The 132,863-nt window shown below is 42.2% G+C and overlaps 3 protein-coding genes across 7 annotated transcripts; all 3 read right to left on the reverse strand.

Moving 5' to 3' along the window:
- Positions 1-21,861: 21,861 nt before the first annotated feature.
- Positions 21,862-51,666, reverse strand: ogt (O-linked N-acetylglucosamine (GlcNAc) transferase). 3 transcript variants are annotated; one of them, XM_012968502.3, is made up of 23 exons: positions 51,330-51,665; positions 45,363-45,513; positions 43,942-44,185; positions 43,445-43,513; positions 41,925-42,062; positions 40,702-40,818; positions 40,095-40,174; positions 39,780-39,975; positions 39,555-39,695; positions 39,375-39,475; positions 39,137-39,290; positions 38,945-39,046; positions 37,575-37,754; positions 37,276-37,434; positions 36,347-36,436; positions 35,739-35,864; positions 33,721-33,891; positions 27,302-27,418; positions 26,722-26,889; positions 26,217-26,369; positions 25,508-25,760; positions 23,865-23,988; positions 22,483-23,012 (listed from the first exon to the last, which is right to left on the reverse strand). In XM_012968502.3, exons 5-23 carry the CDS (start codon positions 41,934-41,936, stop codon positions 22,838-22,840), a joined length of 2,619 nt encoding a protein of 872 aa, XP_012823956.1. In that variant the 5' UTR covers positions 41,937-42,062; positions 43,445-43,513; positions 43,942-44,185; positions 45,363-45,513; positions 51,330-51,665; the 3' UTR covers positions 22,483-22,837.
- A 2,793-nt stretch (positions 51,667-54,459) lies between these two features.
- Positions 54,460-97,050, reverse strand: taf1 (TATA-box binding protein associated factor 1). 2 transcript variants are annotated; one of them, XM_012969171.3, is made up of 40 exons: positions 96,861-97,050; positions 95,929-96,046; positions 94,535-94,651; positions 94,303-94,422; positions 93,403-93,647; positions 92,468-92,683; positions 91,728-91,934; positions 82,889-83,096; positions 82,681-82,797; positions 81,143-81,310; positions 79,864-79,991; positions 79,231-79,338; positions 78,952-79,125; positions 78,184-78,357; positions 77,992-78,096; positions 77,714-77,914; positions 77,488-77,629; positions 77,046-77,176; positions 76,876-76,956; positions 76,646-76,795; positions 76,377-76,499; positions 75,363-75,538; positions 74,292-74,533; positions 71,142-71,355; positions 70,866-71,031; positions 70,550-70,761; positions 69,537-69,645; positions 68,461-68,559; positions 68,171-68,348; positions 67,975-68,042; positions 67,319-67,441; positions 63,571-63,663; positions 62,155-62,239; positions 61,550-61,617; positions 61,104-61,220; positions 60,155-60,277; positions 59,863-59,961; positions 59,648-59,786; positions 57,942-58,116; positions 54,460-55,489 (listed from the first exon to the last, which is right to left on the reverse strand). In XM_012969171.3, the coding sequence occupies exons 1-40, from the start codon at positions 96,966-96,968 to the stop codon at positions 55,270-55,272; spliced, it is 5,847 nt and encodes a 1,948-aa protein (XP_012824625.1). In that variant the 5' UTR covers positions 96,969-97,050; the 3' UTR covers positions 54,460-55,269. The 2 variants fall into 2 exon arrangements, with proteins under 2 accessions (XP_012824625.1, XP_012824624.1); XM_012969170.3 differs by having other exon boundaries at positions 82,889-83,099.
- An 18,811-nt stretch (positions 97,051-115,861) lies between these two features.
- rhogl (ras homolog gene family, member G (rho G) like) lies at positions 115,862-122,113 on the reverse strand. Of its 2 annotated transcripts, none has more exon segments than NM_001142235.1 (2): positions 115,862-117,753; positions 122,009-122,035. In NM_001142235.1, a coding segment is annotated over 1 exon segment (576 nt). In that variant the 5' UTR covers positions 117,732-117,753; positions 122,009-122,035; the 3' UTR covers positions 115,862-117,155.
- Positions 122,114-132,863: the final 10,750 nt, after the last annotated feature.

Raw genomic sequence — 132,863 nt, forward strand, 5'->3', positions numbered from 1 at the left:
AAGGTAACTCCTTTTTCTAAAACAGTTTTTTCCGCGGGGCTCAAAGTCCTATCTGAAAGGTTCAGAATCTTCTCTTCTCCTTGTTCCTCAGTGGGTATTTCGAAGTCTTGGCTATGTTTTCTTCCTCTCCTGACTCGCTTGATTGAAATGTCTTTTTGTTCTTCCATTTTGATCTGCTGTCTTGATCGTTTTTTGAAGGTAGGAAGCTTCTCGGTCTAGGCACATCATCGGAGAAAACATTCTTCGTTCTGAAGTCTCTAGCCGCCCGAGGAGATAAAGGAGAAGGAGAGCAGGCACCGGGATCTGATTCACCATTACTATCTAGACTGTCAAAGTCAGTTCCCGAGAAACTAACCCTCTTGTCTTTAGTAGTTTTAAGAATAGGTTTTCGTGTGTACATTCTTTCTTTTCTTTTTCTTTTTGTCTCTTATGATATTGTGACCAATTATATATTAAATTCATTTCATAGTCTTTTTTTGTCACATCTGAATTTGTTGGTTTTATTGTCCATGATATCTGTTTCTAAGTTTTCTAATTTTTTATTTAGATCTGACAACTTAATATATTCAGAGTGGTTTATAAGGTGGTTGTGAGTTTGTTTCAATTCAAGATAAGTTTATCATATAGTTGTTGTTTTTTTATTTACCAATAAGTTCAGGGAACAATCTGACAGTATTCTGTTCCATTGCTCCATAAATTGAGTATCAACAGTAAGTGAGGTTGGAAATTTTTTGATTCTTAAACCTCTAGGAATCATTTCTAGGGTAATATATTTTTCGAAAGTAGCTATCTCCCACCAAAGACGTAGTTCTTTAAGTGAAAGTGTTTCTAAGGATGAAAAGTATTCACGTATATTAGGGGTGAATTCAGTACTTTCTTGGGAAAAAAATTTTTCAAACTTTTGTTGTCTAGTGTTGACTTCCATAAGTCAAAACCAAGCCGTAACAAGAAGCCGTAACAAGAAGATAAATTGTATATATTAGACAATTCAAAGTGAGACAAATATAGCTTTTAGTGAGAAAAGTAATGACTATAATAATCCAAAAAATAAACAAGGTCTATCTAAAGACTGTATAGTATACAACTTCAAACATGTATATTAAATATTAGTAAAAATTCCTTCTCTGGACATTAGCTGATCAAAGTTTATAAAGATAGTCAATAAAAGTCAATAGTGTATAAAGTTTAAAAAAGGTAAATGCTTGTATATAGTTGGAAAAAGAGAATCTAGAACACACTGATAGGGTAAATGGGAAAGATTAATATAGAGACTCCTTAGTCTAAGAATTTATGCTCTCCTATTCACATACAAAGTATCTAGGATTTGCGTGACTTGCTGGTCACATTTTATATCTTTAATATAGTATTTAATTGAACAGGTGGTGGATAGCTCACCAAGTAACAAGGTGGACCCAGGTGCTTAAGCCCTGAGTCCTGCGCTAAAATGAGTAGATGGTTGATGTTGAAATTTGAAGAAATGGTTAAGCAAAACAGTAAACTGGGTTAATCAGTACTGTGTTAAGTCTCACCAGATGATCCAAGTGACTCTGGTGCTTCTGCCCTGAGTCATACGCTTAATGAGGTTGACTGGATAAGTGTCAGACTTATGGTAGATTGAGATAGTGTTCAAGAGTAATATCAGATTATGGATACATTGTGGCCCAACCCACTTTTCCTATACTGACAGCATTTTACACTTCACCATTGAAAGTAAATAGGTGAATTGTGATTGGCTGTTGGTGGCTCTGCCCACTTTTTTCTAACTTTGAATGGCAAATACCCAGTGACTAACTCTGGAAAGTTTAACAAACCTGGAATTAATATTCAAATAATGGCATCAGTTTAAATATAAACCAACAAAATCTAATGGGTGGAAATGGATTGGCTGTTGGTGGCTCCTCCCACTTGTTCTAACCCTGAATTCGTAGTCAGACAGTGACTGACTGTGCAAAGTTTGGGAACCCTGACATAAATAGTGTGAGAAAAGCAGCATTTTAAATTTAAACCAAAAAAATTAAATAGGTGAAGTCTGATTGGCTGTTTGTGGCTTTTTCTAACCACAGTTACCTGGTGACTAGCTCTGCAAAGTTTGGAGACCTTAGTATTAATATTTAAAGAATGGCAGCAGTTTAAATATAAACATATGAAGTCTATAGGTGAAATCTGATTGGCTGTTTTTGGCCCCGCTCACTTTTCTGAACTTGGAACATAGTCACCCAGTGACAAACTGTGCAAAGTTTGAGGACCCTGACATTAAACATGTGAGAATGGCAGCAGTTAAAATTTTCCCCCTGAAAACAATGAAAGAAATGTGATTGGCTTTTGGCGGCCCCGCCCACTTTTTCTAACCTTGAGTACGAAGTCACGCATTGACTGACTGTGCAAAGTTTGGGAACTCTGGCATCAAACCAATAAAAATCAATAGGTGAAATTTGATTGGCTGTTACATAGTAACATAGTAAGTTGGGTTGAAAAAGGACATACGTTCATCACGTTCAACCATGGTGGCTCCGCCCACTTTTCAAAACTAAAACTGCAGTCCCCTAGTGACCAAGTGTAAAAAGTTTGGGGACCCTGGTATTAGTACTGTGAGAATGGCAGCAGGTTGGATTTCTGCCAAATCAACAGGTAAAATCTGATTGGCTGTTCACAGCTCCGCCCACTTTTGGGCATCCAGTAATCATCATCTTTTCATTCAGGCTGAGCCCATGACTGTGTGATTCACGTTTGGGGAGTGAAGCCTCAAAGGTGTAATATTGGCAGCAGTTTCAACTTTTCATAAAAGTCAATGGTTGATTTGATTGGCTGTTGTTGGCCCCTCCCACTTTTGGGTCATCCAACAAATGTCGCTATTTCATTCGGGGGTGACCCCATGATTATGTTATTCAAGTTTGGGGGGTGTAGCTTCAAAGCTGTAAGTGTGGCAGCAGTTTAAAAATCTTCCCTGTCAAAGTCAATGGGAAAACTGGGGGGTTCGGAGCAGCGCCACAAAAAGATGGGGGGCAGGATCGCTTAGAAAAGCACAAGCAGCCTGCTCCGCTATAGGGCGAAGAAGTGTGGGGAGTTTGGGTGTTGTACCCCTAAAACTGTAGGAGGAGTAGCATTTAGAAAATGGGGGGGCGCTAAGAATAATAATAATAAGAAGAAGCGGAAGAATAAGCCAAAGTGGAAGAACAGTCTGTTGGGGTTTTCAACCCAACAAAAAAATACCCCTGCCAGCTCTAGGCTACCGCGCCAGGAGGGGGCTTCTGGTGTGGGCAGCTTGCTCATTATGTGCATGTCTGTGACGTAGGAGAGTGAGTCGTATTCACTGCTGCTACGGCACATAATGAGCGAGCGGGGAGATTAGCTCATCATGCACATGCGGGAGCTCCCTTGCGGCGTGGATGGACTGGCGAGGGCTTTTTTATTTAAAAAAAAAAATGAAACAAAGGGAACAAAGCAAGGTTTATGGGATGAAGTGTTACTACATATATGTAATAAAAGGTACTAAGTTTGCAAAGTAAGCAGTTACCCATAGCAACCAATAAGTCCTGTAGCAGTTAGATGTTATGTGTGTTTCATTTCAGACTATAGAGAGGAGGCCAGGTGAGCCCTTTAACTGAAGACACTTCCAGACAATCTGCATTTATTAACATGGCTGTTTCACATAAAAAGTTTTGTTTTTTCTGTTGCATCTACTCCAGACAATAAGGGACTGAACTGAGAATTATTCACTGTGGACTGAACAATGACCTTCTCATATACTGGTGCCATAACCCACAGCCCATTCTTGTTACATTAATCAGCACCCACTTACACTGTCCTATAATTTAAAGTGATATTATAATAGGTCATCAACTAGGTTTACTGGACTGAACTCTAGTACTAAGCGCAGAGAGCAGTGCCAGTGAATGCATGGCAGCCCTTTAACGCCTGCTATATGGAAGGCAATGCCCACAGGGCTCCATTACACCCTACACCCACCTTTGCATGTCTGAATGACACCTACATGCCCCTCTGCCTGCGCCTTATGAATACAGAGCTGCTACATGCAGTACTCATTGGGCAGAGGCAGGTCTCCATGCTCTATTTGAAACAAATACCTGAGCAAATTGCATAACAGGTTGAAAGTATACAAAAACATTGCTCTCTGCACCAATTTTTTGCACTAAGCATCCTGTCTTGCAGGGCCAGAACTAGGGGTAGGCAGAGGCACCTGTCTAGGGCACAACAGTGAGGGACGGCCCTGACTGGTGACTTACCGGCTAGGCAGGTTAAATTCTGGCCAGGTGGCAACTCTATCCACACATCAGTGAACCATACAAGTCCGCTCAGGCAAATGCTAATTTTAAGGGCTCACTAACCCTCTCTTAGGGTTTGTCCATTTTTGTTATCTAATGGGAAGCCTAAATTTTCTGTTTCAGAACTTTTCTGTCCATAAAACTTTTTCAAACTGTATATTCCAGATATCCCCTTACCCAGGGGATGCCAGAGTCTGCCTCATAACTTTCCTTATCTCCTACCAAAGTCCATCTGCCAGTCTTAGGGGGAACATATTTATCTGAATTCTTCAGGTTACTAATGAAGTCTGCATTAATATTAAGCATGAACTATTTGGAAATGTCCTTCAGCGTAAACTTTGGTTGCCAAGCAGAAATAAAAACCCTGTCGTTTTTTAACTGGGACATGACATACAGCTTAATTAGCACATGCAGTCTCTGTGCAAGGCACAGTAAAACAAAGTATACCTGCAGTTTTGAGGTTACAGAGTTCTGAAATGTTCCATTCTAGCTGCAGGGCTGTACATATGCCAATAGGTTTCCAAGTTTCTTCATAAAAATTCAACTTGTCTTCAGCTTTTATATACCCAGTAATCTATTCTTGTTGTGCCTGCCAATGGCAAACTTGCCAACCTAGTAAGCTTCACATTTGACACTATGGATTCATTTCAGTAACGGCAGTTGGTTTTTATTCCGAGCCAGGAATATAGCACTGAATTTAAAACCGTGGCTACTAAATCAAATAAGGTCTTTATAAGTCTCTGGTAAGGTCTCACCTTGACTACGCAGTGCAGTTTTGGTGCAGTTTTAAAAAATGAATATCAAAAACCACTCTCAAACTAACAACACAAAGGCAGTGCCAGGACTATTTTGTTTATCTAACATTAGATAAACAAAATAGTCCTGAGCCATATATCACATCAATACACGCACATATATCACATCAATACTCGCACATATATCACATCAATACACGCACATATATCACATCAATACACGCACATATATCACATCAATACTCGCACATATATCACATCAATACTCGCACATATATCACATCAATACTCGCACATATATCACATCAATACACGCAAATATATCACATCAATACACGCACATATATCAAATCAATACTCGCACATATATCACATTAATACACGCAAATATATCACATCAATACACGCACATATATCACATCAATACACAAACATATATCACATCAATACTCGCACATATATCACATCAATACACGCACATATATCACATCAATACTCGCACATATATCACATCAATACACGCACATATATCACATCAATACTCGCACATATATCACATCAATACACGCACATATATCACATCAATACACGCACATATATCACATCAATACACGCACATATATCACATCAATACACGCACATATATCACATCAATACACGCACATATATCACATCAATACTCGCACATATATCACATCAATACAAGCACATATATCACATCAATACAAACACATATATCACATCAATACAAACACATATATCACATCAATACAAACACATATATCACATCAATACTCGCACATATATCACATCAATACTCGCACATATATCCAAGTCTTTTTACATTTGACTGTGGCTCAAAGTAAGAAAGGTTGGGGATTCCTGAGTTAAACTAAGTAAGATGATTGACCTTTGATAACAAAGACCCATCCAGTGTGCCTAGGATGGTTGTATAAATTCTGTGCTTTGAGTGCCTTGGAAGAAAAACACTACAGTATATAATTAATTCCCCGTTCCTTACATTTTGTTAAAAATTTAACTATTTCAGTGACTAGCTAAAATCAAAAATGACTAGAAATATATACACTAAGGACTGAGAATCTTATTTCAGCCAAAATATATATATATTTATATATTTTATAAGCACGTCATTAAACCAAACCCCATGGGCCCCAAGTGCAGCACTGATGGGTTGGAGAGTTACATACTGGATGTAGGCAGAGTGCTGAACCCCCCCTTCCCCCCATTCCTATATATACCTAGTCAGCTGGTACTGCTGGGCCTGCCAGGGGCAACCTCCCCATTGCACTCTATGGCCAGTAAAATCACACCCTGTACATTTATCACCATATTAAAAGCTCTAACTATTGATCTAGGCCAGTGCTGTCCAACTTCTGTTGTACCGAGGGCCGGAATTTTTCCGACCTACGTGGTGGAGGGCCGATAATGGAAGCCAGTTTTGACCACTCCCCTTTTTGAAACCGTACCCACTTGAAACCACACCCATGTTATCACATGACCATACCCATATTAATGGTTGTAGTACAGCAAAAACCTGCCATACTCTGCCTGCCCTACCCTGCCTGTGTGTGCCATACTCTGCCTTCCCTACCCTGCCTGTGTGTGCCATACTCTGCCTTCCCTACCCTGCCTGTGTGCCATACTTGGCTGGTTTGTGCAATACTTGGCCTGTGTGTGCCATACTCTGCCTGCCCTACCCTGCCTGTGTGTGCCATACTCTGCTTGCCCTATGATGCCTGTGTGTATGGCACACACAGGCAGCCAACAGTGACACAATGCTGGCACTGCTGCACAATAACTATATATTAAAAAACTTTTTAATTGCAGTACCACCTCAGTATATGTTCTTTTTGTAGTGTGCAGGGATTATTTGTGGGTTTCTACTGCTCCTGAGGTGTGAACAGGGGAACAATGTGGGTGATTACAGCCTGAGCCTGAGGTGTGAACACTGCAGGGGGTGAACAATGCAGAGATTAAAAGGTGTGAACAACACAGGGCATTACATATTTAAACAATACAGCCTGATTACAGCCTGAATCTGAGGTGAGAACAATGCAGGGGGGCAGTTAATCTCAGTACTGATACCATTTAAAGCTTACACAAGAGTAAGCCATCAAAGCAGCCAGACAGGTGGGGGGCCACACAGAGGGGGGTCGCGGGCCGCCAGTTGGACAGCACTGATCTAGGCTATAAAATATATATGTATAATCAAGTTTGCAGCATATAATACAAAATGTATTTTTAGATTGTAAGCTTTTTTTGAGAAGGGCCCTCTGTACCTTCTGTATTATGTAGTATTTATATGTCTGATGTATACACATTTCTATTGTAACAGTTGTCTTGTCGTTTTAGTGGTGTAACTACAATGCGTCAAGCCCCACCCCACAAGAATATCTTCAGAGGAGCCCAACATGCATAGCAACCCCTACCCGGACCCTGCTTCCTGCTTGGGTGTCCCCCCACTTCCTGCCCATTCATGCCATGCTAGGTAAGAAAGCGGCTAGGAAGGTTTTTTTTTTTTTTGAGAAAGCAGACCCTGCGGTTTGGGCCCCCCTATTCCCTGGACCCCTTGAAACGCCAAGATCTGGTTATTAGATGGGGGTTTAGCTGTAAAATATGTTGCAATTCTTAATATGTATTTTTTAGTGTGAATGTTACACTGCATTTATAATGAGCAGCGTTTAAATACTGAGTGACTTTCCTCTCTAAATTATTATACAAGGAGTTAATCAGCTGGTGATATATAAGGAGCCCATATTGTAATTTTTAGGGGGTCTTCATTATAAGTGTGTGTAGTGTTGGGCAACCTGCCAGTGGCTTTATAAACTGACAAATAAAGGAGGCCAAAGCACTGAAATAAAACTACAATTGTAAAACTACAAATCTGCACTTTGGCTGTCAGGACCAGGAACCCTGGCAATTATTTAGCAGGTTAAAGAGACAGGATAGAAGAAGTGATTCGAACAGTACACTGTGCAACAAAATTGGCTTTGCATTGGAATACTAATGTCTGCATTGTAATCAAATGTAAATGTAAAATAATTTTACCCTTAAATATTATTAAAGCAAGAGTAGATACATGCAGTGAATAGTTGTAAGGCTTCATGACTTAACTATCCTTGGTTTTACTGAAAGGAATTCCATGACTCCCTGCATTCACATTTATCATGGGCTAGAACCAATGTTCTGCTGCAAAACCTTATAATATGGTGAGAGGCAAGGGTGCAATGGGTGCCTGGGTGATAAGTCTCTAATATTTAACCCCACAATTAGAGATACTGTATGTACTGGCTGATATATTGTACCCTGTTCAATACGACATAGAATCTGTAGTCAGAGTGGTGATATAGTTGTATATATATATATATGCTTCATAAAAAATGTAAATTGGTCTAATTTAAAAATACTATAGATGTTATTAATTGTAGGGCCAGCACCAGAATTAAGCAAGGACATGCCCACAAGATGGTGAAGGGTTTTAGAGTCATTATGGACCTGCACCTAATTGTGGCACAATTTTTTTGCTTAAGTATCTGCCCCCTGTGCCTGGACCAACTCAATGACTCTAGCACAGGCCCAGCAAGAAGCTTCTTGTAGCGTAGGGGCAGATTCTAGGCATGCATTTACCATTCCCCACATCTGGCAGCAGCCTTACCTACTGTAAAGGCCCCCATATACGGGCCGATAGAAACTGCCGATTTCGGTCCCTTGGACCGATTCGGCAGCTAATCGGCCCGTGTATGGGCAGAAACGAGCGGCCTGGTCGACCGATATCTGGCCTGAAATTGGCCAGATATCGATCGGCCAGGTTAGAAAATCCAGTCGGATCGGGGACCGCATCAGCTCGTTGATCCCCGAACCAACTACCCCATGGCCCCATGGCCACAAATGTAATCAGGGCCAAACGATCGGATTATTTATTTTTTAAAGCCACTTGCTACCCGATATCGCCCACCCGTAGGTGGGGATATCGGGTGAAGATCCGCTCGCTTGGCGACATCGCCAAGCGAGCGGATCTTATAGTGTATGGGGACCTTAACTCAACTGTAAGTATAGTGAGTATAAGCCATGTACAGAAGGCACCAAAGCACATTTGTGAAACTTATCCTAATCAAAGAATTAAGTGATAAAGTTTCCATAGCAGAGAAGGGGCAAACATATACTAAATGCCCTGAGAGTTTACATGCACATAAAAAAGGTAGAAATCTAGATACAATGGGGTCATTATTAGATATTAGGTGCACAGTTTGCTACAATTCTATGATTAGCAGGTTCTGTAGCATTTATTGTATTGTTGTTCCACAGCAACTACTTGTCTCCATCAGTTTGGGGAGTCAGTGAGAGAATCATCTATAAGGGCTGATATATGATTTTACAAAATACTTGCAATACTTGCATTTATCACACAAAGGAGCATTAAATAAGATAAACTGGGGAAAAGTTATTTCAAGGACAACAGCAAAGCATTCATCTTTTTAAAAAAGATATCAGATAATGGCACTTGCAGGTATAAAGCAAACAGATACCAAAACAATAAGGGAGAATAAGAAGTATAGAACAATTCCCTGCTTATTGCAAACACCATTACACACGGAAGAGCTTCCCACAAAACACTGATTTCTATAAAGATCAGTTTCAAACTCTGGCCTGTTTGGCTGCACTACAATGGGTGCAGATGTTGCATGTATTGGCCCCATTCAACGTGCCCATGTGTTTATATTGACACCTGCAATACCGTGGCGCTACTGATACCCTGAACTTGGTCGTAATTCCCCAGAAGAGCTGCTATCAATAGGTGCAAAAGCCTTAGGCTAAAAGAATCACATGCAAATGGCGTTTTAATGCCACACGCCGGATGCGCCGCAATCCCCACTCAGCCAATGTTGCTGCAACTTTTTTTTAACTTCAGGCGTTTATTGAGTACAGCTTCACAATAACAATATGTACAGTACATGAATAATAGCGTTGTATTATTAGTTACACATTAATACGTTCATAAACAGTTATTACATAGCATAGCATTACACATTCTATTATGGTTTAACTCTTTTGAGTCCAAACTGACTTGTCCCTAACACAGTTCAATGGGGTTTGGGCTTAGGTGACCCAGTCTAGCCATTTGTCCCATATCTTATGGTATTTCTTTGGGCTGCCCCTTTTACAATAGATGAGGTTTTCTAGCTTGGATAAACGCTTAATTTCTAGAATCCATTGGGCAAGACTCGGGGGAGTGGCCTGCTTCCGTTTCCTTGTGATAAGCTTTTTTGCTATGAATAATGCTTCATTAATAAAGGCACTTTGGTACCGTGTTAATGTCTCTTGTGTATCTATACCAAATAAGGCAGCTTTTGGGGATCTGGAGAGCTGTATTCCTAGGGCTGTCTCTATGGAGTCAAATACTTCATTCCAGTATGAAGACAGCACTGAACATCCCCAGACCATATGTACAAAGGAGGCTTGTTGTGTACCACACCTGGGGCATTCTGAAGGGGAGCCTGGGAACAGTTTATGTAGTTTGGCAGGGTAGTAATAGGCTCTGTGGAGGAAGTAGAGTTGGATCATACGGTCCCTGTAATTTAGGGATATCAGGAGGGGAGACTCCAACATCTGGTCCCACTCCTCATCACTGCAACAGCCCATATCACCTTCCCATTTATCCCTGAGGGTTTCAGGGGGCTTGTTATGTAGTATGGCATGAATTCCTGGTACAGGTTAGAAATAAGGCTGAGCTTTGCTGTATGCGATCAGTTAGGGAATGGTTAGCAAGGATAATAGCGTTTCCCTGATTTTGTGCATTTAGGCATCTTTTAACTTGCATATATTTCAACCATTGATGTGCAGGTAAGTGGTATATTTAATATTTAAGCTGGTCAAAGGGTACCATAGAGCCTCCACTCCACACATTGCCTATAGTGCTAATACTGCACCTATCCCAAACTGAATTACTCCCCAATTTTGCTAGGTTTGGAAAGTATGCATTATCCCACAAGGGGGTCAAGGGTAGTATATTCTTAAATTGCATGATTTGCAGCGTTTTTTTGCACAATTCGACATGTATGCATGATAACCTGGTTGGGGTAAGCTATTGGGTGGGAGCCTTTAGTAAGCAGCCACTGAAACGGGGTGTAGGGAACCCCTAGCAATGTTTTATGCAGAAGGTACAGTGATTGGTGATTTGTATCCTCTACCCAGGATGCTATATGGCTCAATTGGGCAGCTATGTAGTATAAAAATATATTTGGGAATGCTGCTCCCCCACGAGATTTACCCTTGATCAAGGTATCCAAGCTTAAACGATGGCGGGTGCCGGCCCATATTAGTTGCCTAAATATTGAGTCTAGGGCAGTGAAGAACCCTTTTTTAATGACACATGGGGCTTGCATGAGGGCATATGTTAGTTTAGGCAGAAGAATCATTTTAATCAAATGTATTCTGCCCATTGGGCCAATTAGTAGCGATTCCCAGGCTTTAATTTTCTTTTGTATATAGTTTTTCACGGGAAATGTTGCTGCAACTTTAATCCAGTTTGTAAACACCTGCAGTTGGATTTGTTTTTAATCATCATATGCTGGAATCAGGGTCGGACTGGGCTGCCAGGAAAAAACCCGGATGTTGGGAGGGGGCCTCTGCGGGGGGTTAGGGGGGTGCGGTGGGGGACACAGCCGGCGGGGGCACCCCAGCTGGAATTCTAGGGAAAACAATGCATTATGGGTAAAAGAAACATGGTGAGTTTTGTATGATAATTGTTCCTATCGTGTGTGTTATGGGCAGAACCTATAATCCTATCCTTTTGAGGAGAGAATTCTTTCCATTTGCCATAATGACTTTTTTCAACAAGACAAAGCCCCTACCCCATTAGGGCTACTTTACTGACTGGGATAAAAAAAAATTGCATAATGAAAGAATAGGTTTCTAATATACATTTATTAAATATGTTCAGTAGTTTTAAAGGTATTTGTAAATATTCACAGCTGAGAACAGTGCTTTCCTGTGCCTTTCTGTCCTGCTAGTTCAGACTGAAGTACAGGTCGGCCTTGCGTGATGTTTCACAGATCCGTTAGCCATCTGGCTTCTGCTACATTGTAACTACAACGGGCAGGCAATGCTCTCAATAGCAGTTACACCTACAAATAAAAATCATTTTCAAGCCAATGGCAATTTTTAATTCATGTACATTGGAAAAGTCACTTAGAATTGGATTTACTTACCCTTTAATTGACTTTGGAAACAAAATGACCCATTATACATTCTATTTATATTATACATTATTTCAAATATTACACCTTATGGTTATATCCAGCGTGTTAACAACTTATTGCTGCTCATTGGAAGATACCAAGGCCTAAAGAAAAATGTATTAAACCTTGAAAAGGGAGGTTACGCCACTGGTATTTAAAGAGGCCATCGCCCATAGACCCCATTTTAAGCAAATAATTCTAATTTTTAAAAAATAAATAATAAAACAGTACTTGTACTTGATCCCAACTAAGATATAATTAATCCTTATTGGAGGCAAAACAATCCTATTGGGTTTATTTAATGTTTAAATTATTCTTTAATGCCGTTTTAAAATAGTTTGTGTGTCTGTGTCAGAGCAAGGGGCAAGTTGTTTGTGTGCAATAATATTTTCTTTGCGAGTCACAATTTGTTGTGTATGCTAGTGTCATGACGGGTGTTTGCATGTACAAATGCACAGCGCAGAGTACAATTGGAACAACTTTCTCTCCAAAAGTTAACCCTATCACTGCCAGCCGTTTTGGTCAAAGCGGAACTTGTATTGCCAGACAGTTTTTGAACATTTTGCACTGTTTCACTTTAGGGGCCTTTCCTCGGGGGGACTTTTAGTTTACCCAGGAAAACAATATATCGTTTTTGTTCAGGACAACCTAATCTTTCAAAATATGGTAGAATTTTTGTGTAATTCCAATTCTGTAACAAGATATAGGCTTCTAAATGTCTAAAAAATGAAAATAATTCATATTTTCCATAATATAAACACATACACCAGAAACAAAAATTATTTTATGCACAAAAATACAACTGATTTGGAAAGTCCCATGTCTCCTGAATGTGCCAATACCAAATATATATAGTTTTAGGGAGATTTCTCACTTGTATAGGTCAAAAACTCCCAGCAGTACACTACGAAATTTCCAAAGCACTGCTCCAGAAAGCTGCATGCTTTAGATTTCAAGGCCAAAAATTCCACTAACAGAAGGTTTATCCCAGAAAATTACACATTTTTGGAAATAACAGATTCTGGGGAATACAGAATAGGCACAACTGTCTGTCTACTCCAAACTACTAAGTCCCAATGCTTTCCTTAAGTTATTGGTTTTTATCAAAATTTGTGAAATTTTTTAAAAATCGCTTCAAAGCTTCCAGTCTATAGTATCTTATCTCCTACAGGTCATAAAGTAACCAAATAAAACACCCTAAATATGAACGCCAGGGGTCCACTGAACAGTTTGATGCCCACTGTACATAGGTTTATCAAAGCACATGGCACTTACCACCCCAAAATATACCTTGTGCACACTAATTTCATTGCTTACATTTACCCAATTCATAAACACATGGCGTAAATGCTGCAGAAATGTCGGGCGACCCCTGAAAACCATATATTTTTGGAAAGTACACCTTCTGCCAAATCCAACAAGGGTAAATAAGCCTTTTGACACCAAGGTACCAATCTGCAAAGCTTTCCTAAAGTTATTGGTTTTTATGACTTTTCTGAAAAACGCAATTTGCCACATTTGTTTGACAACATTTGTTACATACAACGACACATCACCCTAAATGTGAATGCCAGAGGTCTACTGAACAGTTTGATGTCCAATATGGAAAGATTTAGCAAAATATGTGATGTACAGAGGCACCCAAATGAAAATAGTGTATATGAATTTACTCAGCCGCCCAATGTGCCTAACTGTACAGAAAAACCCTGAAAACCATATATTTTTGGAAAATACACATTCTGACAAATCCAACATGGGTAAAGAGTCCTTTCTACACCAAAGCAGCAATCTGCATTTCAGAAAATTGCTTAAAAATGTACAATTTCTTGCATACAAAGGCAAGTCACCCCAAATAGGAACACCTAGGGTCTACTGAACAGTTTGATGTATCTATGCATATTGGGATATGCATAGATATACCAAAGTCTGCGGTATGTACTGACCCCAAAATGAAAATAGCGCATATGGATTTCTCGCCTGCCAACTCAGCTTTTGCATACAGAGCCCCCTGTCAGTGTATTATGTGCCATAACACCCCCCAAACTATACAGAGACCCCCAGAAAAGGAGATTTTGTGATTACTCACCGTTAAATCCTTTTCTCTTAGGACGTCTGTGGGACACAGGGACCATGGGTATAGTATCTACCAGCAGGAGGCAGGACACTAGAGAGGAAGAAGAGGAAGAAGCCCCTCCTCCCCGATACTATACCCCCAGTCACTTCCTTAGTGAGCCAGTTTTGTCAACCATATAACGGATTAACAATTAACAGAATAACCGAATACTTAACTAAGGTAAGGCAGAACAACTTTTCCAGAAGGACCGCTTCCGGGGGGGAAGCCCTGTGTCCCACAGACGTCCTAAGAGAAAAGGATTTAACGGTGAGTAATCACAAAATCTCCTTTTCTCTTACAGGTGTCTGTGGGACACAGGGACCATGGGGACATACCAAAGCTGTCCCAGTAAGAAGGGTGGGAGAAGCGAGGTCAGGCCACTGCGGCTTGCAGTACCTTTCTCCCGAAATGGGCGTCAGATGCCGCAAAAACCTCAAATCTGTAAAATTTGGTAAAGGAATGGATAGAGGACCATGTAGCGGCCCTGCAGACTTGTTCGGCTGAGGCCCTGTTCCTAAAAGCCCAGGAGGTGCTGATTCCCCGAGTGGAGTGGGCTCTGATGTGGAGAGGTGGGGTTCTACCCTTGGCAATGTGTGCTCTGCGGATGGCCTCTTTGATCCAACGGGACAAGGTGGCCTTAGAAGCCGAGGAACCCTTCTGTGCGCCGGTTGGCAGGATAAAGAGAGCTGAGGACTGACGGATGTCCTGAGTTCGGTGGAGGTAGAATTTTAGCGCCCGGACGGGGTCCAGCGCGTGCAATGCCACTTCCTTGGGGGAAGATGGCTGAGGACAAAAGGATGGAATGGTAATGTCCTGGTTGATGTGGAAGGAGGAACCAACCTTAGGCACGAAGGAAGGCACGGTTCTGAGAACTGCTCGGTCCGAGTGGAAGACGAGGTAAGGCTGGGTGTGTGACAAAGCCGAGATCTCGGACACTCGGCGTGCCGAGGAGATGGCCAATAGAAAAACAGTCTTCCAGGTGAGCCACATCAGGGAGATGCTAGCCAGTGGCTCGAAGGGAGGGCCCTGCAGGGCCGTGAGGACCAGGTTGAGGTCCCAGGGGGGAACGGGGTCACGGAAGGGGGGATGGAGCCTCGAGACCCCCTGGAGGAAGGTGACTATGTCCGGTATAGTAGCCAGGCGGCGCTGGAAAAGGACCGATAGAGCCGATATCTGAGACTTGAGGGATCCCAGGGAGAGGCCCTTGGATAGCCCTGACTGAAGGAAGGACAGGAGTCGGGGGAGGGAGAAGACCTGAAAAGGATGACCCGCAGCGTCACACCACTCCTTGAAGATCTTCCAGACTCGGTGGTAGGTCCTGGATGAGATAGGCTTCCGGGCAGCCATCATGGTGCGAATGACGTCTGGAGAGAACCCTTTGCGCTGGAGTACTAGGGTTTCAACAGCCAGGCCGTCAAACTGAGGAAGGCTGGGTCCGGGTGACGGATTGGACCCTGAGTCAGAAGGTCGGGGTCCAGGGGTAGGCGCCAAGGATCTGCTCTGCTGAGCTGGACCAGATCGGAGAACCAGGCCCTTTTGGGCCAGAAGGGGGCCACTAGGATCACTGGACCGGTCCCGGCCTTGATCTTCCTGATGACTCTGGGCAGGACGGGAAGAGGAGGGAAGACATACACGAGGGGAAAGTCCCAGCTGGCCGTGAGAGCGTCTGCTGCTAGGGCTAGGGGGTCCCTGCACCTGGCCATGAATAGGGGGACCTGTCGGTTTTGGCGAGAGGCCATGAGGTCCACGGTTGGGAGCCCCCATCGTGCCACGATGTCCTGGAAGATTTTTGGGCTTAGGGCCCACTCTCCTGGGTCGAGCTGTTGGCGACTGAGGTAGTCGGCCTGCCAGTTGTCGAGTCCGGGAATGTAGACGGCTGTCAATCGGGACTCCTGGGTCTCTGCCCAGGTCAGAATGAGACTGACCTCCTTGAGAGCCTGGCGACTTCTGGTTCCGCCTTGGTGATTCAGATAGGCGACGGTGGTTGCGTTGTCGGATTGCACCTTGATGGCCTGACCCCGAAGGAGGTGCTGCCAGTGTAGAAGTGCTAGGCGGACTGCCCTGATCTCCAGAATGTTGATGGGGAGGAGAGCTTCGGTCTTCGACCAGGTCCCTTGGGCCGAAAGGTGGTCCAGGACTGCTCCCCAACCCTTGAGGCTGGCGTCCGTGGTCAGGAGGCGCCAATGTGGTTCCTGCAGAGAACGGCCCTTGGTCAGGTGGGATGAGTTGAGCCACCACGCCAGGGAGGCCTGAGTCTTGGGAAGGATCCGGAACCGCTGGGACAGGCTGGTGCGGGTCCACTGGTCCAGAATGTTCCACTGGAGGTCGCGCAGGTGGAACTGTGCAAAGGGCACCGCCTCTATGGAGGACACCATGGATCCTAACACCTGCATCGCAAAGCGGATGGATGGAGATGGAGACTGAATTAGACGTCGTGTCAGGTCCTGGATTCTGGAAATCTTTTCCGGAGGGAGGAACACTCTCTGAAGTGCGGTGTCGAAAATCATGCCCAGGAAGGGCATCCGGCGAGACGGAGTGAGTCGCGACTTCTCCAGGTTGATTTTCCAGCCCAGAGAGGTTAGGGTTGAGGTGACCAGTTTCAACTGAGACGTCGCTGAGGAGGGCGATGGTGCCTTGAGGAGGAGGTCGTCCAGGTAAGGGGTGATCGAGACCCCCTGTGAGCTGAGGGAGGCCGCCGCCGCTGCCATGATCTTGGTGAAGATGCGTGGCGCTGAGGTGAGCCCGAATGGGAGGGCTGTGAACTGAAAGTGGAGGTTCTGGACGGCAAATCTTAAGTATTTCCAGTGGGGAGGGAAAATGGGGACGTGGAGGTAGGCATCCTTTATGTCCAGGGCCACGAGGTACTCGTTGTGACCCATGGCTGCAATCACCGACCTGAGCGATTCCATCTTGAATCGAGAGGTCTAGAATAGGCCGAAAGGAGCCGTCTCGCTTTGGGACGAGAAAGAGGTTGGAGTAAAACCCCCGGAACCTCTCTCCCGGAGGGACCGGAGTGATGACTCTCTCGTCCAGGAGATCCTGGACGATGGCGAGGAAGGCGGACTGTCTGAGAGGGTCTTGAGACAGTCGGGACATGAAGAACCTGCAAGGCGGGCTGGAAAGAAACTCGAGGCGATAGCCTGAGGACACCACTCTGTGTACCCATGGGTCGGAGGTGAGACGGAGCCATGCCTCGCGGAAAAGGCGAAGTCTGCCTCCTACGGGGGAGGGACATCCCAGCTGGGGGTAGTCATGCGGAGGGCTTGTCAGTTGGTTTGGCTTGAGGACGTCTACCCTGCCAGGAGTACCTGGAGCGGGTCTGAAACTTCGGTTTCCCTGAGGCGTTGTGGAACCTCTCCCCTGTGGATGAGGACTCCCTGGAGGAGGAGAACTTTGAGCCCTTGGGGCGAAAGAAACGACCCCTGCGAAAGGAAGGGCGGTTTTTGGGCTGTGGGAGGAAGGTACTCTTTCCTCCTGTAGCCTGGCTGATTATCTTGTCGAGCTCTGGACCGAAAAGGAGTTTACCTTTGAAGGGAAGGGTGGTAAGCGACTTCTTGGAGGACATGTCTGCTGACCAAAGCTTGAGCCACAGTGAGCGACGCGCAGCTACGGCGAGCGCTGATGTGCGGCTGATGGCCTGGACAGAGTCCAGAGAGGCTTCGCAGAGAAATTCGTTAGCGTTGCGAATCCTGGAAGCTAGGAGCGATAGTTCCTGTCTGGAAGAGCCCGAGGAGATGGCCTCAATGAGAGAATCGGACCAGGTTTGTATCGCGCGGGAAACCCAGGCGGATGCCAGAACCGGGCGAAGACTCTCCCCGGCGGAAGAGAACGTAGCTCTGAGGAACCCCTCCATCTTCTTGTCCATTGGGTCCTTGAAGGAAGAGGAATCCGGGACAGGAAGCGCCGTGTTTTTGGACAACCGGGATACCGGAGCATCCACGGAAGGAGGAGTTGACCATCTTTCCAAAGACTCTTGTGGAAATGGGTAAGAGCGTTGGAAACGCCGGGAGGTCTGGAAACGCCTCTCAGGATGGTCCCACTCTGACTGGATGAGGGAATCCAGTTGGTCGTGGGAAGGAAAAACGGCGGAGGTCCTCTTCTGGCGCTTGAAAAGGGAAGAGGAAGAGGAGGAGGACTCAGTGGATTCTGGCGTCTTGAGGTCAAGACATGATATAACTGACGCAATAAGAGCGTCAATGGCCTCGGGCGAGGACCTGGATGTGTTGTCCGGGTCGTCCGGCCCATCGGAGGATATCTCTCCCTCACTTAGGGAATTATCATCCCAAGTGGCTGAGGCGTGTAGTGACTCTGAGTCACTGTAGTCCTCCAGGCGAAGTAGCGCTTGCCGCTTAGGGGGCCTGGTGGGTTGCGGTTCCTCCCTATCCAGTCTGTCTAATAGCTTATCAAGACAGGCCGCTAACTTGGGAATGCCTGAAGAAAGTTGAGCCGCCCATGGAGGCGGGTCCTGGTTGGATGAAGAGGCCTGCGCTGGAGCATCCAGGGCCAGGGCTGGGATGGAGTCCTCCCCTGCTATATCTGTGGAGGGGGGAAGAGGCACAGCCGGGGGCTGGGATGGAGTCTCAGCCGGAAGTTTAGAGCATGAGGAACAAAGAGGTTCCTTTCTGCCAGATGGGAGACGTTTGCAGCATCTGGCGCATGCTAAGTATTTTACTTTAGAGGAACTGGAAACCCCCCTGGAAAAGGGGCCCTCTGGAATGCCCTCTGCCATGACAGACACAACAGCAACAATAATACAGTGCAGTTCTTAGTAAACAGTCAGCAGGGATTAAGCAAAAAGGACGGGAAGTCCTTAATGCAATAGGCAGTGAAGCAGAGAAAAAATGAATGTTCAGCTTTTTTTTTTTTTTTTAAATCAAACAAGGTAAAAGAGTTTTAAAGTAACTCTATAGAGCTTCCCAGCAGGGAAGATAACCTCACAGTGCCCAGCAGATAATGCAGATAACAGCCAACAAATACAACAGCCCAGAAGGGGTTAAACCCTGTCAGAAAAAACCCCCGCTGCTGCCGTTCCAGCCCTGCCCTGCCTGTTCCTGAATTCTCCCCTGAAGTGCCCCCCCCTCCTGCCAGAATACCGTCCTGTGTCCCGGGAGCTGATTGCAGGCCGACCGATCAGGATGGAGAGCGGAGGAGAATGGCGCGAAGACAGAGCGCGCAAAGAGAAGGCGCACACAAAATGGCGCCGCGCTCTGACGTCACGTGGAACGCATGAAGGTGGTGGAACGCATGGCGGTGGAACGCATGGCGGTGGAACGCAAGGGAGCCGAGGGGCACCTAGGAGAGAAGAGGCAGCTGCTGGCAGGCAAACAGGGCGAGCTGGAGAGGCAGGCTGGGAGCTGACAGACTGACCTGGGCTGGAACGCTGGGACACTGGAGTGGCAGGACCGGACAGCTTCTGCACTAAAAGGTTAGGCAGGGATTTTCTGTATGGCCCGCTCCGTAGGAGTCTTACTGGCCCCGGTGCCTGAGTCCCACGTAGGGGGGAGCCTGTGGAGGGAACTCTGAAGAGGCCCTATAGGACAACCCCTGGTGCCAGAGTCTGGCCGTAGAAATCAGAATGGAGCTGAAGATCCTGTCTCCTGAGGACACTAGAGAAAAACTGGCTCACTAAGGAAGTGACTGGGGGTATAGTATCGGGGAGGAGGGGCTTCTTCCTCTTCTTCCTCTCTAGTGTCCTGCCTCCTGCTGGTAGATACTATACCCATGGTCCCTGTGTCCCACAGACACCTGTAAGAGAAAACCATATATTTTTGGAAAGTACACATTCTGATGAATTCAAAATAGGTAAAGTTATTTTTGTACACCAAAGTACCACATGGCAAAGCTACGCTAAAAAGACAGATCAGGAATACTAATACAGGGATAAAAATGCAATAAAACCACAAAAATTGTGCAAATCAATGAACAACAAAATAACGACAGGGTAATAACACGACAGGGTAACTAGAGGTCAGAATATCTAATCCAATAGTCACACTGACATGACTGGCTCGTTGCCCAGGGGGCTATCATTGCTCCAAACTCTGTGCAGAGGTGGCACGTGATCTTTATCTGCCAAACAAAGTACAGCATACGTGCTTGGCAGATAAACCCTTTTTTTTTTTTTTTTTTTTGAAAGCATGTATTCATAGTGCAACATATTTGTATTATTTACACTCTCTGCTTACACAGCCCCTAGTTACACAACCATGTAGGCAGCTTTTTGGTTTTGCCATTAAATGAATTTCCTGCCAATCACCTGCCAGTAACTTAGCATCTAGTCATTGGCTACAGGCAGTGGTGTAACTAAGGGCCGCAGCTCTGTGCAACTATTATTTGCCGATTTTGCCACCCCCTTTCTCAGCACTAGATGTAAAAATGGTAGACGGATAGAGAACGTGGGGGGGGGGGAGATGGGGGCAATGGGTTGCTTGGAACGTGGATTTCAAGCTATGGGTAGAGGGGCCATGGGTCTCACTAAGCACCCTCTGTCTTATAATAAAATAACTATAAAAAAAAAAAAATCATGACCAGTTGAGAAGTTGCTTAGATTTGGCCTTGCTATGGCATACTAAAAGGAACCACCCTTTAACGGCTTTGTGCCCTGCCTGAATTTTTCCATCTGGTTGATGCTAAACCCACAATATGAACACCCATATATTTTATAGAGGAAGGAATTTAACACCTAGAAAATAGTTACCTGTGCATCACAAATCAGAAGGAATTCCCTTTAGCCGAGTATGGGGGCCACATAAGGAGGGTGAATTCTGTGCATTTTTGTTTAGATAATACGTACTTGCCCAACCCTTCTTTTCACACTAAAGTAATATATCTATCAGTCATATTATATACGTTCCATGTTCCTTCCAGAGGGTGGGGAACTGTGGGGAGAGCCTTTGTCACACCCGGCCTTGTGTCTGCAGATGGATTAATGGTGAGATGAAAGTCTCCAGCCAGGATGAGGCTGCCCTTTTTTAAATACATGTTCTGTGTATCAAATTACCTTGTAGTACTGCCTCATCAGGCAGCAGAAGATGCATCTATGCTAGAGATCACATGCACAGCTTGTTACTGGGGAGTAGGTTCATACTAGTTTAGGTTCCTACTAAAGGTTTATTATAACCCAGAATACAAAGATGGAGAGTTGTTGGTCTGGCTGTTATGTGGTTGTGCCACTTGGTTTGCCTTTTTGTGTTATAAGAAATGTATTGGTTGTTTTCAGTTACATGTATGTTTGATACGATAGAAGATACATACTTTGACATAGCTGGTCAGCTTGAAGTATATTGCAATATATGGACAAATAGTACCGGTTATGCTTAAAGCTTTATATACAGAAAGTCTTTATGTCCTAATTATATACTGAGCAGGTGATGCCAAGACAACAGTTGTGCCACAATAGACATTTTTATCACCGATTAAAAAAAAACCAAAAAAAATAAACACAAGAAACATTGAATTTTCCACTTGAAAAGTTTACTGAGGGAAGAAAACTCAAATCCATACATCTGAAACAGAGCAATATCCAACAATTTCTTTTAAAAAACAAAAAACCCACAAGATCAACTGATATTTTATTAAACCAAATAGGCATTGTGCCGAGGCATTTTCCTTCCTACAGAATGGCAGCACATGCTTTCTCTTTCACACAAACAAATGCATTTCACATCCACACGAGATCAGCACAAATGAATAGGCCCGAGTTTCATTATTTCCCAACATTCCACCAGTGAAACATTTCAGGAAGTGGCCTCCGTGCAAGATTTAAAGGTACATACACAGAAAAACCTGCTTTATTTCTTCATACACAAACTGCACACGCTAACCTCCCGTATTTACACAGACCTGCGGCCCAGAGGAAGCCGCTGCCCGTAGCGCACTGTACTAAACACACAGATTAATAAGCTAGTAGGAAATTCAAATAAAGCAGACAATTTAAGGGGGAGGGTTAAAGACATCTCATCTATACCAAAAGAACACACAGACCAGTTTGCTTGTAAACAGATGCCAGACATTAAAAGGCTACAAGTGGTTTATAAAACCTATAAAAAAGGACTAGAACACCATTAATGATGCTTGGGTTTTTTTTTTTATCTTTAAACCTGCACAGTTAGCTAGGAGAGTCAAGCTGCGATTTTTGAGCCAGCAGACAAACACAAATTTATAGGTTTAAAAGCTCAAATTCCAAATATACTGCAATACAAGGCTAAAAATGTACATGAACCAGTAAAACTGCCCATGAAGTCATATTTGGATGGCAACTTGCAAAATCTGATGGAGGTTTAGCAAAAGAACAAAAAAAAAGCAAACTAAAAGTCTAGAGACCAGCGGGTGTTTCAATGATTCCATTCTGTTGCACAGCGAGTCGGCTTGCGTGTGCGTCGTAGCCCCCCGTCATGGTTAGCCAATAGATTCAAAGCTAGCAGGGAGTTAAGCAGATTCAGTGCTTTCCACAGTCTTGATGAGATGATCAGTTTTGTTTCCAGCAGAATAATGCTCCCACATTTGTAAATACAATCTCTCCAGATCTATTGTGTATTGTTTGGTATTGAAAAGTGGGCTGGATATCCTTTGCTTCCAGACCTTAGAGCGGATCTTTTTCAGGCTGCAAAAGATAAGATTTCATTAATAAAATGACTGCTTGCACAAACTGGACAGCTGCTGAATGGCCAAATAGTTTAAAACCAGAAAGAATAATAACCAACTGCAAATTGTCTCAAAATAGCATTTTCAACATCATACTGACAGTTAAAGGAGAAGGAAAAGCTAAGTCACTTGGGGGTGACCTCGTACGGAGAGAACAGCACCAGCCCGGGGTAGCAGTGAGCGCTTCCTCCTTCCTGCTTTGCTTGCTCGCGCATGCGCAGTAGAGTGAATAGTGGAACTTTAACAGAGAAGTCGGCTTTTCTCTCTACTGCGCATGCGCCTGTCATTTAGTCCTTCCAAAACAAAGGCGGAAGGAGAAAGCGCTCTGCTACAGGTACCCCGGGCTGGTGCTGTTTTCTCCTAACAAGGTAAGAGATTAAAGTCACTAGGGGGTGCCTAACATTCTGGAACCCCCAAGTGACTTTGCCTTTCCTTGTCCTTTAAAAGTGTACAACCCCTTTAACCCTCTACCTCTGCTGCCGAGGGACGTGATGAGGAAAAAAGAATTGTCTACTTTGAAAACAGAAATATGGCTGGTTAAGTGTATGCTGCAATCCAGCCTTACATACATAAAGCAGGAAGCACTAACCTGCCCATTTCTGGGCATGTAACCAGGGGGCCCATGAAAGACAACCATGAATGGTATGGTTTCCCCTGCTGTCACTGAGCGTATTTCTTTCCCATACCTTTTAGCCTGATTTTTCTTTTGTTTTCAGACTTGTGTAACAGACAGGAGGAATTATGTTCCTCCTTCCTTGATTTGCAGTGTTACATTTTGAATAAATCCTATACCATAATACTTTTAACTTACTATTCCAGATCAGTTCCGAGTTTCACAGCAGTGTCCTCATAATCTTGCCTGCCTTTAGCGATTAGCTCGGGGCAGCCGAGACATGTAAGCTGTGAAGCAGCCACTCGTGATGCAAGTGTATCGCCTACAGACAGGGAAATGCAGTAAATGTTAGCCATACCATCAAATCTGCATACACATGTAATCAAGGAAAACCAAGAGATGTTACCATACAGAGTATAATTCAAGTTACTGACATCACATATTCGGAAAAAAAAACCAAAACAAAAAAAAAAAACAAAACACACATTTTTTTCCCCAGTAACGGTTTCCAAGTGGGGCTGACAGTTATTATCAGGGCTGTGGAGTCGGTAGATAAATTCTCCGACTCCTCAGTTTGATACTTCCGACTCCTCTGTTTTTAATATGCTAATGTATTTATACATTCATACAGTCAATGAAAAGCTTTATGGTCACTCACGTGGGCTTTATTCTTATAGCAGAGAAGTCATTAATTATGACTGTTTGTGAATTGGGACATTTAAACTTGCTTTATTTTTTTTTTTATTCCCATTTAAATTTAGTGGGAGTCAGAGTCGGTTCATTTTTTGCCGACTCCGACTCCAGGTACCCAAAATTGCCTCCGACTCCACAGCCCTGGTTATTATACCTAGATTTAAAGCACAGCCCTTACTACAGATGAGGGATATAGTATTTTTCTATTTAATCTCACATACAGAGAGCTTTGGGCCCAGCTCTGGGTGCAGACCCAGGTGCATGCTGGGGGAACGTGCATGTTTAAAATAAAGTAAATGCCCCAGCTCATTTATTATGCATGTGATGGGGAGGGGGGGCATAACAAGTAAACTGGGGTGCATGTATGTGCCCCAACTTGGTCACCCCCACCGCAAGCTTCCTTCCGGTGTAGGAGTCAGAGCACCCATTCAAAAATCCTTTTGTTTCTGGAGCACATGCTCTGTTAACCTGCACCACTGGTGGGAAAAGAAAATATTTTAGGCAATAGATGCCCTTTCAGAGGAAAATACATTCTGTCTAATCTTTTCATTACTAATTTATTATTATAAAGCAACAGGTCACCTCTCGCGCAATAAACTGAGTTAGTTTAACATGAAATAATATAAACAGCCAAATCCTTTGCTGGCTTCCACACGGGCAGAATCCTATTATGCAGGGAGTATACAGTATACAGGCAATTGTAATCTAACAAGAACCAGGAGGAACTTAGAAACACAGTCATGTATAAGGCTAAAACTGAAATATAAAAACCATACAAGTTTCATAATTAAAATGGTCAATAAGCATGTATATATGAAGTTGGGTACCACAGAACTGCAGTATGCGTATGAATGCTGGTTGCAGCAGATACAATTTAACTGGCTTAACACCAACTGCATGTTTACTTCTTGAACTGAAGAAGCTGCTCGGATGAGTAGTGAAACGTCTTCAATGATTACCAAACAAGTCCAGTTGCTTCAAATTTATTTATACTAGATATACCATGACCTGGATGAATGAAAATCTTCATAGACTTCTTGAGACATATAACTAACAGCTACAATTAAATATCTGTCACACCAAAACTTAAATTACCTAAAACAATACTAATTTTTGTTGCATAAAGAAACTTTCTGCAGACTCTTTACCTGGCATGGTGACCATGGGTGTTCCTGCCCAGAGCACATCCATGCCAGTGGTGTGCCCATTGCAGAGAGGTGTATCTAAGCAAACATCAGCCAACTGTCCTCTGCGCACATGTTCTTCCTTAGGAGCAACTGGAGAGAAAATGATCCGGGACTGGGGAAGGCCCATATTCTGTGCGTACTGCTGGATATTTGGCTCCCCAACTGCTGGGAATCTTAATAGCCACAGAACACTGTTTGGGACACGCTTTAAAATCTAGGACAAACAAAAAGTTTCAAATGGAAGATGTTAAGCAGTGCATAAGGATAAGAAATAGTTGACTGTGTTTAGATAAAGTGTCACATGACATCCCTGTCACCATTTACTGAGAAAACATGATAATGATGTATCACTGTAAGGTATGGCAAGCTATCAGCAACACATCTAGATAGAATCTGCTCTTCCTGTATAGCAAGTTTGATCAAAATGTGATCCAACATAGTACATATATTTGGCATTAAGTAAATCCACAGGGTGTGGGTGTTGCTGACCCTTGTGGTCAAAAAACAATTGCTCTTTGAGGCTACATTTACCCGATACATACACTAGACAACCTACACACAAGGGTTTGGCCAAAAATGCTGTTATTTTCCCCTAGCTGTGCCTTTCACTAACCAAAAGGTATAAAACAGAACCTTAATTGATGGCAGTTGTATAACACAATATACTTACATTTGCCCACATCTGTAATGTGGAAGGGTCAATCTTGTAAAGCTGGTTAAAGTTGCAGTACACAACCGCATCCTCAGGGAGTCCATACTGTGAGCGTGTGGTGACAATGATGGTACGAGGCACTTCTTCACCTGTCGCCGCTTTGTTATTTATCTAAAATATTCAAATCACTTTGTTATGCCATCTTTTTCAACATTTTTTGCCTATTGTTTTAATTAGAAAATAATAAGTAAAGTAACTTCCGGTTCAACAAATCAGAACCCCACTCTGACAGCAGTCAGCCTCAGCCTTCACTGGGAACACTTTAACAATTAAATGAACACCAATAGTCCAAGTTGTAAACACACGGAGTGGTGTTCATAATCAGAATAAGCTATACAATGACTCAAATTCCAGGCTTGCTTCTTTTTGAAGCAGATCCACACTTATAGGTAAGAACATTATACTTATACTATATATTTAGCCATCATTTATATTACATTCCACATCACTTTGTTAAATTTACCTGGGTTGTTGCAAGACCATTGCTGATGTTGAATCCATTTATTGTTATCTGAATTTGCCCCCGATTTATCATTTCAATCACAGCTTCTGCTATGCTGCTCATAGGAATCACTGGCATGTTTAGTGCAGAGTTATTGTCAACATTATCTCCGCTGTCTGGGCCTTTCATCTTTTGGAAGGGGGGAAAAAAATTTTTTTTTAAGAAAGCAAGGAGGCAAAGAAAACAACTATACCTCAAAAATAGCAATATCCTATACTATGGGCAGCTAAATGTCAAACTTTTGAATTAGGGTCATATTATAAACATTCTAGTTTATACAATCTCTTGGTACCCACAACTACTGTTTTTATGCCATACCTGACCACTACCTCCCCCGCTATCATAATATGGCTATATTCACTTAAAAGGCAAGGTAAGGACATAATCAATAGAAGGCAATACAGACCTTACAGAACATTTCACACATCAGGATTTACATTTGGACTTCCTCAACATGGTAAAGTACATTAAATGCAATTAAAATAGTTTTTCCATAAAAGCAAAGAATGGTGCTTGATAAAAATCTAAAGTTAACTCTCACCTTTACAATTTTCACATCAGGTAAAGATTCCAGGAAAGCTTTCAGATCAATTCCATTGAGTACGATTCTATTGTCATAAATATGGCCATTGGATTTAAAGTCTATGACAGCTTTTTTCTGGGGAAACAAGATTTAGTTTAGTTGATTAAAGACTGTTTGTAAAGTATGGAAGGCATTTCTAAGAATACGACTACTACTAAAAAAATTAAAAAACGTTTTATTTTTTTAGTAGTAGTCGTATTCTTAGAAATGCCTTCCATACTTTACAAACAACTACTAAAAAAATAAAAAAGGAGATTTTGTGATACTCACCGTTAAATCTCTTTCTCCTCAATGGCTTGGGGGACACAGGGACAGTGGGTATAGCTCCACCTGCAGGAGGCAGGACACTAGGTAGGAATTAATAAAAAAAAGGAATGCTCCTCCCCTTCAGCTATACCCCACAGCGCAGCCCAGAGAGGCTCAGTTTTGTCTAACAAAGAGGTAACCAAAGTAACCATAAACAAACCGTTATAACAATGTAACATAAAAACATGGCAGATGGCGCAAAGAGGATTCCGCTTCCGGGGAGGGGAGCCCTGTGTCCCCCAAGCCATTGAGGAGAAAGAGATTTAACGGTGAGTATCACAAAATCTCCTTTTCTCACACAATAGCTTGGGGGACACAGGGACAGTGGGGACATACCAAAGCAGTCCCCTGAGCATAATGAGCGGTGGGCAGGAAGCGGAGTCGGAGTTAGACTGCCGCTGCTTGCAGCACCTTGCGTCCAAAGCGTGCGTCAGATGCAGCAAATGCGTCAAATTTGTAGAACTTAACGAAGGAATGGATGGAGGTCCACGTGGCAGCCTTGCACAGCTGCTCAGCTGAGGCCTGGTTTCTGAACGCCCAAGAGGTACTGACAGATCTGGTGGAATGGGCCCTGATCGATTGAGGGGCCTGTTTTCCCTTGGAAATGTATGCTCTCCGAATGGTCTCTCTGAGCCACCGGGAGATGGTGGACTTAGAGACAGGTTGCCCGAGACGGGTGCCCGTGGGACTGACCAGGAGGGCATCAGACTTGCGGATTTCCACCGTGCGGTGAACGTAAAATTTGAGAGCACGTACTGCGTCCAATGAGTGGAGAGCGACTTCCTTCGGCGATTTGGGATTGGGGCAGAAGGAAGGAATGGTGAGTTCCTGGTTGATGTGAAACTTGGTCACCACCTTGGGAAGAAAGGACGGTATAGTACGCAGTACCGCCTTGTCCAGGTGGAAGATGAGAAAGGGGGACTTGCAGGAGAGCGCGTTCAGCTCGGACACGCGTCGGGCTGATGAGATGGCCAGAAGGAAGACCACCTTGCGGGTGAGCCAGATAAGAGGAATGGTGGCGAGGGGCTCGAAGGGGGGCTCTTGTAGTGCCCTTAGGACTAGGTTAAGGTCCCAGGGGGCACATGGATACCGAAAGGGGGGTCTGATGTGTGTGACGCCCTGCATGAAGGTCCTGATGTCCGGTAGGAGGGCGAGGCGCTCCTGAAAGAGAACCGAGAGTGCCGATATTTGTGCCTTGAGGGAACCCAGGGCTAGGCCCTTGTCGAGGCCGGCCTGAAGGAAACTCAGAATGGCTGGAATAGAGATAGTCTGGTAGGAGACGTTTTCCTGGGAGCACCAGTCCCGGTAGATTCTCCAGACCCTGTGGTAGGCTTGAGCGGATACAGGCTTCCGCGCTGCTAGAAGAGTTTTGATAACGGGTTCTGAGAACCCTTTTCTCCGAAGGATCAGGGATTCAGTAGCCACGCCGTCAAATGCAGAGACCTTGGGTTTGGGTGGAGGAAGGGACCCTGGGAAAGAAGGTCCGGATCCTGCGGTAGATGCCACGGTTCTTCTTGAGACAGAGACAGGAGGTCTGAGAACCAGGTCCGGCGCGGCCAGTAGGGGGCGACGAGGATGGTCCTCACTCCTTCCTGTTTGATCTTTTTGATGACACGCGGAAGCATGGGCAACGGGGGAAAAATGTAAGCCAGGCTGAAGGACCATGGTGTTGTCATGGCATCCGATGCCTCTGCCCGAGGATCCCTCGAGCGTGCTAGGTATCGAGGTAGCTTGTGGTTGATTCGAGATGCCATCAGGTCCACCTCTGGTGTGCCCCACCTCTGTGTGAGTGTCTGAAATACGCTGGTCTTGAGGGACCACTCCCCCGGGTCCATCGTCTGCCGGCTGAGGTAGTCGGCCTCCCAGTTGTCCACGCCGGGGATGTAGACGGCCGAGAGGAGGGAGTGGTGAAGTTCTGCCCATCTGAGGATGTGGCTGGTCTCCGTGAAGGCTTGATGGCTCCTTGTCCCGCCCTGGTGGTTGATATAGGCCACTGCGGTGGCGTTGTCCGTTTGAATGCGGATCGGCTGGCCCTCGAGGAGAGTCTGCCAGTGGACCAGAGCGAGGCGGATGGCCCGAAGCTCGAGAATATTGATGGGGAGCAGCGATTCCGAATGGGACCAGGAGCCCTGGGCTATCCGTCCCTCCAGGACTGCTCCCCAGCCGGATAGGCTGGCATCGGTAGTAAGGATGCGCCAGGTGGGATCGGCGAGGGAGCGGCCGCGTGTAAGATTGGTGGTGTTGAGCCACCACCGCAGGGACACCTTGGTCTTTGTGGAGAGCAGAGTCTGTTGGGAGAGACTCCTGTTCCTGTGCCACACTGAGAGAATGTTCCATTGTAGGGGCCGGAGGTGAAATTGAGCGAACGGCACGGCCTCGATGGAGGACACCATCGATCCGAGAACCTTCATGCAGAACCGAAGAGATGGTCGAGGTAATGAGAGAAGCAGCCGGACTAGGGCCTGAATGCGAAGTACCTTCTCTGGAGGAAGGAAGAGTCTCTGAGCCCTGGTGTCGAAGGTCAGACCAAGGAACGTCATCACCTGGCTTGGACGAAGTGAGGATTTGGCAAGGTTTATCTTCCAGCCGAAGTCCTGTAGGATGCCCATGGATAGTCGGAGGTGCTCCTCCGCTGTCTGGAAGGAAGGGGCCTTTATGAGCAGGTCGTCCAAGTAGGGGGTGATTGAGTCCCCCTTGGACCTGATCACTGCTGCAGTGACCGCCATGATCTTGGTGAAGACGCGGGGGGCGGAAGAGAGGCCGAATGGCAGAGCCGTAAATTGGAAGTGGAGGTTGCGGTAGGCAAAACGTAAGAACCTCTGATGGCGAGGGGAAATGGGGACGTGAAGATAGGCATCCTTGACGTCCAGCGCGGTGAGGAACTCCTGCGGTCCCATGGCCGCAATAACCGATCGCAGGGATTCCATCTTGAATTTGGTGTAACGGATAAATTTGTTTATACCCTTGAGATCGAGGATCGGTCGGAAGGAACCGTCCTTCTTGGGAACAAGGAACAGATTGGAATAATATCCCTGAAATCTCTCGGTCTGAGGTACCGGGGATATTACTGCGGCAGCCTGTAGGTCCTGGATAGCTGTCTGAAATGCCTGGAGCAGGCGTGGGTCCCCGGGAGTTCGGGACATGAAAAAGCGGTGAGGGGGGGGTGCTGTGAACTCGAGGTGGTAGCCTCGTGTTACGACCTCGCAGACCCAAGAGTCTTGGGCGTGAGTCTGCCAATGCGCCCTGAACAGCTGCAGTCTTCCTCCTACTGGGGCTTGCAGCAAAGGGACGGACGGATAGTCAGGCAGAGGTGGACTTGTCCGTCTGTTTGTGGGTGGGTTTCCGGGGTTGCCAGGCGGAGCGGGGCTTGTTGTTGAATCTGCCGCGGGAGGCTGAGGATTGTGAGGAGTCGGATGGTTTGGAGGATCTGTATCCGGAGCCACGAAAAAATCTTCCCCTGCGAAAGGAAGGCCGGGGCCTGTTTTGTGGGAGGAGGGTGCTCTTCCCACCTGTGGCCTGGCTTATGATTTTATCCAAATCTGGACCGAACAGTAATTTGCCCTTAAAGGGAAGGGAAGTCAGGGATTTCTTGGAAGAAAGGTCCGCTGACCAAAGTTTAAGCCAAAGTGATCTGCGAGCGGCTACCGTGAGGGCCGAGGACCTACAGGTTAATTGGGCGGCATCAAGGGTTGCTTCGCAAATGAAGGAGTTAGCCTCCTTGATCTGGGACACCATGGGGACCAGTTCCTGTCTAGGTACTCCCGAGAGGATGCTGTCCAAAAGAGTTTGGGACCAGGACTGAATTGCCCTGCTAACCCAAGCGGCAGCGAAGGTGGGGCGCAGGGCTGTCCCAGAGGCTGAAAAGGCCGAACGCAAGAACCCCTCCAATTTCTTGTCCATTGCGTCCTTGAAGGAGGACGCATCAGGGACTGGAAGGGCCGTATTTTTGGAAAGGCGCGACACCGGAGCATCTACGACTGGCGGAGAAGACCAGGTGTCCATGGTTTCCTGTGGAAAGGGATAAAGACGTTGGAAACGCTTGTTGGACTGAGATCGCCTTTCGGGGTTATCCCATTCAGATTGCACAATATTATCTAATTGTGCATGAGAAGGAAAGCAAACAGACTGTTTCTTGTGCCTCTTGAAAAGAAGCTTAGAGGCATCGGCGAGGTTGGAGGAATCCCCTAGGTTGAGGGTTTCTAAAACTGAGGAAATAAGTGCCTCAATTTCCTCAGAAGATGATTTGGGTAGGTCCTCGCCTAACATATCTGAATCTCCAGAAAGCTCACCCTCACTTAAGGATGCATCTGGTTGAGCGGGAGAATCTGCCGTGAATGGAGTGTCGCTCTCCTCATCAGATGAAGGAGGTGCATGACGCTTGTGTGAAGTGGTTTTAGGTGCGTCTAGCTTTGCCAACAGCTTGTTAAGGGAATCCGCCAGTCTGGGAATACCGCTAGAAAGTTGAAGGGCCCAGTCAGGGGCAATCTGGTTAGTGGCAGAGGGGCCTGGTAGAGCCTGGTCTAGTGGCTGAGGGGCACTAGAATCTGAGGGCTCGGCAGAATCCAGGGCATTGGTCTGAGGAGCTGCTAAGGCTGTGTCAGAGGGCCTGCATACCTCACAAATGGGTTCCTTGTGCCCAGTGGGCAAGCGCTTTTTGCATTTGGCACAGGCTAGGAATTTAACACTAGCCAAAGAGGCTGAGCCCCGGGGGAATAGCTGCTGTTTGCTGCCCTCCGCCATGTTTGCCCCAAAAGAGCCCCAGAAAAAACAGGAGAGTGCGCTGTAGGAGACAGGAGGGAGGAGAATCCACCTACCTACAGGTAGAGCGATACCTGCTGTGCCAAGGAGGAGAAGCCGCAAGGGAAGCCTGTGTCTTTAAGGAGCGTTCCCCTTAGGAGCTGCGCCGGAGAAGAAATGGCGCGAAGAGAGGAGCGCTGGTGGGCGGGCGGAAGTGACGGAGGGCGCGAACAGAGAGCAGGAGAAGAGCGCCAATAGGAGCGCAGCACTGAGCGCGCCCATTTTCAAAATGCCGGAATGGGGCCCCCGGCGCTTCGGGTTAGGAGAGAACCCGATCGGCCGGCAAGAGGGATACAGCGCGGGACCCACTGGTAGGGAGGGGGGGGGGGGCGCTGACTCACCCGTGCAGCCCTGAGCGGGGCTGAGCGCTCCCTTGGCTGGCCGTCTGACCCTGTAAGGAGGGCAGGAATGTTGCCAGGTGGCCCGCGCCGAAGCGGCTTATTGGCCCCAAGGGGATCCATCGTTGGGGGGGGGGGATCTTGAAAAGACCTCACAGTGAAGCCTTGGATCAACCCCCAGTGCCCAGGCTAGTCCTGGATCTTCTGCCCTAAATAGGGCTGAGACCTAGGTGCAGGCTCTGAGCCTGGTCCTACCTCCTAACACTAGGAGAAAAAACTGAGCCTCTCTGGGCTGCGCTGTGGGGTATAGCTGAAGGGGAGGAGCATTCCTTTTTTTTATTAATTCCTACCTAGTGTCCTGCCTCCTGCAGGTGGAGCTATACCCACTGTCCCTGTGTCCCCCAAGCTATTGTGTGAGAAAAACGTTTTTTTGAGTGGCATTTTATGATTAAATTTCTAACACCACGAGGTCCAGTACATAAGAAAGCGGATTTAAGAAACCAGCAAATAGGATTTTTGCTTCTCGCCGTTAAATCCCTTTCTCTGTAGCCAAAAGGGGGCCACAGGAACACTTAGGGTGGAGCTTAACCCCAAGTGTTCCCTGTGACGACAGAGAAACATATTTATTCATTTAAAAAAATGATTTTCCCAGCAAACTAAGTTACACAGAATAATGTCTCCCAGAAGCCAAGAAAACCCAAAAACCCCGAAGGTTCCTTTGGATACTCATTCCCCTTTGGGCTGGGTGGATATTACAAATGAATATTTCAGCTCCTCCTAGGCCTATATCACTCAGTAGTTACCATCCGACCCCACTTACTTTCTTACAAGAATCAGCGATTTGAACTCTAGTAATTTATTTTTCTTGGATATTCCTGATTGTTAACACAAAGAAACTATCACATCAGGCAAATAGCGTAGTACCACCAAACATACCTTTAAGTGAGGGAACATGTTGGCATGATCTCCTATGAAAAATGTATTGGGCATGTAAGCAAGTTTCTCAGAGTACTGTTCAGCAACATCAACAGGGGATGTTTCTATGTCACTTATTATGTAATCCATGAATGATGCACCACTTGTTCCAGGATACCCCAGCCACATTGCCTATAAAACATGAGTAAGTAGGATGTTATAATAGTGCCTCACTTTTAAACAATGATAGCAAACTTATCCTTTATAAAGATCTTCCTTATTGTGTATAAAAGCGATATATTTTGAGCACAAAAAGTAAAATTTTCTGTCTCTTTAGGGGGAGTTTTTTCACAGGTGGCATAACCTTAAAGGAGAAGGAAAGGCTAAGTCACTTGGGGGTGCCAAAATGTTAGGCACTACCAAGTAACTTAAATCACTTACCTTTTACCCCGGGCTGGTGCCCCTGTTAGGAGAGAAACGCACCAGCCCGGGGTAGCAGCAAGCGCTTCCTTCTTCCTGTTTCGCGCACTTGCGCGAAAAGCCCAACTTAAAAGGACAAGGAAAGGCTAAGTCATTTGGGGGTGCCAAAATGTTAGGCACCCCCAAGTGACTTAAATCGCTTACTTCGTACTCCGGGCTGGTGCCCCTGTTAGGAGAAAACAGCACCAGCCCAGGGGAACCTGTAGCGGAGCACTTCTTCCTTCGTTTTGGAACGACTAAATAATAGGCGCATGCGCAGTAGAGTGAAAAGCCGACTTCTCTGTTAAAAGTTCAGCTTTTCACTGTACTGCACATGCGCGCGCGACTTAAGACGGAAGGAGGAAGTGCTGCAGCTACCCCGGGCTGGTGCTGTTCTCTCCTAACAGGGGCACCAGCCCGGGGTACAAGGTAAGCGATTTAAGTCACTTGGGGGTGCCTAACATTTTGGCACCCCCAAGTGACTTAGCCTTTCCTTCTCCTTTAAACAAGAAAGTCAGCTTTTCACTCTACTGCGCATGCGCCGGCCCAGGGATTTCGCCGGCAGAAAAAAGAGGAAGAGCTCGCTCAAGGTACCCCGGGCTGGTGCAGTTTTCTCTTAACAGGGGCACCAGCCCGGGGTAAAAGGTAAGAGATTTAAATCACTTGGGGGGTGCCTAATATTTTGGCACCCCCAAGTGACTTAGCCTTTCCTTCTCCTTTAAGGGCGAAGACACACGGGAGCAAATAGTTGGCACGACTTATAGACGGTAAGTGTCGCACCGACAATCTGTGTGCACAATTTTGCCCGTGGATTAGTGGGCGCAACTTTTTGGAAATTCACGGTAACTAATTGCCCCATGTGTCTTTGCTCTAAGTGCAGGATTTTAGTCAGTAAGAATAGGTCGTGCATGGAGATGCAGATACAACAGCATTTAGCTAAAGAACACTAAATTGGTCAACAACTTGTTAGAATTAGGGGACACACCAATGGGGGTAAAAACTCTCAAAGGCTGGTCACAGCATGTTGTAGCATTATTTTGTCCCACATTTACAGGTCTTCCCATATTCATACATTTCCATTTACTTTAATACAACACTAAACCTTTAGATAATGTACTCTGGCTGGTGCCATCCTAATTTCTAGCATTAGTTTTCAAATAGGCACACACACACACACACACACACACACACGCGCACAAACACCAACTCCACATCTGTAAGAAGGGCCATGAAGATGCTAAGGGACCAAATCTTTCACTAAAAAGCAGTAAATTTTTGGTGTTCATTACCAAAAGCATAAACAATTATTTATTGGTAATATAAACATCAAAATATAAACGCCAGGGGAGGCATGGCTTTATAATGAAAAAAAATTTCAAATCATGCATATTAAAGGAAAAGATAAGCCAATAATAAAAAAAAAAAGCGCCTGCATTTCTTAGTGTATTGGTCGATATACTCCAATTTTTTTTTTATAAAAAAAATCTTAAATATGAGGAAATATGGACCTTTAGTGAATCTGGCTTCTCTTCGTGTTCTATCAGTTTGTTGAGGAAATGCTGAAACAGAATACCAAATACCTGAATTGGAGCTGCTTTAAGGGCAAATAATTCATTGCGTGCTCCTTTAGTGTAACCATTCATATTAATCAGTATGTGGACTCCATCCTGGTGAATACGATCGGCTGCTTTGCCATTACAGGGAATCTAGAGAAAAGCAACAAGAGAAATAGATCAGGAATTCCAGAAAATGGTAACCACAAAATTAAAATTTCTGGCATATAGCTTCATGTTTTATAAGCATAAATGTACAGTTATCACAAAACTGCTGGATCAGTGTGCAATTTGGCCAAACGTTGATGGTCAACTGTCACAAATCAAGTTACAGAAATGAAAACTGAAAAGCCCAACTTGAAGGTCCAACACCTTTGGCTAGGGCTCCTCCTTGAAGGACCAACTTTTGGTCAGGACCCCTATTAGTTCATGAAATGAGTATATATAGGAAGTATTGGTGTATCAGTCACTGTTTCAAGAGTATCAGCAAATGTATGCCTATTCAACCTTAAAATTAGGCTTGAAGGTGGATTTAAGAGACTAATCACCATTTTTCTTAATTCTCACCTTAACTGACCTCAAGGCTGAGCCCCCTCTGCCACTGCTTTTTTACAGATATAAAAAAAGGAAAATACCTGGGACAGATCAACAAAGTGGTTTGCTTCTGCCATCACTTTTACACGAAAGTTTGTGCCATCATCAGGGCTGAGTGCGTAGCAAAAAACCTATAAAAAAAACAAAAAACTTAAAAAGGTGATATTGCAGCACTATTTTAGTAAGTTTAATGGGCGTATCATACTATACTTCAAGGATCTACAGTTTTTAAGGGTTATATTTTGTTTATCCACAGATACTATGAAATTCAGATCCTATGAGATGTCAATAAGGGCATGTTCATATTCAGGTAATTAAGAATACAAGTAGTCCTGACTTTTTGGCATTTTTTTTTTTTAATACTGTGGTGATAGCACCATTACTTATTATGAGCACAACCATAACATCTGCATCACCAACCTCTATAATGACACACATTCAAAAACTGAGAAAACTAAGAAACCCAGAAAACAAAAAATTAAAAATATAAAACTGTCAGAAGCAAATCTATTTGTAAAACACCCAATGTAAGCCTATTTATGTTAGTACATCCACCTTAGTGTGCATTGATTCATATGTGCATAGCTTAAAGCAGAAACGTTACTCTATTCAATAAAACAGCTTCTAGCTCTGCTTCTGAAACAAATTCAGCACATCTTAAGATATTATTTTATGTACAAGGTATACAGAAATTTATCCTAAACAAGTTTTTAGATTTAAAAAGTCTGTGCTGGGGTACATCACAGCACCAACTAAGTGTCCCAGAGCAGGAATTTAAGTAGTAAGGCCCATCTAACCTTTAAATGTTGGGCTGGAAAAAAACTACATAAAAAAGGACCTAGAGGTAGATCTGTGCTATATAAAGCAGAAATTTATTTAAAAGCATTAAACTGCACTGAGCCATACTCCCATCTCCATACAATGACAGGTAGAACCATAAAAAAAAAACAAAAAAAAAAAAACACCTTACCTCAAATTTATCTGGATTATGCATGCCAGGTATTGACTGCATGAGGTGAGAAGTTGGATGATTTCCAAAATCTGAGCTCACATATCCCACCCGTAGTCTCCCATCACTAGCCTTTAAATCCTTTGGGTGTTCATATGGTGGTTTGTGAAGGACATTTATCTGCAATATAAATAGTACAAATTGTAACAAGTAATTTGTGCTATTCTGAAACCGCTCAAAAGAACCCAATTCATGATAATGGAACTCCATAAATATGCACAATGATAAAATATCTTTCACATCTTAAAATGCAATCTTACCTTATCTAAACACAGGTTCCCATGCCTTTCAGCAATTGCTTTCCTAAAACCATGAGACAGTGGGTAGAGCATGCTGTGGTGGGGATGGACAGAAGGAAGCCTGTTCTTTTCTAGCTGGTCGGCAACAATACTGACCAGCTTTTTCATACGCTCATCATAATCTGTCCAGTCGCAAACAATCTATAGAAACAAGAGTCCATATTTATAACTAGAAGAGAAAAGCAGCAATTGCATGCAACAGTTAGACAGGCTTGTGATATACTGTTGTAGCTCTAAAATACCAGTGAAGAAGTTAAAGGAACAGTAACACCAAAAAATTAAAGTGTATAAAAATAATTAATATACTATGTACTATTGCCCTGCACTGGTAAAAGTTGTGTGTTTGCTTCATAAACACTACTACAGTTTATATAAATACCCTGTTGTGTAGCCATGGGGGCAGCCATTTAAATTGAAAAAAGGAGAAAAGGCACAGGTTACTAAGCAGATAACAGATAAGTAGCAGATTCCCATTGTATTCTACACAGTTATCTGTTATCTTCTTATGTAACCTGTGCCTTTTCTCCTTTTTTCAATTTAAATGGCTGCCCCCATGGCTACACAGCAGCTATTTCTATTAACTACAGTAGTCTTTCTGAAGCAAACACACAACTTTTACCAGTGCAGGGCAACAGTACATTATATTTTAATTATTTTAAAACATTTTTATTTTTTAGTGTTACTGTTCCTTTAACAAATAAAAGGCAAACAGTATTAATGCAGGACTTTCAAGGTAATGTTGCTGATTATAAGTACGTTCAAGGGCACTGCAGTCTTTTGTGGTGTTGTCCCACTGCAAAAAAATGTGGGAGACAAACCATCATCACCAACAAATGGGGTGGGATTTCTTCTGGAAAAATTAGGTCATGGAAACAAAAACCATAGTCACCCACATTCTTGTAAAAGATGGAAACAGTATCCAAGATAGTAAAGAAAAAAAATGGGAAAAAGTTGATTGTCTGGCAAGGAATGAAGCCCAGTAGCAGAAGTTACTTTACTTTTTTTTTTTTTTTTTGCACAGAAACAGCAAAAAAAAAAATAGGTCAGAAATTTGGTCAACGTGCCACAATAAAAAACAAAGAGACCCAAGAAGTCAAACCTTTTAATTATAAATTTCAATATAAATTTTGCACTTGAGAGGAAGAGAAAACCCATCTCTTATTCACTTGCTAAAACCCAGTTTAAAAAGGGTATGAAGGACATGCTAACTGCACATCCAACGTTAAAAAATAAACTATTTGGCAAGTTTATGCCTACACCTTTCCTTCACTTCAATTACTGAGCTCTTACAAAACATCATAATCCAGAATACCATTAATACACACTCTTACCTGAAGGCAGTGAGCAAGGTTGCAGTAGGCATCAGGAAAATCCGGCTTCAGTTTCAGTGCTGTCCTGTATGATGCAATTGCCTCTGGAATATTTCCAGAATCCTGAAATTGTTAAAAATAAATTATCGTTTCTGTTTTTTTAATTTTTGTCAAATCCCCCCAAAGGCTAATCCACATTAGAAAGTAAATTACTTTGTGAATGGAGGCCAGATTACTGTGAGCGTCAGCAAAAGCTGGATTTATCTGAATTGCCCTAGTATAACACTGCAATGCACCCTGGACATCTTGCATCTCCTTTAAAGTGTTTCCCATATTAGAATAAGCATCAGCAAAGGTTGGACTTATTCTAGAAAACAGAAACAAAAATGTAAATCGCACCACTAACCAATATGTAATAGGAAATGAAAACATGTACCTATTTTAAATGTACCTAATAGCTTCCTTATAATGCATCAGAGCCTCCTGAAGTTTTCCTTGTTGTTGCAATACACTAGCTAGATTTGAGTGAGCAGCTGCAAATTCAGGGAAAACCTGCAGACAGAAAAATAATTTAGGGACAAATCCATCATGGTTAAAATGTTCCTAGTGCAACAATCAATAGTATATTTACCTCAAGAGCTTTTCTATACAGCCGCACTGCCTCCTCTATGTTTCCTTGTTCTCTCTTTATATTTGCTAAGTTATTGAGAGAATCTGCATGTGTAGGACAGAGTCGAAGAGCTGTATTGTAGCATTCCTCTGCATCGACCACCTTAAGAAAAAACAAAATAAAAATCAGTGTTGTAGCTTCAACTTGAACACACAGAAGAAACACATTAAAAAAAAATGTACTTACACTGCCTTTTTCTTTGAGAGCATTGGCAAGATTACAATAGGCATCAGGGAAATGTGGCTGCAGCTCAATGGCCCGACGGTAGGTGTCAATTGCAAGATCAATAAGTCCCTGCTCATAATACACACAAGCCAAATTTCCATGGACCACAGCATGATTTGGACTTAAGCTTAGGGCTCGCAGGTATGCTGCTACTGCTCTGTGGGGGGACAAATAAACCATTCAATCAATGTAGAACGGATGTCTTAAAAATTAAAAAATTAGCCTGTAATCAGATTCTACAGCAACAAGCAAGTTTAACTTCACAAGTCTTCTTACCGGTCAAATATACGAGCCTCTTTCAGCACATTTCCCAAATTAATATAAGCATCCAGGAAATTGGGATCAAGAGTTACAGCCTAAAACAAATTTCAATAAAGTACAATAAAAAAAAAAATTTAGTAAGGAATGCAACAAAAAGTAGGATACATCTATTACAAACTTATAAAATGTTACATGTTACACACTTTTGGATGAATAATAATAGTCCTAAAATTCCATTATGGTAAATAAAAGCTGAAAAAACCTAGTAGCAAAGCAATTACTTTTAAATTACCTTACATAGCAAATTCTAGGTACATTATTTGACTTAACACAGGCAATGTAAGGTAACAGTAAAGCTGGAAAAATATGTTGTTTGAAGATTTTTACTACAGGCATATCTAAACTTTAGGACTCAACTCTATGGCCCTGTACATAAGCAACTACACTATTATGGCTTGTCTGGAAATTGCACCCTTTAGTTATACATTAGGTAAATATATGCATTCCCAGTTCCTTTGCTGCAAGATTAGTAATAGTAAAGGGGGTCTCTCCCCCTAACAAAAGCATTACCAGACAAGGAAAAGCTAGTAAATAACTTGGCAAAGAATGAGTACAGAAATACCTTTTCAAAGTGGTGAATTGCAAGCCAGATCTCTCCTTGTGCATTAAATACACATCCAAGATTACTCCAAGCAACTGCAAAGTTTGGTTGTGTTTCAATTGCCTTGAGGTAACAAGCCTTTAAAGGATCAAAGCAAAGGAAGGTGGGACAGGAAAGGAAGGAGAGGGGTTCCAAAAAAAAAAAAGAGAGAAATGTCAGAATTCATTCTCAAAACAGGAAAAAGTGACCCTGCAGCATAGGCTCGCTAGCGCTTCAAATACTGCGCAAGCTATGAATCCTACGCCAGCGCAAACCCTTACCTAAATGCAAGCCTCCATTTTTTAGTTAAGCTGATTTGATGTGCACTGGATTGTAATATTTTAATTGTCTAGAGTTTAAAAAGAATAAAATCTCCTGATCACAAACCACCATTCTCCAAATGGTAAACAGAAGTTCCATACAGTATCAATTTCATTTGTTAATTATGCCTTAATAAAGAATGAAGAAGGTCTACTACTATGGGGGTATCCCATAAACAGCACTTTAATGTCTTTGCAGCTCTTTTTCTTCTATGTTGTTTTATCCATTGGAAAATAGGTATTGGTGCCATCACGAAAACCAAAAATGATAAGATTGCATACAGGTTAGGGTCCCTGTAATGCAGGCGCGAAGATTCGCAGGCGCGAAGATTCGCAGGCGGCCCAATGCTAGTCAGCAAAACTACGCAGTTGCTGCGCTTCGGCGAGTCGCTGGCAAATGTCAACAGCCAACCTGAAGCATTAACATGGGACAGAACTAAAGCCATTTAAACTAAACCATGAATGAGCTCCCCACAAATGAAATGCTTAACCCAGAGGCCTTAAACAAGAGTTAACCATCAAGTTGACTGTTCACACAATTTAATCCCCACGCACAGCGCAAATCGTAGCGCAGCCTTTGCGCTACTGCAGGCTCACAGCGCATGATGAGGAGCAGAACGCTTCAGTCCAAACAAAGAAGAAAAAAAAGGAAAAAAAATAATGAACATTTGGAAGAGTTAGAAGCTTACAACTAAACTAGCTCCGGTTTTTTTTTTCTTTTAAAACATATTTACTCAGTTTCCTTTAAAGAATTGTGGCTAATGGTATATAGTCTCGTCTTTTAAATGTTACTAAAAATATTTTAAGCGGTTTCTGAAGCCACAAGACAGAAGGATTCAGGCATGGAGCAAATGGTTTTTGTTGTGGCAGTTACAAACCCGTTACCATATTTCTCATGTGACTTTTCGGTGCGTTCCTTGCTGGAAGAGGAGGAGGTGCATGTCTGCCTAGATCCAGGCCTCGAGCTCCCTTCAGCGAGGCACCTTACGCATGGAATAGCAGTTTTCACCCACCTGAAACCTTCTAAATACAATATCAGTGGTAAAAACCAAAACAGGAGAGAAAATAAAACAATATAATTAGTAAAAGATCTCAACAAAGCAAGTGAAATGTTTTTGGATATGCTCTATGATTCAGACAAGGACATGTCAAGCTTGCTTTTTATTAATGTTTATCATGCAGGAAGTTTGGGCAGAAAAGTGCACGACTGGAAGAAAGGCTTTATGGTTCTAACAGCTATGTTAATTTTGCTCTTAAACAACCAGGAAACAGCTGGCTTGATATTGGAAATGCACTGATTACAGAGAAAGAATTCAGTTAACTTGTTCATGTATATTTAAATCCTTGCCAAAGAACAGTTTCTCAAGCTAGTTGCTTCCAGAACTCTGAAATAAAGAAATCAGCATTTCTATGCCAGCGCAGACTTCTCCTATGCAAGTGTCGCCGAAGCAGCAGTGAAGTGCAATATGTGTTAGTTGTCCAAATGGAGAGCTGAGAACCACAATAACAGGTAATTAAAAATCAGAGCCCCTTAAAAAATAAAAGGATGTGCTAACCTGAAATTGACCCTTTTGGTACCAATTTAAATAGTGAATTCTATAAAAAGGTAACCCTCCCCATGGGTCTCATTACACATGGACAGCTACTCTGCATTCGCACTCCAAGCAATTGCAGGCGCGTGGGGTGTGGAGTAACAGGGGGATTTCACATGTCCTCTAATTTCTCCCAACCCCTTTTCCTAGCAGCGCAGACGCACAAGGTGGCTTGTAACATGACTGCTGTATTTCACATTAAGTTTACAAACAAGTGCAAACCTGTTAAAACATCAAAAAATAGATTACAATTTACCAAGTCTGTAACTGTCAACTGCTAGAAGCCACCTTTAAATTCTTAGTTTCTTTCTATCAGTCCATTTTCTTAATACAAACCAGCCTCTGTCCTTTTGCTGTGAATAGGAGTGCAAACTAAGTTTTTGGGTCAGATGTGCATTTACTTTAAAACAGCCTTTCTTCCATAAAAAAAGCAACATTCACTGGGGGGAAGAGGGGGCTAGAGGAGAAAAATGGATGGGCCTTTTGTTTTGGCTTTGCAGTCCCCCTTATGTTCATCAGATGATGAGCTGGAGAGCAGGGGACCAATTCCAGATGAATTTGGTCAATTTAGTAAACCAAGGATAGGACTGATGCCTTTAAAAATAGTAAAAGTTTAAGAAACCAGATGAACAACTCCTCAAACCTGAGGTGTTGTGTAACCAAACGATACTCCTCGGATCATGCGTTTCATGTACAGCTCCATTTGATTAACATGTTACTGTATACACTAGTTATAAAGCTTTAAGGCAAAGCAAAGGTTTTGCAACACTGGAATTGGCATGTACATTGATTATCAATATACTGAAAACCTACCTTAGCTTCTTCTAAGCGACCTAGGGCTTTAAGAAGATTACCCAGGTCACTACGGACACAGTACAAGTCCTGTCGAAAAGGTAAAAGAGAAAGACAAAAATAGGATTAAAATACAGAAACACATTTAACACTCACAATGGACAAAAGCAGCATAAAGTATGTTAAGGTTTGGAAGCAAATGTTTGCTTAGGCTAACCCTTTATAGGGTCTGAGGGTACTTCAACACTATCACATTCGATTAATCTCTTCCCACTGAACCAACTATATACCCTATTTGCTATATACCCTTGCCCCCACACAAAAAAAAAAAAAAACAGAATTCACCACATTGGAATAGGTATTGGAGCAACATAGGGGTGGGTTTCAACTGAATGACATAAGGCTGCTGTAGCTTGTCATACAATTCCATGCTGTCCTAGGATCCCATTTGTATGTGGACTTTCAAGAATTCATTTATAAGTGGTACTGTCCATTTAAACATACAAAGAATAACTTACAGGGTTGTACTGAAGAGCAGACACATAAGCTTGTACTGCGCCCTCCATATCACCAGCTGCTACCAAAGCCGCAGCAAGATTAATATATCCATCAATGAAGTCTGGTTTTAGCCTCAGAGCATGCCGATAATGTTCAATAGCTTCCTGAAGTTGTCCTCGCTCTTTATAAACATTGCCCAAGTTCGAATAGGCTTCTGCAAGAAGGGGGTTCTGCTTAATAGCCAACGTGCTGAAATGGGCAGACCTATTAAAAAAAAAAGTACCAAAACTTACTTTAAATCATATTTTGTTGTATTACCTAATTTTAAACATAAAGCAAGCTGAACCTCGGGGCTGTCCAACTGGCGGCACGCAGCCCCCCCCCCCCCATGTGCCCCCCTGTCTGGATGCTGTAATTGCTTAGCTATGTGTAAGCTTTAAATGGCAACAGTACTGAGATGAATTGCCCCCTGCATTGTTCACACCTCAGATTCAGGCTGTAAACAACTTTAAACCCTGTGTTGTTTACATCTTTTAGTTCCTCCATTGTTCACAGCTCAGGCAAAGACTGTACACGCCCACATTGCTTACACCGCAGACTGTAGGAGCCGTGCCAGCCTTGTGTCACTGTATGTACGGCCTGTGTGTGCCATACTCTGCCTGCCATACCCTTCCTGTATGTGGCATACTGCCTGCCCTATGCTGCTTGTGTGCGCCATACTGTGCCTAACCTATGCTGCCTGTTTGCTAAACTCTGCCTGCGTGTGCCATACTCTGCCTGCCCTACGCTGCCTGTGTGTACCATACTCTTCCTGCCCTATGCTGCCTATGTGTGCCATACTCTGCCTGCCCTATGCTGCCTGTGTGTGCCATACTCTCCCTACCCCATGCTGCCCGTGTGCCCCATACTCTGCCTACCCTATGCTGCCCGTGTGTGCCATTCTCTGCCACCCTATGCTGCCAGTGTGTGCCATTCTATGCCTGTCCCTGTCTGCAGGGTTTTGTTCTGGGAGTTTGTTCGCATTTGGAAATAGTCCTTGTATGGTCCCTAAAGTGTGTGATTATGTGTTGGGTAGTGGTCAAAACTGGCTTCCATTATCAATCCAGCCCTCGGTATCACGGCAAAAATGAGTGAGAACTAACTATGTTGTATATAGAAGGGTCTCAGCTCAAATACTATAGAACCTAGTACCATTTGTTATTACATTCTGGGTGGAAAAGTAACTACAATAATATTAACTTAAGGAAGTACAAAACTACTTGCACAGAGTTAAAACAACAAATAATTGGATATGATTTAATGCCGAGGCCGTTAAACAGTTTCTGTCATTCATTTGAGGATTTGGTTAAGAATATAGCTAAACCTTTCATGAGGAATAACACAAATTGTGTCAGGCTGGCAATATCTGAATAGAATTACATTCACAAAAAGGGTTTCTTACCTGTCAAGCCTACGGCACTGGAAATGTATAGATGACAGCAACAACAAAACTCCAGTATTATCAGGTTCCTGTCTCCAGAGCTGCATGCAGTGTCTTTCAGCTGCTTCAAAGTCTCCAGCCTGGTACTCTCGATGAGCCAACTCCGCTAACCCTTGGAAGGAAAGCATACGTTTCGTTGGTTCTAGAGAATCATCAAAACATTTAGGGGGGGAAAAAAATTAGAAAATGGAAATAAAAAGAACAGAAAAAATGTGAATGATAAAAAAAAAAAAAAAGAAAAAAAAAAAAAAAGATGAAAAACTTCCCAAAAAATTTTTTGTATGAGCATGAAATCATGTTGCATACAGAGAAAGGCTCACATTACCTATAGTCTGTAGTTTGCAAACTTCTTTGTGGGTTGGCATTATTTCAAAGAATAAATATTGTGAAAAAATAACATCCAGGAAATAATGAAATGTACAGGATAAAAGCAAGGTATCACATACCAGGTTGCATTGTTTCAAAGAATAAAATATTGTGAAAAGAGAACAAATTCAAGAAATTACAAAATGTGAAGGATAACGGCAAGGTATCAGATCCCCGAAAGACACAAAGCATACAATACACACTTAATACTCTACAGTTCTGCACACACTTTATTTTACTTTCTTTGTCCTTTATTTCAAGCAGTGAAAGTATTTTCCAATCACATCTTAAACGGGACATATTGGATAAATGGGGAAACCCTAATTTTGTAGGCAATTATGAATAATATAAAGGTGCTGGTTTCACTTTGTGCTAAACATTAATCCTATCTGTAAAAATGGCCCCTTTATTGGAGCTCCCTATAGATCCTATCTCTTCTCCCTCCGAGTTTGAAATGGAGAGTGGGCGTGTCCTAACAGTCCCTGCCAGAAGCACAGTAGGAGGAGGATAGCCAATCACAGCCCTGCACGCCCACAAGCAAAGACAGGCTTCAGTTCCCTATCAGGTCAGCCTAGCTGCTGATTGGTTCCTATCTTATAGTGCAGTGTACGGAGGGCCGCCGGCTCCCCAGCTCATCCAGAGAATTCAGCCAGCAGGAAGTGGAACTGATGGGTGGGACTAGTGGAATTTCTCAATAAATCAGTCTGAAATACTTTAAGCACATTCCTTCTATATCTAGGAGGAGTATAATTCTCTGGTACATTCTTAATTTTTATAGGATATGTCTCCTTTAATGGCATATCATATATAACCAGAGATAATATAAAACCTGTCAACATAAATCCTGCCCCCATTTTGGACAACCAAGCCAATAACCCATGCCTTGCTAGCATTCACTTATTACTTATATATTACACGTGTATTCACAATAGACTTTTTACCCTTCTTTAGTCTGAATATGCACATTAGGTTTTGGATTCAGTTCAGTATTCGGCCAAATCTTTTGTGGAAGATTCAGTGTTCCCCAGAATTATAAAAGTATGAATCTGGTTTGTCCCTAGATCAAACTTGACAAATACAAATACCTGTTTTACAAAGTAACAAATTCTACGCGGAAATGTTATTTGTGGCGTTAGTTCAGAGCACTGCAGCCATTATGTTTTAATGTAGCTCAAAACTAAGATAAAGCACTTGGGTCAAATTTAAAGCCTGCTGACAAACAATTGAAGCTTTGGCAAACGTCCATATACCTGCAGGAAATCAATCCCCGAAAAATGCAAAGTACCACTGGAAAGTCTCAGGTACAAAATATGAACATCTTTTAGGCCTTAAACTATAACCAGCTGAGAAAAACCATCTAACAGCCATCATGAATAACCAGAAGCAAACTTACCAGGAAGAGTGACAGTGTACACAGGGAGTACATGCTGGGGCACCTAAATAAATTTCCCCTGCCAAAGCTGTGCGTCAACAGGCCTTGCACTCCGTGAGGGGAAAACAATACAATTTCTGGCAAGAGCAACCCCCCTGTGGGCATATACCACTCTGCTGCTAATGGGTGGGCAGATTAGTCTTGGGTATATAAATAATTGTGACGCCCCAGCCCAGGTTGGGTTATGTTGGGCTAGGGCAGGTTAGGGTGACTACTGCAAGAAGCTGTGTCAATCATGGCAGACACAACCTTTGTCCAAGAATCATTTATTCTAAATGCGCCGGGAACAAGAAAGAATACACTCACCAGTTAAAAATTATATCTTCTTGAAGATATAAACCCAAAAATACCATCTGCCTAATAAAAGAATATTTTAATTCTAAGCAGCCTTCCAAGAATACAGAAATTTTAAAGCACATTAAAATTGCAATTAAAAGCAGTATTGTCTGTGCCTTTCTGAACTTCAGTGGCCCTTATAATGGAGCATCGTCTTCTCCCTTGCCTCTTTCTGTTGGGGTTCCTCAAGGCTCTGTTCTGGGCCCCTTACTATTTTCTCTATACCTCCTCACTTGGCAAATGAATCAATTTTTTTGGCTTTCAGTACCACCTCTATGCTGATGATACTCAGATCTATCTTTCCTCTCCTAATCTCAACCCAGAGCTTCTAACTCGCGTCTCTTCCTGCCTGTCCGCTGTCTCCACTTGGATGTTCAAACGTTACCTTAAATTAAACCTCTCTAAGACTGAATTGGTTCTCTTTCCCCCATCCAACGCCAAAATTGTTCCCGAGGTATCTATAACGGTTAACAATTCTACAATCATTCCATCTTCCCAGACCCAGTGCCTTGGGGTTATCCTTGATTCTGCCCTGTCCTTCACGCCTCATATCCAGTCACTTATCAAATCATGTCACTTTTACCTAAGAAATATTTCCAAAATATGATAATTTATCACCCAAGATTCTGCCAAAATTCTTATTCACTCTTATAATCTCTCGCCTGGACTACTGTAACTCCCTATTAATTGGCCTTCCCCTCCAAAGACTGTCCCCTCTCCAGTCCATAATGAATACTGCTGCCAGGCTCATACACCTCTCCAATGCCACTCTGCCAATCCCTGCATTACATTATTTCAATAGTCAAAACCAACAGTGTAGAGAAAATCAAAGTTTAGAGACACTGCTTTTATTAGCAACAACATCTACAAAAAGCTTTGACAATCATTTAAAGCATGTAACGTATTGTATTTATATTGTAAAGTTGCTTAGAATTATATATTCCTTTGGGAAAATTCTATGCTTTGGTTTATAACCGCTTTAAAGGAATAAATGTGCCATAAATTTTTAATGCAACGATTGCAGTGCAAGGGTAAAGGATATGTTTATCAAAGAGTGAATTTAGGGTTCCCCAGGTTCACCTGACTTTAAATGCATAGAGTTAATGCATGCTTGGCGCTGCAGTAAATGTTAACAGTATCCCTCTGGAGTCATAAGCGTGAGTGAATACATCCCATACTGAATCACTAGCCGAGATACAAAGAACTAACAGCATTACTATGAAAACACACTGCAAGCACATGTCATTCTGAGAAAAACATTATATTACTTCAACTTTTCATGATGTTCCTGGTGGTGAAAGCAGAAGTTAAAATTGAACAAATAACATAATCACAACAAAAAAACCCAACTCATACAACTGTTAAAAGGGCACCAATTTGTTATTCCTAGTGCAATATGTTTCCTCGCTATTGTAGCTCCAGTGCCCCCAGTATACACAACTACAGGAACATTGTTATCCCTATATGATGTTTTTCTCTTTACTGCCAAATCTCCAGTGAGCACAACACACACCCTGCCATGTCGCATGCAGATAAAAGAACACATACATAGGGCTGGGCGATATACCGTTTAATACCGAATACCGGTTGTTTTTTTTTTTTTTTAAACTATATTCATTTTTCAGATACCGCAATACCGGGGTGTCAGGGTAAACACCCGTGCTTCCCGGTCTCGCGCGCGTCCCGTTGTCCGCGGGACGGTGCGCGTGCGTCAAAGCGCACGTACATGTCAAAGCGCGCACGTACATGTCAAAGCGTGCACGTCCGCAAGGCGCTGATGGCGCCGGTTCTGCGCATGCGTGGGGGGTATTTAAAGCTATCAAACGCCTCCTCCTGTGCTATGTTGTCTGCGGCCTTGCCTGGGAAACTAAGCCTGCCTGATTTACCTTACGACTTTCTGTTGCCGATCCTTCGCTTGCCTGACTCTGATTTTCAATACTGCAGTAATTATTCTCTAATTTATTAGGAAATGGGGTAACACCTAATCATGCATGGAAAAAAAAAAAAAAATACCGTCATATAAATTTTTGGTCATACCGCCCAGCTCTACACATACACGTAATCAATGGCATAATGTGTATTTTCTCTTACTGCCATAACACCAGAGCCCCCAATACTCACCCTAGTAGTGACACACAGTTATGGGGACACAATGTATTCCTAGTATGACGTATGTTTCAGCACTGCCATAGCTCCAGTGCCCCCCAATACTCATCTTGCCAGGTTACATGAAGACACATATTGCTTTATCAATGACAATGTCTATTGCCTCTTACTGTCACAGCCCAATGGTTCCCATACTCATCTTGGAAGGTCATACGCAACTACAGGGACATACAAGTGTTACCAATGGCATGATGTATTTTTCCTCTTACTGCCAAACCTCCAGTGATCCAATACTCATACTGTCAGAACAGAAACAACTATAAGAATAAACGTGTTATCCAGAATATATTGTCTTTTTCCTCTTACTGTCACAGCCCCAGTGGTCCCAATACTTATCCTGGCAGGTCATACGCAACTACAGGGACATACAAATATAATCAACAGCATGATACATCTTTTCTCTCACTATCATGTCCCGTGCCCCCACCATATTCTCTCACAGAGGTCACACTTGCATTATCAATGGCATCACTTTTTTCTCAGTGTGCCCAATTCACATCTCGCCATGTCACGCAAGGTTTTGGGGCAAACATGTTCCCTCTGTCATAGCAACAGTGAAAGAAATCTTACTATCCAAGAAGTGTGCCTAACTGTTCCATTAACCTGGCCACCTTTTCACATACAAAGCCTTAAAGAAACCTTAACGCTAAGAAATGAAAATGTATCAAAGTAATAAAAACATAATGTACTGTTGCCCTGCACTGGTAAAAGTTGTATGTTTGCTTAAGAAACCCTATTATAATTTCTATAGTTATGTTGCTGTGTAGCCATGGGGGCAGCAGTTCAAGCTGGAAAAAGAAATGGAAAGGCACAGGCACATAGCATATAACAGATAAAACACCATTGTATTCTACAGAGCATATCTGTTATCTGCTATGTAACCTGTGCCCTTTCTCCTTTTTTCCAGCTTGAATGGCTGCCCCCATGGCTATACAGCAGGGTATTTATATAAACTATAGTAGGGTTTTTAAACCAACCAGGCCAGTGTTAGCAGTGCATGGCAATAGTACATTATTTATTAGTTTAAAACACGTTCATTTTTAGGTGTTACTGTTCCTTAACCCAGTCTTCCCTGCCAGGTGTCTATACATACAAATCTATCTATAGCCTATAATGTATGGCAACTCAGTATTTAGAGACTATTGAACTATGCAGCCTGCTATAGTACAAGTGTATTTTATGTTATAATGGGATAATAAATATCTCATAAATGAATGTATAACAACGATTAGGCTGTTTGGCAGAAAGCCCATTGTTGCTGTTAGTAGAATTACTGTTATAAACGTCTAAGGATATGGGCTAAACACTGCTTCTATGGGTAGGTAATCCAAGCCAGCAACATGCAACCTTCAGAGGTCTAGTTGTTGCAGAACTACTCTCCCTGCATCCCAAACATCACCTTAAATGGGGGCTGTAGTGTTCCAACAACTACCTAAAGCTATCCTAAGGACTGGCCAAAGATCTACACACGTACAGTTGCCATTGGCTGCTAACACTCTGGCTATGCAGGCTGCGCCCTCAGAACTGCTTTGTTATCACTGACCCCCACTCACACGTTACCGGAGCCACTGATACAAGGCCCATCTGGCTTTGGTATATAACGTCTAAATTGTAAAAAAAAATCCTACCTGTGCTATCAGCCACACTGCCCACAGATGCCGCCATGTCGGTGGTGGAGTGTCGATATTCGGTTTCTGCAGCGGCCTGTCAGTCTTGCCTGTGAAATGGCGCCGGGTGGTAATATCGGAACGCTTTCCTCGAAAAGTAGTTCGACGTATCAATCCGCGATTTTAGGAGCGGCTTTCCAGATGATCCGTCTGGACGTTTTACTTCAATTATAACATAAAAATGATCTCTTAGTGTAGCATAATATTTTCGGCAACATCCAAATACCGACTAACGCTGAGAGCGTGTTTACAGGATAACCGCAAGGTATCCCTCCACACAAAGCAAATGCGACAAATAGGGTATGTTGTGCGCATGCGCAAGACGAGGGCCGCAGAATGGCGGCGTGCGAACTCACGGTGCGCCATATTTTTTAAGGGAAAGCTGTGAACGTGGAAAATATTAAAAGGTGATGTGGTTTATAGGAAATAATTATTTGATATTCACAAGGTGGCCCTGGCATTTCAAGCACACAGAGACCCAAACAGCCCAATAAATAGTGAGTGACTATGGCATCTTACAGAAGCCCCTCTGGCATTTGCCAGAATCTACAGATTGCCAGTGTGGGCCTAATATCTGAAAGGGAAAATAGCAACACCCAAAAATCCAATTCTTACTTTACCCCAGTTTCTTTGCTTCTACCTAATGGGTCATTGTGTGCTTCCACAAATATTACTGTGTGTTGCATTTAAAACCCCCATTCATTAAATGTAGTTAAGTCAAAAGGTGCTCCTTGCATTTCTGTACAGTTGTGCTTTATAGCCACTGCCTGCATCCTGTTTCATGTTGATTGCTGCTGCGCCAGTTGGTGCATGGGAACCCTGGACAAGGCATTAGCTACAAGGTTCCCCTGGGGTAGCCCTGTATAAGGGATCTTTCTGTAATTTGGATCTCCATAACTTTAGTCTGCAAAAAATCATTTAAATATTGAATAAACCCAATAGGCTTGTTTTGCCTCCAGTAAGGATTAATTAAATCATAATTGGGATCAAGTACAAAGTACTGTTTTATTATTACAGGGAAAAAGGAAATCATTTTTTTTTAAATTAGAGTTATTTGCTTATAATGGAGTCTATGGACTTTCCTTAATTTGGAACTTTCTGAATAACGGGATTCCGTATAAGGGATCCCATACCTGTACATGTAACTTTATTTTAAATGCAACTGTAGTGCAAAAAATCACTATATATATATATATATATATATATATATACACTTTGATTCAGCACTCCTAAGCATGGTCAAAAGACCCAGGTGCTACCACTTAAACATTAAAAATAAAAATTTAGTGAATATTGGTGCACACCGGGAATCATTTAAAAAAAAAATAGCTTTTATTGTAGAAAATACATTTACAGGACAGGCCTGTCCTGTATTGTATTTACTACAATAAAAGCTATTTTTTTAAAATGATTCCCGGTGTGCACCAATATTCACTAGATTTATATATATATATATATATATATATATATATATATATATATACACATATAATAAACAAGAGCCATGAATTTATTGTAAATTATAGCCTTGTAAATGGTCATCAGTTGTAATCGGTGTTTAGTGATGTAATTTTTATCACGACTCATCAAATCTTCTGTATTATAATAAATAATGCACACAATGCTATAAAATGAGGATATTAAAAGTCACCTTGGCGTTTCATGACCTGTATAAAGTTATGGTCATGGAAGTCCTTGGTGGAATATCTTTATATTTTACAAGAGGGGGTACATTATTTACTATATATAGAAGTCCCAAACACTATAGATTTAGAATAAATTGATATTTATTACTTCAACATGTAAAAAATGTGGAATAATACAAAACCCATAAACTCTGAACACATTTGGTTTTATGTACAATTTGAGTTCTATAAATATCTGCTCTGTTAGAAGGATCTTTCAGGTCACTTGCAAAATGATGAGTGTTTGAGCCCAGTGGGACAATATTAGAGCAGAGGGCATTGCACTGGAATGTGCAACCAACCTGCAAGTCAGCTGTGTTTTCTAGACCAAAAGTGTAAAATGAGAATTTATCCTCCATTGTACACATACCTCCCAAACAGCTCATTTTCAACAATACTGCCCCAGTGAAACTGAAATGGCCAAGAAGGGATTATTTATTCCAAGTAAAAGATACTTTTTATGATGTATACCGTATTTTTCGCCGTATAAGACGCACTTTTTCTTCCCCAAAACTGGGGGGGGAAAGTTGGTGTGTCTTATACGGCGAACTGTCTTCCTCTCTGTGCCGCAGCTCTCTGCCGCATCCTCGCTTTTATAAGGTTGCGCCCGTAACGTCACACGCACAGGGCGCAACCTTATAAAAGCACAGAAGCTGCTGGGAGCCGCGGCACAGAGAGGAAGACATCAAGGGAGCCGGAGGCCGGTGGGGGTAGGTTAGGGGGGAAATGGAACGTGCTTGGGGGCCCTGGGGGAAGCTGAAGAATGCTGGGGGTGCCGTGGGGGAGCTGGAGGATGCTTGGAGGCCCTGGGGGACGCTGAAGGATACTTGGGGGGGGCCTGGGGGAAGCTGAAGGTTACTTGGGGGTGCCCTGGGGGAAGCTGAAGGTTACTTGGGGGGGGCCCTGGGGGAAGCTGAAGGATACTTGGGGGGGCCCTGGGGGAAGCTGAAGGATACTTGGGGGGGCCCTGGGGGAAGCTGAAGGATACTTGGGGGGGGGGGCCTGGGGGAAGCTGAAGGATGCTTGGGGGGGGCTGGGGGAAGCTGAAGGATGCTTGGGGGGGGGCCCTGGGGGAAGCTGAAGGATACTTGGGGGTGCCCTGGGGGAAGCTGAAGGATACTTGGGGGGGGCCTGGGGGAAGCTGAAGGATACTTGGGGGGGCTGGGGGAAGCTGAAGGATGCTTGTGGGGGGGCCCTGGGGGAAGCCTCATTATGTGCGAGCCCAGAGACAATTAACTTTATACAGTTGATATAAAATATTTTACTACAGTATTTGGTTCAGAATCTTTTTTTTCTAGATTTTTCTCCTTTAAAATTGGGTGCGTCTTATATTCCGGAGCGTCTTATAGGGCGAAAAATACGGTAATAACCATATGATTATGTAGCAAGCATACAGACACGGCAGCAATAATGGAAACTTTTTAATAAAAATAAATGCAATATACATCAATATAAGAACCAAGAAAGAAAAACAATATTCACTAGTTTCCTTTTATTTGTGTATCAATGCAAGTTTTTTGGGGTTTTTTTGAAGCAAAAAATGAGAATATATTTACACTAAAGAATTTACACAGCTATACAGTAAAAGACTGTAGCGCTCAGGATGAGTTTCTGATACAGAAACTATCCTAAACTATAAATTACGTTTTGGGTATATGCTTCTAAACAGGCCTGGATTGGAATTCAAGATAGGCCCTGGAATTTCAAGTACACAGAGGCCCAAAACAGCCCCCCACCAGCGAATGGCAGCAGCCCCTCTTGTATTTGCCACAGATTGCCAGTCCAGGCCTGTTTCTAAGCCCGGATATGAATGTTTCAAGCAAAGTAAAACCAGATAGCAGTCCCATTTTGCAAAATCCTACTGATCATTATAAATGTAACCCAGATATCTGATTCTGGTCATGCATGATTTTAAGTGTAGCTTTTACACAGCAAATCACTGCGCTTAAAAGCCAGAATCTACATCTTAGGAGTTATACCCCTCCCCCTTAAACATATGAAAAGTCACAGTGAGAAATCCCTATGTCAACTTAGTATAATCCTCTTTATGCTTTACTGAGCTGGGGCAAAGTCACATGTGTCAATGTAAATATGAGCAGAAAAGTACTGTACACACAGATAAGCATGTGACGGAACATTCCAGGAAGTAGAAAATTACAAACTACTGGCTGTACAACAGACTGCATAAAAAATTATTAGAATGGCAATTCTAATTTTTATTCATTGTCAGAATCTATGTCACTGTCCCCTCCAATTGACCGGAATTCTTCGCTGTCCTCCTCATCTTCAGACAGCTGCACTTGGCTGAGTACACTAGGTCCATGATGTTCCTCGTCCTCATCCTCCTCTTCCTCTGATAACTCATAACCTCCCATGCTGCTGAAGCTAGTGTCCCTTGTATTGGATTTTGGATCTGGCTCTTCATAGCTTTCATAACTGTAAAGGATATGCAAAAACATGAGATTAAAATTTATTTATTAAGTGTCTTCCAAATTGAAGATGCAATAATATTAAAGAAAAACACATTCAATATACCTTCTTAGAACATGCGTAATTTTTTTTTTTACCCACGGCTTATATGGTATTAAAAGAAACCCAAAAATTAATTCATATAAATCTATTCAGAGTGACACTTTGAGCACTTGCAGTTCACATTAATTTCTTTTTATTTAGTGGTTTCTGAGGTATTAGCAGTTTTAGACTGTTAATACCAGGCTTTCACATGAACGGTGAAGAGACAAACTTCACTGGTGATGTTGCCCATAGCAACTAATCAGCAATTAGATTTTTGAAAACAAAAGCAAAGATCTGATTGGTTGTTATGGACAACAATACAAGTAAAGTTTGTCCAGTGCTAATAACATGTATAGTCAGTTAACCCTAGGGATGCTGACTCTCAGTTAAGCTAAAAGCAATTAGCAATCTAAAATAGCAAATATCACAGACACTACTAATTATATAAAATGAATGTAAATTACAAAAATATCATAAAGTCTGTCAGATATGCTGTATTTTTTTTTTTTTTTTTAATCCGTCACTTTATACAATGTGATCACTGATGTCCAAATTGCTCTAATCTGAATAGATGTCCCCTAGAATGCTGCATGGTAGTGCAGGCCCACGGAGTCCCAGCACAGTCGATAACCCCCCTAAACAAATTAAGCTATTTAGTGTTCAGTTGGATCATATTTGCCGTAACTGGATCAGACTGACCAAATTGAATCATCTAGAGCAGTGCTGTCCAACTTCTGTTGTACCGAGGGCCGGAATTTTTCTGACCTACGTGGTGGAGGGCTGATAATGGAAGCCAGTTTTGACCACTCCCCTTTTTGAAACCGCACCCACTTGAAACCACACCCATGTTATCACATGACCATACCCATATTAATGGTTGTAGTACAGCAAAAACCTGCCATACTCTGCCTGCCCTACCCTTCCCTTCCTGTGTGTGCCATACTCTGCCTTCCCTACCCTGCCTGTGTGCCATACTCTGCCTTCCCTACCCTGCCTGTGTGTGCCATACTCTGCCTTCCCTACCCTGCCTGTGTGCCATACTTGGCCTGTGTGTGCCATACTCTGCCTTCCCTACCCTGCCTGTGTGTGCCATACTCTGCCTTCCCTACCCTGCCTGCGTGTGCCATACTCTGCCTTCCCTACCCTGCCTGCGTGTGCCATACTTTCACTGTGTTTGCCATTCTTGGCTGGTTTGTGCCATACTTGGCTGGTTTGTGCCATACTTGGCCTGTGTGTGCCATACTCTGATTTCCCTACCCTGCCTGCGTGTGCCATACTCTGCCTTCCCTACCCTGCCTGCGTGTGCCATACTTTCACTGTGTTTGCCATTCTTGGCTGGTTTGTGCCATACTTGGCTGGTTTGTGCCATACTTGGCCTGTGTGTGCCATACTCTGATTTCCCTACCCTGCCTGTGTGTGCCATACTCTGCTTGCCCTATGATGCCTGTGCGTATGGCACACACAGGCAGCCTACAGTGACACAATGCTGGCACTGCTCCTACAGTCTGCACAATAACTATATATTAAAAAACTTTTTAATTGCAGTACCACCTCAGTATATGTTCTTTTTGTAGTGTGCAGGGATTATTTGTGGGTTTCTACTGCTCCTGAAGTGTGAACAGGGGAACAATGTGAGTGATTACAGCCTGAGCCTGAGGTGTGAACACTGCAGGGGGTGAACAATGCAGAGATTAAAAGGTGTGAACAACACAGGGGATTACATGTTTAAACAATACAGCCTGATTACAGCCTGAATCTGAGGTGAGAACCATGCAGGGGGGCAGTTAATCACAGTACTGATACCATTTAAAGCTTACACAAGAGTAAGCCATCAAAGCAGCCAGACAGGTGGGGGGCCACACAGAGGGGGGTCGCCAGTTGGACAGCACTGATCTAGAGTCAAACAGTTTATCTGAACATTAACCAAACGGTAAGCAAAATCTGTGTGATGTCCATCCAATAATTATTTTTTTTGTACTGAGCATCCTAGTAGGGCTATATACATTACATAAAATACACTCTGCAGAAAAGCCAACAATTTTAATGGATTCATGCTGTCAAGTTGTAGCTCTTTAAATTTTGTGAAACATTTTTTTTTAAAGCAATATCACTTTATGACTACAATCCCAATGCAGGGTTGTACTATATATGCATATATACACCCGTGCCTAGGGTGGCAGCTTTAGGGGGCAAGGCCTCTATATAGAAAAAAATTAGCCACATTTGTGGCTAAATCCAGCAGTAGAGTCAGAGGTGACAACATAATCAGCACAGTACATTCTCCTTTAAAACACACTGAAAAAAATGTCTAGGAGATAAGAGTCCAGCAGAGATTAAATATTATCTATCACTATGCAATAAAACCAAAGGTTACCTGATGTTACTGTCTTCCAATACATGTGATGCATCAGCTCCTTCTCCATAAGACATCATACTTTCTTCATTTTCCATCCCCATCCTGGTATTTTCCTGCATCATATGGGGTTGCTTGGGCCTAATCCCTGCAGACTCAATATCGGAGTCACTGCCACTCTCACTGAGCTGAATTGCTATAGAGACAAAAAAATGTAATAAAATACTATCATTATATCAATTCTCCTCATGAACAGCACAGTGGTGCAATGATTAGCACTGCTGCCTTGCAGCGCCTCCTTTTTCTACCACTATCTGCAAGGAGTTTTGTATATTCTTATTGTGTCTTTGTAGGTTTCCTCCCTTATTCTAAAAATACACAGACAGGTTAATGGGCTCCTGATATAATTAACCAGAGTGTGTGAATGCTCCACTGGGGCAGGGACTGATTGATGTATAAATTATATAGAATCTATATAAACATATCAAACTGCCTGCTACTGACCTTTACGTTAAAATCAGAGCAAGATATCTTTCTAGCCTCTGCCTGTCTCTTAAATGTTCTGCCACAGGGCCAGTAGGTATGTACCTCTTCCTCCACCTCCCCCTAGTCTGGGTCCTTCTTTCCCACTGTGGCTTGTGAGCACTGCTCCAGTGTGCACTGCCCCCACCTCCCTGCAACTTCACCCCACACACACACACGGTGACACTGCATGGGGTGGGGGAGCGAGCACTGGAGCGGCACCAGGGGCAGCTGGGTTGCCTGGGGTGCCCAGCTCTGAATATTATCACCATTTCTTTTCAGCAATACTGTGTGCCAGTTGTTTCCCTATTCCTTTAAATTGTAAGGAAATTCGGTTATCGGAAACCACTTGGGGTGAAAGACAAAGTTTATTTGACATGAGTACCATGGATTCTGAGCCCACAAGGAGTCAGAAGTCTGAACAAAGAAATCACCGGGTTTATACAGACTTTTATATGGAAGGAGTATGGGAGTAAAAGGGAAAACAAATATTGCACAGAAAAACAAAGAACTGCTCTTACAGCCAAACAGGTGGCTCTACCCTAAAGGCCAGGGTAGTAGTGACCAAGGCTAGCTTGAGAACAGAACCCATCCAAGTTAATGGGGCTGTATGGGGGAATCTGCTAAGGAGTTTGCAGAATTTTATTCTCTGTCAAGAGATACTACGTTTATGTTCTGTAAGCCTTGACTATTACGTTAAATAAGGATCCACTGTTTTATTATTGTAAATCATTTAATAATTTGTTATTGTTGTGAAGTGTTGCTAATTATGTAAGCTCTATGGGGAATGCCTCTGCAAGCAATAGAACCCCAACTCACAAATATACTTCCATATGTTCAGAGTCTTTCGGGCATACAATAACAAATACCTTCATATGCTTAAAAACAAAGACTAATTGGCTGTCTGACTGTGGTTATGAGACTGTGGTGCAGTCCTACCCTCAAATGGGCACAAAGAACAGGCCGGGGCCCATTCACAAAGCCTATTGGGTTGAAAATTAGAAGTGAATACACTGAAGAAGCATGTATTGCTTTGCAGCAGAGGTATAGAACACACAACCTGGTGTCTCTCATGAATTACAACTCCCAACATCCTAACATCTTTCAGACCCTTTAATTTTATTTTAACTATTTTTACAGCCAGCTGTCTACTGGGGCATAATAACAAAAAAGAGTTATAGTTCATTGAGGTAGAAGAAACTTACAGGAAAAGGGATTATCTCCTTCTTCATCACTTCCATCATCCTCATCATCCTCTCCTTCTGACATCAATAAATCCTGATAGAGAACGCTTGCTTGAGGCTGCTGTACTGAATTCTCATCTTCCTCAGCATCTTCAACTTCCTGGTTTGGGGGAAAAAAAAATTAGTATAATAAAGACACCAATAAATGAAGGCAGCATTAATGAAGAAACACTCACAGGAGCTGGGGTTTTTGGCTTTCCATCATCTTCATCTTCATACCCTTCTATATCAACATCAGAATCATCCTCACCCATACGGGACCTTCCTAATCTCATCTGTAGAGAACAGAAAGCATTACTTGAAATTATTTCCACTTCAAAATGGAGTGTCAGGTTCCAAATCTCTTGAATAAAGGAAAGTGTCAGGTAGGAAGTCTCCTAGATAAGGAAAAGTGTCAGGTAGGAAGTCTCTTTGCTAATAAAAAATGTACCCCTTTTTAATGGGTAAAAGTAATTAAGGATAATTTACCAGGCTTCGTTTCTCTAGTGAGGCTGTGGCAATTTCTGTAGCAGACAAATTACTCTCATCTTGGTAAAAGGAGGCCTCACGAGACATGCTGTGTGAGGTATTTGTATCATAGTAGTCGGGAGGCTGTAATGGCACCAGTTATTAATTAATGAAAAAGAACACACTTTGCAATACATATACATAAATAAATCATAAATACATATATATTTTCTTTCATAGTAATATATATATATATATATATATATATATATATATATTAAAACTATATTAATTTTTTTCAGATACCACAATACCGGGGTGTCAGGGTACTCACCCGTGCAGCCCGGTCTCGCGCATCCCGTTGTCCGCGGGACGTTGTGCACGCGTGTCCAGGTGCACGTGCGTCAAAGCGCACATACATGTCAAAGCGTGCACATCCGTGACGCGCTGACGCCGCCGGTTCTGCGCATGCGTGGGGGGTATTTAAAGCTATCAAACACCTCCTCCTGTGCTATGTTGTCTGCGGCCTTGCCTGGGAAACTAAGCCTGCCTGATTTACCTTACGACTTTCTGTTGCCGATCCTTCGCTTGCCTGACTCTGATTTTCAATACTGCAGTAATTATTCTCTAATTTATAAGGAAATGGGGTTAACACCTAATCATGCATGGAAAAAAAAATACCGTCAAATACCGTGACACCGATATCATTTTGAAAAATACAGTGGTATAAATTTTTGGTCATACCGCCCAGCTCTAAATATGAGTATACAAAAAATAATCATCTGTAGCCGGCACACCCTTCAATACTCTGGCTTAAGTTTATGGCCACCTTAAGATAGAATTTGTATTACTTGACAATCAGATTAGTTGCTGCCTTCTGTAGAATGGTATATACAAACATTGAAAAGAACCGGTTCAGAGTCACATTCACAAGAAAAAGAAATACTTGTCACGCCTTTAGCATACTAACCTGTGGTGTGTAAGGCCCAGGAGTCATTGGGTCTAAGCTTTCCAGGTCCGCCTCTTCCAAGGCTGCCTCTTTGGCAGTGGAGATGTCCTTTTCCAGTTGTGTCAGATGCTCATCATACTAACAAACACACATGGTAGTCAGACTTGATATCTAGATACATTCACATAACAGGCTTCTGCAACCTACAGGCAGGCAGCTCTTTAACCACTTGCTAAATCAGCATATTAATATTTCTGAATGTGCAATTAGATGTACAGTATATTTATTCATGGAATCATGCTGCTCAATTTTGCAGACATAGCTAATAAGTGCAAGGCTTTAAACCAAAATATCTTTCTAATCCTAGATTACAATGGGTTATAATTGCAGTCTTTAAACTCAATTAATTCTTACAGACTGCGTTAGTTTCACATTGCTGGCTGCTGAACAACATGTTCTGTGCTTACCTCCAACAAAGTCTGGATACAAATGTTGACAATTTCTTGAGCGGTTTTACTGTACTGACTGTCTTGCCCTGCATACAATAAAGAAAAAGAAACCTGCCTGATGATAACTGTGTGTAAGCAAAACATTCATAGACATAGTGGAGTTGTCTAATCATTGGGACAGTATAGATAAACTTTATTGTTATACATACATGCAACTGTTTTTATTGCTGCCCAAACTGACTCCTAACCAATGGGCATAACTATAGATAACCCCCTGTGATGTGTATATATACAGGTGGAGGGAAAGAAATGGGGCATCGCAGGTTGTACACTAGGTGGGAGCAGGGGCTTTAAAGTTCCCACTGGGCCTCCTTTCTCTGCAGATCCCCCTCCGCAGGGACTGCCACTGTCCTAACCAGAAAGATTTTTAAAGGAGGGTGTTCCTAAAAGCATGTATCTGGCTAAGAATACATGAAGCAGCAGCTACAGAGCCAATAAATTAGTCATTAATTATATTTTACTTGCAGACAACACAAAATGAGAAAGCAGTAGAAACTGAGCAAAGGGTAGGGTACTAGAAAAGACAGGAGTTGTGCCAAAAGCTCATTGTTCTGCACACTCACCATTGTATTTTATGCTGTTTGCATATATTAGGTTAACATCAGCCTGAAAGAATTCACGATTCTGATACTTGTGTTTAGAAATATTCTGCAAATCAATAAATGTAAAGGTGTTAAAAACGATAGAAAGCTCATTCTCACACAGTTTTACCAAAATGCATCTGGATCCAGTGTCAGCCTGGTGCAGGCACAGGGAGTAGATTTTGTTGCTAAAAAACAAGATCCACTGTGTGCCTACACCCGGGGCTGGTTCAGTGGCTCTGGGTGCAGGCAAATAAGAAGGTTGAGGCAAGTGTAGGGGCTGGTTCTTGTTCTACGTTTATCCGCAGGCCAAGGATCAGCCCTGTGTGGCTGTAGCCAGGTCTGGACTTGCAATCAAAATAGGCCCTGGCATTTCAAGTACACAGAGGCCCAAACAGCCCCCCCAGCAGCCCAATAAATAGTGAGTGTCTATGGCATCTTACAGGAGCCCCTCTGGTAATTGCCAGAATCCACAGAATGCCAGGCCGCCCTGGCTGTAGCCTTAGGGCAGTGGCACATGTGGAGATTAGTCACCCGCGTTAAAGCTTCGTTACCACGGGCAACTAATCTCCTTGACATGTCATCCCACAGGCAAGAATTAGTGATGTGCGGGCTGGCCCGATACGCGCGGGTTAAGGTCGGGCCAACCTCGACACAACACCTGTGGGCTGCGGCGGGGTTCGGGTTGAGCGCTTCTGCTCACCCTCCCCGCCGAGACCTAACACTGCCACCTTTTCGGTTCTGGCTTAGGCCTGACATGCCCAACACACGATTTACATTCTTGCTGGTGGGATGGCATTTTGGGGAGATTAGTCGCCAGTGTAACGAAGATTTATCGTGGGGCAACTAATCTCCCCATGTGCCACTAATGAAAGCATTCACAGTGAAATTATCTTTTTGGGTGAATTAGACAGTGGTGCACTAATTTGCAAGTGATCCTTATTGTGTATTCTTAAGTGAGTTATCAATTATTTAATGTTTTCCTCTGTTTTTCCCCAGAAACATCTTTATTATGCTAGCAACAACAGACTCGAAAAGTAAGTATCAATATGTGATATAAAACCTAGAAACAGTTTAAGAAACTAGCCTCCCGTATAATCTGCAAAGTAGTGTATAAGAAAACATTTAAATAGGTACATTTTCACTTAATCAATCTTGTTTAAATTTCATGGAAGAGTTTGGGGCAATAATTAGTTATAGTCATAGTGTGTAGCTGAGTTACATGGGAGAGGATTGGCTAGTCCAGAGACATACCCAGCATACTACAAAGCCATCGCTGTATTAAAATGAACCTCACACAATTGATTTGTATTATAAAACTGCCATGTATGTAGTTGCATACTATACAAATGTAGGCATAAGAGTAAAAGCAGTTGGCATGACTGGCCCACAGCTCACCTGTCTTATTGTTTCCAGGTCCATTGGATTAACAATTACTTTATAATAGTCAGGAACAAACTTTTTGTTCACTGGGTGGTGGAATGGCCAAGACTGCAGAAATAAAAAGTAAAAATTAATTACATAAGCAAAGTATAACTAACTGTCCAACTGTCCAAATGTGCAGGATAAACTCTGTAAACGCAAAACTACGGGTATGCAAGAAAAAAAAAAAAAACACTTGTAGCAAACTGTAGTAAATGACTTCATCTGAAGGTCATACTGAGTAAACATTACACAAGTAGTCTTACAGATGAGTAAAAGACCTTTGTATCTTCATTTTTAATTTTTCTTTTGCATGTATCTTCAGAAAATGTCAAGAAGTGAATGGGGAGGTCACAAGTGCTGGGTTATAATACCTATGGGTTTCTGGCTTCTTTTCAACCCCCCACCAGCGAAAATTATCTAACATTTTGCCAGGACTCCCCTTAGATCATTATATGGTTACAGATACATGAAAACTGTGCTATAACAGCAAATAGATTCTATCCCCCAACTCTTACCCTAAGGGCTCTGGCACACGGGGAGATTAGTCGCCCGCGACAAATCTCCCTGTTCGCGGGCAACTAATCTCCCCGGTGGAATGGCATACGCGGCGGCGCAATTTCAGTGAAATAGCGGAAGTTGCCTTGAGAGGAAATCGCGCCGCCGCGTATGCCATCCCACCAGCGATTTACATTTTCGCCGGTGGGATGGAAATCCGGGGAGATTAGTCGCTCGCGAACAGGGAGATTTGTCACGGGCGACTAATCTCCTCGTGTGCCAGAGCCCTAAGAGACCACTTCTAGAAGGAGAAGTTAATGGGGGTATGGCCAAGGAACCCAAGGGGAGCAAAGCTGCATTACAGATAGCATGATCTGATAAAAAGGGTCAAAAGTGTTAGTAATCTCAGTACTTAATCACTGCTTCAGAACTCATCCAATTATGTTTTATTAGGTAGAGTAATCAGTGCAAAATGGCTAGAGAGGGTATTGATCCAAATGCTCATTCTCTCCATAACTGTAGAGGGAAGATAGCTCACTGTTGCACCGGCATAGAAAGAAATTGGTGTAAAAAGTAAGATACTAATTCTGCATGTATGCTGTATTGTTTATTTAACACGTGTCCAGGATACACAGTGCTGGCTGCATGATTTAATGCCTCCTCAAACACTGTGACTCAAACACATAAACAGCTGCTAGCACAATAAACCCTTTGTGACCTGATCCACACACTGCTCTTTGCAATATATGTATGTATGTATGTATGTATGTATATCTTTATTTATAAAGTGCTACTTATGTACACAGTGCTGTACAGTAGAATACATTCATACAAACAGGGGGTTATTAAGATAATAATAGATAAATACAAAGTATAACAACAAACAGACAGAAGGTTCATGGTAGGTTGCCAAAATTTGGGATGAATCGGAAGGACAAAAGAAAAGAAGACAAACAGACAAATATAGATTTCTATTTTGGAAAGTTCTGGGCACCAACAATTGGTGATAGTTTGAGGTAGAAAAATCTGAGTGAATAGGATAAGCTTAAAACTAGCGTAACTGGAATTGCTAGTCACACACAAAAAAGAGAAATGTTACAGAATAGGGCATTGTTGCAGTGACAGTGCAAATGATAAAAAGGAACTTACAGAGAACATAGGGAAAATATAAACCAAAACCATCTGTCCGCCAACCTTCAGATCCGCTCGCTTGGCGATGTCGCCAAGCGAGCGGATCTTCTCCCGATTTCCCCTACCTACGGGTGGGCGATATCGGGAGAATCCAGGCTAATTATAAAGACGGGTATAGGCAAAGTCGGTCTGGGGACTGCATCAACGAGCCGATGCGGTCCCCGATCCGACTAGATTTTTTAACCTGCCCGATAGAGATCTGGCCAATTTCAGGCCAGATATGGGTCGGGCAGGTCCATCGATAGTGCCCAAACATGGGTCGATTAGCTGCCGAATCGGTCTAAGGGATCGATATCGGCAGCTAGAATCGGCCCGTGTATGGGGACCTTAACATGTAATGATGCCATCACTAATAGGCGGCATAGGAAAAGGGGAAAAGATTCCCTGCTGAAATCACACACCAACAAGGGTGTAAAAGGCAAATTAAATTTTTTTAGAAGAGATAAATTAACCCTTTTTATTGATGAATTAATTATTCAGATGTAATCTTTATTAAAATCTCGGTGGTTAAAAAAATGTATAGCGATAGATTCACAATAATTTTAACTCACAAAGTGCCCAGTGTAAAATTTTGGCTATGCAGGCCCTGGGAATACCACAAAGAAAGGGAAGGTAGGAACCCAGGGGCTGCGGTCTCAATTGTTACCTTGCCTAGGCTAGTTTGAAAGAGCTATGTAACCTGACAAAACCGCAAACCTCTAGGACCTTGGAGGTAAAAACAGTTTTGAGAGAAAGTATAAACAGCAGCACAATATAGTCCCTATAGGACTTGCTGTTTTTAAAGCCAACAACACTGTGAACCACTGACCCGACACGGGTTTCGCCAACAGCTTTTAATAAAAAGGCCTTTTTGCCTTCTGATAAAGCCGTTGGCGAAATGCATGTCAGGGCAGTGGTTCACAGTTTGGGGTTTTGTCAGGTTACATAGCTCTTTCAAACCATCCTAGGCAAGGTAACAATTGAGACCGCAGCCCCTGGGTTCCTACCTTCCCTTTCTTTGTGGTATTCCCAGGGCCTACATAGCCAAAATTTTACACTGGGCACTTAGTTAAAATTATTGTGAATCTATCCAAGATTTTAATAGAGATTAATTTTTTTCTAACTGGGAAATATTTTGATTGTGGAAGTAAGAGAAGTGGTTGCCCAGGTATCAATTATTGAACTGAGGAAACTACAGGGGTAAGTGATTCCATCTGAATAATTAATTCACCAACAAAAATGGTTATCTTTTCTCTTCTAAAAAAACACTTAGAGAAGGCTGTGGCTTTGATTCAGAATCAGTATGTTCTATAAATACTGTAAGGAGTTTCCAAATGTGATCAGAATTTCCCAGAAATTTATCTGCCCAGGTAAATTAATAAAGTAAGGTCTAAATGCCAAGCTACATGGGTATCTTGGGAAACCTATAGTGGGCAGAAATTACCCTTAAGAGGTGAGGGCACATTGGGCACTTTTACTTTTTTGGGCTGATCTCCACTCCATCTAGCTACACTCATGCCGTGCTGTGCCTGTCAGTGCAGCTAGACATAGAAGCATATAGAAGCAGATCCACTTCTCTCTGCCTGTTGTTTGTAGGCAGCAGACCGTACACCAGTGTGCCCTCACCCTAAGAGCAGGAACTCAGCCAATCACTTGCATTCCAAATGTGCTTCTCAGTTACTGTGTCTACCACTAAGATGAATCTGGATTTCTGGGTTGCCTGGTCTGTAGCTTAACATATGGTGAACACTTTAAAGAGCAGAAACTGGGTTAATACATATTCAAGCATGCCTTACATTCTACCATGTATTATGTGGCTCATGGTTCAGTGTGGGTAAAGGCTCCCTGAAACAACATCAACTGCTCAGTTCTACAGGGAGACACATAACAAGCATACCCTAGTAAAGGTCTGATACAATTGACGTTTTCATGGTCAACCAACATCATATAGGTCATCAAGGCCACTGCTTTGAACACTGCTGACCCACAGATAATACATTAGGTGCCTTGCCCAGTTATATTTTGTATAGTTAAAAAGGTAATAAAAACAACTCACATCCGGCACAGCCATCATCTTTTGTGTAACTATGTTGTCCAGAATAAAGGAGAAGGCAACCTGGTCATCATCATCCAGCAAAGGGTTAATAGCTTTCTCCAGACGAGCCAACTTGTCCTCTTTCTAAAAAGAGAGATTGGCAGTTTTGTCGTTATTAGTTAAAACCCTATGTTTTTACCAGCTAGTTCATGCTGGCCCCACCCCTCTCTTGTACTGACCCTTGCCCTAACACAAACATTTAAAAGGGCTTCATACACATTAATATATATTGTACCATTACCTTCTGCTTATTTGCATATTGTGCACAGACATGTAAAGGATTATATATTTTTTTTATAAGGATTTTCATTTTTTTTTTTTGCTAGTGACCCTTTAATTCAGTCAAGTCATTCACTGTCCCTAAGTGTTCTGGTGACCTGTTTTCTCAACACTAACCTTTCTTATATGACTCTGTATCTGTCTAGTAAATAAGCTGTGCCGGCAGGTTCAGCGCTATTACAATTATAGTTTATAGGAGGGTATTTTTCTGCAATTTTCTACCTGCCAGCAAGCAAGGGTTGCTGCAAGCAACATAAACGCCATTGCTCTAAATGTATTAGCCTTTCTAGCTTTACAGTGAGCCACTGTTTGTGCCGTTCGCTCATATTTTTGCTTACCTCCCTCAGTTTCTCCTCGCACAGTTCCAGCATTGCCTGACATATTTGGGTCAATGAATGCTTGGGCCCTAGAGGGCATAGAAATGTTTTTATTTTAGAAACAGAACATGATGACATAGCTCATTTTACAGTTAAGAACTGTTATGGTGTGCATTTTACCTAAATAACAAGATGTTCTGTGATGCTCTATTCTTACCATTGTACAGAATGCTATTCTTTACTATTAGTTCCACTGCTTCTCGGAACTCTTCTCGGGATGGGTACATTCTCTTGCGCACATTCTCCCTTAATGTCTGGAGATCCATGGGATTGATCACAATCTTGTAATAGTCTTTCACAACTTTTGCATTAACAGGACTATGAAATGGATAGGTCTATAGAAAGAAAGACAGAAAAAAGCGGAGGGATTATTAACAAATAATACTGTGAGAAAACTGCCCCAATGAGTGCAGAGTTGCCCTCTCCCAGTAATGCAATGTGACTTACGTTGGGCATGTCTCTCATATCATTAATAATAGACTCCAAGACAGAAGAAAGGGTAACCATAGGATCTGTTCTTCGGCGGTGGATAGACTTGTGGGGACGCTGAAAGAAATAAATATATAACTATTAAACTAACAGCATTTCAATAAGCATCTAGTGTTAAGCAGCTTGTTAGACGTCACGTTTCCTAAGAAGCTTTTTCTGCCATTATTTTGCTGGATGGATGGAATTAAAAAGGCAAAAGTGATTTTGTACACAGCATATTCCTCTCTGCACAATCTTCATATATACCTGTACAACAGCCCTAGATGGCACATTCAGTAGTGTTATCTATTTCCCCAAATGTTGTTTCAGAACACATTAATGATGCATAACAGCATTAGGCTAACATCAGACCAAGCACTTTCACAGCCACCAATACCGCCTAATGCTGCCACATACCTCTTAGAAATGATGAGACTGTAATTCTCCTGTTATACTCACATGTGCACTGGATATTTACAGAGAAACATCGGCCTAAATTTTTCTTGGTGGAAACACCCCAATTAGGGCCACAATGCTAAACTGAGCATTTAGCAGAAATAAAGGCTACATTTTGCTCTGCCTTCCCCTTTGCCCTGCTGGTTCTGAAAACCAAAAGTATGAGAGCTGCTATTGTTTGGCCTTGCAACAGACAGAAGCATTGCTGAGAAACAGACAGCAGTAATTTTCATACTTTTGGGTAGTGGAGCTGGAGCCAAAAATTCCTCCTAAGCAGCACAGCTGGCACCTGCCAGAACATCATTACAAATGGCTGCCAGGGCACAGGGGGAATGAATGGCTGCCAGGGCACAGGGGGAAGCAGGACAAACATTAGCTGTAAAATTTAGTAGCAAAAAAAAAAAAAACTGATCATATTGTATGGGACACCAAAAAATCCATTTACATTTTTAACAATAGATCTCCTTTACAATTAACTGACTATAGCACACTGCAACAATATATGTGTTTGCTTTTGCCCCACTCATGGAAAATGATTTTTTTATTAGCAAGGCCCAAACAAAAAGTATCAGACAATGTGGACAAATCAAATGACTTACATTAAGGTAATCGCAGTGCACAGTGCTCCCAACTCTGCGCTTCTTCTTTTGAGGCAACTGTTGTTTGGGGAATTTCAGAACCAGCGATTTCCTACGCACTTCATCAGCACTGCAAAGGGAAACATGAAAGATAACAAATGAGAAACAGCAATGCAACACTTGGTAGATAATAAGTAACTATCAGTGTATTTCAGGTTTTAGGATAAAATGAAAAAACAGCAGCACTCCGGAAATGTTGTAGAAAAAAGTGACTTTACTCAAGTGCACACAGCAACGTTTCGGGCTTAAACCAGCCCTTTATCAAGCCTCTGTGTATTTCAGGTTTTAGGTATCCATGATTTGAAAACCCGTTATCTAGAATTATCAGCCGAATCCATGCCTCTGGCTGAACCGAATCCTTAAAATCACTTGACTTTTTGTTATATAAACACAGGAGCTGAACATTTTTCACTGTGCTTAAAGTGTAAATGCAAATTCTGATTCGGTTTGTTATTCAGCCAAATTTTTCCCAAAGGATTTGGGGATGGGCTGGATCCTAAATTAGTGGATTTGGTGCATCCCTACTAGAAAGCACACCAAATTACAGGAAGGTCATCTCCCACAGACTCCATTTTAAGCAATAATTTTAAGGGTAATGTCCCACAGAGAGTTTAGTCGCCTGCAACAGATCTTTGCTACCATGGGTGACTAATCTTTTCCACCAATGAAAAGGCCTATGCCTGCAGGAGGAAACTTCCAGTCTCTCATTCAAACCACTCCCTGGCTGCTAAGGTAATTTGGACCCTAGCAACCAAGTAGCTGCTATCATTCTCAACTGGAAAGCTGCTGAACAAACAGTTACACAACTTAAAAAAGACACAAATAATAAAAATGAACACAACTGCAGATTGTCTCAGAATATTAATCTCTACATCATACTAAAAGTTAACTCAAAAGTGAACAAACAAACTCAAACAAAATGAAGCCACAAAAAACTGAAAATATAAACTGCTTTCCGCAGGAATTCCCCTTACCTTTCAATAAGCTGCTTCCCTAGCACAATTTTAGTGCCCTCCACTTTTATTAGTTCCTCGTTGTCATTATGTATTACAGTTTTCTCCAGCTCCTCCTCCTGTTCCTCTGTCATAGCCACAGGATTGGATGGGGGAGCATTGGTTTGGTAATACAGTGGGCAAAACTTGTTTGTTCTCATGTGGCCAATAGCTCCGCAGGCTCCACATTTAAGCTGCATTGGGAGTAGAACAATAATGTTTGCTCATACACAGATGCCCAAGAACAGGGGTAGCAGAGATTTTCATAGCAGCCTTGCTGCCAGCAAATTAACAGTACCTTGAGATCAGGACGCTCCTTCATTTTCTTGGGTTTTTTCTCAGGCGGCCCCCGCAGTTTCTCCTTTTCCTGATTCCGCTTCAGCCTACGGAGCTGCTCCTGTATCCTTCTCCTCTCTTTTCTCATCTCTTCACGATGTTGCTCATCAAAAAGTGCAAATTTCCGTCTTTAAAACGTAATAGTAATAATATTAGTCAGGAAGTATTTAACCTTAAAAGCAGCTGACTTCCTTTTACTACATTTAACAGACCCATCACTCCAGTTATAGAGACTTACATAAACTCGTCATCTTTGGTGGTGCGAATACGGCTATAGGCATCGATAACAGATGGCTTGCGCACGGTTTCACAGCGCACATATTCTTTCCCGTCTTCATCTCTAAAGGTGCGATAAATCTTCAGGCGACGGCCACTTGCTGCCGAATTCAAACTTGTCACAGAAGCAGTGTCATCATCCTTGTGAGATCCACCTGATGCGGCTGAACTTGCACCTTTCAGGGGTGGCATTAGAATAGTTGAGTTAGCTCCCGAAAAGAAATGTGTATTAACATAACAAGGCAGTTCACTCATGCTTTAAAGGTGGGTCTCTCAGTCTTTATAAGACAGCATACTGTCATAGATCATAACTGAAACCCACTGTTTACAAAACTTAAGCCATAAAAGACAGTGCTATGTACCTTCTTCTATGTCAGTGATCCCCAACCAGTGGCTCGGGAGCAACATGTTGCTCACTAACCCCTTGGATATTGCTCCCAGTGGCCTCAAAGAAGGTGCTTATTTTTGAATTTTTGTTTTATTGGTAAGTTTTGGAGGCATAAAGACCATGTGTACTGCCCAACAGAGCCTACTGTAGGCTACCAGTCCACATAGGGGATACAAATAACCAATCACAGCCCTTATTTGGTACCCCCGGGTACATTTTCCATTCTTGTGTTGCTCCCCAACTCTTTTTACGTTTGATTGTTGCTCAGGGGTTCAAAAGGTTGGGGATCCCTGTTCTATGTGATGGGCACATCATCTGACACGCCAAATGTGCATGGACCACATCATACTAAAATGACATACAAAGCTGTTGAGCTCTCAGTTATTCAAGGGGCCACTCCTAAGCAGCATTACTCATGACACAGGAATCAAGCTCAGGTCAAGTGCGTTTGCAGCACTGTTAGGTGATTGCCATAGAAAGCAATAGGGGGTGATTTAGAAGCACCTCATGACATTATGCTGTGAAACACCTTAGATAAAAAAAGAACTATGTGGCGCTGCACTTAGAAACCTTAAAGGGGTAGTTTACAAGAATGTAAATCGCCGTTGGGATGGCACACGTGTTGCTATGGTTTTTCCAAAGTTTCCTTGTGATGCGTATACCATCCCACCAGCGATTTACATTCTTGCCGGTGGAATGGCATGTCAGGGTGATTAGTCGCCTGCAATAGTGAAGATTTATCCCGGGCCACTATTCTACCTGTGTCCCACTGCCCTTATATAACATAAAGCACAATAATAAAAAGCAGATAATCACACTTTTCCACATGAGATAAACGAAAATTGGAATTAATGGCAAATGAAATCTCCCTTTCCAACTGCAGCTTTGTTATCTTTATAGGTTTTGTACAAAAATTGGTGTGTATATGGTGGTAAACGAGGCGACCGTTATCAGTAAAAGCCCTGGGTATCTGTTGTCTTGTCGATCAGGCAGGACTGAAAATTTTGATAGGGCGCATTTGAAGGTGCCCAAACACCATAACACTAATGCTGAATCATCAGATAGGGGTAAAAAATGCCCCTCACAGTTGCCAGGTCTGCTTCCCATGTAGTTTCCCCACTGCTGGCTATAAAGAGATTCTCACTTTGGCAAATGGCTGAATGAACACTGTGCAGTACACAAAGCAAAAAATATATCTTTAGTGTGTTGGTATACAGTGTTAATTTTGTGTTGAGCTATACATTTGCATCACTCATTATGCCCTTAGACCTTAATTGTGCCCTAAATATTTATAAAAACTGGTCCTATATAATTAACGACAACTGGACAGTATAATGTCAATATAAATGTGTTTGAGTAGGCTGCAGTCTGTCCAACAAACTTGCAAGAAAAATCCATATTGATTAAGACATCTCACAGATTTACCTCTAAGATGGATGCACACCTCTGATTCTGAAACTGATTATTTTTAACCAACCTGTATTATCATCAGCCTGCAAACAAGATTTTTAGCGGATTGTACTCTGGTGACCAATAATGTCTACAATGTTATTGGCCAATCCTGAATCCAGTATGGAGTGGCAGTTCCACAGAAATCACGTTAGTTGAGAGCATGTATAGAAGGTCAGCAGCCAAGAACATATAGCATAAAGCACAGTTCCTTTCAAATCCCCATAGCATTTTAGGCTGGATCACAAAGTTATCCAGAAACTGAAGATAAGGGATCCACCTACTGGCTAGTGAAGGCCAGTGCATTTCTCAGATACACCACCTGTGAACACCTTGTGCTGATAATTTTGTCTTTCTAAAAAATACTCTAACCCTTGATAATACTTTCTTATCCTACTGAAACATGTCAACTGAGAAACACTGAGTGGCCTTAAAAAGAAAATAACAACAGTAGACCAGGGCTGCATTTAGGTGCGGATCTAGACACCAGACCTCAGCCTACCCCTTTCTCACTGCAATTGGAGCATTCTCAAAGGGTTCATCTGTCCTGCAAGGTTAATGTATTTAGCATATACTGTATATACTCGAGTATAAGCCAATCCGAATATAAGCCGAGGTACCTAATTTTACCTAAGAAAACTGGAAAAACCTATTGACTCGAGTATAAGCCTAGGATGGGAAATGCAGCAGCTTCTAAGTTTCAATAATCAAAATTAATTCCAATAAAATTAGGATCTATCAATCTTACTGAACAAACACATGCAGGGAATGAGTATGCAAGAAGCCAGGCTCCCCCCTACTCAGTGTGAGTTTTACTTTAAAGAGTTCCCCCTCCCTCTCTCCCTCCCTCTGTCACTCACCGTTCCGTTGTCTGCCTGCATCAAAGAGCTCTGCCACACATAAAGATAAATAGCAGGCCAGTTTGAGCTTTTCCGTGCATGCCTGCTCTCCCTCCCCCTATTACACACACAGACACCAGAGCTGAAGCAGGGAGCGTGCAACGTCACGCCGGGGGGCGGGGCAAGGAACCAGGAAGGATCGTCACGCAGAAGAGAGCACAGGGAATCAGGTAACAGAGGGTGTTAGTTGGAGGGACTCGAGTATAAGCCAAGGGTTAATTTTTTGGCACATTTTGGGTGCTGGAAACTCGGCTTATACTCGAGTATATACGGTAGTTACCCCCTGCTGAAGCTGCCACCATAGACACATGCTCATGGGGCCTACATGGCAGATACTGTCCTGCAGCAAACGACTATACACAGATAAATTACTTACCTAGTCCCTTTCTTTCTTTCTTGTCCTTTCTGCTTCTCTCCTTATCATTCCCGCTATCTTCACCCATTAGCATTCGCTGTAACTCCTTTCTCTCTTGCTCTTCTCTTTCTCGAGAGAGTTGAGAGCTAGTTTTCTTGTTTTGCAGCATGTTCTCAATGTTTTTCCCCATTTCTTCAAAATCACTATCTTCAGCAGAGCTACTGTCTGTGTCAGTAGACAGAACTTCAGCAGATTCTAACACCCTAGAAAACAAAACCACAACTGCTGCTTACCTTTAAATGATTAAAGGTCCATTTCTCACTAACTCCTGGGTACAAATGTGCCCAGTGTTGTTAAATGAGACCTCATTTTTTTGTCTTTAGGCTGTTTTTTTGTTAACTCTAATCTCTTACCATTATATATATTTGATTTGCATTTTGACTTTGTATAATTCTGTGGATGATGCAAACATCACATTATGTTTTCGTGTGGTTCGAAACCCCAGGAGGCTGGAGATATTGTGCTCCAGTCTATCGGGTCTTAATTTTCACTCCCAATTCAAGGTGCCCATACACTGAAATATCCACTCGTTTGGCAACATTGCCAAAATGAGCAAATCTTTCCCCAATACGCCCATCTTGAGGCCCAAACAATCGGATCACATTGACAGGATACAGGCTGTCAGGACGAGGAGACCGCATTACCGCTGATGTGCTCCTTGCCCCGACAAGATTTTTAAACCTGCCTGATCTACATCTGGCTAACTTTAGGCCACCTTAGGTTGAGTGTGATGGTTGGAGTAGGGGAAGATGGGGACTCCATAAACAGGTAGGAATAGAGAAGTTTCAAAACAGAACAGCATACCGTAAAATAATACTGATACATACACCCAGTTTTAATTTCAAACTAAAGATCATCAGAATACTATTCAAAATCCATTACAAAAAGATCAGTTGCAAAATGTTCCTAAAAGTTAACTTTCTCTTCAAACGTAGGCCATATATTGCTAATCTCCACTACGTTTTATATGCCCAAAGAAGTAAGCATTCGAGATGGGAAATCTATTGCATTCTTTCTGTTTTAATAACCTACTTGTTCTGAAGGTCAAAAATTCTTTGGCATTCCTCCTTATATCTTTCCTGATGTTCTGCTACTGAGAAACGGGAACCTCTGGCAAATTTACTCATTGGCCCCTCGCCTGAACGGGCCTGTTCTGTCGACATTGTGCGTACAACATCAATCACTTCCCAACGGGATAGTTTTTTTATCTGGAGGACAAAGAGAAATTAGCAGGTTCAGTATATGTGGAGTTTTCATGTTCTTTCTATATTTATGTGGGTTTCTCTTGGGGGCTCCATCTTCCTCTCATGCCATACTGGCAAGCTAGATTTTTAAATGAAATTAGACAAAAGTATGGAGCAGTACAAACATTTAAACATTCTCTGTAAAACTCTCCATAATATGCTGCCACTGTGCAGCTAAATTTGAAATAGTGAATTTGAAACCAACCCACAAGAGAACCTAAAGTAGCAACCTTCTCTGCATATTCATCTGTGCAGATTAGCAGAACAAATACATTAATACATTCATTACGTGAAAATAGTCAAGCAGGCCATGGATTCTTTTTAAAGACTCATTTATAGGGTAATTTACCTTTAGTACAATGTAGGCAGTGATATTCTTTGCACTTGGTTTTTGAATAATTTAGCTTTTTGTTCAGCAGCTCTCCAGTTTGGAATTTCAGGAGCTATCTGGTTGCTAGGGTCCAGCTTACCTGGAAGTGCCTTAAAAGTGGAATATGTATAGTAGGGGACTGAGTAGAAAGATAAGTAATAACAAGTAGCAATAACTATAAAACTGCAACCTTAAAGAGCAATGGTTTTGGCTGCCAGATTTAGTGTCCTCATTTGAAAGGAGGTAGAAGAGTAAGGCAAATACATAAAAAATATAAAAAAAAGAAAATCATTTGAAAAGTTTCTAAGAAAAGGTCATTCAATAACATACTAAAGCTTAACCTAAAGGTGAACTACTTATTGTAAATCTGAATGGAGATTTTCTGGCTCTTAATTTTTATCAACCAATTACCAGTGATGTTGTGCCCCTTACCTCTTCCTCTGGCACACCAAATTTGCGCAGAAGCTGTTTAGCATTTTTCAGTGAGAGTCTGCGCAGATCTGCATCTGTTCCTGTCACAGTTTTTTTGACTGGTTGAGGTTCCTTGTCATCTTGCTGTGAAACAAACAAAATAAAAAAGGACAAATGAGTTTTATAAAAAGTCAGCCATCCGATGATCATATTTCTGAATGGGTCATCATAACAAAGAAAGAATAGCAACATGGGAAGATGAATCAGTTATAGGTAACCATTATATGCACCTTTTGCTGAGTGGGCTTGTTGGGAATCTTGACATAGGAAAAGCCTTCTCCACACCCAGTTGGATCTGCCACTCCGGTAACTTCTAACAGACACTTTCCTTTCATGGCTGCAATAAATGCCCTTGTTGTGTTCCAGGGAGCTGTACGCACCTGGAGAAAAAAACAAAAAATACTAAATAACTATCACCTAAATGCCAGTACAATATACAACCATATTTCCCTCTTCTCACCTCATCGTCTATCTTCATTTGAAAATCTTCCTCATTCTCTTCTTCAGGCGCAAAAAAGGATTTTTCTCCATAGCCAGCATCCTAAAAGTAATTAGAACCATTAAATTCACTATAGACCTTCACTAGACCTAAAGACCTTTAGTAATGTGAGTTCAAATGACAAGCCTTGCCTTCAGACGTTGTTCAGCAGCAATCATACTGTAATAAGCACAACACTGCTCAGGAGAAACCATGGCACGAATCTCTTCCTCAGTTGGTAAACGAAAGTCTGGCTTTAACACCCACCAATTAGAGTCCATTCCTAAATCACAAAGAAATGCTGAATAAGTCAAGCAGTGGCTTAACCTATGATGCCTTGCAGAGCTGGGGTCTTGAAATCAATTCTGGCCTGGGTACTATCTGCAATTAGTTTGTATGTTTACCCTGTGTTTGCATGGGATTCCTCTGGGTACTCCCACACTCCAAAAGCATACAAGCAGCTTAATTGCCTCCTGATGAAACTCACCCTACTGTGTGTGATAGGGACCTTATATTGTAAGCCTTACTGAAGCAGGAACAGATACAAATGATAAAAATTCTCTGTAAAGTGCTGTATAAGTGTACCAGTGTTACCTGTACGTTTAAAATCAGCACAGAGTTTAAGCCTTTTTCTGATGCTGCTCTCAGAGTGGGATGGAAAAGCTTTTTTTATGTCCTCCATACGAATCCTACGGGGTCTGTCCTTGCTCTTCCAAAACAGGCGGTATATAAACACCTATAAAGAAACAAATATTAAATTAAAACAAAGTAACTATATTTTTAAATCCAAGTTTAACAACTGCATGCCACATTTGTTTACCTGAAGAAAATCACGGATATGGGTGTTTGCACGTTTGGAGTTAGGTCCAGGAACTTCAAAAAGGGGACACTGCTGCCCAACCACAAAAATATCCACTATGTCGCGAATATAATATCCCTGCCGCGTGCGGATGATCAGAAAGTCTGTCTCAGTCATCTTGTGCAAGTAGATTGGAGCCCTAAACAGATTATTTTCAAAGGCCTATGGAAAATGAAAAAGTAGTGTGAAGAACAAGTCTAGAACAGAACACCGTAGCTTGCCAACCAATAGCCACCTACCTGCAACAGCTGTCCAGGGTGAAGGGAACCCAGGAACGGTGATGTGTGGCAGTATACTGTTTCACCAAATTTACAGTCAGGTGCTCCTGGGTCTTTCCCTGGTTTCTGGGGAACCATAAACCACATTTTAAGTACCATAGAAAAAAACAGCTTAATTTAGAATACCATAAGAAAACATAAAGGTTGGCTCACCCTTTTGTAATAGTTCTTTATCTTTGATGCCATGCCAACTTGCATCATAAGAGGGGGATTCTCTTCACTATACTCTGCAAGAATGAGGTCTCCATCTTTGCCAGTAAGATCCTGTGATGTGCGCATAAAGAACATCTCTCCACCTCCAGATGCCTGCCGCTCTTGTTCCCTCATCTAAGGCCATAGAAAAGTAAAAGACTTTTAATGGTTGGTTATTATTTTACTCAGCATTCTTTAACCACCAATATTAAACTGCATCTCTACACATTCAGTACTAAGAATGCCAGCGTGTTACAGAAGTTTTCCAAACAGCTTTGTACTGTGCATGCACCAAGCCTGAACTCGTACAGGGGATATCCGGAAACCTAGGGAAAGATGGCAGTGGCCCACTCTGCAGAAAACTACTCCAGGCCAGTGTGGTTTTTAATCAAGAGCAGTGCTAGCCTGGGGCAAGAGGTATAGAGTATAGAGTCCCTAATCCCATCTACTGAGGCTTTTCTGTTTCCTTAATTATGATATTTCCCTTTCTCCTTTATTCCTCAGTTTGTATCTTGCTTCTTCTATTCACTTAATGGCATTTTTCAGGAACAAAAATGCAGAGCATTCTCCTCATTTACCGGGAGTTCTATTTCAGTTGACCCAGTTGTTTATTTTTTTTTTTTGATTCAGCCATTCATCCATATTTCAAATAATATCGAGAGCAGTTTGGGAATCACTTATTTAGATATAAACAAACTGGGAGGAGGATTACATTCACAGATAAAATACCTTTGCTTTTTTCTTGATATGTTTCAGCAGAGACTGAGATGGGTGAGGCCCTGGTTGTGACAGAGCACCAAAAGAGTATTTTTTCAAAGGAGGACGGTGGAACAGTCTGAGTTTCATCGGGCCCATATGGGTTGGAAAGAATGGCTGTCTGAGCTCCACAGCCGGAATAGAGTGCTGCCAGGAACAGGGAAGCAAAACAGTTATTTAGCACATTTAATAATGGTAACAGCAAATTATAATAAAGATATAGGGTCTCTAAAAAAAGTGCATCATTGTAACCTGAATTATGTTTCCTCCAAATGTTCCACGCAAACCTTGTTGCTTAGGATAGTAAAACTCATCATTCGATAGATTCCAGGGATCTTTCACCTCCGGCTGGGACATATTCTGTACAATAGAACAAGCAGGTGATTTTACCACAAAATCGAACCAATATCTTGTTATTACATTCGCCAATATTATATTATAATATATATATATATATATATATATATATATATATATATATATATATATATATATATATATATGTAAAAATTCCTGTGAGTGCCGTCATTTTCCTGACATATATATACATATATATATATATATATAACACACACACACATATATATATATATATATATATATATATATATATACACAAGGACAGAGAGCCGCACACAAAAGGACTTAGCAATTAATGAAAAAAGTTTTAATGAAAAAAATCCAAACAGTGGTTTGTCCCTGAAGAAGAGTACATTTAGTGCTCGAAACGTTGGATTTTTTTCATTAAAACTTTTTTCATCAATTGCTAAGTCCTTGTGTGTGCGGCTCTCTGTCCTTATATCTCCTCATTTTGCCAGCAATATACACATATACATATATACATATATATACATATACATATATATATATATGTCCACTGCCTACCTGCTGTGGTTCCTCCTTGATGACTCCGGTTTTTCCTAACAAGATTCTGCTCTTCTTTAAAGAAGACTCTTTTTTGCTTTCCTTAGAAGGTGAATTGGATGTAGTCTCTTCCTTCTCATCAGGTATTTCTGTTGATCAAAAACACTAATTCTACCTTTTTGTACAAATATCTATAGTATAAAGCACCTTCAAATCACACACCAACACACCATGCTGCCATTTTTTCAGGCCCCTTATACTGCTGTGTCATTTGCATTAAACTAGAGTTTAACTTTTCTTTTTCCTTATCCCTATAAATTATCCCTATAAATTTGTCTATAGAAAATATTAAAAGCTAAAATATATATTCATCTTCCATTTGCTTTATTTCAGCAAAGATTCTGTAAAGGTGTTTGGCTAGTACAACACAGGGCTGAGCAGTGCTCTTCTGTGTCTGCACCTGAAACCACTGTGTCGGCCCGGGTCAAGGGCACAAGGAGCAGATTTCAGCTTCGAAACACGAGCATAAGCACTTTGTGCCTAAATCCACCCTGTGTGCCTGCCCCCAGGTCAATGCAGTGGCTCCAGGTGCAGACACAAAAGAGCACTGATTCAAGTGCAGGAATGGTCTCAAGTCCAGGAATGGATTCTCCTGACTCCTTCCTATACAGAAGGAAGGCTAGGCTCGATCAATCGATCGCCGCATAGTGGACGCTTCCCCTGATACTTCACCTGCATCGCCGTATCACCTTTCTTCAAATGACCGGAAGCTAAGTTTTAACAGGTATTTTGTACTACAGCATTCAAAATAATAAATGGTTTTCAGGATAGGGCAATTATTGGGGCAGGGTAGAATACATTTTTTACTTGAAATTTTTTTGTGTTACTTTTCCTTTAAAATGTTTATCTGTTATGTAAATTCTCTCCCCAGAACAGGAATCCCCAACCTTTTATTTCACATTAGAGCCACACTCAGCCTGCAGAAGGCTCTGATTGTTTCCAAGCCAGAAATGTAAAAATGGACAACTACTTTGAGGCCACTGGGAGCAACACCAAAGGGGGTGGTGAGGAACATGATGCTCACGAGTCAATGGTTGGGGATCACTGCCCTAGAGTGTTTGAGTGGGTAAGTCATCTATAACCACTTCTTGGGACTTGTTTCAACATTAATAAGGTGATCAACCACACACACACAAAATGTCCACTATTTTCTGTAATAATTTAGAGATTTATGACAGCAAATTAATAGTCTAGGAAAAATAAATATCTAATGAAATATTTAATAATATATGTAACAAACCTAATATGATGTTTTCATCATTAGGATCTAAATTCAGCACAGGAGGATCCAGTATCCTATCCATGGCTTGGTCATCCCAAATGATGTTATCTTCCCAGCGTCCATACACTAGCTCCTCATTATCAATGGGGAAAATAGAAAACCATGGACGATCTTCCTCTATAGATGCTGCATAAAGAAAACATTTATGTTTAGCAGAGATATACCTATAGTACAAAATAAACATCTCTAAACATTTTAACCACACAGGTCATTGTCTAGGGAACTGCTGTACTTAAAGGAGAAGGAAAGTAATTTTGGCATTTTACTGCCAATAGATTTGCCACATTAGTGCCACCTAGAACAATACATTTATTCTGTAGAAAGCATTACCATACCTGTAAAGAGACAATAAATACTGTGTTTCTTTTGATAGAGGATTCAGTCCAGCATTACTGTAGGTGCTTATGGCTGTATTTACATAGACATTTCTGATAAACCTTACTTAGTTTTTACCTTTTCTTCTCCTTTAAGGAACAGGAGGTTCCCTTGAAAGAATGCATGGGGGGGGCTTTGGCTAATAAATGTGGTAGGTTTTTTCCCACATTGCAATGCATTCAAGGAATTGTTCAGTGAAATAAAATGAACTGGGTAAATAGATAGGCTGTACAAAATAAAAAATGTTTTCAATATGGTTAGCCAAAATGGAGTGAACAGATGTCTAACATACTAGCCAGAACTCAACTTCCTCCCTGCATCTCTCTAACCTGTTAAAAGTCAGTAACCAATCAGTGATCTGAGGGGGGGGGGGCATATAGGACATAACTGTTTGCTTTTAAATCTGACCTTTTGCTAAGGATCAAACGCAAACTAAGTGAACAGCTATGTCCCATATGGCCCCCCCCTAAAGTCACTTACTAACTATGAGGTTAGAGAGCTGAAAGCAGAAAGTAGTGTTCTGGCTATTAAGTTAGACATCTGCTCACTCCAGCCTTTATAGATTACATTTTTGGTTAACTAACCATTTAAGAAACATTTTTGATATTGCACAGCCTATCTATTGACCCAGTTTCATTTTTACACTAGCTCCCCAGGCATGTAACCCACTTGAAGTACCAGTTATCCTATCAGAGTGAATTAAATAGTATCTCCTTTCTGACTCCTTATCCAATATAGGATCAGTGATCCTGTTTTACCATTGGCCGGATATAAATGGCTACAATGCTCTAAACAGCCTTCAAAGATCAATTAGCCAATCACTCATCAGAAGTGCAGGAATTATAGGGCTGTGCTATTACATGTTACCAGTGACCTGACACTAATCAGTTTTTGGTTCAGCCTAGTTTTTCAGTTCTGCCAATGAACTTTGTGTTTACCATAGGCTGATTTGGTTTTTTTAGAAAAGAAATGAACCACAATGTAAGAAAAAAATATGTGGTCAGCGAAACAATAAAACAATTCTAGAACCCAATGTGTAAATATCTATAACAGTGTTGTGAGAAGGTCAGACTGAGTAGTCAGTGACCCTGACAATGTAAGAGAATTCAAGCACTTCCTACCTTGCTGTTCTGTAGGGTGTTTCTCTTTTCCTTTCACAGAAATGAGTGCTCCTGGCATTGCTGGTTTCTGCACAAGCGGAGTTGGAAGATTCAACAAAGATCCTGTTCGATTCAACCCTGAATAACATATTTTAAATAGAAACAAAATGACTTTAGGATTTTGCTTTATAAAATGATCCCTGTGAGAAGAGGATATATGGTGCAGTACCTTGCTGGGCATTGTATGCAGTTGCATTTCTGGTCATGCTAGAAGGAAGCCAGCCAGCCAAGCTTGCCTTCTGTGTTTTAGTCGCCTTGTGCTTTACGTCTTCCCCGTTCCAGATCACGTCATCTTCCCACTGCAGCTGGGTTACCATCAGGAAATGCTCATCCAGGAATTGCGTGGGGGAATCTGGGGCTTCTACTGGCTCCTCTGTCTGCTGTCAAGGAAGAGAAATTATTCTTAATATCATTTCTTCTCAGTCTTTCCACTGCAGACTATACAGAACCTTACAGGCACATTATAAGAGGCTTTTATTTGAATAATGTGATACCCAAGAAAGGGCACATGAAAGAGAGGAAGAATCAAACTGCACCTCTCATTTGTGGATAGTGGGGCCTATAGTTTTAGTATGGCATAAAGCAAATTGTGACAAACATTAGAGGCTAACTGCTGAAATAGTCTAAAACATAACCTTATTAAACAGCACTAAAAGAACACATTATTGTTCCCATGTTTTGGTAAAAGCAATTAAAATCAGAGCTGTGTATATAGAGTTATTTGGTATCTCCCATAGAGGCCAATATAGTCAAATAATCCAAATTTTTTTAAAAAAAAAAAGAACAGTTGGGACCAACTACAAAATATTAAGTTGCAGGAATCCATATAGTTGGCAAAAACAACCCTTTTGAGTTTATTTCACGTTTACATTTTTTTTTTAGTAGACTTTAAGTATGGAGATCCAAATTATGGAAAGACCCCTTATCTGGAAAACCCCAGGTCTCAAGCATTCTGGATAACAGGTCCCATACCTGTAATAAGATACAGTGGTGTGAAAAACTATTTGCCCCCTTCCTGATTTCTTATTCTTTTGCATGTTTGTCACACAAAATGTTTCTGATCATCAAACACATTTAACTATTAGTCAAAGATAACACAAGTAAACACAAAATGCAGTTTTTAAATGAGGGTTTTTATTATTTAGGGAGAAAAAAAATCCAAACCTACATGGCCCTGTGTGAAAAAGTAATTGCCCCCTGAACCTAATAACTGGTTGGGCCACCCTTAGCAGCAATAACTGCAATCAAACGTTTGCGATAACTTGCAACGAGTCTTTTACAGCGCTCTGGAGGAATTTTGGCCCACTCATCTTTGCAGTATTGTTGTAATTCAGCTTTATTTGAGGGTTTTCTAGCATGAACCGCCTTTTTAAGGTCATGCCACAACATCTCAATAGGATTCAGGTCAGGACTTTGACTAGGCCACTCCAAAGTCTTCATTTTGTTTTTCTTCAGCCATTCAGAGGTGGATTTGCTGGTGTGTTTTGGGTCATTGTCCTGCTGCAGCACCCAAGATCGCTTCAGCTTGAGTTGACGAACAGATGGCCGGACATTCTCCTTCAGGATTTTTTGGTAGACAGTAGAATTCATGGTTCCATCTATCACAGCAAGCCTTCCAGGTCCTGAAGCAGCAAAACAACCCCAGACCATCACACTACCACCACCATATTTTACTGTTGGTATGATGTTCTTTTTCTGAAATGCTGTGTTACTTTTACGCCAGATGTAACGGGACACGCACCTTCCAAAAAGTTCAACTTTTGTCTCGTCTGTCCACAAGGTATTTTCTCAAAAGTCTTGGCAATCATTGAGATGTTTTTTAGCAAAATTGAGACGAGCCATAATGTTCTTTTTGCTTAAAAGTGGTTTGCGCCTTTTTTGCCCAGTGTCTTTCTTATGGTGGAGTCGTGAACACTGACCTTAATTGAGGCAAGTGAGGCCTGCAGTTCTTTAGATGTTGTCCTGGGGTTTTTTGTGGCCTCTCGGATGAGTTGTCTTTGCGCTCTTGGGGGAATTTTGGTCGGCCGGCCACTCCTGGGAAGGTTCACCACTGTTCCATGTTTTTGCCATTTGTGGATAATGGCTCTCACTGTGGTTCGCTGGAGTCCCAAAGCTTTAGAAATGGCTTTATAACCTTTACCAGACTGATAGATCTCAATTACTTTTGTTCTCATTTGTTCCTGAATTTCTTTGGATCTTGGCATGATGTCTAGCTTTTGAGGTGCTTTTGGTCTACTTCTCTGTGTCAGGTAGCTCCTATTTAAGTGATTTCTCGATTGAAACAGGTGTGGCAGTAATCAGGCCTGGGGGTGACTACAGAAATTGATATTGAAATTGAAAATTGAAATTGATAAACCACAGTTAAGTTATTTTTTAACAAGGGGGGCAATCACTTTTTCACACAGGGCCATGTAGATTTGGAGTTTTTTTTCTCCCTTAATAACGTAAACCTTCATTTAAAAACTGCATTTTGTGTACAATTATGTTATCTTTGACTAATAGTTAACGGTTTTTGATGAGCAGAAACATTTAAGTGTGACAAACATGCAAAAGAATAAGAAATCAGGAAGGGGGCAAATAGTTTTTCACACCACTGTATGTATACTTTGTCTCTTGAAGTAAATGAGCAGTATAATGCGTATCTGAATGCTCATGGCCTATGTGAAGAGGCAGCATCCCTCGGCACTTACCATCTAACTTTTACTTTTAAAATAAAGCCATAAAACATGACTGAATGTCAATATCAAGATGGACGTACTCCACAGCTCTCCCACTGCTCCCTGCTCCCAGTGATTTTATAAGTAGACACCATAGTATGTAATTTCTTATGGGCTGGAGATCACCTGTTTATTCATTTCAAATCCTTCAAACCCAAACAAAGTGAGGTGAGTTTATACTTGTTGGCAAACCAACTCAGCCACACTGGGGGCTTGCTCCTAAACCTGACAACCCCTTGACAATATTAGAAGTTCCAGTGGCAGGCACCCTTGAGCCTCTTGCCAAACATTTGTATAGCAAACCATGCCTGCAGTATACTAAGGGGCACATTTACTAATCCACGAACATCAGAAAAGCGCCCGAATGCGTTTTTCGTAATGATCTGTATTTTGCGACTTTTTCGAGCGCTCAATACGAAAAAGTTGCGACAATTCACGAAAGTCATAATGGCTACGAAAAAGTCGCAAAATGTTCGTTTTCCAATCCGAATTTTTCCCATTCGGATTCGCGGATTAGTAAATCAGCCCCTAAGACTACTTCAGTGCTTTCAGCTGTGCAGGCCTTAGCCAGGGTTACCAGTCTGGTCAAAATGGAAACAGGTCCCACACTTTAATCACTTCCAGATATTAGCAAATGGGCTGCATTCAGAATTGCATACTTAAGCCGCACATATGAAACAGCAGGCAATGGCCAACTAAAACAGAATGTCATCATATGCTCCTGTCTATGTTTTTTTAACTTAAAGGAACAGTAACACCAAAAAAAAAGTGCTAAATTAAAAAATAAAGTGGTGTGTTTGCTCCAGAAAGACTACTATAGTTTATATAAACAAAGCTGTGTACAAGTTAGATTACAGATAAACTCTGTAAAACACCTTGTATTCTACAGAGTTAATCTGCAATGTTATCTATGCCTTTTCACCTTTTTTCCACCTTACTTAAATAAACAATTGTTGTCTTTCTGAAGCAAACACACAACATTTAGGGCTCTGGCACACGGGGAGATTAGTCGCCCGCGACAAAACTCCCTGTTCGCGGGCGACTAATCTCCCCGAGTTGCCTTCCCCTGCCATCCCACCGGCGAAAATGTAAGTCGCCGGTGGGATGGCACACGCGGTGGCGCGATTTTGCGCATATCGCCGAAGTTGCCTCGTGAGGCTTTTTCGGCGATTTGCGTAAAATCTCGCTGGGGGGCAACTCGGGGAGATTAGTCGCCCGCGAACAGGGAGTTTTGTCGCGGGCGACTAATCTCCCCGTGTGCCAGAGCCCCAAGGGCTGTGACAAACGGGGAGATTAGTCGGCGGGCGACAAATCTCCCTTTTCGCGGGCAACCAGTCTCTCCAATATGCCATCCCACCTCTCAAGGCAACTTTGGCAATTTCAGCAAATCGCTGCGCCGCATATGCCATCCCATTGGCAATTTACATTCTAGCCAGTGGGATGGCATATCGGGGAGATAAGTCACCAGCGACAAGGGAGATTTGTCGCGTGCCGGCCAATCCCCCCCCCCTGTCACAGCCCTTAGGGTGATGTCCCACAGGGAGATTAGTCCCCCATGGTTAATCTCAGCTACCGTGGGTAACTAATCTCCCCAAAATGCCTTTCCACAGGCAATAAAGTGAATTGCCGGTGGAAAGGAATACGCGTTGCTAAGTCATGGAAAGTTCCCTGTATTTCATTCCTCATTCCCTTTCATACTAAATGCATGTATAAGGCTAAAATGCAAAAATAAAACTGTAAAAAATGTAAGTAAATGTGAAATGCTAAACAAATGTAATCAACGCAATAAAGGACTGAAGGTAAAAGTAGCATTATTGAAATGCACCTTTAAGAGAGAGAAGCCTTACAGCCGTATTTATAAGTACATTTGGCAGCCCTCCAAGCATTATTTTATGGCCCCGAGGCTTTCCAAAGCTCCACAAATGTCTTTGTTTAATATTATCGCTTTAATCTGGCCTGTGAATATTTGGAATATTGGCTGACTGGCCCACTATATGGAAAAAGTGTACAGCGCCGACATAACCCATATATCCCACTAAAATCACACATGCATGAGAAAAAAAAAAAAAAAAAAGTTGGAGAATGCAGCCGAGAAATATAAAAGTAGTAGGAAACTATTGATCCAAATGATATAAAGATGTACAGTGCTCGCTCCATCCACCACCTGCTTGAAACATAGGCCAACCCTTGTATTAAGAGTGTGGGGTTATAAAAAGGGGAACACTTTTTTCTTGGCAGCAGGCAGAGGCGATACATTAAAGAGGGAAGGGGCCATAGAGTGAGCCTTCTAATGAATAAGTGGTAAACAAGTAGATGCAAATGCAGCTGATCTGGGGTGATATACTATATTTATAAATTCAATCTATTTTCCATTTCTTCTTAATCATATCTGTATTTTCAAAGGCAGCTGTCATGTTGCTCTGCAGCTTGGCTCACTAGGCGCATTTTTACTGCCACCAAACCAGCTGCACATCTTTGCCAAATCGATGGCGCTGCTCAGTACATTTCTATGATGAAGAATTCAGTCAAGGACAACAAATATTCAAGAATATAAAAAAGGCAAGTCTTTATTACAAAGTAGCTACTGAAGACTCACTGAAATAATCCCACAAAAAGCAAGGTTTGAAGGAGAAGGAAAGGTTTTGGCATTTTATTGCCAATAGATTAGTCACAGTAGTAGAATGCTATATATATTCTGTAGACTGCTTTAGCATATTTGAGTAAACAGCCCTGTTTGTTTAAGATAGCAGCTGCCATTTTAGCTTGGTCTCAGTAGCTTCGTTGCTGCAGCTCTGGCTGCTGGTAGCTCAGATTATAGCACAGTTGGGAGGGGGAGAGGGAGGGGATGGGAGGGGGAAGAGGAAAAGGGAGGGGGAGAGAGGGGCAAACTGAGCAGACTCGTGCCGTGCCCTAAAGGATTTTTCTGAAAGTAGGAAGTCTGATACAGAAGAACATGTGTACATAAAAGAAGGAAAGAAATGCTGTGGGGTTTATTGATGGAGGACTCAGTGCAGCAGTTTATGGATTTATTTACATAGACCTTTCTGAGAAAGCTTACTTAGTTTTTACCTTTCCTTCTCCTTTAACCCTTAATTCCAAGTAACCAAATTGGCTGGCAGTGAAAGGGTTACTCTCCCAAATATCCAAAAAATAGCTACATGCACACCAGATGACCATCCAATGTTAATTAAAACTCGGTTATATTCATCTATAAAAATGGATTGTTTAATGGATGAAAAACATCCGATGGTCATCTGGTGTACATGAAGCTATTTTTTTCATATTTGCTGCTTAAACCCCTAATCTACGGGTTCAGAGCTTTTGGCAAACAGACCACACTCCGACAACAGGTGACTGTTTAACTTTACCTGCTAGCCTAATTTGAACGAAGGGCCCAGGATTTTTACACCATGGTCATATGATAATTTTATATTCAGCTTATTCTTCCGCTTCTTATTCTTAATGCCCCCTTTAACACCCAGATTCTCAACACTTCTTTGCCCTATAGCAGAGCAGGTTGTTTGTGATTGTTTAAGTGATCCCGCCCCCCGTCTTTTTGTTGCGCCACTCCGAACACCCCAATGTTTCCATTGACTTTGATTCAAGTTTGGTGAGTGTAGCCTTAAAGCTGTAAGATTGGCAGCAAAAATCTTCCCTGTCACATATTCATGGGGTCAGCCTGAATGAAAAGATGATATTTGTTGGTTGCCCAAAAGTGAGCGGAGTTGCGAACAACCGATCAGACAATTTTAATCATTGATTTCGATGAGGAAATATAAACTGCTGCCATTTTCACACATTTATTTCTAAGATCCCCAAATTTTGCAGTATGTCACTGGGTGACTATGGATTCAGGTTAGAAAAAAATGGGGTGGAGCCACCAACAGCCAACCAAATTTCATCCATTGAATTTTATTGGGTTAAATGTCAGCTGCTTCTGTTTTCTAAATATTTATTAAAGGGCCTCTAAACTTAGGTTAGAAAAAATGGGTGGAGCTACCAACCACCAGTCAGGTTTCTACCATTACATTTTCATACTATTTACGCCAAGGTCACCAAACTTTTCACAGTTGTTCACAGGGGGACTGCAGTACAAAAACAGAAAAAGTGGGCGGGGGCATCAACAGCCAATCAGATTTGATCCATTATATTTAATTGGTTTAAACTTAAAATGATGTCATACTCACACTATTTATCCCAGGGTGCCCAAATATTGCAAAGTTTGTCACTGGGTGACAAAAAAAAGGCACATCCACTAACCACAATTCCCCTATTGACTTTTACACTTAAACTGCTGTCATTTTTTAAATATTAATGCCAGGGTTCCTAAACTTTGCGGCGTTAGTCACTGGGTAACGGCAGTGCAAGGTTAGAAAACGTGGGCGGAGCCACCAACCTCCAATCAGATGTCACTCATTGACTTTCAGTGGGGAAATTTAAATTGCTGCCATTGCGACAAAATCAGGGTCCTCGAGCTTTGCACAGTGTTTTTACTACTAACAACAGCCAATCACATTTCATCCAATGAATTTTTTTGGCTTAAATTAATATGTTGCTATTCTCATACAATTTATACCAGGGTGCCCAAACTTTGCAGAGTTAGTCACTGGGTGACAATAATTCAAGGTTTAAAAAAAAGTGGCTGTAGCCCCCATCAGCATCAGATTATCTCCTTGATTTTAATGGGGAAATTTAAAGAGTCTAAAAACTTTTCACAGTTGATCACTGAGGGACTAAGGTTAAATGTCATTGGTTTAAATTTAAAATGCTGCCATTTTCATACTATTTATGTGAAGGTCCCCAAACTTATCACAGTTGGTCACTGGGGGACTGTTGTTCAAAAATAGAAAAGGTGTGTTGAGCCACCAACAACCAATCAGATTTCACCAAGTGAATTTCATGGGCATAAATGTAAGCTGTTTCCATTCTCTAAATATTGTTTCCCACATCGGAAAGAACCTTCTCCAAACATGCTGAAATATCTGCAGCCTCAGTGAGTACACAAGGTGCCTATCCGTGAGACTTTTAGGTGCCGACTGTACTTGTCTTAGCCTTAGCTCCCACTGCAGTGAGGAGAGTGTGAAGTTGGACCCTGAGCAATCAGAACATGAATGGAGACACTGTTGTCAGATGTGGCTGGGGTTAGTAGAGCTTTTAGTTCCTGAACAGTAAGTAATACATACAAATTAAAACATAGAATCAGAATTAGAATTCCTAACTTTAGTGGGAAGCCTTTATTTCCCCTTTACATTTAAAGGAGAAGGAAAGGTAAAAACTAAGTAAGCTTTATCAGAAAGGTAAAAGAGATTAGTCGTGTCTGCAATTCCTGTGCCACAGACACGCAGATTTCTGTTCTTTGCTCTTTCTTGCTCCCCCCTCCCTCAAGAATGCTAAGAACTCACTCCCACCCTTAGGAATGTGGATCTGAGCCAATCAGCATGAAGATGACTCATAGCCTTACTAACTGAGCATGTTCAACTTGGTCTGGGTGTCTGTGCAGGAGTGAGGCATTATGGGAAATTTCTTTACACAGCTCAGCGTTTTTTCTTCCTGTTTGGCTTCAGATCTTCTGAACTGGTGAAATATGGGGAGACTTAAGGGCACTATTGAGACAACTGAAGGTATGCCTGCAGCTTGAGATTAACTCTTTATTAGCCTTTCCTTCTGCTTTAACAACAATCCTAGCAAAAAAAAGTTCTCCATTGAGGTGTCCAGGCAACAGGAAAACATCTTGCAAATAAATAAGTAAAAGACACAAGATTCTTAGAAATGCCAACTGAAGATTTGTTTTAAGAAAAGTCTTAAAATGCTGACAAGGATACAATGTCTCAATCTGCTGATTCACTCCTAATATATAAATGTTATATTGTTCTTTTTATTAGAAAAATATGAGAATGTTAACTTTCCATACCTATTATTGCCAGGAGAACCCACAAAAGCTTTCTCCAATATGCAGTCTTTATCCTTGCTTCCTGTTTATGGGTATCCCACCTACACTTGTTCAGCTGAGAAGGTTTGGCTTCTTTTGTAATATAATAGGGCTGTTCCACTGCAATGGTGGCTATGCAACCCTAACAAAGCTCCTACATAGTAGCAAAATACTGCTAATAAGCATCACATGGCTTAGAACAGCACTCTAAGCTACTATACTTTATCTGTATCTATATTACTATATCTCGTGAACAGACACAGAAAACATTCTCTTTCAAATCCATAACTTGCCAATATAAAATCTATTTAACATGCAAGGTGTTTGATAACTGCTAAGAAGAAACCCTTTCTGTTACATACCATTTCGTTTTCTTCTGTGTCATTATTTTCTTTTAGTTTAAATCCATAGTCGAAAGAACTACCATCTTCTGGTACTCCAAGCATATCATACCACAACTGTGCTGGCCCATAGCGCCACTCAGCTACCCTGGGTTTTGTATCTGCCACCTTATCAATGTCCCCCGTAGACTGTGAGAATTTGGGTTCCACAGGAGCCATCATGGTAATCTACAAAGAATGAAATGAAACTTACCTTAACAGGAACTTAAATTTAGTTCTGTTTACAATCATATTCTTAATAGTGATTATTCATTGCAATTCCTAACTAGCCCCAAAGCTCAAAAACATTTTGTACCTCCTAGAAAGGTTTTCTCACCCCCTACTTATTCTTTCATTTTTCAATTCACTATTAGTATTTACATGTCTTTTGGTTACCTTTCTACCCCTGATTGTAAAGTCTCTGATACCACATACCTTATTCCTTTCCTGCACAGCTCAGTACACTTTTACTTTAGGCTACATACTCTGGCAACTAGAAGGCTGTCCCTTCCAACACTGAATAGGAGCTCTATGATTTTTACCTGTCTAAGGTTCAGGTAGCTGAAAGTCCCAAATACATTCAAAATGTTCTTTTAGATTATAATCTTTAGTAAGCAAGGCTTTTCTAGTCTTTGTGTCACTGTTTATTATGAGGTATGTACTAGTAAACATTGCCTTCCTTCTGAACACTGCTGCTAATATAGGGTAATGATTATCTTTACCTCATCATCGGAGAGGCATTGCTCTGGTGGTGGTGGAGGGGCATATTCATATTCCCAACAAGACTTCTTTTCCACAGGAGCCTCTGTCTCCTCTCCCTCCTTAGCAGGAGTTTCTTGCACCATTTCACGGTGCTTCTTCCTTCGCTTCCTCCGAGCACTACGCCACACAGATAATACACTTTTTCCAGGGCCAAAAAGTCGAAGAAAGCGCAGGACCTGTAGAGGAAAATTCACAATGAATCTTGCATTCCAAGACCACACTAAAAATGGTTAAATCATTCAACAACAAATAAAGAGATAATTTCTAGATTAAGTATTTAATATACTTTGGGAACCATGGATAGTGCTGTGACTACTATTCCTGGACCATGTGCCCAAACGCAAAAAAAATCCTTTTCCATATATTTAACACCACCACTATAAGGGTAAGATTTAGGGAATCAGGAGGCATGCAACATATACTACGAGATGCAACATACTTTGCCAGCTATGGACTCTAGAGCTGTGATGGAACAAATGGAAGCCCAGAATGACAATAGAATGACCAGCTGTGACTGCATTTGATCAGTCTGGACAACATTTAGAGAAAGACAAACCACACCCGGGGGCAGCACAACTAGCCCCGGATAAATAGATAGACCAAGGCCCATACCTAGTGACAGTGCCACTTTGAGCAACAACAAAATTATTACTGACCACATACTTTGTATACTGGTTTTATGCCTACTGTACCTCTGCACTACTCCCCATGATTACAGAGAGATTAACCACATAACTCACCTGTGTTATTAGAGGGCATGGTCTTTCCTGCAGTATACATAGCCTAGGCTATTGCAATGTCTGCACTACTCTATAAATGTAACTTAGCTTTCTGTCTAAGAAATTTAAACAAACAAGTTATAAAAAGAAAATAAACATAAAGTATGCTTTTATACCTTGCCAGGTCTAAACTCTGGGAAAAGCGCAGTAACACTGGGGAGTTGCTTGGTGGCATCTCTCTGCATTATTCCAGCCAGAGGCAATGTCAGCTGCTTTCTTTCCCTTTTCTCCTCTTTTGATTTGTCTTGCGGGCCAATCTCAGATTCAGAATCCGAGGAACTGCTGAAATCCACCCTTTCCAAGGATGAGGAGGAGGAAGCAATGATGGAGGGGAGAATAATCCCATCATTATCTTCTTGGGCTGGAAAGTTAAACAGTAATAGAAACATGACTGCAAGCTAAAAGTGGACTTTATCAGCAACTGAACACTTGTGCACAAATACAGACAAACTTACAGCATCTATAGGTCAGAGTGTTAGTACTATTATTTGTATGTAATTTGTCTAGTTGTGCTTTCAAAATAAAGCTCTCTAATTTAATCCAAAGGCAAGTGGAAAACAGCAAGTTCTTCTTGTCGTAACTGTACTAACCTTTGATGAGCGTTTAGCAGATGTTTAGGGCTTACTAAGGGGCCGCGAATGCATCCACGTACAAAATGCTGGGCCAGCTTCAGAACATTTATTAAAACGGTTATATAATACAACACAGAACTAATAATACTTGTGTCACTAGACAAGCTCATAACAATGACAACAGTCACTGATGTAGACTCCTGAACTTCCCTCTAAATGGTTTAAGGTACCAGTGGAATTTTGTAAAAATAGTTTTAGTTTGTCCAAAATGATTGGGCTTCCCTTAAAATCTATCTGCTTTGGCAAAAGAGTCAGGATTACTGAACATTTGCTTAGTAAAGCAGAATATCTATCCTTGTTTTTCTTCTCTAAAGGCTTGAAGTAGAGTTATGTTGTTAGTTGTTCCTGTCGTTGTGCTTATCCCTTTGTGGCATTTACTTTTACCTGCAGAAACTGCTGGTCGGTCCTCATCTTTTTTGCATGTTACTGGAGGTGGTGGTGGTGGGGGCATAAGCTTTGAGTCAATATCTTCACAGTCTGCATCATAGTCATCATCATCATCATCTGTAAGTAAATTGATTAATAAACATTAATGTCTATAAATGATTGCAGCTATTCTTTGAAAATGGCAGTGCAAAAAGCTGCTTCTTATGCAGTGTTCCTCTGTATTACTTACCAGTCCTGCGGGACAAATTAAGGTTTCCCATGGCCTGTCTGTATCTACGAGATTCATCCTCAGCCACTTCATTGATATCAGAGTAATCAATAGCATCATCAGTGCTCTTAACCCAGCCTTTATAAAGTATAGGAAGAATGAATCAGAAAGCAAACTGATATATTCATATTAAGACAACTGATAAATCAGTTCTATTTAGGATAACAAAATCTCTAAGCAATTCATGTGGATACTTGTGGACATACGGTGGATATAATGGGGGGTTTTCTTGTTGTTTTCTTTTCTTATGTGCTTGTATTCTGTGCCCAATACTGGTTTGGAATGCAATGACAAGCTACTCAGTAAGAGAACAGTAGCACATTGGCAAACTGACATAAGAATGTTAAAAAATGCAGAAGTTTAGCAAAAGCAATGTTGCAGGTTAAATAGCATATATAAAATAATGCAAAACTACATTGTGAGAGTTCATTCCATATCATATTTATAAAACTATATGTAAGCCATTATGGGCAATAGACTAAAATAACACAACAGTTAGTGTATGCTTGTACACATTATAAAGACTTTTCTGCCAGAGACCCAAAGAAGTATGGAATTATATCATGAGTTAAAGAGAGAAAAATGGATTTGATATAGTGACAATTCTTAGGAACATATGTTTGAGACAAAGAAACGCATTAACACAGAAAATAATTCCTAGAGATGGTTTGTAACTTGAACAGAAGGTCAGCTCTCCTGGTAAAGCATGGGCAAAATATGAAACATTTAAGGTGGCCATACACGCACCGATATTATCGTACGAAACCTCGTTTCGTACGATAATCGGTGCGTGTATGGTATGTCAGCGAGTCGACCGATATCGCAGGAAGCTGCTGATATCGGCCGGCTCGCCGATCGGACCAGTTGGAAAATTTTGATCGGGCCCCATAGAAGGCGCCTGACCAAAATTCTCCCTTCAGAGCTAAATCGGCAGAAGGAGGTAGAAATCCTATTGTTTCTACCTCCTTACCTGCCGATTCAGCCCTGAATGGTGTGTGGCGGGTCGTACGAAACATCGTTAGATCGCCACGTGTATGGCCAGCTTTACTCTTCCATCTCCAGTATTATGAAAACCCTGAGCAAGGGACAGGTTCATTTGGCCCCATTTACTGCTGGCCAAATTTGCAACAGTACAGAAACCCACAGACAACTGGACAGCTTTGATAAGGCTACTGGAAGTAGAACTGTCAATGTAATCACTTATGTAAATATTCATTTCTACGAGCATTACTGAATTGTTTTATATTAACTAAGGGATGTGGGAATTTTTTACTACTTGATTGCTTAATAAAATTAACTGGGTAAATATGAATATTAATAGACATGGGACACTGTTAGTCCTGTGTACACTATACCATCATCATCCACATTGACTCCTTCTGTTTCTGCCCCTTCATCCACGCTGGATGTGATCTCTGTTAGAAGATTTCCAAGTCCCAAGGCTCCCAGACCAGCCAGATGTTTTTTCGATTCCTGATATTAAAAAAAATAAATAAAAAAAGATTAAAATCTGAACTTTTATCACAAACTCAACAACATATTCTTTTAAGATGAATGAAAACATTGCAGGGTCATAAGAAGAAGTTCATCATTAGCACAAAAGAGAGGAGTTAGTCGGTCCAATTGGAGCAGGGGTTTGACGTTAATATATTATCTATGCTGTGCGCCAACGCGTTGTTTTACACAGGTGTCAACCACATATTATGGTGCAAAATTTTTGTCTGTACACTCAGAAGCTTAACATTAGTCAGCCATACTAGTGTATTTCCACAGTGTGTTTCCATAATTAGACAACACACTAGAAGACGCAAAAGAAGCACAATTATCACCAGAAATTAGGTTTGGCCATTCTGAAGGCAATGATCTTACCTACATGCTATTCTCAAAGGAGATCCCCACTGCTTGTGGAACACCTCCCCTGGGCACATTCACTCTAGGCAGACTGGCACATTTTCTGATGCCTGACCCCCTTGGCAGAATGTCCTTCCAGCTCCAGCTGCCCACCTAAAAAATCTATCCCTTGGTCAGCATAGATATCCCTTTTCTTTTATCCCCTTCCCTGCATAATCTACACACAGCCTTCTAGTCCCCTAGCACCCCTCCTATTGACATAACCTTGCTCCAGCACCCCCAGAGCTGGCACTCTCACTCACCAACACTACCTCAAATGGTACAGTCTCTGTTATCAACCCCAGCCATAGTCACTTCGTTAGACCCTTTTCCAAGCTCCATTCAGCCAGTAATGCTGTCCATTTCTAGATTTAGGTTTAGGCTCGGCGCGGCTCACCTTATCCAGCACAGAATCATCTTCCAGCTGCCCGTCCTCATTAATGTTCCCAAATAAAAACCCAGTTAGCGAAAAGGGCCGCTCTTCGTCACTCTCGGAATCCGACATTGTAAGCTTGAGAATGTAGAGTTATAAACCGGAAGTTCATGAGAAAAGGATGGGAAAACAGAATGAAAGTAAGGGCAACTTCACGGAGTTCCGCTTCCTGCTGGAATGGAAGTGCGCGTCCGCCATCTTGGTGTCCCCGATACACTTTATTTTGCTATTTGGCGTATTACCGTGGGAGGCAGTAGAGGGACTTATTACATAGATATCCGATTGCATCGTGTATAGATTTAGCCCGATTTCTTCTACGTTTGACATCATGGTTTCGGTGTACAATGGACAAATACCTCGCTCCTGTCAGACAAAGCTAGATAGGGTTTCATAAAGGTCGAATAATCAAAGAAACACAATGCCTTTTATGTATCTTATTCACTTGTAGAAAGGGCGGGCTAGCTGCATTTAATCATTTGAGGCGCTATAAGTAGAGTGCTCTTACAGCACAATCTATTTAAGAAGTACAAATTTTTCAGATTTGCTCATCACTAATTACTAAATAAAATACATAACAGGCATTTCAAGGCCAGACATGCCAGTATCATTACTACAGGGAATGTATAATCAGCAAATTATTACTGTCCGTATTAACTTTATGTGCACTGGGGCTGACCACCCACTTCTCTACCGATATCGGCAGCTTCTATTGGCTCGTGTATGGGGGCCTTAAGATCTTGAGGCCCCCATACACGGGCCGATAGAAGCTGCCGATATCGGTAGAGAAGTGGGTGGTCAGCCCCAGTGCACATAAAGTTAATACGGACAGTAATAATTTGCTGATTATACATTCCCTGTAGTAATGAAATTGGCCAGATATCGGTCGGCCAGGTTAGAAAATCCAGTCGGATCAGGGACAGCATCGGTTCGTTGATGCGGTCCCCGAACCGACTTCCCCATTGCCGCCTACATAATCCAGTCGTTTGGCCCCAGGGCCAAACGATCGGATTATTTTTTTTTTTAACTTCAAGCTCCCCGATATTGCCCACCCGTAGGTGGGGATATCGGGGGAAGATCCGCTCGCTTGGCGATCTCGCCAAGCGAGCGGATCTTACTGTGTATGGGGACCTTTACTCTGGTGTTACATGGATATAGAAAGGCTGGTATTTTTTCCAGAAAAGGTGATTATTATTATTATTATTAACATTTATTTATAAAGTGCCAACATATTCCGCAGCACTGTACAATAAGTGATTTTCATACACTGGACATACAGAGTAACATATAAAGCAATCAATAACCGATACAAGAGGTGAAGAGAGCCCTGCCCAAAAGAGTTTATAATCTACAAGATACTATATTAATATGACCAAAAGTCACATAATTAAATAAGGGTTTGGATTCAGTTCAGCAAGGCACTGCTGAACCAAATCCAGAATCTGGTGCATGTCTGAATCCAGTTTATACTACATCTTTTGTCCTCTCCAGACCAAGTTGGCAGCATATGGTACCACTAGGAACACGTTGGTGCGTTGATGTAATTTTTTCCCGATGGTCCCAATAGAGCCTCCATAATAATCCAATGTTTAGTCCAGGGGCCAAATTATTGGCTCAGGCCAATTTTGTTGAATGCACAGATGGCTATATTGGGTCCACTTGTTTGGTGAGAGAAGATTAGCAGCAGAAAGTCAATTGTTTTTAGAGCAAGGAAAAAGGAAGTAAGTTAAAATGGTAGCCAAAAGTAGACTATCAGTCAGCTTCCTGCTGATTGGCTCAGATCCACATTCCTAAGGGGGGGGAGTGAGTTCTTAGCATTCTTGAGGGAGGGGGGAGCAGGAGAGGGGAGAGAGAAGAGAGCTGCATGTCTCTAGCACAGTGATCCCCAACCAGTGGCTCGGAAGCAACATGTTGCTCACCAACCCCTTGGATGTTGCTCTCAGTGCCCCCAAACCAGGTAGTTATTTTTGAATTCCTGACTTGGGGGCAAGTTTTGGTTGCATAAAAATCCATTATAATGCCAAACAGAATCCCATGTAGGCTGCCATTCCATGTAGAGGCTACCAAATAGCCAATTATAGCTCGTATTGGGCACCCCCAGGAACTTTTTTCATGCCTGTGTTGCTCCCCAACACTTTTCCATTTGAATGTGGCTCACATGTATAAAAGGTTGGAGATCCCTGCTCTATCACAGGAATTACAGACACAAGAAATCTTTTCACAGAGAAGTCAGTGCAGCGTTTCTGTGAGTGCTTATGGGTGTATTTACATTTGTAGCATCAATGTTTAATTCCCTCCTCCCCTGTCAGGATTTCAAATGATGCAGACAGAGAAGAACTGTTTTGCAGCTGGATTTCAACTTATAAAAATGGTATTTATTCATACTTTTTTGAAGACACAGGTTACAGCGATAGGTATATTAGGGGTTTTTGTGTTGCTTAAGTTCCCCTTAAATTTTCTTTCACCATTCATTTCTGAGAAAGGTTTATGGGGTTATAAAGTAACAAGATCAATGTTTTCCTTACTCTATTACCTCATACCAACCAATGAGATGCTTTTTTTCTGTACTGTAACTGCTCTAGAACAATTCGAGCTGTTACTTTGCAGTAGGAGAGTGGGTCATAATTTGCCTTTGTAAATTCTTTACTGTACTGTGGTATTTTATCTACGAGTTCTCGATTATATCTAGGTCACAAGCTTTGAAACAAATTGCTGCTCTCCAGCTACTGTTGAACATTAACCTCTACCATCTTTGGAAAATCCTAGACTGTAATGAAAGGCAGTTTTCAGAAAATATACACTAGGGAGAAACTCAAGTAAGAAATGTCATATTATGTTTTAACTGGTGTGTGTTTTTTTGTGTGGCTGCATTGTTTCAGTTGGTGAGAGATTACTGCAGGCATTATACATGTGTTTAGCTTTCTTTTTTCTTCATTATTCATTCTGACCTTTTCGTCCTAGCAGGAACATTTCATTCCAAGGTAATCTTTAACAGAGTGGCTGATTCTTCAGCTAAGGTCACATGACAATGTTGCATGTTTCAAGGCCTTTCACTGATTTTCACTCTTTCTTGTATTCAGGCGAATGCGCTGAAGAGTACTGTATCCCTTGGTAATGTGGCTGTACAGCCTTAAGGTGGCCATACACGCACCGATATTATCGTACGAAACCTCGTTTCGTACGATAATCGGTGCGTGTATGGTATGTCAGCGAGCCGACCGATGTCGCAGGAAGCTGCTGAAATCGGTCGGCTCGTCGATCGGCCAGGTTAGAAAATTTTGATCGGGCGCCATAGAAGGCGCCTGACCAAAATTCTCCCTTCAGAGCTGAATCGGCAGAAGGAGGTAGAAATCCTATTGTTTCTACCTCCTTACCTGCCGATTCAGCCCTGAATGGTGTTTCACTTTGGTAACCTTTTACATTGCCCTTAGTTCCCTTTCATGTTCCCTTTCCATCTCGGCTGGATTAGAAATGTCACAGTGAGAGTGTTGGCTTTAGGGCTGTCTGGTCACAAGGCCGGAATGCTACTGCACAAGCACATGTACAGGATTGGGGCTGACAGCATTTCATGGAATCCAAATTAGCATTGCCACCCGGCTGGTATTTGAACGACCCAGCCAGTAAATCTCCAGTTAGGGCCAGGGCCGAAATTACTGGTAATTACATTGTTAATACATTGTAAATTTGTAATACCCTATAAATTTCTCCCTTCCCTGACCCTCTGCGCTGCTGGATTCCCCATTATAAGGGCAGTCCTGCCCATTTCTCCACCCCTGTGTGACATCACAGCCTACTCCCTCATCCAAAGGCCAGTATTAAATAAAAAAAAGGTGGCAGACCTAATACAAACTGATAAGAATATATGAAATAAAGATCTGCAGTCTTAGGGCAAGTATGTGACTTGATTTTTAGGTTGGCAGGTCTGCGGCAAAACACTCAAAATTGCACTAAATGGTAATTGCCCTGACTCCGCTGGCCAGATTATTATACAAAGTACCCAGAATTTACATTTGTCAGAGGACTGAAAAAAAAACATAGAATGCAGTTTAACATAAAATGAGTGGACATAACATTGAGGCTTTGCCATATAATTGGTGAGGACTGTGAAAAAAATTACTTAAAATGTTAGAAAATGTAAAATGGTTTACAAAAGAAACATTCACAGGGGACAAAGGCATTTTTATGGAAAAAGGGACAAAATTATTGCACAAAATATGGGAAAACATGACAAACAATCCAGGAAATGCACCCTTTGAAATGCATTAGAATTAGAGGGGAGTGCAAACCAAAGGCATAAATCTGGTGTAAAACATCTGTTTGGCTTCAACAATTGATGAAAGAGCTATTCTATTTAGTATCAGAGCCATTCCACTATGCAGGAAGCGCTAACACTGCGAGTGCCAGGCTAAGCCAGGCAGGCGCCCTAGGCAATCTGGTCGGCTTGGCCCGCCCACCACCAACACCAACCCCACCCCACCCCCCCATGCGCACCGGCGCATGCGCAAACAGGGTGAAGGGGGTTACCGGGACTGCTGCACAGTGGGGGGAAAGGGTCCGGAAGCGTTGGTAGGTGAAAGAAGAGGTACCTGTCTGCCCCCACCATTGTGCCCTAGCCAGGTGCCTCTTCTGCCTACCCCTAGTTCTGGCCCTGACCACTGCTGCATAACGTGACATCACTTCTGTTCAACTCAGGGGCTCTGCTGCCATGAGGCAAGTTAAGAAACTCGAAAAAGCTAAAGGGGAGCGAGGGAGCCGGCATCAACTTGGCCACCTCTGGCTGCTAGTACCCCAGCTGGTTCAACTGGGAACTCAAAAGGAATGGTATTTTAGCAACAGGTAGGGACCCCAATTAGGGCCGGTCTTATAAACTGCGGGGCCCGATAAACAAGGTGTTGCAGCTGGCACAGGGTTCCATGGCTGGGTGGGCAAACAGTACCTGCCTCTCGCTCTCTCCATGTGACTGATGCTGTAACCCTGCCTTTTCACCTCTCTCTCTTGTTCCATTGCCCCCCAACATTTTATGGCAGAATGTGGCCCCCAAGCACTGGGCACTGACACACAAAGCATACTGTATACAGTAAGACAGTGATTATTAGCCCCTCAAGCACACTATACATTAGTGAAAGACAAACCATGGGGTAGAACTATAAATGCAGTGCCCACTTAGGGGCTGATTTACTAAGACACGAATTCCAACCGAATTGGAAAAATTCCGATTGGAAAACGAACATTTTGCAACTTTTTCGTATTTTTTGCAATTTTTCGGCGACTTTACGACTTTTCGGAAATTATCGCGACTTTTTCGTTACCAATACGATTTGCGCGAAAAAACACGAGTTTTTCGTAGCCATTCCGAAAGTTGCGCAAAATCTTGCGATTTTTTCGTAGCGGTAAAACTTGCACGAAAAGTCGCGCCTTTTCCGTAGCGTTAAAATTTAAAAGGCGCGATGTTTCGTGCAAGTTTTAACACTACGAAAAAAATCACGACTTTTCGTGCAAGTTTTAACGCTACGAAAAATCGCAAGATTTTGCACAACTTTCGGAAAATATTAAGTAGGGCGGATAGAGCTGGAAACCCATTTGGCTGGCAAAACCAAGTAAATTATTTTGCAATAACATCAATGGGAGTTTTATTTAAAAATTAGTGTTGTACTTTCCTAACCTGTGTAAAAAGGTAATGCACTTTAAGGAAAACTATAATAATACAATGAGTGATCTATTATCAAATAGGCATTTACATGGCAGTAAATAGTCTGTAGGGGGGACCCTGAATGCTACCCACACATGTGCAAATGCTTACTATGACGTAACTGAATGCTTACTGTGCGTGCACACCCAGAATTTAATGTGGAGCTTTGGGAGAATGCACAAAAATCAGGAGAATGCCATAAGGTGACAGGAGAAAAGCAAAAAAAAAAAAAAAAAAATAGGGGGGTTAACAGCTCTGTGTGTGCCACTCACTGATCACCAGACAGGAAATAACCCAGGTTTTAGCTATACTTGGAAAAAGATGCAGCTATGTCTTTTCATTGGCTGATGTAACCTGTGTGCCCTTTGTTTGTGTGTGACCACAGTTCCTCATCAAAACCGGTAAAAATGATGCTTGATGCCAATTTAGGGAAAAAACTTAATAATATAGGAAAGTCAGTATCAAACCAGGTGGCACTCCTATCCAGAGAGCAGGCTTCATTAATTAATATAGCAGTTTTCTATTTAGGATTATTCAATGAAAAGGCTTTATATTAGTTTTATATGTCTTTTACATATGGGCTGTTTTGTGTGATCTATTTTTATAAAGACCAGCAATGTTCAGGGGCAGCCACAAATGAGAAACCAAAGGAAGTTACACTCAGAAAACCTCACAGGAGCTTTCTTAACAGCTGATGACCTTAATTTACTGTGTGGTTTACAAATTGCTGGGGGCCCATTAGAAATTAAATTCTAACAATTGCTGTAGCCCATGGGAAGATGTGTTACACTAACAGCTGGAGACCTTCAGTAGGTTATGAATTTGTAGCAAAGACCTAAAGAAATATTACTTTCCTTACAAGGACAGGGAGTAAACAATTGTAGGTGTGAAAGGCAAGGCAGGAACTAGGGGTAGGCACTAGGCAGAAGAGGCACCTGCATAGGGCCCAATGATGGGTGGGGGGGGTGCTAGACAGGTAGCTGTGCCTACCCCTACTCTGCGCTCCCCCCACAGGAGCAGGGGGTGGGAAGTGAGGTGGCCAGCAGGTTGCCTAGTTGGCTTGGCCTGCCCCTGGTGGAAGGCATCCCTAAGTGACCAAAACAGCTCATCTTTTAACCTATAACACCTTTATTTAAAAAATAAACTGGCATGGGGTACTTTGCTGCAGAGCATGTGCCATCTTTCCAGTGCACCCAGGTGTCCCTTGCAGAGCCTTGAACTGGGTACATGTGCAGCCACTTTTGGAAACTATTGGACACCTGGGAGTGTAGAATAGAATGGAGAATAGTTTTTCAAAGAAGTTGCAGCAGCTTTGGCTAAAGAGTTAGCAATATTGTCACTTTCCTTGATGGAGACCAACAATAAACTGTACCTTTATTTAGCAACAGAAAGAGATGCAAAAATTGTACAGTTGAACATATGACCCTAGGCAATATAAAGAGCTACAGGTTTAGGGTTGCACGATACCCATTTTCCTCTTCTTCTGGTCTGGACGTTGATATCAGGGGGTGCGTTTAGAGCAGGTAGTGACATCAGTGGTGGGGCAATAACGTAACTGGTGAAAAGTAGCTTAATATGGAGTCAAGGAGGACAGGTGCCAACTACACACAGGTTGTTGAACTCTAGAAACATCTGGAGACCATTATTGGGCCCTCAGGAAGTTGTACTTCAGCACTATTTGGGTAATCACCTACAAAGAGCTGTGCCAATAACTGGGGGACAATAAAAAGCTGATTCTAAGGAGCATTCAGGGAGCAGCTCTTAGAGCTTCACAAAAGATTTCATTTTTGCATTGAAAGTTCTGGACCTGGAACTTTAGTGTCAGCTTAAATCGGGACAGGAACTAAGGTATGAGGCATGTGTCTAGGGTGCAAATATGAAAAAAATAATATCTTATGATCTTGCTCCCCTGTGCCAAGCTGACGTTCCTGAAATGATAGGTAGGCGAGTGAGAGGAGTCAAGCGAGCAAGAACATGCATGTGAGCAAGTGAAGTTCTATTGTTAGTTTTTCTTTTTCTGTTTATGAAGTTTAGAATAAATATAACTTGCAATCGCTGGTTTTCCCTGTTCTTTTAAATAAGTGCCAAGCTCCCTGAAGACTGCATCAGCCAATCGAAATGATCAAAGAAATTGGAAATCTTCTTGCTTAATGGGGGAATGTGCTCTATCAGCAAGGCCAAACATAATACATATGCTGGAGGGAAGGGGGCCCCTGCTCTCAATACATTCTATGAGAATTTGGCCCTTAGCCAAGAAAGAAGAATTATGCATGTTTTTGTTTAAAGAACTAACGGCAGGCAATATGATTTCTGAGCATATTTTTCAAATATTCCCTTCGGGCTATCTGTAGGCTACAGCTCTACAACTATCATATCTGAAAGCATATTATCCATGTAAAGCAAATATTTTAAAATTATACGTATTTAATAGCTTCAAATAAAAGAACTTTACATGAACTTGGGGAAAAACTTTGTGTGACATTACTGTGAGAGTTACTGCCAGCCTGCAAGAAGAGAAGAAGACACTATTCTCCTACAATGCCTATATGAGAAAGGGTGTGATGTAGCCCGAAACATGTTTGTATGCAGTGGTTTGAATAAATGCTAAAGCAGTTAACCTGTGTAAAAGTGCTCTCCTCTTATTCTGTGATATTCCAAAGGGTCAGGCGGTGAGCCATTGGGGATTGATGCATCGCACATTGTGAGCAGTAAGGCTGTGCGTTTGAACATTCAGTTTTGCAGCCTATATGGGCCATCTTGGGATGCTCTAGTTTCATCTCCAAAGTAGAAGCTGGGTAAACAAACTGCCCCTGGTAACCTGTGAGGTACTGCCACCTGAGGCAAGATTCTCAATTTGCCTCCCAACACCAGTGCCCCTGTGAGCAACTCTTAACTAGAGGAGACTATTTGCACGTGAAAATTCCAGTTCTTCAACCAGAAATTAGACTCTTCTAGTACAATCATGAGGGCACATTCATTTACCCTGACGCAGTGAGCAAAGTGCAATTTCTGACAAATTTGGCATACTTTTTTCCTCACAATGAACCATTTTTGTCCCAGAATTCATGCATCATTGCTTGTACAATGTGGACGTCAACTGTGCTGCGTCCAAGTCTTGCGTGCTTAGTTCAGCACAAATGCACCAGTATTCATCAAAATGGACCCAACTGTGCTTAGGATTCCCTGTAAATAGGGTGCAGTCAAGCCAAATTTTTTGTGGTCTGTCTGGCATCAGTTTCAAAGTTTGGTGTGCGAATGACATCTGTGCCTGATGCTGTTGTCATAAGTGTGCCGTGTCTATTGATGGAGGGTGCTTAGGGAATCCTGGAGCTACTGCCTGGTCAGGAGGTGTCATGGGCTCCTCGGTTTGCACAGCGCTGTGCATAAATAGATGTAGCAGTGCTCGATTTGGAACAGAAGGCAGGAAGAACTGATCCCCACTGAGCACAACTATCTGGAAGCGGCAGAGTACATTTGGACCCAAGTATCTTTTATAAAAGTGGTTTTAGATGCTATTGATTTGTGGGGAAAATAAGTTGCCCACTGCATCTGTGGATGTAAATGAGTCCTAAAGCTGTCTTCTTTTGTCCTTTGGAAATTCATAACAAACCTACAGTAGATAAATATTACCAGTAGCAAGAGGTTTCCAGAGTCGGACTGCAAACCCAAAGGCCCAAATGGAGATCTGACATCAGGGCCTCACTACCACCGTCCACCCTTCCACACTTCCAGCCCACAATGCACATATCCACTGCATGGACCCATAGTAGCAGGGTTTTCTCTTGGTGTTCCAGTCCAACACTGGAGGTTGCTATGGCAAACTGTGCTGTTGCAACTTAGCACCTATCATAATTATTATTAACAAGTATTTGTAATTTATATTTAATATACACATTTCATACAAAAAAAAAATACCCTATACAAGAGGTAAAGGAAGGCCCTGCCCAAATAAGTTTCCCTCTAATGTTAGTAAATTGTAGTAAATTGTCAGAACATTAAAGGAAAAGGAAAGTTAAAATCACTGGAGGTGCCAAATGGTAGGCACGGGTGCATATCCACAGTAGAGTAAAAAAAAAAAAGCAGACTTTTTTTGTTAAAATGCATCTTTTCACTCTACTGCGCATATACAGTCAGTGCGAAGAAAGAAAAAGGTAGAGCATCGGTCACCTGCGTGTACCCCAGGCTGGTGCAGTTTTCTCCAAACAGGAGCACCGGCCCAGGGTATCAGGTAAGTGATTACAATCACTGGGGAGTGCCTAACATTTTGGCACCCTCCAGTGATTTTACCTTACCTTCTCCTTTAAATGGGCCCATTGGGCTGTTCATCACAGAAGTTGGATGGTTAGACTTGCCTTAACCTCTTCTCAATCAAAGCTGGACAATATTGAATGGATGAACGGAGTTGAATACAACATTTATTCATACTGTATAAAGCTGCTTTTAGATTGCACAGAGATAAAAATAAATAATACATCACTATATATATATATATATATATATACATACACTGTATACACTATATAATATACAGTATAAATATGGGAGCATAGCTGCAGACATCATCTTCTTTCTTTTTCTAAGAGACACAACAGATACCAGCAATGTTTGTAACTAGGTATCAACACTCTAGGACATATAAAAATATTTATACAAGGGGCAGATATATCAAAATATGAGTTTAGAACTTAATACATAAACACTAACCCACGTACTATTCATTCCTATGGGATTTTTAGAAGTGCATTTATGAATGGGTGAAAGTTAGAACTCGTCATTTGACAAATTTACACGGGGGCAACAAAGACAATGAATGTTAGGAAGGCAAATTTTAGCTCCTTAAGGGCAGCGCTTCAGGGCATAGATTGGGGCATTATGTTTTCTGATAAAAACACAGAGCAGAAATGGTTGTCATTTAAAATGATATTAAATCATTACTGTTCTCAATTTATTCCATTAATAAGAAAAAGTAGAAGTGTTAAGAATCACCCTATGTGGCTTAACTCTGAGGTAAAGAAGTTAATAGGGAGAAAAAGGAAAGCTTTTAAGAAATATAAGTCAGAGGGGACAGTAGATGCGTTTAATGAATATAAACACTATAACAAGTGTTGTAAAACAGCAATCCGGAACGCAAAGATAGAAAATGAGGAGCGCATCGCGGCCGAGGCCAAGACTAACCCCAAAAAGTTTTTTAAGTATATTAATAGTAAAAAGATGCAGGTTGAGGGTGTGGCCCCATTGAGTTATAATAACAATATGGTTACAGCGGATACAGAAAAGGCAGATGTGCTTAACCAGTTCTTTTCTTCTGTGTATACAGTAGAGGAGCCAGTGGGCCAAGTCCCACCCAATAGCTTCACTGTTGCCTCAGCTCCAACTACACAGTGGTTGGCACAGGATATGGTGCTTAAAGGGTTACACACGATAAATGTAAACAAGGCACCTGGGCCAGATGGAATACACCCTCGGGTACTGAGAGAGCTAGGGGCAGAATTGCAGTGGCCCTTGTTTCTGATATTCTCAGACTCGCTTTCATCAGGTATGGTACCTAGGGATTGGAAGAAGGCGAATGTCATTCCCATATTTAGAAAGGGAGTAAGATCTCAGCCTGGCAATTATAGGCTTGTAAGTTTGACATCCGTGGTGGGCAAGTTATTTGAAGGCTTGTTAAGGGATCACATTCAAAATTATGTACTGGAGAATGCCATTATGAGCAGTAATCAGCATGGCTTTATGAAGGACAGGTCATGTCAGACCAATTTAATTGCTTTTTATGATGAGGTAAGTAAGAAGCTGGACAGTGGGGATGCAGTAGATATCATCTATTTGGATTTTGCCAAAGCATTTGATACCGTTCCCCACAAACGACTGCTTTCTAAGCTAAGGTCTATTGGTCTTAGTGAAGTCGTTTGCACATGGATAGAAAACTGGCTACAGGATCGGGTACAGAGGGTGGTTGTTAATGGTACATTCTCTACTTGGAATAAGGTCCTCAGTGGGGTCCCTCAGGGTTCTGTACTGGGTCCACTTTTGTTTAATTTGTTCATAAATGACTTAGGGGAGGGTATTATGAGTAATGTATCAGTGTTTGCAGATGACACAAAACTCTGCAGACCAGTCAATTCTATCCAGGATGTGACATCCCTGCAGCAGGATCTTGACCAACTGGCAATCTGGGCAGCTAAGTGGCAGATGAGATGTGGATAAATGTAAGGTCATGCACCTGGGATGTAAAAATATGCAAGCCCCGTATACCCTTAATGGGACTGCACTAGGCAAATCCATAATGGAGAAGGACCTTGGAGTCCTTGTAGATAATAAACTTGGCTGTAGCAAGTAATGCCAGGCAGCAGCTGCAAGGGCAAACAAGGTTTTGAGCTGTATTAAAAGGGGTATAGATTCACGGGAGGAGGGGGTTATTCTTCCCCTTTACAGAGCGCTGGTAAGGCCCCATCTAGAATATGCTGTTCAGTTTTGGTCTCCAGTGCTCAAACGGGACATTACTGAGTTAGAGAGGGTCCAGAGAAGGGCAAATAAGCTGGTAAAGGGTATGGAAAGTTTCAGTTATGAAGAATGACTGGCCAAGTTGGGTCTGTTTACACTGGAGAAGAGGCGCTTAAGAGGTGACATGATAACTATGTATAAATATATAAAGGGATCATATAATAACCTTTCTAATGTTTTATTTACCAACGAACACGAGGGCACCCACTCCGTTTAGAAGAAGGGAGGTTCCATTTAAACATTCGGAAAGGATTTTTTACAGTGAGAGCTGTGAGGTTCTGGAATTCCCTCCCCGAATCAGTCGTGCTGGCTGATACATTATATAGCTTTAAGAAGGGGCTGGATGGATTCTTAGCAAGTGAGGGAATACAGGGTTATGGGAGATAGCTCTTAGTACAAGTTGATCCAGGGACTGGTCCGATTGCCATCTTGGAGTCAGGAAGGAATTTTTTTCCCCTCTGTGGCAAATTAGAGAGGCTTCAGATGGGGTTTTTTGCCTTCCTCTGGATCAACTAGTAGTTAGGCAGGTTATATATAGGCATTATGGTTGAACTTGATGGACGTATGTCTTTTTTCAACCCAACTTACTATGTTACTATGTTACTATGTAAATACACTTCTAAAAATCCCATAGGAATGAGTAGGAGGAGGGTGGTTTTTTATGTATTAAGCGCTAAACTCATATTTTGAAAAATCTAATAGGGGCAGAGTCATGCCATTGGCTATAAGGGGTTCCATTATTATTATCCTTTACTTATATAGTGCTCACTTTATAAAAGGAAACATAATGGGCATATAGAGAAAGTATAAATGCCTTGCAGATATTGGCCAGGTTAGAATCAAACTCAGGAGCACAGCAATGCAAGGCAAAAATGCTAACCACTGAGCCACTAGGCTACCTCTAAGGGTGAAGACACATGGAGCTACTAGTAGCAGCTACTTGTTGTGGCTACTAAAACAGACAATGCTGATCATTTACTGATAATTGTCTCTACGTGTGTTTTAGCAGAGGCAAGTCTCGGTATTGTCTATGGCAGGGTATTTTCTGGAGTTTAGTAGCCATGAAAAAGTAGCTGCTACTAGTGGCTCAGTGTGTCTTTACCCCCAACTGTTTTGCACTGCAGCTGCTGTGAAATACATTCCAGTGTGTTGTACCACATGCAGTAAATGGCCCAAGCACTACTGCTCTATAACCATACAGATAGAAGCAATGATAAAAAAAAACTACTGGGATGATGACAAGCATTCACTACAGGTGGCACAATGCTTATTGGACCTCGCAGAACATACTGAAATGCATCACACAGCACAAAACGCTTTTGGAGTGTTGGACTAGAAAATCTAACATATGAATCATGTGCTGGTCACGTAACCATATGCCCCGCAGACACGATGGAGACTTCAAGAGGAGTATAAACATGAGAGGATAGTTTCAGACAGAAAACAGAAGGAATAAGAGGGAATATGAGACACAGCAGATACCAATACTGTTATTCACCAGGTAACGGCATTCCAGAACAGTAGTCACAAGCAGGCAATCCCATGGCTCGGGGCATCCCCCTGTAAGACAGTGGTTCCATTGTTTTGTGAGAGTTTAAGGGGAAACAACCCTGCGCAAATGGTTCTACCCTCCTGTTTAATTGCCCCCCCCCTGGCTTACATTTTCCACACTTGTCACTGCTGGAGAAGACACCAAGGAAGGTTAGACACAATCAGCCAGCTCATTGTTATAATATGCTTGCAAGTCAAGACAACTTTTATTTCTGCTATTGTAGAAAACATTTAACAAAAGAAACTGCTTTTAGATTTATTTACCTTTCTAGTATGCCTGTTTAACCTGTAATACATCCACACAAAAGCACATGCCAGAGCTGGAAAGACTTGTGCAGGCACAGCAGGCAGTTAGAATTAACAAATATTTTAAAATCATCTGATAATATAACAGGTGCAAAAATGCTGCAAGTCTCGTAAACGCAGAATAATCAAAGAGATATATCCTTTCAAACAGCAACTTATTGGTTGCTATATGTTACTGGAAATGGAGCAGCCATCGCACCGCCATTTTAAGGTGGCCACACACTGTAAGATCCACTTGTTTGGCGAGGTTGGCAAGCGAGCGGATCTTCTCCCGATATGTCCAACTATGGGTGGGTGATATCAGGCTAATTTGATCATTTGAACCTAGGGCTGAACAACTGAATTGAAACGGCGGGCATAGGCGCTCTCTGTTCAGTGACTACATCAATGAGTCAATGTGGTCCCTGATCCAACAAATTTCAAACCTACCAGGGAGGCCCGCCATTGGTGCCCATACACCGGCAGATAAGCTGCCGAATTGGCTTATAGGAACGATAACAGCAGCTGAAATCGGCTAGTGTGTGGCCACATTTACTCCCATATATCTGGGAGTATCAGCCCCATCTTGATTCTAAAGGACATTGGCCAATCCCATATGCATATTTTTCTGTTGTGCAAATGAACAGAAACCTTTCTATTTGCCACCCTTTTATTGTTTTGTTTCTTCCAGCCGACACCCAGCATGATTACAACAGGAAGAGCAGCTCTGGCTTCATGTCAATAAATACACATTAATAATCATTTTCACATGAAATTGTCAAACCTGTCCAATCGACAAACTGAGCGATCCGGGCAGAATAAACATACCGTAAACTTTATGATTTTATCTGTACATATATAGTCAGCCCTCTCACATTCATCACATAAATGATTTTTTTTTTCTTCAAAATTAAAAAAATAAATAAATTGGACTGAAGTGATCCTTTGAGTGCCTGCCAATCTTATCATATGGCTTCCAGGGAGGGTCAATACTTTTGAATATACCAAAGAAATAAATATAAATAGCATCTGGCATTGTCTTTCCAATCAAACAGGATAGTCAGTCTTTTTATTTTAAATGACAAACATGGGAGTTTCCACTGACACGTAGAAAAGGGGACACGGGGACTGTCCCTGAGATGTGTGAGGTTCCATTTCATTATTTGGTGACAACTAAGCACCCTGATGTGAGGAGTTAGGTAACAACAGTTATATAGATATATGGCACAGATTTGATTGCTGTGATATTTTGTATATAGCTCTGTTTATATGCTTTCAGTTGTTCATTTTGACCTTGACTGTGCTGCTAATGGCTGCTGCATGTACCATCAGCCTGACTTCCATTCACTTTGTAGAGCTGTAAATATGCATTAATGGTTCCAAAGTGCTTGATGGTATAAAGCTCATTAATATGTATTAGCTAAGCCTCCACTGAACACAAGAAATCGAACTTTGTTTACAGCTGTGTTTATGCCCCCCCCCCCGCCTTAAAGTTTTTGCCACCCCTGGGAACTTGCCACTCACTGCCACCTGAGGCAAGATGAGAACCATGGCAGGAGCAGCCCTGTATGTTTAGACATGGATTCATTAAAAACTATAGAATGCAAGACAGTACCCCTTGCTTACACTTGGCGAACTTGTCATTTTGGCTGCCTTTAGGACAGCAGTTCTCAACCTGTGGGTTGGGACCCCTTTGGGGGTCAAATGACTCTTCCACAGGGGTCGCCTAAGACCATCGGAAAACATATTTCCGATTGTCTTAGGAATAATTTTATGGTTGGGGGTCACCACAACATGAGGAACTGTATTAAAGGGTTGGGGCATTAGGAAGGTTGAGAACCACTGCTTTAGGATAATGAAAGAACATGTAGTTCCAATAACCTTTGCACTTTATATTCATTAAAAGAAACGAAAGGGGGTGCACGGTGCCACCCAGGCCTGGTGTGTGTGCAGCATAGCAAATGTTCACTATAATGCATAGGAACACGCCAGAAGGGGTCTCTGGGCCAAAAGCTAATATGGCAGGTATAGTGCTATAATAGAAAAAATATTCTTGCTGGCTTGACTACAGAGAGCTTTCAAATGACACAGTTCCCTTTAACTGAAATTATGAACAAAAAAGAACTAGCCCCAGACATGTCTGAACCCAACACAGATTTATATTCTGATATTTATAATTCAACAAAGAAGAAGTACACTAGAAAGTATCTTTCCATAGCCATGCAGTGGTCTTGAATCACTAGGATTTCATTTATTGGAGTAAATACTCATTGCTAGCTTAAAATCCGCAGAGGTACCACAGATACACAATACTCATCCAAAAACAAACAATCCTAGTCAAACAGCATCTAGTCACGTATACCTTGGCTCTGCAGGGAAAAAGAATAGGGGTTTGGCAATTGTTCCTTCAGTCCACCTTTTACATGAATCATTGTCCAGTGGTCTTTGGTAGTGAACAAGGCAACAGGTGGCTTCTTTCGGAAGTACCATTATTTGTTATTAGACATTTACACATACATCTTTCTCATAAAATATATAAAATATTGGCACTGCTCCAACTGCTGCATTGATTAAGCTAGGAAAGAAAGGAGATCATACATAAAGGCTGAGAATCAAAGAGGCACTTCATCAAGGCTATATATCCCCCCCAAAGGTTAGAACTGTAAAATACTGTACCATTCTGTCAGCATATGAATGGCTTTACAGTTACTAGCAGCCCTCTCATGCTGTACTGATGGCAGTGGGAGCATAAACAGATCTGCCTACTAGAAAACAAGGATTATGCGGTCTTAAAGGAACAGTAACGCTAAAAATGAAAGTGTATTTAGGTATTTAAAATATAATGTACTGTTACCCTGCACAGGTGAAGTTGTGTATTTGCTAAAGTAACACTACTATAGTTTATATAAATAAGCTGCTGTGTAGCCCTGGGGGTAGCCATTCAACCTGGAAAAAAGGAGAAAAGGCACAGGTTACATAGCAGATAACAGATAAGCTCTGTAGAATATAATGGGGCTTTATCTGTTATCTTCTTTGTGCCTGTGCCTTTTCTACTTTGAATGGCTGCCTCCATGGCTACACAGCAGCTTTGTTTATATAAACTATAGTATTGTTTCTGAGGCAAACACACCAGCTGTACCAGCACAGGGCAACAGTACATAATATCGTAATTATTTTTATACACTTTCATTTTTTGGTGTTACTGTTCCTTTAATAGAGGCAAACCTGCTTACAGCATGCTGTGATGCTTTCATAATTACATAGCAATATTGTTATATTTAAGCTACCCTTTCAGTGGGACTTTGCATAGGAGTCCTATTCCGTGGAGGTATGAGTGTTTCTAAGTGCACTTTCTGAGATGTCAGAGGTTGTTTTGGCCAGCTAATCGAAAAAGTAGGGGCAACTAAACTAAAATTACAAACATGACTATTTAACATTTATAATTTTGACAAATAAGTAAAATATTTCCAATACTTGGAAAAAGGATTGCGGCCTTATCTACTTCTCAGCAAGGTCTTGCTCCAAAAGACTCACTACTGCAGGATTAAAGCTAGAAATCAGATGATTATTTTAGGATAACTAAGAACACTGTTCACTTACTGTACCAGAAGAGACATTTTGCAAACATAACAGAAATTATACAGTTCTTCAAAGTTGTCCACAGAAGCTCACCACCTTATTTGAGAGTGTATATATGTATGTGTGTGTGTTTATATAGTCAATTGCACAGTCAATTGGTATTGTATATAATAGGAAGAAGGACCAGCACTCCAGTTCTGTGTACCACTGTGATCCAATGCTTTAGTCTCCTTGGGACCTTTATCCTTGAAAAAGGTTGGATGCAGCATGAAGTAAAATAAAGTATATGGACCCGAACTCCAGTTCTATGTACCACTGTGATTTAAAGGTCCTTGAAAAAGGTCCTAATGAGGATTGAAACTTCGGACTTCTGTATAAAGTGAAAAGAAGATGGGGAGCTACTGCGGCATCTTTGGAGGTACAGATATTCATTGCTATAGGACTGCGGGGTCCTTGTGTTGGTACAGAAGCCCAGAACATAATATACAGGTATAGCATTTCTAGCCTAATTCTTTGTTAAGCATAAATTATCCTTTAAAACAGTATCAGTTATGCTCTAAGATACATATACCTTATACCTTCACATATATCCCTGAATGTTATCAAGATCTAGTAACCCTTAAAACCAATTCAGCCAATGATTTAATGGCCCTATTTTATTAAAATGAATGGGAGATTTTGCCCCAGTGCAGAATTAGTTGCTGACTGGTTTGCACTGTTATACTGTCACCAAGTTACACTTTAATAGATGAGCCAAACCCAGTGCCGGGCCAAGCCGACCAGGAGCCCTAAGCAACCTGATTGGATTTGCCTGCCTCAACCAGCTGTCTCTTATATGTGGCAGCTATAAAATGTTCCAAAGTTTAAACATGGGAAAGAGCTACTGTGTTGGACTTCTCTGTGCTAAAGAAGTAATATAATTTAAACCTGACCCATATGTAACCATGGAATACTTCAGGGTAAAGCTCGCTAAAAAGAACCCTAACCTCTATAAAGGGAATTGGCTACAGTGGAATTAAAGGCTGTGCTAATGCATAGGCATTCTTGTTGAGTAGTACCAAAAATATATTATGTTTTCAATTTTGGCAAATCTATAAAGCGCAGAGCTGGGTAACCTTCAGGCCCCCCACATGCAGTTGAACTACACACACACTTTAGCTGGCAGAAAGATAAAAGCAGCACATCTGGACACATATAGCTAGAGAAGTGTTACTCAACTTGAGGGTCTTCCAAAAATGTGCATGGCTGCCAGCTTGCCCAAAAGTTTGACTGAATTACTTGTACATCACCATTTATATCAGCACCCCCCAACAGGTAGGATACCTCATAATCATCCATCTCCATATATAAAGTTTACAGCCCTGGAATAGAAGATCACTCCTTTATAATACAGTGCTGTGCAGTCAACATTAAGGTACAGATTACAGGTAAAGGAATTTATTATCCAAAAGACTTTGAAATGTGGAAATCATTTCCTATAGTGTTGTATTTAAGCGATATTGACAAATTTCTATGAATGTGTCAGTATTACAACAATAACTTTCTGCCCACAAGTCCCCGATTTGCCATACTGTTTCATTTTCAAGGCAACCCTGCACTGCTAATACACTGGGCAAGGGTGTTGCTGTGGTGTAGCGTTCAGTGGTCAAGAACCCAAGGCCTGTAGATTGTGACAAAAGGAGTGCCAGCCTGGGGTAAGTGACCAGTATAACTAGTGGTTATTGGCTCGCCCCCAGTGACTGTACTTTTTTGACCTACATCATGGAAATATCCCTTATCTGGAAAAACCTCCAGGTCCAATGCATTCTGGCTAATAGATTCCATACCTGTACATATTTGTGACTTCTGAAAGCTTCAGATTACAAGCAGAATTATACACAGCATATCACCAAAAATAACTGTGCAATAAACAAAACTTCTTTTTTCCAATGACAGATCCCCTGGAAAGGCCTACTTTTTCCCCAAAAGAAAACTGTTTTACAACCATTAAGCCCTGAGTTTTATGGCAACATAAAAAAAACAAAAACAGGGTTTTGCTTGTGTTTGGATCCAGGTTAAAAATGCCTTCCCCTTTGGTGGGAAAGTTTACAGTGTTTTCATTGTTAGCAATTTTAAGAGGGATCTAAACACCGAATCCAGCATGCAGTGAAAGCAGAATCGCTTTTTTTTTTCAGTCCAAAATGTCAGTCACTTATATTAAAGCACGAGGCCTCTTAATTTCTGGAGCACATTCTGCAAATATAGAACATTTTCAAGATTGCACTGTTAAGCTTTAATAGTGGAAAAGTAAGGAGATCAGTATAAAATATTAGGAAGTGTTCCGCAGGAAGCAGGGAGTTTCTATGGAAGCAATATGGTGGATAAAAAAAAAAAATTACAAACGAGAAAGTCAGAAGTGCAAGGCCGGCATGTGTAAGCGCTCGGAGGTTATCCATGTACAGTACGACTTGTGTTGTGGTCAAGCCGCTGCCGCACCGCTACTTTACATTAGTTCGCTGGCACATTCGTTGTCAGGAAAGCTAGAAGCGGCAGTTCTTCTCCATGCAACCCACATCAATCATGAGCAGTTAGTGCAAGCTGAGGATAAAAGAGGCATTACCCAAAATCTTGTGCTAAAAACTCATCTTTATCAGCATTTGGATGGCCAGCGGATACCACTATAGCAGGACACACTTCTTTGGATTTTTCTTTGTCACAGGATATAAAACCGCGCGGACAGCTTCTTCAAAGACTTGCCTAACGCCTTGCTGGTGCAGAGCAGAGCACTCCATATACTTTACAGCGCCTATCTGTTTAGCAAGCGAGGAACCTTGCTGGTTTGTTGTGGGTGCAAGACTCTGCTCCTTTAACTTCTTTATAGTTTCTGAATCATTTCGAAGATCTTGCTTGGTACCTACGAGTAAAATTGGAACATTGGGGCAATGGTGGGAAACCTCCGGGTGCCATTTGTGCCGTACGTTGGCATAGGAAGATGGGCTTCCGATAGAAAAGCAGATTATGAAGACGTTGGTCTGAGGGTAGGATAGGGTGCGCAGGCGGTCATACTCTTCTTGGCCAGCTGTGTCCCATAAGTTAAGGCTAACCGTTCTGCCATCCACTGTCATCTGGGCACTGTAATTGTCAAATACAGTGGGAATATATTCCTCTGGAAAGGCATTGGTGGTATAACTGATAAGGAGACAGGTTTTCCCAACCGCTCCATCACCAACGACAACACACTTTATTGTCTGCATTCTTCATGTAGTCAACCTGTATCTGACAGCAGCGAAAAAGAAAAATTAGTACGTGGACTTGTCACAAATATTACCAAACTTAACATTGTTGTACATGGGTCTATATTGTCTGCCAACTTAGAGCGTCTGACAATATCAGCCTCTTGTTGAGGGTTGGCTGTATATCATGTGGCCTGGCTTTAAAATAATAAGGGACAGGACCACATGGAAGCAGATCCTCTTCTAACCTGTTCTCTATGGGAAGCTGCAGCAGGTCATTATGGGTGTTTCATGGTTCTCTATAAGAACACTGATGCTTCTGCCACATGTGGGTGATTTGCAGAGTGGGGATAAATGCAGTCCATGAATCTGTCCCTACGCACGATGACACATGATGGCTGCTACTAGTAGCAGCTACTTGTCATGGCTACAAAAATAGACAATGCTGATAATTTAATGATAACTGTCTACATGTGGTTTAGCAGAGGCAATTCTCAGTACTGTCTATGGCAGGAGATTTTCTGGCTTTAGTAGCTGTGACAAGTAGCTCTGTGCGTTTGCCCTAAAAACTTCTTTATGTGGCTGCACTCTGAGTCTCTGCATCTACCTGCAGGCAGGTGGGGCAGATTTTAGCTCATAACCGAGTAGTTCCAAAATCCGCCCATGAGCCTGCACCTGGGCTGATTCAAAATCTCCGGTGTCAGCCACATAATTAATTATTTTAAAGGTGAAGACAAACGGAGCTTCACCTGCCATAGACAATACTGAGAATTGCCTCTGCTAAAACACACAGAGAGACAATTATCAGTAATTGATCAGCATTGTCTATTTTAGTATTCTGACAAGAAGCTATTAGTAGCTCTGTGTCTTTACCCTAATAGCACAGGGGCAGATTCTCAACCTGCGGATCGCCCTTGTGTGGCAGTAGCTCGAGGTCTGTGGCAGATGTGGCATTTTGACCATTACAGTGTTGCAGCAATTGGATATTCGTTCCCAGAGCAACCAATCTGCATAAGCTCCTAGCTGCAACAGGCACTGCCCTAGGTCTCTCAGGGCTTGACTTTTGATATGGAAATGAAGCACTGAATCACCAACCTTGTCTTAAAAATATGTTAATACAATTTCCATGTGCAAAAGCTTTATATGCACACATAAGCAACTGAGGCATCTTATGCATACCAGGTGGAGATGCGGGGATGAAATTGGCAGCTGTATGGCGCAGTGTCTGGTAACTAGAAGCAGGACAAAACCGGTTACTATGGTTGTTGATGACCACAGCAAACCAGGAAGGCTGCTATGAACTCTGTTATCTCTCTCTGCACATAGGGGCAATATTGTCCGCTTTGAGCTCCATGTTTTGCAAAAGCCCAAACACATACTGCCGTCATTGACTTCTATAAGTATAACTCGCAAGGCCTTGTCAGGTGACTGTAAACGCTAAAAGGCAATTTACACAAAAGACAATAGGGATGGCTTCCAGAGGGTTGAAGCTGCGTTTGGGCTACTTAAAAATGTTAACACTTGAAATGTCCAAAGCAGCTTAATCTAAATGAAAAGAGATTGCGGCCCCGTCAGTGACTATTAATATGTACAGTATTTAAGTGACAATGGCAGATATTACACATATAGATGCCACACTATGCCTAGTGCTGTTGGGCAGGGATGCTGAGTGCAACTCCTGTAGCGAGTCACAAACACAATGTAATACGTACTGCTACACAACCAAGGGTGAAGGAGTAACAATGGCAGACCACAGGAATGTAAGGCTGCCTTGCCAGACAACAGAAAAATGATTTAGTCTGTTTACAGTTGTTATACAATACAGAGAACATACTAAACACACTACTGCACTGCTTAGAATCAGCTCTCAGCGCTACTATAAAATCATCCTGTGCAAATGTCAGTTACTATATAAACCTTTGTAAATAAAAGATAATCAAATGGCGAGGGTGGGGGATCAACGGCAGCAGTTCCATCTAAATATATTTATGCATAAGCATAAAGTCTCAGTAGGATATAGTAACTTTTATATCTGCTGAATTACAACTCTCTGCATGCCTTCAGTTTTGAGGATGCTGGGAGCTGTAGATTACAGACTGGAAGTCTTGTTGAATCAGATTTCCTTGCACTGAATGCAGTGGTATTAGCTATCCTAGACATTTGATCTACGCATTTAACGGCTTGTAAAACCCTCCATCTGATTCACAGATAAGCTTTTAGGTTTTGTACACACAGTGGCTTTCTTTACAGTGTTCAGCATGCAATAGATTTTTATGTGTTCTGCCTCCGAGCGATGCAAGGGTTAATTGATCCAAGTCTGCCCGAAACTGGAACTCAGATAAAAATGAGCATGCCCAATTACTTGCTAATCCAGGCTCCCGTGGGAGAGACCCATAGGGCAGATTTAGATCAGTTAACTCCTGTGTTGCCTGAAGGTGGAATGCATAAAACCAACCAATTAAACGCAACTGAAAATGTCTGTAGGCACAGAGAGTTAGGGCTTTTGTGTGGGTGACTTTTAAGGAAGAGATTTGTATATAAACTCATATATAGCAATGTGACAACTACTAGATACAGGCAAATGGGGAGGTGCAGGGGTTTTAGTATCACTCTCAGCAGTCGCATCATTTTCAAGAGCCTAAAGGGTCACTAAACTGCAGTAATCATTTAGGTTCCTGGAAATGATGGGACTGTGGGACATTGATGTATAACCCAAAATAACATTTTTCCCCACTGGTATAAAAGGTCATTCTACGTAACTTTCAAATATAAAACAAATGTGGTTTAAAAGCTATTTGTCAATGTCATTGCTATTCCCTTTCTGCACTGCTGGCTCTGTCCCTGGAAACAATGTAGCAGGAATCAACCTTGCATCTTCCCAAAGTTCTGTTTATGGCTCCTTTCTGCTACTCTGTTACACAAGGAAGAAGCAGAAGGACTGACAACAGAAATGGACAGACACTGCTTTCATTGGCTGTTATATGTATACATTACCCTGAATAACTGATGAATATTTTTTTCCCAATGTATTCCATTTGGAAAATGTTACTTTTTTTGGGGGGTGGGTGCCTTTAATAGAGTCAAGCATATTTATAATAATAATGGGAGATTTGATCCAATTTCATTGGTAAAAATCTGAAATACATACAAAGGCTAGTGGCAGAAAGGTGACTCACTGACATACAATCAGAATCCAAGGTAGAACAGGCTAGTGTGCTCCCCAGATCCAGGCTAGTGTGCCCCCCAGATCCAGGCTAGTGTGCCCCCCAGATCCAGGCTAGTGTGCCCCCCAGATCCAGGCTAGTGTGCCCCCCCACATCCAGGCTAGTGTGCCCCCCCACATCCAGGCTAGTGTGCCCCCCCACATCCAGGCTAGTGTGCCCCCCCACATCCAGGCTAGTGTGCCCCCCCACATCCAGGCTAGTGTGCCCCCCCCACATCCAGGCTAGTGTGCCCCCCCACATCCAGGCTAGTGTGCCCCCCCACATCCAGGCTAGTGTGCCCCCCCCAGATCCAGGCTAGTGTGCCCCCCAGATCCAGGCTAGTGTGCCCCCCCAGATCCAGGCTAGTGTGCCCCCCCAGATCCAGGCTAGTGTGCCCCCCCAGATCCAGGCTAGTGTGCCCCCCCAGATCCAGGCTAGTGTGCCCCCCCAGATCCAGGCTAGTGTGCCCCATCCGGCCCCCCAGATCCAGGCTAGTGTGCCCCCCAGATCCAGGCTAGTGTGCCCCCCCAGATCCAGGCTAGTGTGCCCCCCCAGATCCAGGCTAGTGTGCCCCCCCAGATCCAGGCTAGTGTGCCCCCCCAGATCCAGGCTAGTGTGCCCCCCAGATCCAGGCTAGTGTGCCCCCCAGATCCAGGCTAGTGTGCCCCCCAGATCCAGGCGTTCCACGAATAAAACACTATTCTCGTTTCCACATCACAGCCACTTACAACAGACCCAGCCCCCCATAGAAAATACAGCAAGACACCCCCCAAACTTCTCCAACATTTAGAGAGGCTCAGCAGCTTCTCCCTTCTCACAGCAACCACACCCTTCCCTCGTCTAAGTCCCCGATTGTCACCCCCATTACGCAGAGATAATGGTACGGTCCCCAGATACTCCTTTTGGCCAAAGGTGCCCATCACCCACAGACACCGCCCCTAAATGTACTCTTTATGAAATAGATTGCCCTTGATTCCCAGCTCCAGTTCAATCCCACACAGCCAGCTCACGGAGCATTACACCCTATACCAGAATTGCACTTGGGAAACAAACATGTTCATAATAAAATGAGACCCCCCCCGGGGCCAGTCTTACCGTCTCACAGCCACTTCCTGGTCCCAGTCGCGCCGCTTCACTTCCTGCACCGGCCCTAAACAGTTCCTATAATCCTACATCCGGGTACATGGTTGCAGCCACACCTGCCGCAAAGAATCCATGGAAATGTAGTTCGCAGTGTACCCGCCCGGTGCATTGTGGGAACTACTAGCCGGTCTTTTCAGTAAAGAGCCGCTAGATGTCGCTCTAACTCTATGGACATGGATTTATCGGTAAGGTTCAAAGCGAGAAGAAACATGTATAGGGTGGATTTTTAATGTTCAATAAACTAGTAGCATTGGGCTATGCGTACTGATGGAACGAAGCAGCTGGATGGGATGGGGTCGGCAGATACAGGGGCATTAAAATGAAATTGTAGGGCTGTGTAGCTCTCCATCTCTGCCTATAATGTAAAAAAGTGGCCAATGAGGGTTGCAAGTAAAAACGATGCTTAGCCTGGCCCTATACGTTACAATTACTATATTTCCCGTGACCATTGGTTGCAGGAAAGATTATTCCCACCCTCCACTAAAGCTGTCTATACATGCACCGATATTATTGTACGAAATCTCGTTTAGTACGATATTCAGGGTGTGTATGGTGGATCGTCGAGAACACCAATATCGGCAAAATTGGTAATCAGTCGTCTCATCAATCGGGCGGCTCAATAGATTCTGAACAGGCGCTATTGAAGGCGCTGAACAAAAGCATGCATTTAGGGCTGAAAATCAGACAGGGGTAGAATTACTATTGGTTCTACCTCCATATCTGACAAATCAGCCCTGAATGGTCGCAGGAAAGATCATAAGTAACGTGTATAGCCAGCTTAAAGGAGACATATCCTATAAAAATTAAGAATGTACCAATTATACTCCTCTAGATATAGAAGGAATTCGCTTTAAAAAGTTGTAATTCAGACTGATTTATTGAGAAATTCCACCAAAACTCCACTAGTCCCGCCCATCAGTTCCGCTTCCTGCTGGCTGAATTCTCTGGATGAGCTGGGGAGCCGGCGGCCCTCTGTACACTGCACTGTAGGATAGGAACCAATCAGCAGCTAGGCTGACCTGATAGGGAACTGAAGCCTGTCTTTGCTTGTGTGATTGCAGGGCTGTGATTGGCTCTCCCCCTCTTACTGTGCTTCTGGCAGGGACCTTTAGGACACATCCACTCTCTATTTCAAACTCTGATAGAGAAGTGATAGGATCTATAGGGAGCTCCAATAAAGGGGCCATTTTTACAGAGAGGATTAATGTTTAGCCCAAAGGGAAACCAGCACCGGATATTATTCATAATTGCCTACAAAATTAGCATTTTCCCATTTATCCAATATGTCTCCTTTAATGTTCAGGGCCAAATCACCAGATATGGAGATAGAAACAATAGGAATTCTACCCCTAGCTGATGATTCAGCCCTAAATGCATGCTTTTGCTTGGGTGCCTTCAACAGAGTCTGATCAAAATCTTATGTCCCACTTGATCGATGAGATCCAAGGCTTTTGCAATATCAGTTGCCTCGCCAATCCGCCATATACGCGCCGAATATCGTACAAAACCCCATGGTGCATGTATGCCCAGCTTTATTTGAAGTTGGTAAAAATACAGGGACAGTATTTTTTCCAGAAAAGGAGAATTTGCAATTGCATATTTATAATAATGATTATGGCCCTAGGCACGTGGCTCTTCTGCCTACCCTTACTTAGGGAGGCAGGAGCAAACTCCACTGACCACTCTCAACTTTTTTACTGATATCTGCTGCTTCTGCCTGCTCTCAGGGACAGACAGTACTTCTAGATGCAGGCAAGGTGCCATTGTAAGTGCTGATTCTCGGCCTGCTTTTCTCCGCAAGCCAGGAATCAGCCCCATGTGGCACTAATCTAAATTCATTGGTGGTCAGTGGTGTTTGCCCCGCTTGCCCCTGTCAAGCTTCTCTGCACTTTATGAGTACAAAGCAGGGGTTTATTTACTTAAGCAGGGGCTGCGGCAGCTGGAGGGGGCAGTAGCGGGATACAATACAGAGATATAAAACTTTATATTAAAAAAACCCAAACTTGAATAAAAGAGCATTGTATATCTCGATGATATATTTATATAGTGTACCCCTCTGGTGTAGTTGCACTTATGCTGCACAATAGGGTGGGAGTGATTGGCACAGAGCTGTTTCCTGATCTCAGTCACCAATATCCCAGGGCAAAAGGTAAAGCAGTATGGTTAAACACAAGGGCACTACAGGAAATTCTTTCTATTCTTGTATTTACTTTGCACCTAAGCAAGCTTACTCATACAACATATGTACATATCTGCTCTGCTAATAACAGATTGCAATGAATATATTTTCCAGTTTCTAGTAAAAGCTCTGCTAGTTACTGCAGCTAAATAGCTTTGATTTGTCTCTATTTTAAAGGGGGAGCAAAGCCTCCCAACAAAATGAAAGAAATTGCAGAATGTAGGAAGTGCTCATTTTTTTAAAATATTTTTTTTAAGCTCCTGCTGCAAAAATGGAAGGTTAATTCCTTACACTAGAGCAGGGGTAGGGAACCTATGGCTCGGGAGCCAGATGTGGCTCTTTTGATGGCTGCATCTGGCTCGCTGCCAAATCTTTAATAAAAAAAATAACGGGGGGTGTGGCCAGTGCTCGGCGGATACAAGACGTGTTCTAAGCCTTAGAACACATCTTCTATCCGCCAAGGACAGGCCATGCCCTCCTCCGCATCGCATCTGGCATCCTTGGCAGCCACCCTACCTTGCCCCTGCGCTCGGCAGATAGAAGAAGTGTTATAAGCCTTAGAACACTTCTATCTTCTTCTATCCGCCGAGCGCAGGCCACTCCCTACTCTGCATCGCATTCGTGGGACCCACCTTACCTTGCCCCGCAGCATCCGCGGCCAAACATATTGTATGGCTCTCACGGAATTACATTTTAAAATATGTGGTGTTTATGGCTCTCTCAGCCAAAAAGGTTCCTGACCCCTGCACTAGAGGGTTCCAGTCAGTTCACTGTGCTGGACACATCAGTGGCCCCCAAGACCAGGGTCATGTTTTTACAGCTGTCTTCATCCATTGTACCCAACAACTAGGAGCAGGAGCTCTGGGATAATTCAATTACTAATGCATTTTGTTATAAAATTTATAACATTGAGTATACAAAGTGCGTAATATATCAGGGGGTAGCCTCCTCACTTCCTCAGGTGCAATAAAGTAAACCAAAGCAATATAAGGATTAGAAACTGTCAATAAATAATTCTTTAGTAGGAATGTTTAAAACACAACACTAAAAATTTTAGGAATGGTTAGACACAGCTTTTATATCAGTGTTTTGTGGATAAAGTCAGGGATGCTGACAAATACAATGAAGGATTGCCAGCAGGCCAGTGTTTTACCTGCTCAGCCAATAAAACAATGGATTATTTCTAATTGGAAAACAAAAGTCATAGCAAAATGGGATATCTAGGGTTAGGCTAAAGTTTGCCTGCATTTGCATTTACCTCTTTCTGGAAAAAATCCCTACTTGGAGTGTTGCTTTCACCACTCCAACTACAGCAGAGCAGTAAAAGCTGATGGTCTGGTTTGCGCTAATGTTTTTTTTTATAACTCTGAGACTAAGGGGCCCAGGGCCGCCATCAGAAATCACGGGGCCCCTCACAACAAAATTTTCTGGGCCCCCCTCCCACCAGTACAAAGGACTCACAGACATGAGACATTGGTAGCCAGCAGGGCCCCCCTAATACATGGTAGCCAGCAGGGCCCCCCTAATGCATTGGTAGTCAGCAGGGCCCTCCTAGTACATTGGTAGCCAGCAGTGCACCCCCTAGTATATTGGTAGCCATCAGTGCCCCCCCCAGTACATTGGTAGCCAGCAGTGCCCCCCCTAGTACATTGGTAGCCAGCAGTGCCCCCCACTAGTACATTGGTAGCCAGCTGTGCCCCCCTAGTACACTGGTAGCCAGCAGTGCCCCCTCCAGTACACTGGTAGCCAGCTGTGCCCCCCCTAGTACATTGGTAGCCAGCACAGCACAGCGTCTTGTTTGTCTCCTCCGGCGTCTTCGGCGGCGGCGTCTTCAGACTCCTCCGGCGAGGTCCTTCTTGGACGACACCTCTGCACTTCTGAGTGCCGAAAGAAGCCAGGCCCTTTTATAAGGTTCTGACATGCATGTACGCACGGGGCGCGACCAATAGGATCACCCACTGACCACCAATGGCAGGGCCCGGAATTCATTAAAGGGGGCCCAAGCAACTGTAAAACTGTAACACCGCCAATCCCGGGACAACTGTACCCCCTGTGCCCCCCTGATGGCGGCCCTGAAGGGGCTGATTCACTAAGGGGCGATTAAACGAGCGCTATTTATAGCATGCAGTAAAAATTTTATCGCTTCTTATTTTTTGCAACTTAACGCTCAATTCTCAAAAAGGACCAGGATCATGTTTTTACAGCTGTCTTCATCCATTGTACCCAACAACTAGGAGCAGCTCTGGGATAATTCAATTACTAATGTATTTTGCTATAAAATTTATAACATTGAGTATACAAAGTGCGTAATGTTCTTTGCGTTATTTAACTTGCGATGACCGGTTTTATGCGATATTTTAACGCATGCACGATAATTTCCGCCGAGTGCCATATTAGCCATACACGCCATATTAGCGCACACTATTTCCATTTCTGGAGGCTACATCACTCTAGGGCCAACACAGACTTGAAAAAATCCCACTGCAAAGTCCATATTGTGTTGCCAAAAGCTCACGAACCGCAATTTTCTTAAAGTACCGCCTGCCCCAAGTGGGTGTTAATATTCGCACAGATTAATGCGATATTTAGCGTGTTTAAAGCTTCATATGTGTTTGTGAATCATGCGTTAGTATTATTTATATTCGCTAATTAATGCAACGCTTTGCGATGATGCATTTTTTTCCGCATACGATATGCAGATTAACGCATGCAAAATGACTTTGATGAATCGGTACTTATTTATCATGTGCTTTTTAACGCAAAAAAAGCATGCGATAAGTGTTATCGACCTTTAGTGAATTGGCCCCTAAAGGTCCCCATACACAGGCCGATTGTAGCTGCCGATATCGGTCCCTTGAACCGATTCGGCAGCTTATCGGCCCGTGTAAGGGCAGAAACGGCGGCCATACCCAACCAATATCTGGCCTGAAATTGGCCAGATATTGATTGGGCAGGTTAAAAGATTTAGTCGGATCGGGGACAGCATCGGCTCATTGATGCGGTCCATGAATCGGCTATGCCATTGTCGCCATAGTATTTGATCGTTTGGCCCCAGGGCCAAAAGATCGAATTAGCCTACATTTTCCCGATATCGCCCACCCGGAGAAGATCTGCTCGCTTGGCGACCTCGCCAAGCGAGTGGATCTTAACGTGTATGGGAGCCTTAACCTTGACTTTGGGCAGATAAATATAAATCTCTGGAGAGGGACATATCTGGCCTGCAGGCCTCCAGTCTCCAATATATGATTGCATAGGCACACGCAACTCTGCCTATTTTCATAGGAATCTTCATAAGCCCTCTTTTTTGTGTAGAGGATTAAATCCATTTGCTATTTAGAAAGAAATTAGTCTTGTACCACTTTTCATGGTAAAACCCCAAAAAATTCTTTGTCATGTTGTCATGTACTATTCTCATCGCTGTGCAGCTTCTCAGATTCACAGATCAGCCTATAAAGGCCGACCCTATCTGTAGTTCAATTAAAGGGATTTATGGATAAGTACTTATATGTTGCATTAGCCCCCTCCTATAATAAGGTTTTTGCTATACCTTAAATATCATTGTACTTATAGAAGAGTAACTGATTATAGCAGAATTACACAAATATTCCCAAATATGAGCTAAGGGGGCTATCCTGCTATACAGTTAAAAGGAACCCAATCTAAATGACAGATTGTAAGGTGGGTGAGTTTATATGCTGCTCTGGGTAAACCTGCTTCTATAAAAGGTAGAATACCATGTCAAGACATCTATATAATGGTCATTTTGTTCTGAGCCAAGGGGGGCTCACCCTGAAGGCAAAATGGGGGAGAATGTTTATTTGCTAGCACTTTCTCCTTAAACTTACCAGTACTGGAGAAGCACCATCTGGCAGACCCCCAGCCATATCGAACCAAGTAGTTCTTTCTGTTCTGCATTCACAGTTCTAACATGCACATGCAATTTTCCATTGCCATCTTTCATGATAACCTCAGAAACATTGTCTAATGTAAAACTAAACTTCCCCATTAATTTAAAATTTTAGCTCTGTGCTTATTGCCTTCAGCGGACAGTGAACAAGCCAAGTTGGGCCATTAGTGGTGACTGAGAACTACATGTTAGATGAGGAGAGGATTGTTATTTACAGCCTCCACTGTACTGTTGCCAAATGGGGTTTTGTAGTTCTGAATGAAATACTGTGTATACTCAAGTATAAACCGATCCGAATATAAGCCGAGGTACCTAAAACTTATTGACTCGAGTATAAGCCTGGGGTGGGAAATGCAGCATGGGACAGGTGAGGATAGTAGATGAAGATGAATTTGAGAGTGGGCCAGGGCACTGGAGGATAATTTGCACACAAAGGACAGAGGGTGCTAGTCTGGAGGGACCCATGGCACCCGACTCGATATATTCGAGTATATACAGTAATTGGTTGTAGATAGGCAAGTTCTTCATAAAGAGATGCTTAGGAGGTTGCTGGACAGCAGAGGGCAGGCCATCCTTAAATCAGGGTAGGGCTATATATTAAAAATGGAATTACCTGCTTTAGTTCCAATGGAATCCAGGGATACAGTAATACAGTAAATTCCCACCCACCAAATACAGTAAATTTCCCTTGTTAGATCATAGGGCTCATTTACGACTGCAAGCACAGTTGGCAACTTGTGCTTTTCCCCACAGTGAGCTTTGCATAAAACCACTTTAATTCAAAGGTACATGCTTCAAAATGCGCTCCTTCCACTTCCCTGTAGTTGCGCTTGGTGCTGCTCAGTCCCTCCTGCCTTCCATTCTGATTTGGGCGCTGCTGTGCCAAATAACGCATGGGAGCCCTGGAGCTACCACCACCTCCTTACCAGGCGGAAGCTCCAGGGTTCCCCCAGCACCCTGCATCAACAGGCACTGTTGTGGTTCACTTGTGGTGAAAAAATATAACACGTTACTTGAATGCCGAACACCAGAAGTCACAGGATCTGCTGTTGAGTTGTTGTGCCACTGCTCATAACAAGGTTACAGATATATATACAAATTTGTGTAACAGGCACATTAACTACAGTTGCTGTAATTTCAGGGGTACCTTACCTGGCTGGTCCTGACTTGGCATTATCATCATTCTGTGGAAGTGCCATACTGACTTTCTTTCTAAACCACAACTCCCAGAATTCCTCAGCAGCAGAATATTTTTAGGCAAAGCGTTTCACAAGACCACCAATCTGATACATCCGCCCTAGAGGATATTAAGCAGCTGTTTGCATGGACCCGAAATGCTGCCTTTATAAACACTGACAATGAAAGCAGCCCAGCAGACTCAGAGACACAGTGCACAATGGGAATTACGCTGAGGAACGCAGGATAACTTTGACATAATTTCATCCGGATTTCACAGTGAGAAACACATCAGCTCTAGGCAGCAGAACACCCATGTAAATAAGCCCTTAGGAATATAATATTTACCAGACAAGTCTTTATTTGTGCCCAAGTCAAACACATGCATGTTTATTAGGAGTTGCATTCCAGCTGGAGAGTCAGAAAGTCTGGAACAAAACCAAAACCAAAACTGACCATGTTGTTTTCATTGTCTTCAGTCCTCATTTGTTCCACTGCTGAATGTTATTATTAATATTAATAATAAATACGCTGTCTATTAGTCAATACAACTTAGTAGCAGCAATAGCAAAGCAAGCTATGTTTTCCCAAATGTATAGACCATACTGGGGGGCTATAAAACATGGTCAGCTTATTGTCCCATATATGGGGCCCTCAGATGGGCCTACCTGGCCAACATCTGTTAATTGGACAGGTTTAAAAATCCCTTTAGGGCAAGGAGTGCATGGGCACATTGATGCAGTTCTCTACCCGACAGCCTACATCCCACCAATGTGATTCGATCGGTCATTCACCCAAACAATCAGATCAATCCAATATTATCCACCTCAAAGCAACCTCACCAAACAAATGGCTCTTTCAGTGTATGGCCAACTCTACTCTATAGCAGTGAGCATGAATCACCATTAGTTAGTTCAAAAAAGGTAGACCTCGCACTATGCGGGGTGCACAATGTGTATATTGGATTGCAAATTTGGGTTTTAAAGACACATGGGATCATGGCACACCTGCTTAAAATCATAAAATATAAACTTTATTGGCTATATATTAAAATCTAGATCACTAAAAATTAGGAAAGTAAAGATATGAAAGAAGAAGTGTTAACAATCTATACACACCCTGTTACCTGCTTTTAGATTCTACTGGGCTAACTTGTTATTTGTATCTCATAGATGTTTCGTTGTTACCAGCTGTCTATTTGCTTAGATCCGTATCCAGAAGTTAGCCAATATAAGTAACATATGTAGCAATCGTTGCTATGAACTGACTAGTTATAGGAAGTTATATTTCTGACTTAACAAATCGTGGTGTTAGTTATATCTTTTCTTTCCTAATTTTTAGTGATCTAGATTTTAATATATAGCCAATAAAGTTTATATTTTATGATCCCATGTGTCTTTAAAACCCAAATTTGCATTAGCCAGTTCACTGATCAGATCACATTTCATGTGGCCCTACACATATATGAGAGAATTTCAATGATCGGTATTCGAGGACCAGTCTGTCAGATGGAAATGGCAGGGAAGGAAAAAAAAATAGATTTAGCTATGATAATTAAGAATTCTGGTGCAATTATAGAGCGAGTTGTATGCCAACGCTGGGGCTGGGAAGAATGAAATTAACAGATGGCCTGCTGGGAGTTACAGGTGGCTTTCCTCCTCCCTTTGCTCAACAAAGATTTTTTTCAGCTGCACTTTATTTTGGTTTAGACGAATACTTACATTAGTTTTTCTATGGAAATTTTCTTTTAATTTATGGATCCAGCAGTGTTATCATTAGTTGTTAATACTGAACTACTTGAAAGCTAATTAATAAAAACTTGATGGGTTATTTTGGGAGCAATGAATGCCTCTAATAAGAGGTCCTTCACCGCCAGCTGCACTAATGAGTTTGTAATAGGAAGCTAATGAATGAGCAATTAGTGACCAGATCCTTCCCAGGACTGTAAACATATGCAAATGGATGCAGATTAGCAAATCCACTACAGTCCTTCTCAACTAATATAATGAGATATTTTTGTGCAGAGAAACATTTATGAATAAACAGATTGTTAGTAGAGAAAAATCCATGCCAGGGAGCTTCGTTGGTGCCAAATATATTACGTGCAGCACATTATTTGCTAAGGCTGAAAAAGGACATAAATTGAACCTGTATCTGGTCTCCATTCTGCTGATCCAGAAGGGGTAAACAAAGCCACACATGGCTGCCCAAATAAGGCTTGAGTGGCATAGTGTTCATACTGTTCAATGCATACAAAACTTTGTTACTACAAACAGACTTTTCTGACTAGTCAGATTTAGCAAAGCCCTTCAGCTATAAGAATAAAATGTCAGGGGAGGTTAAACCAAGCCAATGATAAAGGCTACAACATGAAATGTGTTGGGTGGGGCTGTTTATTTAGAGCAAAAAGAATGGATCAGTGGTTCAGTCACTAGATCAGACATTCCCAAACCAGAGGTCTGCCCTCTTAGGGATACAGCAAGGTCACTTAAGGTGGCTGTAAATGTACCAATTAATTAGACAGAACTGTTTATTCTGGCCTGACGTCAGGGCTGAATTTCTGTGATGTGCGCCCAGAGGCCAGATACCTTTACTGCCCCCCACCACCAGGATTTCGCACATGTGCATTGGTTGACTTACACTTCATGTGCAGCTGGACGGCATGCTGATCCTCGATTTTTGCCACCTTAGGCCCAGGTCTTTGTAGCCTTGCCACAAATGCATCTCTACCTGATGATCCCAACTTATAACTATGTATCATGGATATCAGTTGGTTTGCTGATCATGCATGTTTCATCCGCTGATGCGCCATGTTGGCCAGTGCATTGTGCTTCAGCAGATGGGAAAGGGCTCTTGGCCTGAACAGAACAGAATACATAGGTAGCAGTAGCTGTATCATGTACTTTGGCATTCTATTTGGGAATGGCCATGGTTGAAAAGGAGCAATATGAGCTAGCTTTAAACTGATTGCTCTAGCCACAGCAGCACTGGGAGACTGTGTTAAAGTCAGTCAAAGGCCCATATGTTTGATAGCAAAGTAGGTCAAAATGAAGGGAAAATGTTTTGTTACAACAGTACGATACAATACTTTCTTATATAAAAGTTTTTTGTGACAAGGGGTTATCCAACATAATATTTAGGGGTCCTGAAGCCAAGAAATTTAAAGACTAAAGCTGGCAATACACATTACAATAGCAATCTTTCCTGCAACCATTGGTTTGTACCCTTCATTGGCATTTAGGGCTGAATCGTCAGTTATGGAGGTAGAAACAATAGGAATTCTACCCCTACCTGATGATTCAGCCCTAAACGCAGCTTTTTCTTGGGTGCCTTCAGCAGAGCCCGATCAAAATCTTTTGTTCCGCCCGATCGCCAAGATGACCAATATCCATTGTCTCATCATTCCACCATACACGCACTGAATATCGCACTAAACCTTGTTTCGTAAGATGATGGTGAGTAAACTTTCACATTGTCTTGACATAAGAGGGAGGGGGGTCTTGAACCAAATAGAGAATACAGGGTTTGATCCCAAGTGAGAATCC

The sequence above is a fragment of the Xenopus tropicalis genome, chromosome 8 (genome assembly GCF_000004195.4).
Source record: "Xenopus tropicalis strain Nigerian chromosome 8, UCB_Xtro_10.0, whole genome shotgun sequence".
Classification (NCBI taxonomy): Eukaryota; Metazoa; Chordata; class Amphibia; order Anura; family Pipidae; genus Xenopus; species Xenopus tropicalis.

Excerpts from the sequence above, each read along its gene's own strand:
- ogt (XM_012968501.3), bottom strand. The coding sequence starts at position 51,366 with ATGGCGGCATCTGTGGGCAGTGTGGCTGATAGCACAG. Across the intron at positions 43,514-43,941 it reads CTGCTCTTCAGTACAACCCT|GACTTGTACTGTGTCCGTAG; the intron begins GTAAGTTATTCT and ends CCTTTTCGACAG. Across the intron at positions 25,761-26,216 it reads CATTACAGATGTGGGCAAAT|ATTTTAAAGCGTGTCCCAAA; the intron begins GTAAGTATATTG and ends TGTTTGTCCTAG.
- taf1 (XM_012969170.3), bottom strand. The coding sequence starts at position 96,968 with ATGTCGGATTCCGAGAGTGACGAAGAGCGGCCCTTTTCGCTAACTGGG. Across the intron at positions 96,047-96,860 it reads ATGATTCTGTGCTGGATAAG|GAATCGAAAAAACATCTGGC; the intron begins GTGAGCCGCGCC and ends TTTTAATATCAG. Across the intron at positions 58,117-59,647 it reads AGGAGATAATCCCTTTTCCT|CAATTCAGCTCAGTGAGAGT; the intron begins GTAAGTTTCTTC and ends TTGTCTCTATAG.
- rhogl (XM_012968125.3), bottom strand. The coding sequence starts at position 117,731 with ATGCAGACAATAAAGTGTGTTGTCGTTGGTGATGGAGCGGTTGGGAAA.